Source organism: Tamandua tetradactyla, chromosome 1 (assembly GCF_023851605.1).
Source record: "Tamandua tetradactyla isolate mTamTet1 chromosome 1, mTamTet1.pri, whole genome shotgun sequence".
Classification (NCBI taxonomy): domain Eukaryota; kingdom Metazoa; phylum Chordata; class Mammalia; order Pilosa; family Myrmecophagidae; genus Tamandua; species Tamandua tetradactyla.
In genome coordinates, this window is record NC_135327.1 from 120,308,437 (window position 1) to 120,439,381 (window position 130,945).

At 37.8% G+C, this 130,945-nt stretch overlaps 1 protein-coding gene, 1 non-coding gene and 1 pseudogene across 2 annotated transcripts; 1 reads left to right on the forward strand and 2 right to left on the reverse strand.

The window, feature by feature from the left end:
- The first annotated feature begins 4,418 nt into the window (after positions 1-4,418).
- LOC143653294 (U6 spliceosomal RNA) lies at positions 4,419-4,517 on the forward strand (annotated as a pseudogene).
- A 20,172-nt stretch (positions 4,518-24,689) lies between these two features.
- On the reverse strand, positions 24,690-96,703 carry ASB4 (ankyrin repeat and SOCS box containing 4). Its single transcript, XM_077163204.1, has 5 exons — positions 96,496-96,703; positions 87,142-87,441; positions 56,243-56,733; positions 28,149-28,262; positions 24,690-27,156 (listed from the first exon to the last, which is right to left on the reverse strand). The coding sequence occupies exons 1-5, from the start codon at positions 96,680-96,682 to the stop codon at positions 26,968-26,970; spliced, it is 1,281 nt and encodes a 426-aa protein (XP_077019319.1). The 5' UTR covers positions 96,683-96,703; the 3' UTR covers positions 24,690-26,967.
- On the reverse strand, positions 91,692-91,762 carry TRNAG-GCC (transfer RNA glycine (anticodon GCC)). Its single transcript has one exon. It is a non-coding gene; the product is annotated as a tRNA-Gly (tRNA).
- Positions 96,704-130,945: the final 34,242 nt, after the last annotated feature.

The window sequence follows — 130,945 nt, forward strand, 5'->3', positions numbered from 1 at the left end:
GTTTTGATTAGGAAACGGCAAGCATTCAAACTGACATTCAAACTCAGTTTCTTTTTTGACTATCAAAGTATCATCTTCATGTTAATGCTGATTATAGCCTCAGCTCAGTGTCACATAACAGCTCCTTCTGTTTGGCTCAAACATATCTTTCATTGAAAGACCTAATTTATCTCCCCAGATTGAAAGTTGGCCTTGTGATGGTTCCATCCTGTACATGTAAAACCAATTAGCAGGTCCCAAGCCCAGAATGAGCTTCCTCCAGGGTTTGGTTTCTATATTTCACAATTGCATACGGTTGGTTAAATCTCTCCATGACAGAATCTTTAACATCCATAAAGATCATTCTCCCCTGAGCTTTTCTATTTTCAGTTGCTTGATAAACAATAAGAATCTGCATGACATTTATCATCTCCTAATTGCCACAGATTCTCAAGTTCAATGTTATAAAGCCTGGTTGGTTACTTTCCAGGACTTTAAACTCAGAAAGTGTATGTTGGATGGATGAGTGGATGGATGGGTTGAATGCCACCATTTCAAATCGTTGACACCATGTAAATGCATGGTAATTAGTGGCAATTTCAAAAACCAAAAAACAAGTTTAGTTAGAACCTTAGAGAACTAGGCAAACAGCTTTCAAAGAAGAATTTATATGAATGTATCTGTTTCCTGGCTGCTAAAACAACTACCATAAAACGGGTTAGCATAACAACAGGAATTTACTGGTTTCAAAGAAACCAATAAAAAAAAAAATTCATGGTTTCAAAGCCTACAGGGCTTATTTCCTTCCCTGGGGTCGGTATCTTCTGGCTGGCCAGCCAAGCAATCTTTGGGCTTCCTTGGCTTTTCTGTCACAGGAAATGCACATGACATAGTCTTCTTTCTCTTCAGGGTTCTTTTGGCTTCAGCTTCTGGCTGCTCTCCAAGGTTTCCCTTTCTGTGTCCAATTTCCTTTGCTCATAAAGAATTCAACAACATTTGCAAAGGTTCTATTTACAAATGGTTCACACCCACAGGTCCAGGGCTTGGGACCTGAACATGCATTTTGTGGGAACATGATTCAATTACCAACAATGAATATGTGCCTGTCTGTAAAACCGACTTTGAAAAATCTGTATTTGAAAATTGACATTTGATTCTTACAGGTATTTTTTTAGGCAAGGAAACATTTTTAAATGTTCAGAGCAGGGTAAAAATAAGGACCCTGGGGAGAGAAATCCAGTATCTCCACGAAAAGAGTCAAGTTTTCTGTCAACTTTGTTTGCACTGGCTGAATTTCAGTAGCTTTTGTGTTTCGTGCCCAAGCTAAAGCAAAAGGCTAACTTTAGAGTGCAGCAACTCATACTCTGCCTGTACCTGTTTGAAATGGGCAAGTTTATTTATTTTCTAAGGGCTTATACCTCAAAACTCCATGCCCTGAGGCTCGGAGACACAAAATAATGATACTAAAGGGATATGTCTGCATTTGGCTCTGGATAATGAAATTTCAACTGTTCAAAGAAATATAGCTGTCTTTTGTAATAATTTAAAGATTAACTGAGGGGTTGTTGAGAAGTGCTGGGCAAGAGCCTGCAGCCTTGGTTTAGCAAGCCAGAGGAGCTAGGAGGGATGGTAGCAACTCAGCGCCACACAGCATCCCCCTCTGAGGCAGGAACGAGGCCTTGGTTTTTACTCTTGGCATTGATCTGATTCTCTCATAAGTTTCTGGCAACCTCCCAGAGAGAACGGCGTGTTCCCTGCTGAGTGTATAAAAGGCTTCAAAAACATGTTTGTGTGTGCCGCCCAGTGGGCAGCGCCTGGCTTTGTCACTCTGTGTCACCCACTGCTTCTCGGTAGTGTCAGGAGGAAGTCTTTGGCTTCAGATTGGCGAAGTTGGATTGGTTTCAAGGTCCCCTGTCTGTAAACCCTGCAGATCTTTCCATGATGCCCATTCGAGTGTGGTACAGAGATAAACTTTTAGGGGACCTGAATGTTCCTGCAAACTGTAGTCCAAAAAGGTATCCTGTTACAAGAAGTAAATATAGATGGGTTCCAGCTAACCTCCTATTATCGTCACAAAGGACTCCTTTGGAAACTCGCACCTGTTTTCCTGGGTGAGACCTTCTGAGTAGGCATGATTACTCACCCTATGGGAGCTAAGATAACACAGATTAATGCCAGCTCCGGGGTACTGACTCACTCCCTGCTCCTCATACTCCCTTCCCAGGGGAGCGAAATATGAACAGAGGGAGAGATTAGTCAGTCTGACCTACGAGATTCCTGAGGGAGTTGCTAGGGGCTCCAGTTCACAAAAAAAGTGGTCATTAGAATGACCATAAATTCCTAGACCTTCTGGGCAGGCAGACCGGGTTCACTTCTCTTGGATTCTAATAATAAACAGCAGCCGAAATATTGTGAGCTATCCTAAGCACAGATTGTGAGATTTCAGCCTCACAGACTTAATCTTGGGGGCAAGTTTGGTCCATGAAAACTGGAGTCTGCTATGGAACTTTCTGAAATCAAAACTAATGAATTTCTCCCTCATCTGATATATCCAGCACTTTTTTTTTTTTTGGTTCAAGCCATCAAATTTGTTCATTTCCACCAGTTTTACATACACTCACTCATGTGTTTGTGTTTAGTAGTATGCAATTTTTTTATCCTTTTTTTTTTTTTTGCTAAAAACAACAGAAAGTGTAGTGTGGCACATGTCTGGAGGCTAGGAGCTTCAAATCAAGTGCTGGCCAGGCTGTGCTTGCTCAGGAGGCTCTAGGTGAGAGTCCTCCTGGTTCCTCCCAGCTTCTGATGCCTGCTGGCATCCTTAGCGTTCCTTGGCTTGTCACGGTGTCACTCTTTTCTTAATATGGTCTTACTGTAGTCACTGAGTGCACAGTCTTTCTACCCAACCCCGCTTTCCCTTTCTCCCCTCTTCCCCCACCCCATCTCTCTCCTAAGCTCCATAACTTTACTGTACTTTTGCATCGTGCTGCCTCCTCCAATTCAACATATCCAAAATCAATCTTGTCATACAAGATAGTATGGCACAGTGTTTTGAAAAACAACACACATCGACATTAGCATAAGAGTGTTTGAGTTTGAATCCTGCCTGCATCACTAATTAGCTGTGTGAGCTTGAGCAATTGCTCAACCTATCTGCACTGCAGTTCAATTTTCTGTGAAATGACAATACTAATACCTTCCTCACAGAGTTGTCGTGAGAACTAAATAAGTTAAAGCATATAAAGTAATTAACACCAGGTCAGGCACTTACTAAATTTGTCATAAGTGATCATTAAAAGAAAGAATGCATAATACATTTAATGGTGAATTCAATATTTAATTGACTAAGCTACTAATAACAACAACAATAGTGAAAACATGTAATACAAAATTTGAGAAATCCTGATTGGAGCAGCAATTTTAATAGTCAGTAGGTAGGTAACCTTGCCTGAGTCACTTAGCTTTACTGATCCTCCTTTCATTACATTTGAGATACGGAGTATTAATAGTGCCAAAATAAACTGATCACCAACAATAATCAATATAATGGGTTTATTGAAAGAGAAACTGCCCCAGTAAGGAGAGTTCAAACTGAAGTAAGTTTACAAATTTCAAATTATTTTGGCAATGCCATCGGGAGGAAAAATACCATACTTATAATATATGTGTATAAACATTCAGACAGGTAGAACAACAAATTTATAAATCAAACTTTTTAGCCACAGTTGAAACAAATTGACTCTAAAAATGCAAAAAAACAAAGCTAGAAAAACAAATCTCACTAGATTATATGGAAGTGCGGGCTTTTTGTTTTTTCTTGGCAGATGGTGGTTCTCTATTGACCTCTATGCTTTCTGAGTGAGAACTCCCAAGGGTAAATTGTAGTTAAGTAAGCCTAAGCTCGGGGGCTCTATTAAAGCCTCTTTTGATTGGGTATTCAGGAGTTGAAGCCAGCATGTCTCAAAAATGTTTTGATTGGGGAAAATTTAGTTAACTGCCTGGAAGGATCAATTTGCATTTTTATAAGGTCAGTATTAGGATGTATCCTTAGAAAGAAAGTCTAATCGGGGCAATTTATTTTGTGAAAAGATCCCTTCCATTAGAGGTACCACACAACATAGAATTTTCCTCATTTAGTGGCCCTATTGTTGTGATAAGAGATTTGGGAAGTGGACAAAAGAACATCTGAACTAGTTGACATAATTTTTTCTATAGTTTAGTCTGAGTTTTTTAGGGGGGCAGGAAATCCTTTATAATGGAATGAAGTCCAGCCCTTGTCCAGTGTGCAGGGCTCAGCCAGTAGTCTAATTCTTAGGGACAACTGACTTTCAGGTTCTGGGGAATCAAATGAAAGGAGGACTGGATGAGAGGGATTTTGTGGGACATAAGAGGAAGCACTAGGACTAATATCAAGATTTTTAAGCATTTCTTTGGCTTACTTTATCTTTTAAAAAGGATATTTTATTGGAACAATACAGAGAAGATTAGCATGGCCCCTGGGTAAGGAAGACACCCAAATTCATAAAGCATTCCATATTTTTCTCTTGCTTTTTTATTTCTTTGCTTTGTATATATGTTATACTATACAATAAAAAGTTTTTTAAAAAAGGTATTTTAGAGTCATTTTGCCTCTTAGAAGCTTCTGAATACCATTAGAAAATAATTTCCTGATCTTTTTGTGAAGTCCAGGAACTTCTCTTTCCAAGTGCACCTCTTAAGTATACTTGTTTAGCTAGTGCAAATATTCCCCAAAGTGGGCACAGCAAATTTAAGTCATCCCTGGTGAGATTGTTCCATTTATTCAAAAACAAACATGAACTAGGCCGATAATGAGAAAATGTGTAAGGTATAGGCACCTTTGTCAAAGGAGAGGAGAGATATTTGTTTAAATTGAGAGCAACCTAAGGTCAATCAAAGGTTTTGAAAACAAAAATTATAAAAGCACATGGTTTAAAGTGTCCTGGAACCTCTGTGCCCTCCACACACAGACGGAGCAAGGAGACCCAGACCAAATCTAGCAATAATCCCAACAAGCTCAACATGAGGAAAGTGGGGCTCAGATCGGGGAGAAACTTCTTGCGCTCTGTTGGTGGTGCGAGGGCAGCAGGCACAAAGGGTCCTGTGGGTACTGATGCCTGGTCACTCACCACCTGCGGGAATGGTCAGGATCTTCTCCAGATCCTGCTTCTGACACCAGAAACTGTCAAAATAAACTGGATCTCCAATAATAATCAACATAATGAGTTTATTGAAAAGGAAACTATACGAGCAGGGAGAGCTCAAGTTTAAGAGTTTCAAAATGGTTAGTAAGTTAGATTGGCTTATAAAGGCAATGAGGGGATTTCCAAAGGGGAAGTTACAATAATTGGTTAATATTTAGATTCCTTATTATACAGGAGGGTCTTACAAAGCAGGGAATGATCATAGATTAGTTATTAGAGTATATTTGTCCATTTCTAATAGCTTATTCCTACTGGACCCAAATCAGTTTATTTCCACTTGTTGCTTAACTTGCAACTTTTGCAGGGTACATACTTTTATTTTTTTTCCTAAAAAGCTCCCTCTTCTGTTTTTAACTCTTTACAAATTTCCTGTTACTTCTCAGAAAAGGGTTTGCTCCTGGCAACAGCAATGTAGGCAACCAATTTATTTTACTTATCAATAGGTACCAGTTTTGAGTGCTGACTATGTGTCAGGAATTATACTCAGCACTTTATAAGCATTATTAAGTAACTAGACAAAGACATAATAATCACATTAGAATAATCACTGATGATAAGTTGATGGATTAGTCAGGGTTCTCCAGTGAATCAAAGCTAACATATGATATAATATATAATGTAAATATTATGAGATTTATTGTAGGAATTGGCTCACATTACCATGGAGATTGGCAAATCTGAATTCCCTAGGGCAGGCCGCAAGTTGGGAATTCCAACGAGGGTTACAATGAATTCCTTAGTAGAGGTTGGCTGGTGGAAGTAGAGATGGAAATTCTTATTTCTGACTGCTGAAATCCTCAGTTCTCCCTTTAAACTGATTGAATGAGACTGCTCTCTTGTTGACGGTTGTGCCCTATGCTGATTGTCGTTGTAATCAGCCATAGATACATCAACTGAATAATGATTTAAATTCAGGAAATGTCAAAGCAACAATCAAGACACTGCTTGCTTGACCAACCAACTGGACACCATAACCTAGTCAAGCTGCCACATGAACTTAACCATCATAGAAAATGAACCATTCATTCAATTCACTTGATAATTATGTATTGAATGACTGCTAAATGCCTCATTTGGATTCAAAAGGGAACAGATTACAAAAGATTTGAACAGAAGTTTCACCAAAGAAGATATATACAAATAGCCAATAAGCACATGAAAAGGTGTTTGCCATCATTAGCCCTCAGAGAAATGCAAATTGCAACCATAGAGACATATCACTACTTACTTATCAAAATGGCTAAAATTAAAAAGACTGAAGGGGATGCCGGGAGCAGGTCTCAAGCAAGGTCATGGGCCCTGAAAAAGCTCATTGGCCCTAGGTGCATTTCTGTAAGTGCAGTGATATGTCAGTCTGTTCTTAGGAAAAGGAGGAATTTGGATTTTCTTCAGCTTTTAGCTGATCACTAGTTTAACAAAATATGTGGGGCCTCTGATAGGTACCAACATTGTACAAGCTGCTGGATATACAAAAATGCAACATTCGGTGTTCTTTCCCTTAAAGATCTTGCAGTTGACTTCAACAGGGTATGATCAGGGGCTGAGGGTGGAGCTAGAGGCCCTTAGCTTTTGAGAGAGCAGATGCTGAGCACTAATGGTCTTGAGAAGATCTCTGGGCGCCGCCTTGAAGGATGCCTGTGTGTTTGGGCAATGAGAAATGGGGAAGAGACTTCCAAGAAGATGGTCGAATAAGGACAGGCAGAACTTACTCCTCCTCCAAAAGCACCTAGAGAACAGGCAGGAATTATCCAAAGCACTCTTTCTGGAGCTCCGGAGACCAAGGAAGAACCATTGCAGCATATAAATGAGAGCTTGATGAAAAATGAAAACACTACGATTGAGAAATTGTGGTGAATGAAAACTGGGAGCAGCACCTGGTGTTCCTCTTCCCCCCTGGGCCTGGCAGCTGCGGGAGGGTTTGTTTCTCACCAGCTGTTGAGATGTGGCACAGTCCTGCTCCAACTGAGGGTCAATGAAGTTAACCCTGTTGATTCCACAGCCTGGAATCTTTATATGCAGGAGCTTGGAAGCTCATGATTTCATTAATCCCATAAACTAAGAAACTGCAGTGAGAGGTTAATCTCCAGTGTGTCTCCCATTGCCCATCCCTCATTCCCAAGGCCAACAGACCTGGTGCAGTTCTGGGCAAACTCGTGGCCGCTGAAGTTAACCCTCTTCCATCTGACAGCCTAGAGCCTTCCCGCACAGACGCTCAGGAGCCCACTATTCAATTGATTCCATGAACTGAGACACTGGCAAGGGACTGATCTGCACCAGAGTGCCTGGCATCCACCTCCCGCCCCCAAGACCAATAGATCTGGGCATTTCTGGCTCTCATCTAGCTGGCTGCAGTGGGCTGAGAGAGACAGGAAGCCCTCCCCTCAGGAGAAGTGGGGGTTATGGCACAGCCCTGTTCCAGCTTCCGGCCTGAGGAGGAAGGTAATCTGCTGGGTCTTGCAGCTTGGAGTACTCTACACAGGAACCCAGGGCAATCACACGCCCGCTATTTTCATAAACGGAGAAGATGTAGGGAATGACAAGCTCCATAGCAGCCCCAGGTACCCTTACCCCACCCCTGAAGCCAATAGCCCTGAGCATGAATAGATCTTACCCTGTGGGCTGCAGGAATCTGGGAGAGACAGGGAGTTTGGGAAAAGAGGGGGATGCAGAACAGCTTTGACCCAACTGTTGGCCAGTGAAATAGGACGAGGGGCCCACAGCCTTGGTCCTTTTTGGGCAAGTGCCTACTGCAACAGGGGGCCTTTAACTCCACTCACAGTGAAAACAGATGGTCAGAGGGATAAAAAAAAATAACTTACTTTTGTAGGGCTGTGGGAAATAGGTTGCTGAAGAGCGCTATCTGCTGGGAAGACTGGGAAAGTGCAGTCTGAGAAACTACTTTTTTGAGTATTTGTCTTTGGTACAGATCTGCAATCCTGCATGGACTGGTGGCCCTGTTTTGGCTGTGAAATACAGGTGAACCCAGTGCAAAAGGAAGCTTTCAACACGAACCCAATCAACCACAAAATCTTAGACTAGAGGCAAACCAACTTTCAAAATAGTCTTATGATAATCAGATGCCCAGAAACCAGAAAAAAATTACAAGGCACAAGAAGACATGGTCAAACCAAATAATCAAATTAAAAAGCCTGAGGACATACAGAATTTTGAACAATTAATCAAAGATGGTCAAACAAATCTACATAATTTCAAAGAGATGGTTAAAGAGATAAAGGATATTAAGAAGATCCTAGAAGAACATAAAGAAGAATTTGAAAGATTACATAGAAAATAGAAGATATTATGAAATCTTCAGAAATGAAAGATGCAGCAGATGAAATTAAAAATATACTAGAGGGTGGGCAACAGTGGCTCAGTGGCAGAATTCTCGCCTGCCATGCTGGAGACCTGGGTTCATTTCCTGGAGCCTGCCCATGCAAAAAATAAAAATAAAAAAAAATATACACACACACACACACACACACACATATATATGCATATATATGCACACACACACACATATATATATATGCATATATATATATATATATATTAGAGACATAAAACAGAGCAGATTTAAAGAGGCCAAAGAAAGGATCTGTAAACTAGAGGACAGCAACTGAATTGGAACATGCAAAAGAACAGGTGGAGAAAAGAATGGAAAAATTTGAGCTGCGTCTCAGGGAACTGATTGACAACATGAAGCACACAAATAAATGCATTTTGTGTTTCCCAGAAGGAAAAAAGAAGGCTAAAGGACCAGAAGAATATATGAAGACATAATGACTGAAATTTTCCCAATCTTATAAAAAGCATAAATATGCAAATCCCAAAAGCCCAATGTGCTCCAAATAGAATAAACCCAAATAGACCCACTCCAATATGCATACTAATCAGACTGTCAAATGCCAAAGAGAAGGAGAGAATCCTGAAAGCAACAAGAGAAATGCAATTCACCACATACAAGGGAAGCCATATAAGGCTCAGGGCTGACTTCTCATCAGACACTGTGAAGGCAAGAAGGTGGTATGATACACTTAAAATACTGAAAGAGAAAATTGCTAGCTGAGAATTCTAAATCCATTAAAGATATCCATCAAAAGTGAGGGAGACCTTACAGTATTCACAGATAAACAGAAGCTGAGCGGGTTTGTAATAAGAAATCTGCCCAACAAGAATACTAAAGGGAGTTCTGCTGGCTGAAAGAAAGAAAAAAAGCAAATAGGAGAGAGAGACTTGGAGGAGACTATAAAAGTGATAACTATCAGTAAGGGTAACTGAAAAGATAAAAAGAGAGAAAAATAATAGATCTGGCTGCCATAGTTTGGAGGTTGTTATATACCCCAGAAAAGGCCATATTCTTTTAATCCATTCCTGTGGGTGCAGACCTATTGCAGATAGAACCTTTTGAATAAGTTAATTCAGTTAAAATGTGACCCACTCCACTCTGCTTACTGGAGTTCTTTATAAGAGGATAAAATACACTCAGAAGCTAAAAGAGATGAAATAGAGAGAGGCTCACTGCAAGAAACCCCAGAGAAGCTAAGAAAGGATGCACAGAAAATAGAGAGGGAGCCATGAAATCCAGAAGCTAAAATCAAGGCAATTCAGGAAAGAAGGACCAGCAGATGCTGGCCATGTGCCTTCCTATGTGACAGAGGCATCCCAGATGCTGACAGCCTGTCTTCAATGTCCAAGTATCATCTTGTTGATGCCTTGAGTTGGACATTTTCACAGCCTTTGAACTGTAAGTTATAAGTTAAAATCCCCATAGTAAGAGCCAACTCATTTCTGGTATATTGCATATTGTCAGCTTTAGCAAAATAGAACACTGACAAATAAAAGCCAAAGGATAAAATGGTCAAAGCAAAGATGGCTTTTACACTAATAATAATGAATGCTAATGGATTAAACGCCTCAATCAAAAGACATAGATTGGCAGAATGTTTAAAAAAATATGCTCCAACTATATGCTGTTCACAATAAACTCATTTCAGACACAAAGATACAAATAGGCTGAAAGTGAGAGGATGGAAATAGATATTCCATGCAAGCAGTAACCAAAAAAGCTGGGGGTAACTATATTAATATCAAACAAAATAGACTTTAAATGAAAAAATGCTTTGAGGCAAAGAAAGACACTCTACATTAATAAAGGGGGCAATCCACCAAGAAGAAATAAGAATAACAAATATGTATGCATCTAATCAAGTACCCCAAATCGCATGAGGCAAGCACTGGCAAAACTGAAGGGCGTAATAGACATCACTACAATAATAGTAGGGGGCTTCAACACATCATTCTCATCAATAGACAGGACATCTAGGCAGAAGATCAATAAGGAAAAAGAGAATTACAATAATATGATAAATGATCTAGACCAAACATATTTTTATAGAACATTGCAGGATAAACCACAGGCTGGGATACAAAACAGGCCTTAATAAATTTAGAAGGATTGAGATTACACAAAGCACTCTCTCTGACCATAATGGAATGAAATGGAAATCAATAACAACAGGAGAACCAAAAATTTCACAAATAAATGGAGGTTAAGCAATATGCTCTTAAAGAGTCAATGGGTCAAAAATGAAATTGTAAGGGAAAGCAATAAAGATCTCGAGACAAATGAAAACAAGAACACAACACATCAAAATCTATGGGATGCATCAAAGGCAGTGCTGATAGGGAAATTTATGGCCCTAAATGCCTACATTAAAAAGGAAAAAAGAGCCAAAACCAAAGACCTAAACAAAAACTGGAGAAACTAGAGAAAGAACAGCAAACCAATCTCAAAGCAAGAATGAAATAAATAACAAAGATTAGAGTAGAAATAAATGAAACTGAGTACAAAAATTAACAATAGTATCAATAAAATGAAAAGTTGGATCTTTGAGAAGATCAATAAAATTGACAAACCCTTAGCTAGACTGACAAAGACAAAAAAAAACATGCAAACAAATATAATCAGAAATGAAAGGGGTGTCATTAGCATGGACTCTGTAAAAATAAAAAAAGATTCTAGAGGATGCAAGGTGGATAACTGATACCCACAAACCAGACAACTTAGATGAAATGGATAATTTCCTAGCAACAGCTTACTTACTGGAGAAAAAACAGAAGACCTCAATAAACCAATCACAAGTAAAGAGATTGAATCAGTCATCAAAAATCTTCCCACAAAGAAAAGCCCAGGTCCAGACGGCTTCACAGGAGAATTTTACCAACCATTCCAAGAAGAATTAACACCATTCCTGATCAAACTTTTCAAAAAAATTGAAGAAGAGGAACACTACCTAACTCATTTTATGAAGCCAATGTCTCCTTAATACCAAAGCCTGTTAAAGATAATATAAGAAAAAAAAAAACTGCTAGCAAATTTCTCTAATGAATATAGATGCAAAAATCCTCAACATAATACTTGCAAATCAAATTCAACAACATATTAAAAGAACTACACACCGTGTGGGTTTTATTCCAGATATGCAAAGATGGTTTAATGCATGAAAATCAATCAACACAATTATTTTCAAATCAATTTAACACAAGAAACATCAACAAATCAAAACAGGAAGACAATATGATCATCTAAATTGCTGGAGAAAAGGCATCTGACACATCCAGCTTCCTTTCTTGATAAAAACACTTTGAAAGGCAGGAATAAAAGGAAACTTCCTCAACATACTAGAGGTCATATAAGAAAAACCCATAGTTAAGGTCATGGGTGAAAGACTGAAAGCTTTCCTTCTTAGGTTAGGAACAAGACAAGGATTCAACATTGGGCTAAAAGTTCTAGCTAGAGCAATAAGGCAAGAAAAAGAAATAAAAGGCACCCACCATGTGGGAGACCTGGGTTTGATTCCCAGCCCATGCACTTCCCTACCACCACCTCCCTCCCACCACCAAAAAAAAAAAAAAGAAAAAAAGAACCCAGATTGAATGAATGGTGCTGCAATAGTGGGATAGTCACATGGAAAAGTAATGAAATGTGAGCCCCACCATAGATCATACAAAAAAAGAGTCATCCAAATCGAAAAAGAAGTAAAATTTTTGCTGTTTGCAGATGACGTGATTCTATACTTAGAAAATCCTGAAAAAACTACAGCAAAGCTACTTTAGCTAATAAACAAGTTCAGCAAAGTGAGGAAATGCAAAATCAACATACAAAAATCAGTGGTGGTTCTATATACTAGTAATGAGCTATCCAAGGAGATAATCAAGAAAAAAATTCCATTTACAATGGCAACTAGAAGAATTAAATATCTAGTAATAAGCTTGACTAAGGATGTAAAGGACTTGTACACAGACAACTACAAACATTGCCAAAGTAAATAAAGAAGACCTAAATAAATGGAAAGACAGTCCACATTCATGGTTTGGAAGGCCAAATGTCAATAAGATGTCAATTGTACCCAAACTGATCTACAAACTCAGTGTAATAACAATAAAAATTCCAACAGCCTACTTTGCAGAAATGGAAAGGCTAATTATCAAATATATTGGGAAAGGTAAGGAGCATTAGATAGCCAAAGACACCCTGAAAAAAAAGAATAAAGTGGGAAGACTCGTGCTTCCAGACTTTAAAGCCTATTTTAAAGCCCCAGTGGTCAAAGCAGCATAGTACTGGCATAAAGATGGATATATTGATCAATGGAATCAAATAGAGAGTTCCAAAATTGACCTTCAGATCCATAGTCAGTTGATTTTTCAAAAGGGTCCCAAGTCCACTCAACTGGGACAGAACAGTGTCTTCAACAAATGGTGTTGGGAGAACTGGATATCCATATTCACAAGAATGAAAAAGGACCCTTATCTCACACTCTACCAAAAGTTAATTCAAAATGGATCAGAGTCCTAAATATAAGAGACAGCACCATAAAACTCCTAGAAGAAAATATAAGAAAATATCTTCAAGGTCTAGTGATAGGAGGTAGTTTCCTAAACCTTACACTGAAAGCACAGGCAAAGAAAAAAACAGATAAATAGGGTATAATACCCATAGTATATAAAGAAATCCTACAACTCAACAATAAGAAGACAAACATCCAAATTTAAAAACGGACAAAATACATCAATAGACATTTTTTCAAAGAAGAAATTCAAATAGCTAAGAAGCACATGAAAAGACACTCAGCTTTACTAGCTATAAGGGAAATGCATATCAAACCCACAGTGAGACATAATTTCATACCTCCTTGAATGGCTGCTATTAAACAAACAGGAAACCACTAGTATTGGGGAGAATGTGAAGAAATAGGAACATTTATTGACCGATGGTGGGAATGTAAAATGGTACAGCCGCTGTGGAGGACAGACTGGCAGTTTCTCAGAAAGCTAATATAGAGTTGCCTTATGATCCGGCAATTCTGCTACTCAGCATAAACACAAAAGACCTGAAAGCAGGGATGCAAGCAGATACTTGTACACCGATGTTCGTAAGGGCATTATTCACAATGCCAAGTGTCCATCAACAGATGAATGAATAAACAAAATGTGGTGCATACGTGTGATGGGATATTATTCAGCAGTAAGAAGGAACAAAGTCCTGAAGCACATGACCACATGCATGAACCCTGAGGACATTATGTGGAGTTAAAGAAGTGTTTAAGTTTTCTAAAGTTGCCAGAATGTAATATACCAGAAAGGGATTGGATTTTGCAAAGGGAATTAGGTTACAAATGTACTTGTTCAACATAAGACAACAGGAGGACACCCTCATTGAAGAAAGGCTAATGTGTCCTGGATCCCCTGTTACGTGAGAAGACCCATGGCTTCTCTGCCGGCCCTTCTCTCCTGGGTTGGTTTCAAAATCACTCTTTCAGCTCTTGTGGGTCCTTCTGGCTTTTTCTGGGGCATTTCTTTTTGAGCTCTCACCCTCTCAGTGAGTTCTCTTAATGGACTCCTGTAAAGGATTAAGGCCCACTTTGAATTGAGTGGGTCATATCTCCATGGAAACAACTTAATCAAAAGATTTCGTCCACAATAGATCTGTATCCACAAGAATGGATTAGAAGAACATGGTTTTCCTTGGGTTCATAACAATTTCAAACCAGCACAATAAGTCAGATACGTAAGGACAAATATTGTATGATCTCACTAATATGAATGAATTATAACATGTAAGCTCATAGACATAAAATATAGAGTATAGGTTACCAGGGAATAAATTAAGGCTAGAGAATGAGGAGCAGCCGATTAATGCATGCAGAATGTTTAACTAGGTTGAACTTAAATGTTTGGAAATGGATACAGGTGACTGTACTATGTCATTGTGAATATAATTCACAGTGCTGAATTGTGAGTGATTGCGGTGGAAAGGGGTAGTTTAGAGTTATGTATGTCACCAGAGGGAAAGATGGAGGTGAAAAACATAGGGATGTATAACACAGTGAATCTTTTGATGGACGGTGACTGTAATTAACAACACAAATATACAAAGTTTCTTTTATGAACTAGAACAAATGCATGACACTAATTCAAAGAGTTAATAATAGAAGGATGTTTTGGAGAAAGTGTACATATCGCAAACTATTGACTATAATTAACAGTAATATCTTAATATTCTCTCATAACAGTAATAAATGTACTATATCAGGGCCAACAATGGGGGGATAAAGGCTATGGGATATTTAGGGTTTTCTTTTGTATTTTTATTTTTTATCATTATTATTGTGGAGTAATGAAAATGTTGTAAAATTGATTGTGGTGATGATTGCACAATATGTGATGATACTGGGAGTCATTGATTGTGTATTTTGGATGGATTGTATGGTGTGTGAATATACCTCAATGAAATTGCATTAAAATAAAATGACTGACAGTACCAAATGTTGTGAGCAATCAGAACTCTCAGTATTACTGGTGGAAGTTTAAAACTGACACTGGCACACCAGTTGGAAAACTGGAAGTTTCTTTTAAAGTCAAACATGTACCTATAGTCTGATCTATCAGTTTTACTCTTGGATATTTACCCAAGGGGAACGGAAACAGGTGTCGACAAAAAGACTTGAACCAGAATATTTATAGATGGTTTATCCCTTATTACCCAAAGCTGGAAATAACCCAAATGTTTATTCACAGGAGAATGGATAAATATATTTTGGTACACTCATAAAATGGAAAACTCCTAAGCAATAAAGAAGAACAAACTACTGATGCATGCAAAAACATGGATGAATTTCCAAAATACTATGTTACAAGAAAGAAGCAAGACACAGAAGAGTATGTGCTACATAATCCCATTTCTATGAAGTAGAAGAACAAACTAAACTAACCTATGTCATTAGAAATAGTACAACAGTTGCTTATGGGATGTGGACATTTACTAGAAAGAGGCAGAAGGGAACTTTCTGGGGTTGTGGATGTGTTCTTTATCTTGAGTGGGGTACTAATTACCTGGGTGCATACATTTGTAAAATTTCTTCTAATCATATCTTAAAGTTTGTGGTTTTCATTGTAAGTGAATTTTACCTTAAATTAAAAAAAACTAAATGTATCAGCCTAGTAGGGCAGTGTGCTATTGTGTACCCCAGAAAAGCCATGTTCTTTATAATCCTAATCCAGTCTTGTAGGAGCGAATCTACTGGTTGCGAGGGCCCTCTGGATTAGGTCATTTCCATGGAGAGAAGATACATCAATTGTAGGTTGGACTCTTTGATTAGATGGAGGTGTGACCCCACCCATTCAAGGCAGGTCTTAATCCTTTGAAGCCTATATGAAGAGAATAAAAGTCAGAAAACATAAGGAGAGCTCAAAGCTGTCACACAGGGCAGAGATGAAACCAAGACACGGAAGTTTGGCGATGCAGAAAGAAAAAGCTCCAGGGACACCAAAGAGACCCACAGAAGCTGAGAGGGCCTTTTGAGACCAGAAGCTGGGAGAGAGGGGGCAGCGGACATCACTCCCTGCCTTCCCAAGTGACAGAGAAACTCTGGATATGATCGGCCTTTCTTGAGTGAAGTTATTCTCTGGTTGATGCTGTAATTTGGACGTTTCCATGGCCTGAGAACTGTAAATTTGTAGCCCAATAAATCCCCTTTTTGAAGCCAATCCATTTCTGGTATACCGCATTCTGGCAACTTTAGCAAACCAAAACAGGGAAACAGATGGGTATATAAACATTTAAAATGGGGTATGGTAAATGAGGCACTTAACCTAATTAGCTTCTTAGGGCTTTATGAGAGAGAGGTGGGGAGTATTTTCTTTTTAAAGCCCCATTTTGTTTGTTTGTTTTTGGCTTTTTTAAAGCTGTTTCATTGAGAATTATTCACATACCATACAGTTCGTCTAAAGTGTACAATCAATGGCTTTTAGTATATTCACAGGGTGTGGCATTCATCACCACAATCAATTTTAGATTTACTCCAAAAAAACCCCCATCCCCCTTAACAGTCACCCCTTAATCCCTCTATCCTTCCCCATCCCTACGTAACCATTAATGTACTTGTCTCTGTAGATTTATTTATATTTACATTTTTATTTATTTATTTATATTTACATTTTATATAAACAATTCACATTGTTTTAATGTGCCACCTAAGGTTCGAACCACAGGCCTCATCCTCGCCCCAGGGCAGGGTCTTGACTTCCATTATTCACCACTAACTCCCCAGCACCTGGTACAGGTCCCAGCTCAACAAATACGTTTTGACTAAATTTCAAAAGTCTATGCCCAGGAAGAAACCTGTGCCAGTAATCATCGCCTGCCTTACAACTTTTTCCAGCTTTTATTTATATGATGCTTGACCATGAGCATGTGAGAGCATTGAGAACAGAAAGAACCCAGGAATGACAAATAGAGTTCATTTTGCCCAGCAACTCCAATAATCAGCAGCTATAGTCCAAACCGTTGGGTTGAGGAGGATTCTGAGGCTGAGTCTGGTTTCAACAGGAAAAAATATCATGATTGGTTAGTATTGCCTGCTCCAGGTGTGCAAAGTGCCAGGCCACACTTTTGCCATTCCAAAAGAGCCCACAATTAAGGGATGCGTAATATGTAAATAAGGAAAATATGCTATATTTAGAGAGAGGGTGGCTGCCTATGTTGAAGTGAATCAGTCAGTAGCATCGCAATGCAGAAAAAAATGTTTAAGGACTGTTGAAAACTAACTCAAAAATCAATAATTGAGAGTAGCCTATACTGACCAACATTTACATGCAGAGAGATTTCCTCCTGCAAGCTGCAACACAGGCTCATGGGGCATTAAATGGATACATCCATACTTTCTACTTATATGTTTACTAGATGTGTGTGCCTAATTTTTCTGGCATGCATGGTTTCTGCAAATCATTTATAGCACTCTTAGCATTCAACTGGAAAAATTCAAGCAGGGGTACACTATCATAACTATAGTTAACTATACTAAACACTCTAAATATTATTTTAGTTAGTCTTCAAGCTCAGCAATGAGGCTATTATTTCTCTTATTGCAAAGGTTAAAATTATGTTTCAAAGGGAGTAAGTGGAAGAAAAGAATGAGAACTCTGGTTGTTTGACTCCTTTCATCTGTATGGTCAACTATTCTGCTATATTATTTCCAGAAGTAGCTTCCCAAAAAAGAAGGCCCTTGAGATCTCACTGGTGGAGTTGTCTAACTTTCTGTGCAACAGCATGTGTGGCCTCCCCAACTAAGATCAGATGATTGGGCCTCTTCTTTGGCATTGCCAGGGTCGGACAGAAGCATAAAGACCTCATTTTGGAGGCTTTTCTCTTCATTAGTTCATCAGTGGTTTTTCCTCCTAACTTGACTTTGACCCCTCACCAGTGATCTACTGCTAGAAAGAGTACTCTTTCATAATTGTGGCTTCCGGATTCAGAACAACGAATCAGAGAATTCAAGAGTGAGAAAGATGCACAAGATTCTCAGTTTCTGTATGACTCTAAGTATAAGCTTCGTGCATCTGAAGCACAACTTTGCATAAGACACAGTCAAACGCAAAGTCAAGTTAGGAGGAAAAACCACTGATGAAGTGTGAAGAGGAAAGCCTCCAAAATGAGGTCTTTATGCTTCTGTCCGACCCTGTCTGCTGACAATCCCATCTCGGCTGAGGAAACATGGGCAAGGACACGTCCCAGAAAAAAAGGTAAGGAATAAGAGAAGATATGGAGAAAGGAGGAAGGAAGAAACCGAAAAAAGGAAATTAAAGGACTACTATTGCTAATGCAATTATCTATTTCAGTGTGACACAGAGAGAATTTAACTCCGATCCCTTTTTTTTCTTCCAGATTATGTAACTACAGGATAGAAACCTATGATTCTAAAACCTCTTCCAGATTTCCAGATCTCTTTCCATTGAAGGGCAGAACAGATTTCCTTGAAACTATAAAAAGAAGATTAAAAAGCTACAGAATATCTGTTTACCTTCCTTAGGCTTTCAGGTTTAATTTTCTTTAGGACTGCATTTCAGAATTTGAGAACAGCCAGTAATTCCAAGGTTCTGATTCATGGCAGGGTGAAAGTTCCCCTACCCTGTCCCCTTCAGGCCAATCTGGAGAATGATTAACAAAGATTGCATGAACAATTTTCTTCCAAGAGTGAATTTGTACCAAAGGAAAAACACTGCCATTAAAATGCAATAGAAAACACAAGTCAGTTCTCTAGCCTGTGTACATGAATGTCTTAGATCCATTACTATATCTTTCAGTATATTCTACACAATCTTCAACATAGCAGAAGCATGTTCAAACTGAGCATTTATTAGGGTTTAATCACATGCAAGACTGCATTAGAGGCTTTGAATGCATCATTTCATTTAGTTCCTACAAGAGCCCAAGTAAATTAGGTATTAAATCACTATTTTCCAAATAAAGAAATTGATCCTCAGGTTAAGGAACTGGCTCAAGTTTATGTAGCTAGCAAGTGGTACAATCAAGATTAAAACCCAAATCATTGAATTTCAAAGTCCCTCTTCCCCTGTGCCACACTACATTTAATACATGGGAGCTATAATACTCTTCAGTTTCTGGGTATGGGAGAACTATCAAAAGGCTACTTAGAAACAATTTATTTGCTACTACCTAATCTTTCACTGAAGGATCATTCTAAAAATAGGACTTCAATTGTCCTTTTGACCAGCTATATTGGGAGTCCTGAGCCCCTGAATGAAATGAACTATTTCACTGCTTCCATGAACATATGCTTCCATCCCTTGAACATAACCATGCTGAGAACTATAAACAGGCTATAACTTCAAATCTTGCCTCTATCCTGTCATTCTCCAATTCCCTGGAAGAAAGATCTCCTTTCCCTCCCACCCCACCCCCCCGGAATTAAATCAACAGCAACAACCAAAAACAACAACAAATAACACACTTTAACTTATATTTTAAAAAGAAAAAACATAAAATACCTTTTTTGCTCAAGAGTAAATTATTCCGCTTGATTAGAAAGGTTTATATAAGAAGAAAAGGGTTGATTAATGTCATATTTAGATATTTTTCTCAGATTTAAATCTTCAGAATTGAATTCTTTTTTCTGCGTGGAAGGAGAGTTGAGGTTAGTGATGGTAAAGACAATTATCTGGGATTAAGCATCATGAAGATTCTCTGAAAATAGTAAAGCACCCTACAAATGTTACATAGCCATATGATAATTACTATTATTATAAAAGGTATAGTGTTGGAAAAAGAGTAATTATGATAATAACAATAATTTTATTGGTTCCCCATGGTGTTTCCCCATCATTCAAAACCTTTCATAAATATTCGCACTCAACCCTTTCACATTTATCCTCAACTTTCTACACAAATGTTCATCTTGTACTTTGATCAGGCTTGTCTTGGTGATAGTGAATAGTCATTGTAGATTCCAGCTCCAAATCTTCCCTGAGGTTATTCATTTTTCTTAAATGCTAGACCCGACCCGGTCTGAACTGTTATCCAGATCCCAACCTTCTTCAGCTCAAGTCCACTTGCTTACAAGCTGCTTCCCCTGACCACTCCAGTCCATAAAGTCCTCTGCCTTCTCTCAACTCTGGCAGCAATGCCCATATGTTCCTCCCTTCAGGCTCTCATTGGGTTGTCACAGGTTCATCTTTCTTTATGCATCTGCCAGTGTGATGGTCACGTTCATGTGTCAGCTTGGCCAGGTGATGGTGCCCAGTTGTCTGGTCAAGCAAGCACTGGCCTAACCCTTACCGCGAGGACATTTTGTGGACTTAAATAATCAGTGGATTGCATTTATGGCTGATTACATCTGTTCTAGTTTGCTAGCTGACAGAATGCAATATACCAGTGACAGGATGGCTTTTAAAAAGAGGAATTTAATAAGTTGGTAGTTTACAGTTCTAAGGCTGAGAAAATGTCCTTATGAAAACAAGCCCCTAGAAATATCCAATCAAAGGCATCCAGGGAAAGATACCCTGATTCAAGAAGGCGATGAAGTTCAGGGTTTCTCTCTCAAGTGAGAAGACACATGGCGAACACAGTCAGGGCTTCTCTCTCAGCTGGAAGGGCACATGGCGAACACGGTGTCATCTGCTAGCTTTCTCTCCTGGCTTCTGGTTTCATGAAGCTCCGTGGGAGGTGTTTTCCTTCATCTCCAAAGGTTGCTGGCTGATGGACTCTCTGCTTCGTGGTGCTGCAGCATTCTCTGCTCTCTCTGAATCTCTTTCTCCAAAATGTTTCCTCTTTTATAGGACTCCAGTAAACCAATCAAGACCCACCCTAATGGATGGAGACATGTCATCACCTAATCCATCTTAACAACCACTCTTGACTAAATCACATCATTCAGGGAGATGATCTGATTACAGTTTCAAACATACAGTATTGAATAGGAATTATTCTACATTTATGAAACGGGATTTTGATTAAAACCTGGTTTTTCTAGGGGGCATACTTCCTTTCAAACCAGCACAGCATCTATGATCAACTAAGGGGTGTGCCTTCCATAATGAGAGATGTTTAATCTAATCAATAGAAGGCTTTTAAGGGTGAGGTAATCACTTCAGCAGTCAGAAGACAGAATTTTCATTTCTGCTTCAGCCAGTCAGCCTCTCCTGGGGAATTCATTACAAATCTTCATTGGAGTTTCCAGCTTGTGGCCTGCCCTATGGAATTGGTCTCATGCACCCCTAAAGTTGCTTTTATAAAATCTCATGTTTTCAGATATCCCTAGAGACCCTGACTAATACAACCAGTATCCCTAGATGAACTAGATGGCATATTGAGTAGAGATAATTGAGCAGAGTTTAATCAAGGACTGTATATAGAAGTGTAGGTAGGGTAAAGGAAGAAATCAATGAATAATGAAGCACCCAGGTTAAAGACAAAGGTAGAGAAAAACGTACTGTTCCTTAGCCTACAGCAGCAAGTAAGGGAAGAGGTATAACCCAGGAAGAATAGTAGTTTAGGAGCAGGGCTTCTGACTGGAACCATGGCCTTTGTAAAGGAATGCAGCCACTATCAAAAGGACACCCAGCAGAGAAGCAACCAGAGAGAGTCCTAAACTCTGCCCCCTCCTGCCCATCAGTATCCTGCTAATCTTCCATGGCTGAACCCACAGGGAAGCCAGAATGCAGGGAGCCCAGTTCATGAAGTCCATGAAAAACATCCTCCCAGGGCTTAAAACAGGGTGGATTAACAAGGGCAGCCAAGTTTGTATGTCTGGTTTTCTCAGTCAGATTGTAAACTCCGCTGGTTCCCACAAACAGCTGATTGCAATTCTGACTTTCAGGTACTCCAAAACTGGAACCAAGCAGTGAGTGACTGTCTTCCCCTGTGGCTCCGGACAGACATTGTCTAGATCCCTGGACTTTGTGAAGGCCCCTAGATCACTCCTATACGTCTAAGATTACCTTAAATTACCCATCATGATAGTTCTGTTTTGCCAATTCCTCCCTGCTTGATAAGCAGTAAGAACTAATCCATGGGTGTCTTCAATTTAAGAAGAGTACGGTGGTATTTATATTCTATTTCTTTGACTGGACTAGCACATATTTGCATATAGTCATTTCCTAATATCATTGGGGCATACCTCTATCTGAGAAAACCCATTAGTAAAGAAGAAATTTAAGCACTTTTAATCTACTTAGCACTTCTTAAAAAAAATGCAACTGGTTCTTGGAGGATGTTTAGACATAATTTATGTATTGCCTTTCAATGGTGACAGGTATGGCCAAACACATGAATAAAGGCAATTTATCACTGAAACATAGGACTTGAAAATCTCTCCAAATCAACCATTTTATGTTAGGCTGACAGGAAAGTAGCTCAGTTAGATAGTTTAAATTTTTTGAAAGACCCAGTATACTTTTTATTCTTATGCCTTAGTAAAAAAATAAAGAAAGGAAAAACATAAATAGACTACAAGGGAATCTTGCAAAGATTTGGTATCAACACTTCCCTTCTTCCTTCCACATTTAGCACATGTGATATAGTACTAAACAAATTCTTACAAGTGAAAGAATAAATGAATGAAATTCTCCCATCCTCCCTGTTCATTCATTTCACCAAGTAAAAGCCCTCACTGCTAGGAATCTCAGTAGCTAATCTGAACTCCTCTTACAGCAAAGTTAATCTCCTTATACCCCTTCCCCTCAGTGTAGGTGGAAAAAGCAGACCTATTCTCTTGATACACATGAAAATTCCTCAAGTAACACCACAGCCTTTGTGAAACAGTAAAAGGAATCACTGCATTCTTGGTAAACCCACTTACAAAAGAGCAAAGTTTCAAATATTAATCAGTTTGCTATCATTTATTATTTGTTTGCTAATTCCCCAAATCAATGTTATTCCCATCCCTACCTCCACCTGCACCCCAAAATATAAACATGAACCCAAGAATGCCAGAGATTTGATTTATCTTGTTCCCCCATTGATCCCCGGTTATCAGCAAAGTGCTTGGCACATGGTAGGAGCTCTACTAATATTTCCCAAAGTGAACAGGAATCCACCATGTACCACCTATGGCTATAGCTTCACTTTAAGGATAAGCATTGGTAGAAATCTATTCCTTAATAGTGACTATAACAGTAGCAAGGACAGTAATAATAAAACATTTATTGAGTGCTGTAGTTTTCTGGGCTACTTAATGCAGATACCATAAATGGGCTAGCTTTAAACAACGGAAATTTATTAGCTCACAGTTTGAGCCTGTTTAGAATATCCAAATCAAGATACCACCAAGGCAATATTTTCTTCCTAAAGACCGGCTGCTAACAATCCTCAGCTCTACCACATGGCCAAGCACATAGCAGCATCTACTGGTGTCTCTATTCTCCTCTGGGTTTGGCTAATTTCAGCTTTCTTTCTTCGTCTGCATTTCATTCTCTTATAAAGGACTCCAGGAATAAGATTAAGAGTCATCCTAAATGAGGAGAGTCACAACTTAACTGAAATGCCTCATCAAAAGGTCATACTTACCATGAGCTCACATCCACAGGAATGGATTAGCTTTAAGAATAGCGTTTCTGGAGTACATATAATTTCAAATTACTGCACTCTACCTTCTGAACCCCCAAAAGATGTATTCTTTCTATAGGCAAAATACATTAATTCAATCACAGTATCTCAAAAGGCTTAAGTCATTTCATGAACAATGCTAAGTACAAAGTTTCATCAAAATTGGCTATAAGTGTGGTCTGTTCTGGGGTCCAATTCCCCTCCATTTGTGGGCCTGTGAAACCTACAGAACCAGTTTTCTGCTTCCAATATATAACAGAGGTACAGGGGTACAGGAATAGGATAAGCATTCCCATTTCTATATGCTTATATGTAGTAGCAATTTAATCCTCAAAACCTTCATAAAGCTCTATGAAATCAGTACCATTATTATACTCATTTTACAGAAGAGAAAACCAAGACATGGAGTCTCAGGTGTATCGTTTTTCCTGGATTATTGATCAAATAAGGTAGGAACCAAGAAATGCACCTGGAGAAGCACTGGAGTCAGAACTTTTAACATCTAATTGCAATTCATCTGTTATACTCCTAGAGAAAATGATGATAAATTCTTTTCAGATACCACGTATGGTATTTGCATTTCAAAGAAAAATAAGTGAATAACAGGATTGAAAGTGTGCCAATTTGGAACTTTGTGAGTTTTCACAATCAGATGGGTAATTTAAAAAAAAGCTCAATTACTTGCCAACACTGATAACCCACTGCGACTGGTTTGTTACTTTTCCTATCCCTACAATCAGCTTTACGTTACTATACCCTTTATCAGAAGCCACTGGGTTCAAAATGGAAAGACAAAGTAGAGATGTAAAACCAATCAATTAAAAAATAGAACAAAAGTGTGTCTAGATCCTGAAAAGGGAATACTAGACAGGTGTTCTTTCCCTCATATCAGAGACCCTTCCTCACATGTAACTTACAGAAGATTTTGTTCGAGCTTTAGGTATCTGTTTATAGAAGGCACTCCCAGAAATTAACAAAGGTATCACAAGGGTATAATTTTCTCCTTTTCCCAGGGTTGAGTGGATGATAAGAATGAAGTGAAATAGAAATAAAAGCAAAAACAGCAGGACAGAGATGGTGGAGGTAGAAGAGGACGATTCAGTGCAGTTTCTTTATTACTTTTAAAGCACACTTGTTCCCACAGCAATAGTCCAATTTGTACATGTTTCATCCACATTCACTCTTTACTTTCTTTTCAAAATTTTATTTACTAACAGGCACAAACTTTGTTCTCTTTTTCTTTCCAAATGTTGAAAAAAGTAATGATGTGTGTAGAACTCTTCAATATAGATGGTCAAAAGTCAAAGTTAGGTTAGGAAAAAGGTCTTATTGGTCAATAACCAACTCAAAAAGATGAAAGAAAACAGGAGAGCTTTATTTAAGTCCTCTTAATAAAGTTCAAAGATGGGGAAAAATAACTGTAATCCATGAATTACCGATTCAGAACAAGTAGTCCTGCTCTACATACTAGATTAGCGGAAAATGTTGAAGCAGAAAAAAGCAGACTGAGAAATGTTTTAACTTCCCTGTGCGAAGAATATCCTCTCCCTTTGTCCTCAGCATCAGTTTCAATTCCCTAAATCAGAGCATGTTGAATTTTTCTGCCAGAATCTTCCTGAAAGTAAGGACAACGTGTGTATCCTCCCAGCAGGCTAACACTGCCAGCTGCGGACAATTTTTCAAAAGGAAAAAATCATACAATTATATGTCAATAATTCATACAAATTCAGCATCCCGTTCCATAACAGAGATCTTGTTTTAGTCCAAGAAATTCCCCCAAAAAATATTTCAGTAAAACTGATACTTCAGAAAGATTATGATGGCGACCCATGATTTTTGCTACACAGCCACTGGGAGTAAAAAAATTTACTTAGAAGCACAATCTAAGTGGTAGTCTGGCGGACTGTCTGACATCCTCTCTACTCAAAACTCAAGCACCCAAAGTTTAAAAAGATGGAGAACCACACAACTGAAAGCAACCTGGTCACAACTGGCAAGTTGATTTGCTTTTTCTTAATTACTTTGACTTTAACCTCTAAAGGTAAAGATGCTGAGAGGTAATGAGCTTATCTGTAACAGATTAGCAAGAGCAAAAATGAAGCAGCGTTGCCCTAATGAACCGTGAGGTCCAGGGTTAATCATCTACACTTCTCTTTCCTCAAACCACTAACTAGCAAGCCTGATTAGCGCACTTATCTGTCCAAGCCTCTCAACCTTTTACCATTTTCAAAATAGTCTTTCTATTTTCTTTCTGGAAAAACAAAATTGCCGGCAGAGTACTTACTTTCTGACTAAAATGCTCTAAAATGTCAGTTGCATAAAAAGAGCAAAGTAATTGACTTAAGTCTTTGCCTTCACACACTTTCTTTCACATGTTTTCCTAAACTTCCTGTCATGTCTGTAGGAGCTACTGAGTGTGTATTATTTTCCCCCAGGAGTCAGAGGAAGCACTAAACAGGAAATCATAAAATAAAACAGCATCTAGATAACTGGAGAAACTTTATCCTAAAAGCAGCAGGAAATTACTCTACACAATCCCCTTACCCTTCAACTTCATGCATAAAAGAAAAAGTCACACTTTGTCTCCAAAAAACAGCTTTGAAAATCAAGCATTGAAAATGAGTCTGCACCCGCCTGTACTCCTGCCCCTGCCATTTCATGTCGCAGTTACCTGCTTGTCAATCTGGATCCTTTGCTACATGGTGAGAGCTGGAGGCACGAGTCACGCTGGAGACTCATCTTTGCATCTCCAGTCTCTGGCTCAATGAGTGAATAGATCAATGTCCACTCTCGGCTATTAAGTGGATTGGTCTTTCTTTTTCATTTAAAATTCATCTCAAAGATCTTGTTTTGACTATCTTCATGTGCTCTCTTCACTAAAGTAAATTGGCGAGCTTGGTTTGGGGAGTAGGGGTTGCATAATAGTGACGTAATTATGGATAAGTGGTAACAGGAGGGAAATCGAGGAGGCCAACCACAGAACTGAACGCTAATGTAAACGTATCCCTGAAGAGACAGAGAATGAGATTGGTTGTAAGGAAACCTGGGTCCCATTTCAAATGAGATAGTATATGAAAAGTGTTATAAAAATATATCAGGCACCTAGTAAGAGCACTATAAACATTAATTATTATTGCTATTCTAGTACTTTCTAAATACCTTCTTGTCTTTGAAAAATCCTTAGCTTCACTTCGTACTTATTTCTCCTCACCATGATATCCTAGGATTAATAACATAGTGTTTGTAATGTGTTTGAAATCCCTGAAGTGTTATAATCAACACAAGTATCATTTTATTTATGCAAACTGTGTCTATCCAGTGAGTCCACTTAAATACCTAGGATTGGGAATGCCTGTCTCCCAAGGTTTAATAAATGATTCCCTCTGGCTCTAGTAGCAAGTACTTTTTCAATGACAATGGAAGGGAAAGCAAAGGAATTGCTCTGTGGCATCTGTTATGCAACGTTCTTCGAATGGCACATCTCGATAAATGCATGAGAGTCCTTGGGGAGTTACTGCAGACAGTGAAGAGAGAGTGGTAGAAATCCCAGTATCTCTGAAAAGGAAGGCAAAACATATTAAAGTTAGAAAGGCCCCACAGTTTAAGTCAAGAAAAATCAATAATGATGCATTCAGTCCCTACTTTATGTACAATGGTAGATTTCTTGGGCCTCAGGAAATTGAGATGGAGAAGTGAGGAGATGATACGTAAGGAGAGAAGAGAGTGGAGGGAGGAAATACTTTATGTTTCAGAATCCAGGAAATGAGACAAAACATACTTGTGTGAAAGGTCTGGACCTGTTCTAAATCAACACAGCAATTTTAAATTAATCTAAATATTATTGCATACCCATTATATAAGTGGTGTGACCCATATATTTAGATATTTAACCCTTAGAATTAAGGATTAATGAAGCCCAGGTAGGTTGAGTAATTTTTAAAAGATAAGGTAACTAATAAGCAGCAGAACAGGATTGCACTGAAACCATCTGCATTCAAGCCTGGGGAGCTTTGTGTTCTGGGCTCAATACCTCTCCTTGCGTGGATGACAGACTTTCACTTTGAAAACTGAGGGGCTCAAGGGGAAGCACTGATTTACAAAGGCAGCAAAATACAGATGTGGTCTGTGGACTCAGCTCTGCGAAATGATCTGTGGCAGGGTTTTAAATACTCTGTTTCCTGCCTAACAATAGCGTCAAGATATTTTTAAGTCAATGAAATAATCTACACTAACACTTTAACATTCAGGTAAAAATGCTATTGATCAATTACAAATATTATTAGTATTTAATTCATCTGACTCAATGAGAAGAAAGCAAAGCCGCCATCTCTACATACTTATTCAATCCTCCCTTAGATGCACTAAAGTGCTACATGATTGATGTACCTACTTACTCTCACACCTACATTTTATAACTCTCTGTCCTGTTGCATTTGAGTGGATCTTGCCAGCCTTCTCAAAATTAATTTTTAAGTCAGAATTGTCTACACATTCAATGCGATCTGAAAGTACTTTATAGTGAAAACTATGGAAAGTGAATTATTTACCTCTAAATCATCATCAGGGATAGCTCTTCTCCACTTTACATTCCACTTTATGTGTTCATAAGCGTTGACTACAACTTCAATGGCTTTGGGACAAGAATGGCAAGCCTGTATCACCTGCAGAGGAAATGGTTTTGTTTGTTCGGTGATTCATATGATTCATTCATTCTGCTCACAGAGACGTCAAGGATTCATCGACGCAATGAGCTCCTGACACTCTGGAATGCTTTTGACAAGTCTCGTACCTTTGTGTGTTCAACCGCCCTGCCAACCCCCATAGCTGAAGGGCAGTTAATAAAATCTCACCAAAATATATGCTAACAAATAAGCTGAGAGCTTGAAGAATTGCTTGAGCTCTGCCCATAAATGAAGGAATTTTGAGAGAGGCTGGTCTCAGAATACCCTTCCAGCTGCCTGGGAAACTTCCATCTCCCCAGAAAAAATGATAATCAAAAGGCTAAATGTTAGTCATCCAAGAACTTAGGTTAACTGGTGACCAACAGGTAAAGCAAACTAGACAATAAGATAAGAATTGACCAAAAATTCTTCCCAGTATAAGCCCTGAAGAGGATCAAACCACACTCACTGGTATTGTAACTTTTGTCAACATACAAAAGATGGCATGAAGTCTAGCTATTTAGTTAGCACGTGGAATTCAACAATTCATGGTCAACCAAAAAGAAAAACAAACAAACAAACAAAGAAACCAAACCAAAGCAAAAACCCTTGGAAAGCTGAGTCAAGATGGCCAACATTTCCCTTAGGAAACAGAAGCATTTAGCTTTAGATTTTAAACCCTACTGAATATTTTTACATTTAACCAACTTTTGGTGTAGCTGTGAAGCTTAGGTCTACCTGATCAATTGATCAAGCAGTGTTTCCTAGGTGCCAATTGTGGAAATATAGAAAATGGACCAAAAGAGTAAAACACACTGATTTCTGAAAATAGGCTGGCAACTAGGCTGAGAGACAAAAGAACAGAGACAAAACATGTAAAGATGATGGAGATATATAGTTGGTCCGTATATTTAAGTGTTGGATTATATGGTTTAAAAATTAGGAATTATGGAAATTCCAAGAGGGAGACCTGAGTGGGTTGGGTTTAATCAGGAAAGATTTCTTAGGGAAGATGAGCACAACTTTGGATCCTAAAGGGTAAAAAGGTGTATGTCTGTGTTATGTGCATGTGTGTGAGCACTTACTCACCTGTCTGTATATGTCGCATCAGCAAATGCAACAATTATGTTGAAAGAGAGGGACGCATACAGAAAAAAAAAATACAATACAACAATCAGCTTTATTCTTTCCTTTTTTCCTGCCCATACAAACCCACTCTCTGGACCTCTTTTTATCCATTCCTGGCATGATACTGTAGGAAGCATGCACAGCTGTTTCCAGTTTGTTTTTAATAATAAAAAGTCCTTCAATTATTCTAGCTACAAAACATCATTTCAGTAATTAGAAATATACCTTATAATTGAATAACTGAAACTCCAAATTTTAGTGAAAGTAAAAGCTGGAGGCCTGCAGTGGGAATGGAGGTATTGTGAGCTTCTCTTTCTCTGCTTTCTTTTCCTCCCCTCCCCACCCAACCCTGGACTGCTCTGGGTTTGGAGGGGTTACAGGGAAAAGGGAAGCAAAAGTCTTGGTTGATCGGCCCAACTTGACCTTGCATTGGTGCCCTCTGTACTGGACTCTTCCTCTCATGGAGAGATTTTGTGAGTTTACAGAAAGCCCCTAACTAGGAACGTCCAACTCTCTTGGCAAGGATAGAGCTCTCATCAGATTGGTCCCTCAGAACCCCAGCCCCTCTCCGGTATTTTGTGCCTGCCAACACCTCCTGCCTCTTCCTACCAAGATGCCCCTATCTCTGGAAGTCCTTTGGGTGTGGCTTATTTCATTTAAAACTGACCCCAGCCTGATCTCTGATGTGACCCACAAGTCGTCCATGGGGGAACATATGAAAACACTCCTAACTCCCAATCAAGTCTCCTCTCTTCTTTGCCAGCAACTCAAGCCACAGGTTTTCTCCTTTACATTTTGACATGAGTTACATGTCAGTCCCATGTTTCCTTTGAAATTTCAGAAAACATGTATCAAGCCCCTGGAGGAGTCCTCTTAAAGCCCCTCATGGGGATTGAGAAAGGAAAAATCCCCCTCCCCTTTACTACAGGGTAGGCATGCCTCTGCACTTTAACACTTTCTCCAAAAAAGTGTTCTTCTTAAATTCCCAGCCCTTTTCAACCTCAGCTACTGTTGTTGGACACAAGATCATAAAACTGGTTTCCCACCTCCTTTGCAAGACCTTCATAGGAGATAGAGCATTGCATTTTCAAATGTGAGGCGGTCAGTACCTAATATCTTGAGGCCTCAGGCAAAACAGAGAAATCATTTTAATGCCACTTAACCATGTGTGTGTGCGTGTGTGTGTGTGTGTGTGTGTGTGTGTGTGTGTGTGTGTGTGTGCATGTATTTTGATAGTAAAGAGGGAAACCTGAATGGAGGGACCATATCAGGAAAGAGCTAACATTACTAGCAGGTAAGATGAAGCCAGCTGACAGTACACAAGTAATGTTAGTCTGAAGAGCTTGGGATTGATTTGTCAGGCACTGAAAAACTATTATATATTCTTAACATCAAACAGTTATATTCAACTCATTCCATTAGGAATCATTTGTTGAGCTTTGTGTTCAGTATTATGACAGTAATTCTGGGAAGATTATGATCTGCTTTTTTACCTTCAATGTGTATACAACCTAGTTGGAAAGAAAGATGAATGTATTTCAAAGAATTAAAGAACAATATAAGCAAATAATAAAGGACCAACTTAAAGACAATTAAGTGTCCTTTGAGCATCATAAGCAAAAACACAAAGGGAGAAACAAATATATCAAGGACAGAGAACAGCAAGAAGAGTGAACAGGAGAATACCAATGGCTTCTTAGCTAACTTCAGCACTTGTCATGAGAATGAATGGAAGAAGCAGCTGTGGGAGAAATATATAAGAAAATAAGGAGAACTTAATGACTAATCGGATTGGAGAAATGAAGAATCCAACTTTGAAGCCTGAGAACAAGGACAAGTAGGAGTGCCACTGATGGCAGTGAGGAAATCAAATGGGCATATAAATTTGGAGATGGACAGATAAGGAGTAGGAAGATATTTTACATGTAATGTCTTAATGTCAGTAAAAAATACACATGATAGAAGCTCCAAACAGCAGGCCAAGATGGAGATGGGGATTTGTGCACCATCAAAATATGTGCTGCTAAAGCTCTGAGGTTCAACAGTAACCTAAGTGGAAGAGGTAGGGGATCATGGACCAAAGCTTAAAGAATCTTAATAGGCACTTGAGAAGAAAAAAGGAAAACAATAGCTACCATTTTTGGAGGATTTACTATGTGTCAGGGACTATGCTAAAGTATATATTTTAGCTCGCTTGGTCTTGAAACAATCTTATGAGGTTGATTGAGAATAATTACAATTATTCTCATTTCACAGATTTAAGAACTGAGGCTTAGAACATTTAAATTGAAGCCCATTTAGCTAGTAAACGACAGAGCCAAGATTCAAACTCAGGTCTATGTGACCGCAGAAGTCAAAAGAAAATTTGACATGTCAGACTGAAAGATATCAAATGAGGAGAGTGAGCGTTCAAGGCTGGGTTACCATCAAGACCATGAAAACTGGAGAGAGGAAGACTGATTAGCTATCACCAGATATGATCAGAAGGCCAGTTTATGGAGGCATTGGTGGACTGAAACAGCCAGAGCTTCTTCCCATAGTCTGACTACCCAGAAGAACTAAGAATTCAAGAGTTCCCTAGGCCCAAGACTAAGTAAATAAAGTCAGTTCCTCCACCAAACTCACAAATACGATAAGACATGTGAGACAGAGGTTGAAAGGGGTTATTTTAGCAGAATTTCCCTCATGAGAACCTGAGACAAAGGAAATGGCAGGACTCTGCTAACATAATATATCAAAATCTAGCTTCAATGGACTAAGTCCAGGAGGAATAAAGAATGTCAAGTTGTGGTGACCATGGCACTGCTGGAAAAAAAGGGTTTTAAAGAATTTTCTAGAGCTCAGTTTCAAATCGGGAGGCCTAGCCTCAGCTGAGGACCTACACCAGGAATGGGGTGGCTGGACTCAAGCAGAGGTCTGAGTCAGTGCTGCGTCACAAAATGTTCAATAATGGCTCTCTGGAAGAAAAAAACTGTACGTATGCATATGTAAATGTACAGAAGTATATTATAAATTTTACTTATTAAAAGGGTGTGCACATGCAATTTGTAAATAATAATAAAATATATAATACATTTAATTATTAATTCTCTATAGCTAATTGATTTTCATAGAAGACTTTCACTGATTTTTTTTTTGCATGGGTAGGCACCGGGAATTGAACCTGGGTCTCTGGCACGGCAGGTGAGAATTCTGCTACTGAACCTCCATCGTACCAGCCATTTTTAATGCAAATGTATTGAAATATATTCACACACCATATAATCCATCCACAGTATGCAATCAATGTCTTACAGCATCATCACATAATTGTGCATTCATCACCACAATCAATTTTAGAACATTTTCATCGCTCAAAAAAGGAAATAGAAATACAAAAGAAAACCCAAAACATTCCACACCCCTTATTCCACCCCCTCATTATTGACCCCTAGCATTGGTGTAGTACCTGTGTTACTGTTGATGAAATAATATTAAGATATTACTGTTAACGATACTTCATAGTTTGCAATAGGTACATTTTCCCCACACACTACTCTCTTAACTTCTTGTAATAGTGTTATACATTTGTACTAGTTCATGAAAGAACTTTTTAATATTTGTATAGTTAATCACAGTCATCATCCACTACAAGATTCACTGTGTTATATATTCCCATGTTTTAAACTCCAGCTTTCCTTCAGTTGACATACATAATCTAAATGTTCCCTTTCCACCATATTCACCCACAATACGGCACTGTTAATTATATTCACGATAACATATTACTGTCACCTCTATGCATTTCTAAATGTTTAAGTACATCCCAGTTAAAAAATCTGCATGTATTAAGCAACATCTCCCCATTCTCCAGCCTCATTCTATCTCTTAGTAACCTATATTTATTTTATGTCTATGAGTTTACATATTATAATCAGTTCACATTAGTGAGAACATACAATAGTTTTCTTTTTGTATCTGGTTTATTTCAATCAACATAATGTCTTCACGGTTCATCCATGTTGTCATGTGATTCAGCACTTCATTCCTTTTTACTGTTGAATAATATTCCATCACATGTATGCACCATATTTTTGCTTGTCCATTCTGTTGATGGACACTTGGGTTGTTTCCATCTTTTGGCAGTTATGAATAATGCTGTTGTGCACATAAGTGTACAAGTGTCTGTTTGTGTCCCTGGTATCAGACCTTCTGGGTATGTACCAAGTAGCAGGAATGCTGGGTCATAAGACAACTCTATTCTTGCCTTTCTAAGGAACCACCAAATGCCTCCACGGTGGCTGTACCATTTTACATTCCCACTAGCAGTGAATAATTCTTCCAATTTCCCCACATCCTCTCCAACACTTGTAGTCTCCTGTTTCTTTAATAGTGGCCATTCTAGTAGGTGTGAAACAGCATCTCATTGCGGTTTTGATTTGCATTTTTCTAATAACTAGTGATGCTAAGCATCTTTTCCTATGCTTTTTAGCCATCGTATTTCTTCTTTGAAAAAACATCTATTCCTACTGCTGTCTTTAGTTTTTAAAGTTTTATGCTGAGAGGAGACTTAGTTGACCCAGGCCTGAGTGTCTCCCAGCTCTTTCACTGGCACTGTGGGCTACTAACAGAACCAAGTTGCACACACCTCTTCAGGCCTCAGTAATTGTTTCACCAGACAACCACAAAAAAAGACTCCTCAAATAGCAAATCCTAATCACCACTATATGCTGACTGCCAGGATCCTCAACTGTCAGATGAGGAAAGTCTGGTGGAAAAAGCTTCTATGTCCTCTCTGCCTGCCTAAGCAACAGAAGATGTCCAATGAGCTTCACCTTCTGTGAGTCTCTGGTGTCTCTATTCTCCTTTCATGAAAGATCAGTTGGACAAAAAGGCCTTTCACAAGGTGGTGGCAACTGGAGGGAGCTCTCTTCATCTGACCCCTATATGGACAAATGAATGCACAGTCTGTTTAAGAGCACATTCAAGATAAGTCACCCTGACATTCGTCCAATCCAAATTCCACCCTTTAGCCACTTCAGTAGAGAAATTCTAAAGCCACCTCAGCTCTGATATACTGATATATTGATGTGCAGAAAGGTACTTGATGAAAAGGAACTGCCTGTCCCTAGGCTTCATATACAGCATTCCTCAACTGCAGAAATCATCCTTACCTCCCTCAAACCTTCATGTAACCTTCCCCTCCCCTAGAAAAATGTCTTTCTTGCCCTACAAGAAAACCCAATATTGGATCCCGAGGGTGTCACTTCCTTCTGAATTATGCTGGGAGAAAAAAAATCAAATGTCCTTTTGTGCCCTGGAAAGCAATTGCAGACCCTATAATTCTTTTTCCCCTTATGTAATTTATACACTGGCTTTCAATGAAATACACCTTCTACAATTTTGCTTTATATTTGGAAGACAGCATCTTCAGCTCTGACCTTGTTCCTTGTAAATAAGGAAACTGAATTCCCCATCCTCAGGAGAACAAATCACTTTATCTTCTGGATAAATGGATCAGTCATTTACGTGTCATAAAGATGACTTTCTCTTTGCAAAGTTGGCCATGGAATAGTTGCTTTAAATCACTTTGAAGCATCTGCATTGTAAATTGAATAGTTTTTCTTTAGTTTTCCTTTGGAAGGGGGCCAGTTCTCTTACACAGTTTGCTGGGTAGCAACAAAAATGTTTATAATGCAAGCCAACTCTATCTTAAATCTCTTTAGCGTACAACCAAAGTAGAGGAAATAAACAGAACTGAAAAAGAAGAAAATGCTAATAGGGGACTAAAGTGTTCTTTGGAACATATAATTGAATGCCTATTTTACAGGTTGGCGGAAACACCAAAAGGTATCTAGTAGGGGAGGTTTCTACTTTGGATTAAAAGTACATTTGGGGAGGATGAAGAAAGTAAACAATTTTGTCAAGTGCCATTACTGGACTCCATAATTTACATGCCGAACTCACTCAATCCTTAGACAATCCTGAAAAGTAGATTTTATTACCTTCACTTTTCAGTTGAGGAAATTGGAATCTAAGTGATTAAGGGATTTGTTCAAAAAATCATACAGCAAGTAAATAGCCAAGCCAGGACTCATACCCATGAAGTTAAACTCCCACTCCTCTCTGTTATCTCTCAGGGGAACTGCTTTTGTGAGGACTCTGAGGACCTTCCCATATTTGCAAGACTTATTAATGGAAAACAGAAAATCTGTTTAAAGCCCCATTCTCCCTAATCTGGCACTGTGAAGCTTTTTTAGTTGCTTTCACAGAGACCTTTTTTCTCCACAGTCTACTCACAGTAGACTTCAGAATAAATCTCAACATTTAGTCTCTAAGTAGTGACTTACGTGTTGTGTCTCCTGGTTGAGAAGACACCTGTAAGTGAACCAGTCCCAGGAACGCTGATTCCTCTGCTCAACAGATAATGAAATAATAATAATACCGATTATTATTATTATACAGCCATAATTTGTTTAATGTTTATAACGCACCAGGCACTGTGACAAATATCTCAAATATTATCTCATTTAACCCTCCCAACAACCCTGTGAGATGGCCATTATTATTATGGATAAAGTGGCAGAAGATGTTTCTCTGGACCTTCATACCCTTTATCCCTGATCATCCTTTGCTCTTGCTCAGGTGGACTTAGACCACAAAAATGTACAAAATTATGTCTTGAGAAGTGAATCATATTAGAAAGAGATTTGTTTTGTTTTCTAGGAGTTCCACTATAAAGAAAGACCAAATCCTGATGAGGGTAGGAGGCATCAAAAGATAGAGGTAGACCAAGGGAGAGATGTTTATTGATGTGGAAGTGGGCAAGGATGGGGATGAGGGAGAGATTCTGCAGGAACTGAAAATGGCCCAAGAGAAAAGGTAAAGAAATGTTTTGCACCATCCTCTGAGCTCTGAGTATATTTGTGATGTGCTACAAGTAATATTAACTTCCTTCGGTAGAGGACTGAGATTGCCTATTTTTGCCAAGACACAAAGGCAGGGTATACCCATTTCACAGGGGAGGAAACTGAGGTTTAGGAAGTTTAAGTAACTTTTTCAAAGTCGTACTCCTAGGTAAGTAACAAGACTCAGGTTTGTCTGACCCCAAAGTCCATGTTCTCTATTCCTGAAATAAATAACAGAGCTAGGTCTAGAATAAATGTGCTTATAGGTGATTACACAGAAATAAAAAAATTAATTTGTTTAATAAAAAAAATTCATATATAATCCAAAAATATTGTGTGGTATATTCACCTAAGAGGCTGTTAATATTTGTTGTTATAGCCAAAGCCAGTATGCCAGTGTATGATCCAGAAAATGGATGAAACCAAAGCAGTACGTATTCATAGCTACAAGTTATGGATTACTATACTTTTAATAAAATTTGCTGAAGTTTTCATAGGTTATAACAATTTGACCTTATTTCTAAGGCTATAGTGTGTATGAGAGTTCTGATATGAAAATATTCCTTGGGTCCAGCCTTAACATGAAATAATAGCAAATGAAAAAGCCTATTGGTTTCTATCAATGGGGATACTGCAAAGAAGGTGAGGACTCACAATTGATGTCAAATTGGAGCCTTGAGCAACGGATTTCACAGAACATTTTTGCAAGCCATTTATGAAGTGGTCTTTCCTTAAAAATAAGGAAAATATAAGTGCTAAATATCTTTGTGATACTCAACTTTTTCAGATATCTCTTAACCAAAGTCCAGAGGCAAAAACAATTAATAGCTGAAATTTGGGGGGAAATATAGAATCTGAATTGGAAGGAAAGAAAAATTCTGGGTGCAAACCAATGTAAAGGTGTAAAGGTTTATTAGGATGTATATGAGATACTCTAGATGATGCATAAGGAACCAGCTTAGATATTTACAAACAAAACAAAATGAAACTACAAGCAAACAAACCAAAAGAAATATAAGGAGGGGTGCATGGGTGGTTCAGTGGTAGAATGCTTGCCTTCCATGCTGATGATCCATGTTCAATTCCCAGACCATGCACCCAAAAAGAAAAATAGGAATGTAAGGGCTCAAAAATCAAACAGATAGTTTTGGAAAAGGGTGGTGTAAAATCTGCTTTAGTGAAGAGTCACAAACCAGACAAGAACACTATTTCTGCCTAAATTATTGAAAATTAAAATGATCTCTTTAGATCTTTTCTTATCTCATGATCCTTTAGGCTTAATTATCTTTTGCAAGGAGTATGTTACCAGAAAATACAGCTCCAACTACTAAATCTAAGAGCTTGGATTCCACGTCTCAATCAAATGCATTACCATTGACCACTAGTGGGTGTGGGCCAATCAGCAATCTTAAGGATATTTCAAAGTCCATTCACTCCCCAAGGTAATCATTTCATATCTTCTCCTTTACCCTAACACCTTCAAACCTCCTCCCCCATTCTCATTCTCAATTGTAGACTTTGCTTTTAATTTCACTGAGAAAATGCAAGCAATCAGAAAATAACTTCTACAAATTCCTACCAGCACATCCCTGAGTCTGTGCACACAAGTTCTGCCTTCCCTCCTGTTATGACGGGTGAACTGTCTGTGCTACTAAGATCAACATCTCCATTTGTGCACTACAATTGATGTTGTTTCAGTAATAGGTTGCATAAAAATTTCTACCTTTCCTGGAGCATTCCCATCAGCCCACAGCCATGTTGTAATATCAGACATTATTCTCATCCATCTACTCCTCCTTTACTAGAAAATGCCTTAAAATCTCTCACTGTCTTCCTTTTCTTTGTTTGCCTTTTGCTTTGAACCCACTCCAATCAACCTTTCTCCCCACTATTCCACCCAAACAGCTCTAGACAAAGTCCCCAATAAAACTCCTGTCGTCTAATCTAGTGGACTTTTCAGCTCTTATTTTATTTGAATTATCACCTACATTTGACCCAGTTACTCCCACATCCTCTTTTCAGAAACACTTTTTCTCTTGGCTTCCAGGAAACATTCTGCTTTGATTCTTCTCCTATCCCAATTTCTCCCCATGGTTTCCTTTGCTGATTCCTTCTCTTCTTCCTCACCTCTAATCAGATTGCCCCAGTCTTTTCCCCACTTCTCTTCTCTCTCTACACTCACTCTCTGGTTTATCTCATATGGTCTCAAGGTTTTATATACCATATTCATGATGAAGAGTCTTGTTCTAGTTTGCTAGCTGCCAGAATGTGATATACCAGAAACAGAATGGCTTTTGAAAAAGGAATTTATTAAGTTGCTAGTTTACAGTTCTAAGATTGTGAAAATGTTCAAATAAAAGCAAGGCTAAAGAAACTTTCAACCTAAAACACCCAGGGAAAGATACCCTGCTTCAGGAAGGCCAGGGTTTCTCTCTCAACTGGAAAGGCACATGGTGAACATGATGACATCAGCTAGCTTTCTCTACAGGCTTCTTGTTTCATGAAGCTCCCCCAGGGGCGTTTTCCTTCTTCATCTCCAAAGGTCGCTGGTTGCATGGGCTCTGTCACTCTCATGGCTCTCTCCAAAATAATTCCTCTTTTAAAGGATTCCAGTGAACTAATCTAGACCCACCTAGAATAGGTGGAGTCACATCTCCCTTTAATCTAAGGTTAATACCCACAATTGGGCGTCACATCTCCGCGGAGATAATCTAATCAAGTTTCCAACCTACAGTGCTGAAAGAAATGGCTGCCTCCACAAGATGGACTAGGATTAAAATATGGCTTTTCTAGGGCATATAATCCTTTCAAACTAGCACAATTTCCAAAATTCCATCTCTAATCTGGGCTTTCCCCTGAACACCAGATTTGTATGGACAAACTGCCTACCTGACATCTCCACTTGGACAACTGATACATTCATTTTAAGCATAATAGATCTTCTGTTCTTCCTTTCTAAATCAGCTCTTTCTGTATCACTCCACTTTCAGGACATAGTTCCTTCATTCTTTTCTTTTCTTGGGCAAAAACCCCTGGAGTTATTCTTGACCTATCTCTTTCTCTCACAGCCCACATCCAATTCAATAGCAAGTCTCAATGTCCTCTTTGCAGAATAAATCCCCAATCTTACCACTTCTCACCACCTTTACCACTTCCACTGTGGAGCTAAGCCACCATCATCTCTTGTTTGGATTATTGCAACTAGTCCCTGTCCTTCAACTTTTGCCACCCCCTACAGTTATTCTCCAAAAGGCAGTAAAAAGAATCCTTTTTAAATAAAAATCAGATCTTTATATTTGTGGACTCAAAATCGTTCCTGACTTCCTTTCTCATTCAGAGTAAAAAACTTTATTACAATGTGACTGTGTGATTGTGAAAACCTTGTGTCTGTTACTACTTTTAACTAGGGTATGGACAGATGAGTAAAACATATGGATTAAAAGTAAACAAATAGAGGTGCATGGGTGGTTCAGCGGTAGAATGCTCATCTTCCATGTGGGAGACCTGGGTTCAATTCTTGAACCATACACCACCACCACCTCGCAAAATAAACAAATAATTGGGGGAACAAAGCTGAAAATAAATTGGCTAGATGGAAATACTAGTGGTCAATGAGAGGGAGGGGTATGGGGTATGGTTTGAATGAATTTTCTCTTTTTTCAAGTTTATTTCTTTTTCTGGAGTGATGCTAATGTTCAAAAAAAATGATCATGGTGATGAATACACAACTATGTGATGACATTGTGAGTGACTGATTGTATACCTTTTATGGAATGTTAGTTTCTTGAGAATGTTTGTATGTTTTTATGTTATTTTATTAACAAAAATATTTTTTAAACTGTATTAGTCTGGGTTCTCTAAGAAAACCACCGACAGGATATATATGTTTACTTATATATAAATTTTGTGAGATTTATTATAAGAATTGGCTCACGTGACTGTAGGAATTGGCAAGTCTGTATTCTGTAGGGGAGACCACAAGTTAGGAATGCAGATGAAGTTTTCAATGAATTCTCCAAGAAAGCCAGCTGACTGAAGTGGTAATAGAAATTCTTCTTTTTGACTGCTGAAATCTTCAGTTATCCCTTTAAAGACTTGAACTGATTGGATGAGACTTCTCTCAGCACTGAAAGTTATGTTCTCTGTTTGGCTGTTGTAGTTATAATCAGCCGAAGATGCACTCATGGACTAAAAATTTAAATTCATGAAAAATCCTCAGAGTAATCAGGTCACTGCTTGCTTGACCAAACTACAGGACACCATAACCTCGCAAAGTTGGCACATGAATGTAATCATCATATTCTACTCCCTGTCTATTTGTAACACATACACATCTCCTTAAACCACACTTAATTTCTAAATAAAACCAATAACAGTGATGTCATCAACGTGGCAACACAAGATATCCTCTGGAACAATCTTCCCTCAGAATTAACTAAAAAAAAGGATAAATCCTGCTTGCATGGAACTCCGGAGGACAACAGAGACCAGAGAAGGACCCTACAAATGCTGATCAAAGTAAAAGACAAGCAATCTTCAAAATTAGGGAAGTGATTTTCATTCTGGATCTGCCAGTATGGACTCCTCACCCCAACTCTGTCCTGTGCAACTTAAGAGTCACACAGAGGCAGCAGGGCTTGAGTCCCTCCTGCTGCAGATGCAGATCATAAAGCCACTCACAGCAGTAAGAACCTCACACATATCCAGAAACAGGGACAGAAGTTGACAGAGACTACAGAATGCAAGAATGTAAGCAGCTGAGGAGTACCACACACAAAAGTGCCCCCAGGGGAAGGAAAATAAAAGAGAGAGGCCATAGCAAAACTTGGCATGAGTGCACACACTCAATCCAATCTCCATTTACTGAACTACCTAAATGCAAAACAGACCTGACTGAATTGACCCCATCTGGCTCCCTAGGGCAGGATAATCTAACAGAGAAGAAACTAGAGGCAGAAGGATGTCATGTGAAAATAATAAATGGGGAAGGGTCTCATTAAAAAAAAGAAAACAAGATGGTGCAATGGTGGCTCAGTGGCAGAATTCTTGCCTGCCATGCTGGAGACCCAGGTTCAATTCCAGATGCCTGCCCATGCAAAAAAATAAGAACTGTTGTAAGATAGGTGGGTCCCAAAACTGAAGAGTGTAAGGAAAAGGAGACACTAGGTGAGGAGACAATGTAAACAAATATAGGAATTAGGGAGAAAATTCTACACAAAAACAAACAGAGCAGATAAAGATACCCAGAGAAGGAACAGAGGAAAGGAAGCTTTCTCTTGAGGTGATACAGTTAAACAAAAAGTACAATCTTAAAAATTATACTGCACAACCAGTGCAGGAATCAGGTGAACAAGAGCTGAGAAAATCTGAATAGTTTAAACACGCGCTACTCTAAAGATTCAGAATAAATTAGGCCCAGGGTCAAAAAACAGCCTTAACACAAAACCAAACACCAATAAAACCTTAGGCAAAAGGAAGAAACTGACATTCAGAGTTAACATGTCAAAATAATCGGATGCCAAGACATCAGTAAAGATTAAAAGCTGTGCCAGTTTGAAAGGATTATGTGCCCTAGAAAAACCATGTTTTAGTCCTGATCCATCTTGTGGAGGGAGCCATTTCTTTTAATCCCTATCCAGCTCTGTAGGTGGTCTGCAGGTTGTAATCTTGATTAGATTATCTCCCCGGAGATGTGATACACCCAATCATGGGTATTAACCTTTTATTAGAGGGAGATGTGACTCCACCCATTCCAGATGGGTCTTGATTAGTTTCCTGGAATCCTTTAAAAGAGGAAACATTTTGGAAAGAACCAGTAGAACCCCAAGAGCCACAAGAAAGCCATGAGAGCCACAGTGCCCACACAGCCAGAGAACTTTGGAGATGAAGAAGGAAAACACCCCTAGGGGAGCTTCATGAAGCAAGAAACCTAGAGAAAAAGCTAGCAGACATTGCCATGTTCACCACGTGCCTTTCCAGTTGAGAGAGAAACCCTGCACTTCATCAGCCTTTCTTGAGTGAAGGTATGCTCTCATTGGTGCCTTAATTTGGACATTATCACTGGGCTTAGAACTGTAAACTTGCAACTTAATACATTTCCCTATTTAAAAGCCATTCCATTTCTGGTATATCACATTCCAGCAGCTTGTAAACTAGAACACAAACCATAGTAAAAAAACAAGAAGATTTGGCTTAGTCAAGGAAGCTAATTAAAACTTCAGGGCAGATAGTATGTGGAACTAATCAAAGAAGTTCAAACAGATCTCCTGAATCAATTCAAGCAGATGAAGGAAAATAAAGATACAAAACTAAAGGATACTGTTCTAGTTTGCTAGCTGCTAGAATGCAATGTACCAGAAACGGAATGGCTTTTAAAAAGGAGAATTTAATAAGTTGCTAGTTTACAGTTCTAAGGCCTAGACAATGTCCCAATTACAACAAGTCTATAGAAATGTCCAATCAAAGACATCCAGGGAAAGATACCTTGGTTCAAGAAGGCTGATGATGTTCAGGGTTTCTCTTTCAAGTGAGAAGGCACATGGAGAACACAGTCAGGGCTTCTCTCTCAGCTGGAAAGGTACGTGGCAAACATGGCGTCATCTGCTGGCTTTCTCTCCTATCTTCTGGCTTCATGAAGCTCCCTGGGAGGTGTTTTCCTTCATCTCCAAAGGTTGCTGGCTGATGGACTCTCTGCTTCGTGGTGCTGCAGCATTCTCTGCTCTCTCCGAATCTCCTTCATTCTCCAAAATGTTTCCTCTTCTATAGGACTCAAGAACCTTATCAAGACCCACCCAAATGGGTGGAGACATGTCATCACATAATCCAGTTTAACAACCACTCTTGACTAAATCACATCTCCAGGGAGATGATCTGATTACAGTTTCAAACATACAGTATTGAATAGGGATTATTCTACCTTTATGAAATGGGATTTTTATTAAAACGTGGTTTTTCTAAGGCCCATACATCTTTTCAAACTAGCACAGATACCAAGAAAATGTGTGAACATAAAGAAGAATTTGAAAGTTTAAAAAGAAATATAACAGAAATTATGGGGATGAAAAGTGCAATAATGGAGATTAAAAATATACTCCAGGCATACGTACACACATGCGTACACACATACGCGACAATAAAGCACAAGTATCTATTGATCAAACCCCAGCAGGTTGGAAGAGGCAGGAGAAACTAGAAGACAGGACAATTGAAATAACACAGTCACAGGACAGATAGAGAAAAGAACAAAGTAAAATGAGCAGAGTCTCAGTGATTAAGAGACAGTATGAAGCATACAATCATATACATCATGGGTAGCCCAGAAAGAGAAAAGAAGGAAAAAATAGGCAGAAAGAATATTTGAGGAAATTATGGCTCCAAATCTCCCAACTCTAATGAAAAACATAAATATTTTTTCTAAAAGTGCAATGTACACCAAACAGAATAAACCCTAATAGACTTACTGCAAGACACATACTAATCAGAATGTCAAATGCCAAAGATAGAGAGAATTCTGAAAGCAGCAAGAGAAAGCAATTCACTGCATACAAAGGACATGCAATAAGACTCAGTTACAATTTCTTACCAGAAATTATGGAGGCAAGAAGGCAATGGTATGATATATTTAAGGTACTGAAAGATAAAATCTACCAGTCAAAGATTCTTTATCTGGCAAAAGTGTCCTTCAAAAATGAGGGAAAGTTTAAAATATTCACAGGTAAACAGAAACAGAGAGAGCTCATTAACAAAAACAAAAGGTTTTTCTTGTTTGTTTTTTAATGAAACAGTTCATTAACAAAAGACATGCTCCACAAGAATTATTAAAGGGAGTTCTGCAAGTTGAAAGGAAAAGACAGGAGAGATTGGCTTGGAGTAGTTTGAAGAAATGAAGATTTTCAGTAAAGGTAACTAAAATGGTAAATGCAAAACCCAGTAGTATTATATTCTCAACATACAACTCTATTCTTTAATTCTTATGTGAGTCAGAATACAATTGAACAGGAAAAAGCCATATTTCCTGATAATGGACACACAAAGTATAAAGAGATAATGTAGGACAAAAACAATCTAAAAGGGGGAAACAGAGGGACATGGGAGCAGAAAACATGTATGCTATTGAATTTAAGTTGGTATATTTTCAAATTAGTAGGCTATAGATTAAATTGAGTAATACAAACCACAGAGTGGCACAAAGGAAGTTTAAAAATATAAACAGAAATAGAAATGAGAAAGGGATCAGACAAAAAAATTCAAAATATCCACTATACAAAAAAGAAAGTTGCAATAAAGGAAAAGAGAGGCACAAAAGATACAACATATAAACCAAAGGACACAATGGCTGAAGTACTGCCTTTACATTAATAATACTGAACATTAATGGATTAACCACCTCATTGAAAAGGCACAGATCAGCAGAATGGATAAAAAACACTCATGATCCAAATATATGTTGTTTACATGAGATTCATTTTAAACCTGAAGATACAATTAGGTTGAACATGAAAAGATGGAAAGAGATACTCCATGTAAATAGTAACTGAAAAAGAGCTGGGGTCTAATATCAGACAAAATAGACTTTATGTCAAAAGCTGTTATGGTGGCAGGCAAGATGACAGCGTAGTGAGGTGCAGAAACAAGAGAGGAAAAAAACAATAGATTTGAAGGGGAAAAAGAAAGGATTAGAGAGCTGCAGGACTGGACATCTGAAATCCGATACATAAAAGAAAATAGAGGAAAAAGAATTGAAAAATATGAGTAGGATCTCAGAGAATTGAATGAAAACATGAAGCACACAAATATATGTGCTGTGAGTGTCTCAGAAGGAGAATAGAAGGGAAAAGGAGGAAAAAGACTAATAGAGGAAATAATCACTGAAAATTTCACATCTCTTATGAAAAACATAAAATTACAGATCCAAGAAGTACAGTGCACTCCATATAGAATATATCCAATTAGACATACTCCAAGACACTTACTAATCAGACTGTCAAATGTCAAAGAGAAAGAGAGAATTTTGAAAGTAGCGAGAAAAAAGCAATTCATCACATACAAGGGAAGCCCAATAAGACTATGTGTGGGTTTCTCAGCAGCAACCATGGAGGAAAGAAAGCAGTGGTAAGATATATTTGAGATTTTAAAAGAGAAAAGCTGCCAACCAAAACTTCTATATCCAGAAAAATTGTTCTTCAAAAATGAGGGAGAGCATATTATCTGGGAGACTCATGTTTGATTCCCAGCCCATGCATTCCCTCCCCCCAAAAAAGAAATTCAACAAATGGTTCTGAGAGAATGGGATAGTCACATGGAAAAAAAATGAAATGTGACCCCCACCATACAGCATACAAGAAAAAAAAAATGAGAGGGATTAAGATATTTTCACTGAGAGAATTTGTTACTAAAAGATTGGCTCTGCAAGAAATACTAAAGGGAATACAATAGGTGGATAGGAAAAGGTCAGAGAGAGAACTCTGGAGAGGAGTATAGAAATGAAGACTATCAGTAAAGGTAACTTGAGAAAAAAAATTAACAGAAGGAAGTATTGCCTTTACAGTAATAACATTAAATGTTAATGGATTAAACACCCCAATAAAAAAAATAGACAGGCAGAATAGATTTAAAAACAGTACCCCTCTATAGGCTGACTATAGGAGACTCATATTCGACTGAACAACAAAAATAGGTTGAAAGTGAAAGGTTGGTAAAAGATATTTCATACAAACAACAATCAGAAAAAGAGCAGGAATAGTTATACTAATATCTGACAAAGATTAGAGCAGAAATAAATGAAATAGGGAATTTAAAAAAACAATAAAGAGCATTAGTAAAACCAATAGTTGGTTCTTTGAAAAGATCATTAAAATTGTCAGACATTAACTATACTGACAAAGAAAACACCAGCAAGGTTGAACTGATCTCCTCCCCGACGGGAGAGCAGGAACCAGCCACAAGGACAACCCAGACCCTTCTTCCAGTGAAGAAGCCTGTCACAGGCTATGGTCCATAGCAGCCAGGACCTGCCCCCCTGAAGATCACAGCAAGGATGCTTTCAATGAAGGGACTTCTATGAGACACTCCAGCATGGCTCAGGCCAAGAGCATGGCAGCCATCCTTGGGCAGAAGTGCCAGAGGGGACCTTTCAGGACACTAACAATGCTGGCTCTGTAGAACACGCTTTCAGAACCAAGAAGCTCAACGGGAAATCTCTGAGCAAGGCCCTGTGAGCCACCTTAACCTGTTGCTCCCAAGGCACCTGGCTTCACGCTCAACTGTCCCAGGACCCAATGCTATGGCAGTGAGAAGAGGAACCTTGAAACAATCTGTGCCAACCACAACAATGGACACTTACAACCCCACCCCTCTCACCCCCACAACAATGGACAGAACCTGAGAGGCTGAAGGCAGTGGCCTACTCTTCCCAAAGACATCTGGACACTGACCATGATAATTTGTTCCTGATAGGGACACTTCTGCACGAAGATTATCGTGGGTCTGAAATGGCCTGGGAGACTCCAATGCTGGAGCAAAAGAGGACCCCACCAATCCTCCAACCACAAATGCAGCCAGGGTGTGCATAGTCACAGGGGCCTCCAAAGTCACCTAGTTGATTCTGAAGATGCAGAGTCAGAGAACTCCTCCTCAAAGTAGAAATTAAAAGCACAATAAATACAGGGCAGTGCAATGGTGGCTCAGTGGCAAGAATTCTCACCTGCTGAGCCAGAGACCTGCCCAGAGCCTGCCCATGCCAAAACAAACAAACAAACAAAAAAACCAAACCACAATAAAATACAAAAGGGAAAAAGCTACAAAAAGTATCCTTACAAAGAAAAAATTCTCTTTAATGAAAACAGAGGAAAGAATTTTTTAAAATTATTAAAGGCCCATAAGACCAGGGCCTAAAATTTTGTGTCTGATGCTGTTCCCTTCTATTCAGTGATGGGTCTGAATGGTTAGCTGGCTATTGGCTCATGTTGTCTCAAGAAAGCAAAAAACAAAAACCCAAGTGACTCCTTTCTAGTGAGACTTGAGCATAGCGTATCTGTGCCAGGTTCTGTTAATGTAAATCTTCGTTGAGGACTTGACTTGTTCCTGTGTGTGTGTGTGTGTGTGTGTGTGTGTGTGTGTGTGTGCACATGCACTGGAACACTTATGTTCAGCTTATCTGCCAGCTGTCTCATAACACTTTTCTTTTACTTCTCTTGTAGAAAGGATCTATGGACAGGTCGTCTTTGCCACCTCGCCCTGTTGACATTCCATAGGCATTCTGGTCTTGATAATGTGTGCCTGCTAACTTAGTTTGTGCTGCCATTGAGTGGTAAATTAGTTGTGTCAGAAGAATGGAGATGAGAAAGGAAGCACGCCTGGAGAAAGTATGGTCACTTTCTTAAAAAAAACTTCCACGTTTTCTCTAAGCAGCACTTCTTCATTGAGTATATAGACATGAAAAGTGTAGCATTTTTAATACTAATGAGAGGTTAGCATTGTAAGATCAGAGTCAAGGAAAACACAGATCTCTGATAAATTTCACTACTTGCAAACTGAAAAATGCTGCAAGACAAACTGCATGGAGGTCATAAAATATAACTTGTCATGGTAGCATACTTAACCAGTTAGGTGCTAGTTCCTAAGATGCACTCAAAAGCTAGCAGATCCTTCCTTGGCCCCTTCTGATGGAATGTAGCTATAATGAAAGAAAGAGAAAAGACTGCTCTCAAGAACTCTGCTTAAATTACTAAGGTGGATGTTTATAGGTGGGTTAATGAAAAAGTGTAGTGAATAGGAGGGTGTGGTACTGTACTCACCCCAAATCCATTGGTCAGAATTGGTGGGACTGGCATCCTCCCTCAGGCTTACACTTTATAGAGGCAGTAGGCATCTCAGAATTAGCTGTTCTTATGTAAAAGGCTGCCATGAGGCAGAGGAGGTAGGGAAAGGAATGGCTGGCTTAAAACTCGGGGCTCCCAAAAGAGACTCAGTTGCAATGAGATGATTGAGAGGTGAAAGGACCCAGAGAACTGTCAGTGTTGCAGCAGTGGTTACAGTCTCTTGGGTATCACTGACATGTTGGGCGAGACAGGAAGACCTAGGAATGACCAGGTATTTTGTTGAAACAGATGTCATGAAAAGGCAGGAGAATATTGGTGAGATATGAGGAAAAGAGAGAGAAGGGCAATACAACTTTCTTGAGCACAAAGGTTCTAGAAAACTAGGTGTCTAGTTGGAACTGGCACAGAGAGAACCTAACGTGTAATGCATGTGGCCTCACTGACTGAGTTCTCCTTTTAGAAAAGGAACTGACCTTCCGGAAATGGGATCCAGGGAGACAGCCTGTGGAGGATGAAGACTTGGAGGGATACAGACACTAGAGTAGGAAAGTTATTCATAAGAGGAAAGTGGCTGATCTAAGCCAAAAAGGAGACATCATCTTGCTAAGTTTTTTGCAAAAGGAAAGATGTATCTGATATGTATGATACAACTTGAGTGTGAAAACACTTTCCAGGAAGGAGATGTTTTCTGTCAGCAGTATGTGTAGCAGCAGGGATACTTAGAATTTAACAACTGTAAACTTATTAGGACAATGGGAAATTTGATTCTGGAACCAACGATATAATTACTTTGGATTTATAGTCAAACTGGTTCTACAATTTGCTTCTAACTATTCACAGATAATCGTAAATTCTGGTTTTGTAAGTCCCAGTCATTTTATGTTCACTTTCCCAAAATTTATTAACTTGGAATTTTTCTTTTTCTATATAAAAAAAGAATCATAAGAGATACTGTGAAAAATGGTATGCCAAAAAATTAGACAAGCTTGACAAAATGGACAATTTCGTAGAAGCACATGAACAACCTACACTGACACTAAAAGAAACAGAAGACCTCAACAGACTAATTACAAGTAAAGAAATTGAATCAGTCATCAAAAAAGAAAAAAAAATCCAGGTACAGATTTCATAGGTGAAGCCTACCAATCATTCCAAGAAGAATTAATACCAATCCTTTTCAGACTCTTCCAAAAAAATCAATAGGAATGAACACTAGCTAAGTCATTTTATGAGATCAGCATCACCTTAATACCAAAGCCAGAAAAGAAATACTACAAGAAGAGAAAATTACAGAATAATTTCTCTTATGAATACAGATGGAAAAAAACATAACATAATACTGGCAAATCAAATCCAAGAAACACATTAAAAGAATTATACACCATGATCAACTGGGTTTTATCTTAGATATACAAGGTTCATTCAACATAAGAAAATCAATTAATGTAATATATGGCATTACCAAATAAAGGGGAAAACACATCATCATCTCAACTGAAGCAGAAAAATCTAGCACTACTTCTTAATAAAAATACTCAGAAACTGGAAATAAAAGGAAACTTCCTGAACATGATAAAGGACACATATAAAAAATACCCTTTGTGAAAAATTATACTCAATGGTGAAAGACTGAAGGCTTTCTCTTTAAGATCAGGAACAAAGCAAAGATGCCACTGTCACTACTGGTATTCCACTTTGTACTGTACACCCTAGCCAGAGCAGTTAGGCAAGAAAAAGAAGTGAAAGGCATTCAAATTGGAAAGGAAGAAGTAAAACTTTCACTGTTTGCAAACAATGTTGATCCTTTATAGAGAAAGCCCTAAAAAAATCTACAACAAAACTATCGGAGCTAATAAGCAAATTCAGAACAGTAGCGAGGTGCTAGATCAACATGCAAAGATCAGTAGTGTTTCTATACACTAGTAGTGAGCTATCTGAAGAAGAGATCAATAAAAAAATCTGTTACAATAACACCTAATGGAATCAAATATTTGGAAATAAATTTAAGCATGAATGTAAAAGACTTACAAGAAACTACAAAAATTTTCTAAAAGAAATCAAAGTTCTAAATAAATGGAAGAAATTCTGCACTCATGGATTGAAAGATTAAATACTATTAAGATGTTAATTCTATGCAAAGTGAGTCACAGATCCAATACAGTTCTGATCAAAATTCTAACAGCCTACTTTGCAGAAATGGAAAAGTCAATTATCAAATTTATTTGGAAGGGTAAGGGTCCCAAATAAACAAAACCATCTTGAAAAAGAAGAATGAAGTTGGAGAACACACACTCGTTACTTTAAAATTTATGACAAAGCTTCAGTAGTCTAAACAGCATGGTATACTGACATACACACACATATAGAAGAGAGAGAAATAGACCATTGGAATTGAACTGAAAGTTCAGAAATAGACCCTCACATCTATGGCCAATTTGAAGTTTGACAAGGCTGCCAGTCTACTCAAGTGGAAAAGAATAGTCTCTTCAACAAATGATGCTGAAAGAACTGGATATCCATATGTGAAAGAATGAAGGAGGACTGTATTTCATCCTATGCACAAAAATTAACTCAAAATGGAGCAAAGACCTAAATATAAAAACCAGGACTATAAAACTCTTAGAAGAAAATATAGGGAAGTATCTTCATTATTATATGTTAAACCATGGTTTTTAATACTTCACAACTAAAGCGGAAACAACAGAAGAAAATATATATATATAAATAGGAACTCATCAAAATTAAAAATTTTTGTGCATAAAAGGACTTTATCATGAAAGTGAAAAGACAACCTACTCAATGGGAGAAAATATTTGGAAACCACTTATCTGATAAGAGTTTAATATCCAGAATATATAAAGAAATCCTAAAACGTAACAATAAAAAGACAAACATTCCAATTAAAACATGGACAAAGGCCTTGAACAGACATTTCTCAAAGAAAATATACAAATGGCCAACAAAAGCGCATGAAAAGATGCTCAACATCAGTAGTCATTAGAGAAATGCAAATCAAAACCACATTAAGATTCCATTTCACACTCACTAGAATGGCTTCTACTATAAAAACAGAAAATTACAATCATTGAAAAAAGGGTGTGGAGAAGCAGGATCACTCATTCATTGCTGATGGGAATGTAAAACAGTGCAGCCACTGTGGAACACAGTTTGGCATTCCTCTAAGTATAGATTTACCATATTACCAGCAATGCCACGACTAAGTATTTATCTAGAAGGATTGAAAGCAGGGACTCGAAAAGATATTTGCATACTGACGTTCATAGCAGCATTATTCACAACTACTAAAAGATGGAAGCCACCACAGTGTCCATCAACTGATGAACGGATAAACAAAATGTGGTATATATATACAATGGAATATAATTCAGCATTAAAAGAAAATGAAGTTCTGGTTCATGTGACAACATGGATGAACATTGAAGATATTATGTTGAGTGAAATAAGTCAGACAAAAAACGGACAAATTTCTAATGAAATAATTAGAATAAGCAAACTCACAGAATTAGAATCTACAAAATAGGTTCCAGGGATTGGGTTAGGAATAAGGAATAGGGAGTCAATGAATAAATTGTACAGAATTTCTATCAAGGTTGATTGCAAAGTTTTAGAAATGGATGGTGGTGATGGTAGCACAACATTGTGAGTGTAATTAACAGCACTGAATTATATATGTGAATTTGGTTCAAAGAGGAAATTTTAGGTCATATATGTTATTAGTAGTTAAATGTAGGACAGTACAAAACAATGAGAAAAAATAAACCAATGACAATCAATCTTTCTCCAAACATAATTTAACTGTCCTGTTTACAACAGGCAATGTACTAGCTCTTTGCCAAAAGAGGATGCAAGTTCTTGGATAATATTCAGGCTTAAATTTTATATCCTATAGCCTAAATATTATGACATAAAGTGACTAAAACATATGTAAGTGATAAAGGTATAAGATTGGGGAAAAAGATATTTGCTTTATGTATATATGCAAACATATTCATAACAAAATAAGGAAGAAATACTCCTAACCATTAGAGGCCTTGTTTCTGCAACTGGTTACCTGGACATAGCTCATATTTATAACTACTAAATTCCACTAGCCCTTCTTTATTCCCTGTGACCTCTGCAAACACCTCAGCTGGTCTTGGTTCTTTGCATGGAGGGGCGACCAAAATCTTCATTCTTGAAAAATACTACCTGGATTGGGTTGTTGCAATTTTCCCTTGACTTCAACCACAGGGCTTGGTAGTGTTAAGAGATGCCTAAGGGATCTCCTGTATTTCAGGCAAATTCTTCTTTACCTCCATTATATAGTAGCAGTCCTATTTCCCCTTGATATTCACATCAATAACCCCAGCCAGTATGGCAATTCTTTTCTTTGCCTGTTGATTCAAAATCATAAGGATGGCAGTTCAATGGAATCATTGTTGGCAGTTCAATGGAATCATTGTTGTGTCTCCTGGTGGAAGCATTTCTAATTTTGGAACAAAGACCTGCAGAGCACAAAGTCACAGGAAGAGGAAGCAAGACTTTTTCTAGTGGATCATTAGGGGTAATAGGGATTGGTGCCAGTCCCACTCCTACCTCTTGATTCCTAGAATCTTGAATTTTGTCATTGTGATTTGAAACTATATGTACCCCAGAAAAACATGTTCTTAAATTTAATCCATTCCTGTAGGTGTGTATTCATTTTAAGTAGGACCTTTTGATGAGATTATTTCACTTAAACTATATGTGGCCCACCCAATTAGGATGGGTCTTAATCCTATTACTGGAATCTTTTATAAATGGAATGAATTCAGATATGAAAGAGAAAAGCCACAGAAAGCAAGCAACTGAAATGGAAACCAGAAGAGAAGAAAGAAACCAGGAGATGCCACCACATACCTTGCCATGTAACAAGCTAGCTGGCTGCTAACCTCAGAACACCAATCTTCAGGAAGAAAGCATTGCCTTGATGACACCTTGATTTGGACTTTCTCTTAGACTCAAAATGGTAAGCTATTAAATTCTCATCATCTAAGTCATCCCATTTCAAGGTATTTGCTTTAGCAGCCTAGGAAATTAAAACATCTGGCTGTAGAAAAAATAGCACCATAGAGTTAATACTGATTTTAGACCATATACAGCCTCCTGCAGAATACTATCCCACACCACTGGATGGGAAAAGAAATTTCACTGTGGTTGAAGATCTCTAATTTTTTTTGGCTTTATCTCCCAGCCTCTGCATGTAAATGTCTTTCCAGTAAGTCTAGAGGAGTTGCTACTTCTTACTTCCTAAGTCCAGGCTGCATAATGTCATCAAAGTAATTGACAACTGTGATGTCTTTTGGAAGGGAAGGTGATCAAGTTCTCTACAGACTACATTATATCATAGGGCTGGCAAGTTGATATGCTGCTGAAGTAGTACAGTGAAGGTGTATTGCTGGTCTTTTCAGCTGAAAGCAAATTGCTTTATGGTGATCTTTATTAACAGGTATCAAGAAAAAAATTGCCAGCTCAGTAGCTGCATACCAGGTACCAGGTGATGTGTTTATTGCTCAAGCAATGATATCACATCTGAAACAGCATCTTCAATTATAGCCACAACTTGGTTAAGTTTACATTGTCATCCTCCAAGACTCATCTGTTTTCTACATAAGCCAAATTGGAGTGTTGAATGGGGATGTGGAGGGTATCACCACCCCTGCATCCTCTAAGTCCTTGATGGTGGCACTGACTCTAAAATCCATGCATGAATCCAGTATTGCTTTTGATATACTATTTTGCTTTGTAAGGCAGTTCTAGTTGTTTCCATTTAGCCCTTCCTTCCATAATAGTCCTCACTCTACAAGTCAGGGAATCAATATAGGGTTTCTTTCAGTGACTGAGTAGGTTGATTCCAATTATACATTCTGAGACTGGAGAAATAACCACAGAGTGGGTTTGGGGACCAACTGGACCCACTGGGACCTGAGTTAAAGCTCCATTGATTACCCATCTTCATAAGAACCAATGCTGACTGGTGGACCACAGCAATGCTTTGGGACTCCTGGAATTAATGTTGGTCCAAGCCAGTGTCTAATAATCCCCAAATGTCTGATAGTTTCCTTTTCCTAAATGCACAGTCACTCTGGTAAAAAAAAAAAAAAAGTCATGGGTAACTTTGGAGAAGGCTGGGAGGAAGATTAATAGTATATATTTTTGGCACAGTGGTAGTTTCCTTCCTCCAAAGGAACCTGAACTATTCTCTTCATTTGGGGGCTCTGGGTCTATAAAATGTCTCAGTTTTGTGTTGGTTGAGGGGCTATGACTTTCTATTTTTGTAACTCAAGTTAGACTCCTGTTCACTTGACCTAGAACTCTTCTGCTTAGACAGATCAAGTAAGAACTGCCATTCTATTTCGCTTCTAGGAACCTCATGATCAACTAGCCAATGCCATAGGTCTCTGCAAGTCAGACTATTCTGATTTCTTCTTTGATTCTGCTTTCCGTTACAGTATCCACACCCACCTTGTCCTTGGAGATTAAAGGCTGCCACTTGGCTCCTGCCAGTCTAGGATCCCATCATCCCCACTGGGTTTAAGGATTCACTTTCAGTGACAAGCAGTTCCCACAGTAATATCTGACCCACAGAGAAGAACAAGCACAGATCTCTTCAGGGATGATGGAGCCACTCTCACAACTGTATTCCTCATAGTCTTGGTGAAAACGTGTCTTGTAGACATCCCTGGGTTAGGTGAGCACGTCTTCCATGATAAATCCACTCTAACATTCCAATCTCTTTAAGCCTCTGGATCCCCTCTTCTGTACTATTTATACCAGGGCAGTTCTGGCATTTCAACCTCAGGTAATGTTGGCCATCTTTTGAACCATGCTTCAGTCAAACACCAAAACAAACCATTAGAGCCCTTTCTAACCCCTTTACATTGACTCCAGAATCTCTGCCTAGTGGGCCCATACCAATAAATCCAGCCTGAATATTCTCTGGGTTGTCCACGAGGAATTTGGACAACCTGACTGAGTTTACTTCCTGTAAATCCTTTAATGGAACTTTTCTTCTAACTAAACTCACATTACAGGACTTCAGACAAGTTCCTGACATTTTATCAAGGTAGAAGGTAGAACTTAGCAGTGAATTTAATAAAAATTCTGCCAATTTGCTTTCCATGGCCCTGCATTAGTTAAACTGGTTTATTCCTGACATTTTTCTGTTTCTTGTTAACTAAAATTTTAGAATGAGTGGAATTGCTGGTACAATGCTCTTTAAATTGCTTATTTCAAGATGGAAGCATTTTAGCTTCCAAAATAATTAGTCACCACCTAATGCAAAGCCCTCTCTCATCCATGTACCTCTAGCACTGTTTATTCCTCTACCTTATCATTTACCACAGCATATTAAAATCATCACGTTAAGATTCTATGCTACTTGAAGGTAGGAAACATGTTTTAGTCATACCCATATTCCTAGCATCTCGTCCCTATCAGCCCATTAGGAATGACAAATAAATGTTAAAATGAGAGGCTGTATTATACAGTGTGATCTTATAAGGGTCACTTGAGCCAAATGACCTATGTTGGAATCCTACCACTGTGTGCTCCAGTGTCCTCCTCTGCAGAATGGGGATAATAGGAATAGTTCCTTCCTAGGATTGTCATGAAACACAAACTTAAATTAAGGTAAGTAAGATGTGTACGATACTATGCCTTTTATTTAGCAGTGTTCAATAAATGTTAGCTTCCATTAAACTGGAATATAGGGGAACCCTTTCATGTCAACAACCTAATTCATTCCAAAGCCAGTTCAGCCATCTTTAGATCAGACATTCTACATAGAGATGCTAAATAGTGGCCTGTTTGACACCATTCATCCCTCTTGCAGACTTAAAGTGGCTTTCTGATTTTTTTCAACTCAGACCTCAGGCAGCCACTGTCAGTTGGTTCATGCTCACATAGGACATGGAAAATTATTTGCCACCTCTGTTCTCATTCCTAGCTCTCAGTCCCAGATTTCAAGCAAACTTGGACTGTGACAAGATAGCTAGGGATAGCCCAAACAAGCTTGAGTTACATGGTGATTTCAGAGCAAGCTGCCATTTGAGTCTCATTTACCATGCTAACAGATCCCCCACTTGGCCCTTGCACACAGCCTCACCTTATGGAACTGTGGAGGATATATTCGAGCAGCCCCATGGTTCAACAGTAGCTGATAACATATCTCAGGCTGGGCGGCAGGTCGCACAGAGGTGACCTTCAGCACGTACTGGATGGCAGCACAACCGTTGATATCCATGAGATTCGCTTCTGCGCCAGCTTCCAGCATCATGTGCATGAGCACATGGTCACAGTTCCAGGCTGCCTTGTGGAGGGGAGATTTAAAGTCATCATCCCGGGCATTGACCTCGGCTTTGTAGTCGAGTAGCATGCGGCAGATGAGGTGGTGCTCTGTGCTGTACTCCTGCTCTTTAAAGCGGAGGGCCCAGTAGGTTGCAATAGCCAGTGGGGTCTCCATGTGGGCATTTACACTGTCCACGATGGCCCCGTGCTCTACGTAGAAGGCTACCAGCTCGGAGAGGCCAAAGTGAGCAGCTGTGTGCAAGGGTGTCTCCTCGTCTTGGTTGTTGGTCTTCATGTTCACGTTGGCCCCTATAAAGGGAAATTGAAGAAGACAAGCATATTTAGCTGTTATTCCCAAGCAAGGATTTTTCTGACTCCCATACATTTTCCATTGTTCCCAAGTTCCATTTCTGGTCCTCATGGAAGTCATCCCCTTGAAACAACAGTGCCACCTCCTGGGCAATGAGCAAATGTACCCAGGAGAAAAGAACAAAGAATTTCTGTTAGCAAGAAGGAACTTTGTTGAGTTTTAATTCTTACTCCCAAATGAATTTATAAATAAAAGTGATTCCTATAACTAAATAGCTTATGCCAACAAAACAGCATAAGCTATTAGATATGCTTTACATTAGATAAAAAATATCATCTAATGTAAAGGTTACATCACAACCTCTGAAACTCATACAAGTGGTTTTCAAAATCATCAATTGTTTTGATGGTTTCACAAAATAATGTTTTTCTTCTTTTTCAAAGCAGGGAAACCTAAAAGTTTGTTCCAAGCGCTTGAGGTATGGAAATTGCTCAGTCCTATGGCTGAAATTATGGTATTAAGGTCTATTAGGGCTGTGTAAGTCTATAGAGTTTCCTTGGAACACAGACAAAGAAACAGGAAAGCAAAACAAAGAACTATGACTACCCAACTGGCCTAAAGGTCATATTTTGCATCTAAAAGGGTAGAAGCTTTTAATGGATGGAAATATCCATTCAGTGAAGAAAAATGATTGAAATACTGCAACAAGTTTGATTGGCAATTGACAAAGAATGTAAGAACCACAAATTATTAGTGCTTGTAAAACACTGCAGAGATTATTTAGTTCGACCCACTTATTTAACAGACCAGGAAACTGAAGTGACTTCAACTTTTTATAACAGGCAATTTTAAGTAGGAGGATGGGCAACTTGAGAAAATGAAATTTTCCTTCCCTGCCTAATTCAATGGGATGAACCAAATGACCGTAAGTGGCAGATTTTGTAATCACTTCCTTTGGAAATTCTTCTAGCTATACTGAGTATAAATCTGAAAGAGACATTATCATTATTATTATGCCAGGAGCTATTCATTAAGCACTTAACATACACAACATTCTGAGCTAAACATTTTCATATATTGCCTCATCGAATCTTCTCAGCAACCCTTTGTGGTAGGCGCAGTTTTTATCCTAATTTTACCATGAAGAAATTCGTAGGGAGAGAGGTTATCAACTTACTAAAATATATCAAGCTTGTAAGCAGTTGAACTAAGGCTTCAAAATCTCTTAACACAGTTATTCTACCTTTTAACACTGTTATTCTACCTCCATATTATTTTTCTGGAAGAAAACTTTTCTGGACTTTGCTTTCCTGTAGTATGTGAGAGCTTGAAAGTAAATGAGAAATCACTTTATATTTTGTTAATTAAAAAAAAATCTGTTCGGTATGTCTCGGTGCCTTTATGTCCTTATTTATGGCTTCCCCTGATCCTATGGAACATTGTGAAAAAGGCAATATTCCTGCAAGCATGCTCAGTATCCTGGACAAACCTCCCAGTGAGGTTTCCAAGAGCACACTGCATTGCCAACTTGGAGACTGCTGTGCTCCCAACTTGCAGAAAGCAGAATTATAACCAAAGCTCGTCTTTGAAGGGGCCATCTGTGTCCATCAGTGCTCTGCCCTGGAGGCATTCTGGGTCAGGTCTCTTTTCAGGTCAGACTGTTTTTGCTCTGGAGTGAAATGGAATGAATAAGAACGTCTTCCCAGAAGCCAGCTGCAGAGTAGCTTCAGATACTAGAGAAGTTCCAGCAAGGAAGGGAATCGAAGGGTCAGGTTGAAAATTGTACAGGCTGACTTGGAACAAACCACATCCTTATTTTTTAATGTACTTGGACATTTACAATTGATCTTTGACCTATTGGTACAACTAGATATGCTACACACTTTCCTTTGCTCACTAGGAAATCTTTTCTTTTCCACTTGAATTGTGCCTTTCATGTAACTTTTCCAAGTGGTATATAATGTAGATACTTTGACTACATTTTTGAGGCGATAGATTTTGTGATTTACTCAAGAAATTAGAGACCGTAAACATAAATTCTTGAGACTTTTAAAAAATACTGTTAATGTGAAAATAAAGCATGCATTATGAACCATGTTAAACAACATATATACAGTGTAAAAAAGTAACTGTAAAACCATAACCTATATAACAATTTCCCAGGTCAAGAAATTGAACACTGCTAGCCCCCATAAAGTCTTCCATTTTCACGTTTTCCACCCATCAGAACCCATCAGTCCTGCCAAAGGGAACTGTATAGTTTTGCCACCTCTGTATAAATCCCTAAACAAGATAATTGTTTCACTTATTTTTGAACTTTGTGGACTCAAACACATATTTTATGACTTGCTTCTTTCACTCAACATTTTGTTTGTGAAGATCATCTGCGTTGTCTTGCTCTTGTTTTTTTCATTTTGTTGTATTCCATCTCACAGCCTGAGTAAACCACAATGATTCATTCTACTGGTGATGGACATTTCAAGTTTAGTTTAGAAGTAAAAATTGGGCTCAGTTTTTCAAATCTGAATTCATCTGATTACCAGAACTTGAACATTTTCCCTATATGTATTATTAGTTTTTGGCTAATTGTACAAATTTTCTCCTTCTATACAAGTTTCAGGCTATTACATACAGTGGGGCCATAAGCGTTCTTGGACAGGTAGTCTGGTGCTCATGTTTAAGGCTTTCTCTAGGTTCCATATCTATGAGTAGAATTGCTGGGGTTTTGTGTATACCTACCTTCAATTTCATTAGATGAAGCCAAACAAGTGATTGTGCCAATTTACACTCCTACAAACCAGGTGTGAGAGTTCTCCTTGTACCATTTCCTCATCCACATTTGTATTTTTAGTCTATTTAGTTTTACTAATCCCATGGGTCGTGTAGTAGCATCTCATTGTGTTTGAATGTTTGGTTACCTAATTACCAATTAGCTTATAGTTATTTTAACATTTTTTTTTACCAACATTGCTTTTTCTTTGCTATTATATCATAATCATTTCCATGTTATTACACAATCCTTGAAAACATATTTTAAAATAACTACGAATACTCCATAGAGTGCTTTCTTAACAATTTCACTTAAGTCAAACGTGACGTTTTTTTCCAAATTTTTGATCTTGTAACTAATGCCACAATTAATAACGTATTAAATTTTGGGATTATTTACTTGGGATAAATTCCCCCATAGTAGAATTACTAAGCTGAAACACCTGAACCATCTTTAGGAAATTCATGAATAATTGTCAAAAGTAATATTTACTTTTGTAAAATGAAGTCCTCATAATTTGCCAACATGGATGATCCTTGGAGACATATGTTGAGTGAAATGAGCCAGGCACAATAGGACAAATTTGTATGTTCTCATTAATTTGAAACGATTAGAATAAGCAAGCTCATAGAGTCAGAATCTCGAATATAGGTTACCAGGGGACAAAGTGGGGATGGGGAATGGGCAGTTAAGATGTAAAATGTACAGGGTTCCCATTTGGAATGATGGAAAAATTCTGGTAATGGATGATGATGATGGTAACACAATATTGTGAATGAAGTTAACAGGACTGAAATATATATCTGAATATGATTAAAAGGGGAAATGGTAAATTGTATATATGGTAACAGAATAAAAATTGAAAGGAAAAATTCATGGAACAACAGTACACAAACAGTGAGCCCTGAGTAAAACCATGGACTTTAATTAATAGTACAATTATTAAAACATTATTATGAAAATGCATTATCATCAATTGTAAGAAATGATCCACACAAATGTGTTGGTGGGGGGTACTGTGGTAGTTAGATTCAAGTGTCAACTTGGCTAAGTGAAGATACCTAGTTTTATTGCTGTGGACATGAGCCAACGGCATGTGACGCTCATCTGTTGCTTATTACATCTGCAGTCGGCTAGGAGGCATGCCTGCTGTAATGAATGATGTTTGATTTAATCGGCTGGTGCTTAAATGAGAGCCTCAGTGTAACACAGCCCAAACAGCTCAGCATATCTCATCTCAGCACTCACAGCTCAGCCCCGGCCTCTGGAGATGCAGAAAGGAATCACCCCAGGAAAAGCTGTTGGAACCCAGAGGCCTGGAGAGAAGGCCCGCAGAGATTACCCTGTGCCTTCCCACATAAGAAAGAACTTCAGTTGAAAGTTTTCCTCTGAAGAATTATATGTTAATTAAATAAATCTGCTTTTATTGAAAGCCAATCCCTCTCTGGTGTGTTGCATTCTGGCAGCCAGCAAACTAGAACAGGTACTATGTAGGATTCCTGTATTTTATATATGATTGTTCTATAAACCCCCAACTTCTCTAATAAAAAAAATTTACATATCTCCTACTGATCACTAGAATAGCTATTTTACTCACTAATATGTTATTATATATTTTGTAAAAATTTTTATTAGTTTAGAAGTTAAAATTGGTCTCAGTTTTTCAAATCTGAATTCATCTGATTACTAGAACTTGAACAATTCCCCTATATATGCATTATTATTTTTTAGCTAATTGCACAAATTTTCTCCTTCCATATACTGGTGTCTTTCTGCTTTGTTTGCATTTATATGAGGTTTTCATTAAATTAAGATGTAAATCTTTGCTATCATGTTGCCATGAAATTTTTAACTACTTTATTTTTATGTTTCTTAAATATAATGATGTTTACTTATACAGTCAAAATTTTCCTTTGTTTTTTTTTTTCCTTTGTATTAAAATATTCTACTCCCTTCAGAGATTGCATAACTATACAAATTGATTATAATCTAATTTTATAGAGAGTTTAAAAATATTTAACATTTGATTCATCGGAATTTTATTTTGGTGTTGACATCAATTTCGGAAGAATTGACATTTTTTCAGTATGGAGTGTTTCCATGCAGAAACATGTTTTATTTATCTGAAACGTTTCTTTACATTTCTATAAGCTACCCTCCCCTGGCCCTCCACCTCCCACAAAACTCAGCAGTCAGTAGTTTTCATTCTAGGGGAGTAAGCTAATTAATTTATTTGGGAGCAAAGTAACTTTTAATGAGGGAAGAAACGCTTTCATGAACCTTTTCATCTATGCAAAGCTGACTCCAGCAGTGTTCTGTAATAGTAGCAAATGAGACAAAGATTTACAAAATTTACTTGCCATGCAAGAAAACAGGGAATTTTCAATTTCATATGTGGACAGAGGAGACAGAAGTTTTTGTGCCTGAGAACGAGATGAAAGGAGAGATAAGAATTTGAACAGAAAGGGTGGAGGCCAGCCATGAGAAATGGCAGCAGGCCAGGCCAGGCCCAAGTAAAGAGATAGTTGTTGAGAAATTTCCTGAAGCTAGAATTACCCAAGGACTTTGAAACAGTGCCAACGATACTAAGTTTTTCCTGTTCTACTAAACTGTGTGAAACTATCCTTTCATTATCCTCAATAAATAGAATTGATTTCATGTGACCTTCCATTTTCTTAATTTTTTTCCCCCAAATAAATTTAAAGCACCTCCAAATCCCCTTTTGTTAAGGTTGGAGTTATCATATGGCCCCACCCGCTGGACTTTGCTACTGCTTGCAGGCTGCAAGGTGCCCCTCAGAGCTGTCCTCTCCCAAACATCCACATTGCACCCAAGAGCTGCATGGGAGAGGGAAAGGAGAGCAGGTCTCCACCAGCACAAAAACTGTCAATCATCTTCCCAGACTTGGAGAATCCACACACCCCTTTTCATCTCCCTACACCGCCCTCTCTCCTTCCCTTGTCTTAATGGACTTCATTTCTTGAAGAGTCTGTTAATGGGGAGATTGTTAGAAAGATGGAAGAGGAACAGATCAGGACTTTTCTACCCTTTCAGACATGCCTTACCAGTTCTGCAATGAAATTCGTAGATAATATAATCCCCCTGCATGCAGAATTCCTAAAAAATAAGTATATGCCCTAGCTAACATGTATAGGTAAAATGAACATAATTCTAATAATTATAATTACATAATTATGATTAGTATAAATAGCATAAATAAATTGCAATAATATAGTGACAGTCAATATGGTAATGCTTAGTGATGATTACTCTAGATGACATAATGAAAGAGTGAAAGAGTGATTTGCTTGCACATATATTGGAATCACCACAAATGTAAGCACTACAATTTGAACTGATACAGGCGTTTTGTATTGTGAATCAAATACCACTAGCATCATTGCCATAATGAATTTTATTCCAAAATGAGAAAAAAAATCATTAAAATTCTGAACAAATTAAAATCCAGTCTTGCTTTGATTCACACCAAGGTTATATTCCTGGAAATTTCCATAATTATTTAAACTTTGAAAACATTTTGTTTTTAGATGTAAAATGGAGTTAGGTTAGATAGAAGTCTGTTGTGTTATTTCATCTAAATATCTACTAATACATCAGCACCAATCAAAGCTTTTTAAAAAAGTTATGAAAAAGTTCAAACATACAGAAAATATTATAACAGTCACATCTATTTATAACTACCCATATTTAACAGGTATTGATTTTTGCCACATCGGCTTTATTTTTCTTTTTTCTAAGATAAAATTTTACAGAAAACGTCTACCCCATTTCCTCTTTCTTTCTCTCCCCCTTTCTACACAGAGATAACTATTCTAAAGTTAATGTTTGTCATTCCTTTGTAATTTTTTCTTGTACTACTCATATATGTAGTCATAAACAATATATACTATCAGTTTGTGTTCTTAAAGATTGTATGAATGATATCTTACTTTCATAACTTGCTTTTATCAGTCATTAGTGTTTGAGTGAAGAGTTGATATTTTTAAATGCTGAATGATTCCAAAAAATTAAAGTGCCTCCAAGGCCCCATTTTTTAGGGTTGATTGAATATCTACTGTCTGTCACAGCTCTGTCTGCTGGGCTTTGCTACTACTCTCTGCAGGCTACGAACTGCCCCTCAGAGCCCAATTCTCCCATGCATTCCCAGTTTATCCGTCCTCTTCTGAGGACAACTGTTTGGTTTTTTTACAATAATCAACATCTATAAATTCGTGCAAGAGTTTCTGGGTGATGAAATAGAATTACTGGGTATTAGTATATGAACATTTTCAACTATATTAAATTATATTCATCGGTGGTTGTATCAATCCATACTTCCATCAGTAGTTTAAGAGTTCAGCATCATTTCCAACACTCGATAACCTCAAATTTTATAATGGTTACCAGTTAGATGGTATTAGGATTAAATTTACATTTTCCTGGTTATCAGTAGGGATGAACACCTTCGCATATGTTTACAGGCCACAGTGTTCCACGTGTATGAATTGCCTAATTTGCAGCCTTTGCCCATTTTTCATTGGGTTATTTGTGCTTTTCATATTTTTCAATATATAATACTCTCATTATGGAGAAAAATATACAAATTTTATTTTATGGATCAACCAATTGACCAATGAAACAGTTTAGAGCCTAGAAACAGACCTACTTGAAGAAAGTGTTTGTAATGACAGAGTAGTACAAATCAGTGGAGAAATAATGGTATTGGGGCCAAAAGCTAACAGTGTTATAAAAAGCACAAATTAGTTCTCTAATATACAAACATGTGTGTGTTAAACTGCAGATATATTAAAAGCAAATTAAAAACAACACTGTCAATTTCTAAACTAAAAGCGTAAGAGTTGGAATGGGTCAATCCCCCATGTTCAGTTAACCATTTTTCTGGGATATTTCAGCTTTTTTGCTTTTAACAGAAGCAATAATACCTAAGCTGTCTATTAGATCTGAAACTATAGGGCACCAACTTCTTGACTCCTTCATTCGTTTTATCTGGCCCTTGTTTATATATCTCCCAATATTTGTAGACAAACTTTTGGTTGTTTTCACTTTTTTGTTCATTGTTTCAGCAGGCAGGAAAAGGGTAGAGAGATCAGCTGAACAGTTGCTATGGTAGATTCTGTTTCTTTTCTCTTGGTCTACAACTTCCTTAAACTCCGACAGCAGAGCCGTCCACCTTGTCAGAGGCACATCTGTTCCTGTGCAGAGGACACTCTCAGGGTTCAGATCATGTCTCAGGGATGTACCACATCATTTGATATAAAGCCCCATGTATGTCACTGGGCATTAGTTTTTTGAGGTCCTACATTTAAACTGTTCCTCCCTTTCTTTATCTTTGGTCTAGCCCCTTTCACTTTCCTCAAGGTCAGGAGAACAAGACTGGTGACTTCTATCATGTTTTATAGATATCATTAGTCTCAAGGGATTTTGTCTTTTCCTGAAATACCTACATTTTTGGTTCACAACTAGCCCAACCCTGAACACTTCACCCATCCTCTGAAATGTTCTCTTTGGGAATAGGAGTAGTATATTGAACTCCAGACTCATTCATCCATTCTGTGAATATTTTTTTCAGCTTCCTGCTTTATGTCAGATACAGGAAGAGATCAGTGTATACAAACATCAAGATCCCTGCTATCAAGTAATTTAAATTCTCATTAGAAAAGATAAAAAATAAAGAAACATGCAAATAAATGACATGATCATTTCAGACAGTGAGAAATGCAATGAAGAAAATAATAAAACAGGGCATCACGATACTGACCACCAGGTCTACCAGCAGAGGAGTCGACCTCTGACTTGAGACCAGCCGTGAAGTGTCCAGGGGAAAAGCATTCCAGGGAGAGGAAACAGCAAATGCAAAGGCCCTACACGAAGAACAAGCTTGGCATGTTCAAGAACAGAAAGCAAGCAAGTATGGTGGTGGAATAAAGGAAAGGAAGAAACATAGAACATAAGGTTGAAGTTATACACAAAGGTTAAATGATATTGGACCTTTTATACCATGTAAGAAGTCTGGGTCTTATTCCCTTTTTCCTAAACCATTCTATTTTAATATGATACTTCTTGAAGTCTGTGGAATGATGTCAAAATATTTCCTTGGTTTTAGTATTACAGCCATATTCAGTACTTTTAAAACTATTTTAATCTGGTATCATGGCAATTGAAAGCAAATGAAGAACAGTCTTTTTATTTCTTTAATTTCATTTCTTTTCTTTAAGACTTTGTTCTTTTGTATGTACATATCCTGATGTAGCTTCTCTTTGTGCTTTTATTTCTATGTTTTGTAATTTTATATGACATACATTTAATGAGGTAAAAATTACTGGATTTTATTCTTTTTATCTAGTGATAGAGTATGCCTTTTAATCAATGATTTATATAAGCTTTTGTCATTGAACTACTGAAAGTCTTTAAACAGTTCTGTCCACCTGGAGGCTGGATGCTAGTACTAAATAAAAGGAATATGCATCATCTATTTCCATAGGCATATTGGGACAACTAAATTTATACCATATTTTGCTTTATAATTTTCCTTGACTCTTCAAAATTATTTTTATTAAACAATAGGGCACCCGGTTAAAAAAGGAAAAATTGTGGAAGGACAAAAAACACTGGCAGGGTCTAGATACAGAATGTCTCCTTTTAGATCTTTTGGCATTTATCTCTGCTACTCCAGTTAGTAGACTTATCTTTTTCTTCACTTTATTTAGACAATGTTTTTATTGCCAATTTACACAATATTTTGTACTCTCTGACTTAAAAGGTGAGTTTTTGTTCATTTCTGCTAACCCTCCTCCTTTAAATATTTGATCTCTTTATTATTAGGTTTTAGTTCTTCTTTGGAAATGTTAAAACTTTCGTATACTTAAATCTTCTTAATCCATGAATTTATTACAGTAACTCTAGATGTGTGCTTTATGAAATGAGGTTGTCTACCAGCTATTTTTCCTCGCACACTTACACGTCATTTTTAGCAGTTATAATTTACATGGTCAGAGTTGTTAAAATTAACAACTTTCAATGGACTCTTTCATGTTTTGTCCATGATCAACTATAAAAGTTTTTTCAACTAATTAATGGTATTTAAATTATTATGACTTAGAAGCTGAGGTCATTTTGGCCTCTAACAGTTTGGAAATATGGGCCATGGTACAATGCAGCCAGTAAATCCCAGCCAGTATCAGCTTCACCCAGGACCGCATCCTTCGAAGAGCCCCATATTTGAGTTGATGATGCTGTCACCATCCTGAAATTCTTAATAATAATTCCAACAAGAGCCCTACATTTTCATTTTGAACTGTCCTTTCCCCAACCCACCCCAGAAAAACTGAGTTTTGCAGCCAGTGTATGTCCTATGAATCCCCTACACAAAAGGATTGGCTTTTATTAGCTGCCTACTACCTAAGACAGGAGAAAGAGCATGATAATAGCTACACTTAAAAGTTCACCTATTACAGATGAGTAAAACATATGGATTAAAAATAAACAAATAATAGGGGGAACAAATGTTAAAATAAATTTAGTAGATTGTAATGCTAGTGATCATTAAAAGGGAGGGATGAGGGGTATGGTATGTATGAATTTTTTTCTGTTTTCTTTTTATTTCTTTTTCTGATTTGATGCAAATGTTCTAAGAAATGATCATGATGATGAATATCAACTATGTGATGAAAAAAATGTTCATATTGTATGTTGATTGGTTTTATTAATAAAAATGTTTTTAAAAAACATTAAAAATGAAAAAAAACTTTTTTTTCACCTATTGCCCTACAGATTCCACCTGGAGTTAGAGCTGGCTGGGGTCCTACAGTGTGAGCTGACCCGGCTGCTCCAGGTAGACAGCCTGGCTGAACAGGTAGCCCGTGTGTATGCCTGAAGAGCAAGGCATGGCAGACCAGGGCTTCATCCCCTTGTTTCTCCTACCTACCTTTTGGCTTTCCTTTGCCCCACATTTATTAATTTAATCTGCTTGTTTATTTTAAAAACTAATAAAAGGGTTCCTTCTAAACCAACTGTGACTATTGCATTTTCTTTCATAACTACTAGGTCATTTCATTTGTGTCTACATGCTTTAAATATCTGCCAAATCCAGAAAGTGATGAAGCCAGATTCTTAGAAATCAGAACTTTCCTGTTCTTCTATCCTCTCCTTCCTTTTCCTTGCACCAGCTCAGGTATCACCATTGATAAGAGGGAAGAGGAGGAGAAGCGTTCGGTGTGGAAGGAGACTGCGCACTCCTTCCTCGGATGAATGTTTCACTCTGAAGCAGATTTCGTCAAGGTGAGAGACAGAAAGGAACCTCAATTCTAAATCAAGCCTGAACTACTAGGGCAGTCCTGGGCATCCAGATTTTGAAATGAGACTGAGTTTTGAGACTAAAAGTGATTGTAAAACTTTTTCTTACATCAGAGTTATCAGGGAAGATACAGAGCTGCCTAGGTTTCCATTCCACAGGAGGGGACAAACCAGACCTTCTGAAAAATTTAAAGACAGAGTGGAAGACAGAAATACAATTTCTTTATGAATATAATCCATATGTCATACTTGATACAGTAAGTAATCATGCTTACAGTAAATTTTTCAGTCAGGGAAACTTTTGCCATATGTTCTAAGAACTCAAAGCCTGAGACTGTTTTTTTAATCATTCATCAAAAGTAACATTTAAAGAATAGAGAATTTTTGGGTGGCAGCATATTCTCCACAGAACCCCCTACATTTTTTTCTGCTCTTTTCTGATACTGAATGTTATGGAGAAATGAAAGCCCACCAAATTTTCTTCCTTTTAGGTAATTTAATTTAATTTAAAAAATGTTTTTTTTTTTTTTTTTTACACAGGCAGGCCCCGGGAATCAAACCCAGGTCTTCGGCATGACAGACTGAGCCACAGTCACACTGCCTTATAGTTAACTTAATTTTTCTTATTTACTTGATTATATGCTTTTACTATTGTTTTTTATTGTTGAAATTTAATATTTCAGTAAATATACCTAAACAGTTTTTCATTAATTTTGCCAGGAACCAGACTTATACATTTCATCTCCAAACAAACTTCTGTTTTTAGATAAAGAATTTTTTCTTTATCCTCTTTTTAGTATTGATCATTTTCAAAAAGGAAGCACCTCTTCATGTATTGAAAACTATAAAACTTCTTTCTGCTTAAAATATTCACCACCAATGCCTTATCAATTTTAGTCACTGATAAGAAAGCCATTCTCCCAATTTTTTTTTTTTAACCCCAGGCCTCAAATGGATAAGTGAAAACATGATACCTTACTCATGGCTTTCCTATGTGTGTGACTTAAAACAACATTTCTTACACCACATTTTCTGTGGGCCAGGAATTTAGGAGTAGCTTATCTGAGTGGTATTGGTTCAGGGTTCCTCATGTGGTTGTAGTCAGATGTCAGCAGAGGCTGCCGTCATCTGAAGGCTTGACTGGGGCTGAGGCTCTGCTTCTAACATGGCTCAGTCACATGGCTGTTGGCAGAGGTCTTGTTTCCTATATGGATCTTGCTAGGAAGTCTCAGTTTCTTGCCAAGTGGGTCTCTTTATTCTCTGCTTGGGTGTCCTCCTGACATGGTAGCTAACTTCTCCAAGACTGAATGATCTCTAAACTAGCTATTTACCAGAACCCCATATCCTAGGACTCCAGGGAGTGCAGGTAAAGCAAGCAAGGGAATGCCAGGAGTCCCACCAACCAAGCATGGCCTTCTTTTTAATATGACCTTAAAATAGTCAACATTTTTACTAGCAAAGGTACTAAATCAGGGTGAAAATTTTTTAGCCACTTTGGCTAAATGACCTCCAGCATATGCAAGAACATGAGGGACATGGAGAAAATATTATGGGTTAATGTTAAGGATTTGAGAAGGAATTTGGTTCAATTTATTAACTTTAGAACCCTGAGAGCTGCTTGCTTTTTCTGAGATGTCTTTGATCTAGCTGGTTTATTCTTGATCTCATTAGCTTGAACTTTGCCTGCCTCAGTTGAAAACCTTGCTAAGGCGTGTACACACTTTTGTACTGGTGAAAAACAGCACATTTGTTCAGTGTTCCTTTATGAAAATATGAATAATGTCCACAAATATTTGAGTACTCACCAGGAGTTTTACATACATTGCCTCATATACTATTAACAGTAAGCATTCCTTGGAAACATCTGTTATTCAAAAGTTAGATATCTTTTATCATATTCAGGACTTTCTCATTTTCTGTGTATTTGAGATTGTTTCTTAAGCCTTTGTCTTCATCATGGATGCAATTTTGCACAATGTCAAGTTTGTTATTAACTGTCACCAAAGCATATTTTCAGTTGGCTGCCTTGGTCTAGTTTCAATTTTGCCTTTTCATTCCACAATCCATGGCAAATATATTTCCTTGTGTCTCCCACAGTCTGGTCTTAAATGAAATCTTAAATGAAATACCATTTCCTCCCATTCCTCAGATATTCACATTCTCTAGTCTAGAGTCTTCTAGAACAAGAGTGAATTATCATACCCCCAATTGTGTAAAAAACCCTCATCCTTTGAGGTTTATATGACCCTTCTTATTTGTAATCTCACAGATTGTGAGTCACTCTCCCATTTTCATCCAATATAGATATCTGGCTCAGTCTTTCTGTGATCTTTGTGATGACATTATCCTGCAATGCGTTTGTGGATGGCCCATCCACACTTCTCCGCTACATTCAATGCTGTGTGTGATGCGCTTCTTGAAATTATATTTTCCCTGGAAGTACTTTCTTCTCCCTCTCTGGCAACACTGTCCTATTTTTTTCTATGATACCTCTATTTCTCACCCCTTAAATTGTGTTGCTTCATTTCTTCTCCCTGCAAGTCTTACTGTACCTATCTCCTTTGACCGATTCAATTATTCTCAAAATTATATGGCCAAACATACACTTTAAAAAGGCACTTGCATCTAGAATATATTTAAAAAAAAAAAACCACAACTCAACAAAAAAGACAACGCAACTTAACAATGGGGAAAGGCTTTGAATAAACATTTCTGTAAATTAGATATAAAAATGAGCAACAAGGGGCGGGCCGCGGTGGCTCAGCGGGCAAAGTGCTTGCCCGCTATGCCGGAGGACCTCGGTTCGATTCCCGGCCCCAGCCCATGTAACAAAAACGGAGAAACAGAATACAATAAAACAAGAAAATGTTTAAAAATGTTTCCCTTTCTTCCTTCCTTCCTTCCTTCTATCCTTCCTTCCTTCTCTCTGTCTTTCCTTTAAAAAAAAAAAAAAAAAAAAAAAAAAAAATGAGCAACAAGCACATGAAAAGATGCTCAACATCTTTAGCCACTAGGAAAATGCAAATAAAAACCACAGTGAGATGCCACTTTATACCCATTAGGATGGTTATAATAAAAAAGAGAGATAATAACAAGTGTTGGTGAGGATGTGGAGAAATTGGAACTCTAATACACCGCTATTGGGAATGTAAAACTGTGTAGTCGCTTTGAAAAACAGTCTGGCAGTTTCTCAAAAAGTGAAGCATAGAGTTAACACATGATCCAGCATTCCCTGTCCTAGGAATGCACCTAAGATAAACGAAAATGTAATCCATACAAAAACTTGTATGTAAATGTTCATAGCAACATTATTCATAATAGCCCACAAGTAGAGACAATCCAAATACCTGATGACTGATGACTGGATAAACAAAATTTGGTAAATCTGTTATACCCAATATACCATAATAATAAAATATTATTCTGCAATGAAAAGAGTGAAGTCCTGATGCATGCTACAAACATGGATGAACCTTGAAAACATTATGCTAAGTGCAAAACCACCTATTATCTGATTCCATTCTTATGAAATTTCCAGAATAGGCAAATCCATAGAGATAGAAAATAGATTAATGGTTGCCCAAGGATATGGTGTGGTTTGGGGGAAAAATGGAGAGTGATTGTAAACAGTTTCTTGTTGAGGTGATGAAATCTTCTAAAATTGATTGTGATGATGGCATCAAAAGACTGTGAGTAGACTAAAAGCCATTAACTGTACACTTTAAATAGGTGAAATCTATGGTAAGTCAATTATAACTTCTATAAATATTTTATGACCAATCTTGATCTGTCTCATGAACTTCAGATCTACATGTCCAACTGCATTCTGAACAAAGCCATTTGGAAGTCCATTGAGCATTAAAACTTAATATGTGCCCAACTGAACTCTTCGTCTTCCTTCTTAGTGTCCCCTTGTATAAGCTGTTCTTCAAGCACTGCTATACCCTAAGCAAATCAAATAAAAATTCGGAAAGTCACCTTCACTCTTCCTTCTCCTTCATTCCCCTGCCCTTCTCAATAACCACCAAATCCTGTTCTTACTTCCTACCTATTACCACTTCTGAGTTTGTATATTTGCATTTCCTACATAGGTTTACCTTTCATAATTCTGAGAGTAATGCATTTTAAATGTCTATCTGACCATATTTTCTCTTTGATACAATCTAAGCTTTATATTGTAAGAGATAAAACTCTCTAAAACCTGACTCTTACCTCTCTAGGCATCTCTCCTTCTGGTTCCTTATCTCATACATTGTGCTTTAATTACTCAGCATTCTGTATTTGTTCTGTGCAAACCCCTATGTGCCTTTGCTTAGGTTGTATCTTTGACCTGGACTAACCTTCATTTCTTCTTTGAATGACTAACTCGACTCATCCTTCAAGACCTAGAGGCACCTCTTCCAGGAAACTTTCTTTCCCTCCAGGTTTCACTCAGTGTCTCTCCACTGTAAAAATTTTCCTACAGGACTCTAACGAATAGCAGAGTTGGTTTTCTTTTCCCTCACCCTAATATCCTTCAAAAACAGTTGCCATTACTAATTTTCTTTGTGTCCCTAGTGCATGGCATGGTAATTCAGCCCACAGATATTTACTGAGCATCTACCTACTATATATCAGTTACTGCTTTAGGTGTTGAGATAGGCAATATCTTCATTTCTATGGATTTTACAGGTTAGTGAAGAAGACAGACAAAAGAGTTAACTCATAAATACACGATAAAATTACAGATAGTGATATTCTATGAAGAAAATTGAAGCTGGGTATGATGATGGAGAACAATGAGGAAAGAAGGTGAAATTGTTAAGGAAAGTGTCTCTGAGGGTGTGATATTTGTGAGTAAGGAATTAAACTGTACGAAGATCATGGGGAAAGGCTTTCCTGGCAAAGGAAACAGCAAGTGCAAAGTTGCTGAAGTAGGAACAAGCTTGATGTGTTCAGGAAACAGAAGGAAGGCAAGTATCAAAATAAATGAATTTTAGCGGGAATGGCAGGAAATAGCACTGGATAAGCACGCCGAGACCAGATGGCATGGAGGTGTCATTTAGACTATACTCTAAATGTGAGGGGAAGCATCGGGGAGTGAAATGACCAGATTTGCTTTTTTCAAAGATCACTTTGGGTGGCTGTGTGAAGGGTGGACTGTGTAAAAGGAAAGCATAAAAGCACAGAGGCCATCAGAAGTCTACCATTTCAGTTCAGGGAGAAATAATGTGGCTTGGATGAGGGTGGTAGCAGTGTAGGCAGTTTGAGGTGGTCAGACTGGTGATGTATTTTGGTGGCATTAACAGGTCTTGCTGTAATGGGGTGTGAAATAGCAGTGGAAGTGAGAAATCAAAGATGCCTTCTAGGTTTTGGCTTGAGCAACTGAAAAAGTAGAATTGTCATTTATTGAGATGGGAAAGGTGGAGGGTGTGGGGCAGGGATGGGAAATAGCAGGTTCAGTCTGGACATGGGAAGTTTGAGATGCTTATTAAATATCCAGTGGAGGTGAGTTACATATAATTAGATGAATGTGGAGTTCAGGGGAGAGGGTCAGGCTGGGAATACAAATCTGAGAGTGAGCACCATCTGACGATATCTCAAGTCATGGGACCAAATCGGATCACCCAGGTCTGAGTTTAGATGGGGAACGGGAGTCCTCGACTGACCCCTGCGGCTTGCCAATGTCTAAATGTGAAAAAGGGAAACAGAATCCAAGAAAGAAAACTAAAGAAAGGCTTGTAAAGGAGTAGAAAAACAGCTTGGCTCTGTAAATCCTTTAATTAAACTGAACTATTTTCACATAGTCTGTTCTCACAACTTTCTCCTTCTTTAAGAGCTACCTGTATTTTTTTTAACCATTTTGAAAACAGGAAGCAAATATCATAAACCATATCTCTCTGTCTCCTGAAGCAAATCTTTTTCATATCGGAGCTTATCTGCCAACTTCTTAGAATATTGCTTTCCATCCTTTGGCTGTAGACTTTGTTCACAGAACCCAGGTTTATTTATTCTTTTCATTTACTCAGCCTTAAACAAAAGATAACTTTCTAGATCTGGTACTGGAGAACAATGAGGATGCATGTACTTCAGTTGCATTTTATTTATTTTTCCTTTTTAATAAAAAAATCCATTAATTAAAATTCAACAAAGTAATCTCCGATAAAAGTGAATAATCTAGACTTTGAAAAATGTACCATAATTATATCATTTTGCCCTAGTCCTCTTGCATTGATGTGTCTGCTGAAGGAAATGAATGCCACAACCATCATTCAACTGAAAAAGAGGTAAATCCTGCAGAAGAGTTTCTCTCTCTCTTTTTTTTTTTTTTTGGTAGTGGCTATAAATTTGGAAAAAGTGAAGAAGAATGTAGTTGTCCATCTGGGCCCAAAACTTAGTTTGTTCTGGACTCAGCACAAGGGGAATCCCCTTTTCTATGTGAGGTGATATTTTAGGACATAGACAGTGTCTGGGGCCATTATTCTGCCACTTCTGTGAGACAGAATTTGCCCTCCAAATGTTCACAGGGATAAATGCAGTTCTTGCTCTCACCAAATGAGAGCTCCGCTCTAGCCATAAGCCCCAGTCCATTCTTCTAATCTCAGAATTTCTAAAATCTGTTTTGTGGACTACTAACACCAGAAGATGTTATAAAAATAAAGGGTTTGTGGTTAAAGAACTTTTTAGAACGTGTGCACTTTGTATATTCATGATTCATATTAACATATGAAAGATTCTGTAAAATCCTGTAGTAAGCTTATCTAATTTAGCATGGTATTCTGGGATTTATTTCATCATGGAATGCATCTTTTTGGAAAACTGATAAACCCTAGCATCAATGTTTCTTATAGTGGACTTTGAGAAATGCTTTTCCAGACAATATTGAGATGCCTACACGGTTCCAGGTATGAGGAAAAAGAACCATACATGAAGATCAGTCAGACTTTGTGGGAGGCCCTTAGAAATAACTTGGATTACTGCAAACATCCCTATTTAATTAATCTATCTCTCTGTCTCCTGAAGCAAATCAGAATGCAAAATTCTAGAAGTTCCATCTTGCCCTCACTTGTATAGGTAGTGATGGGTAGTCAAGATGCAAACCTACTCTTGACCACCATATCTGAGTTCATCTTTTCATACCAAATCATGTTAGTGCCCACTGGCCAGTCTTTGGATCAAATGCCAGCCCTGGTCTAATTGACTGTGCTGGGTGAAGGATCACCTATGACCGAACACAATAACTAAAGCTTTCCCTACAGCAGGAGCTGTGAACAAGACGGTTCTAGAAAGAGCTGAAGGAGTGAAGGTACAATAATTGACATATCCAGTCCACAGTGAAGGCAATATTCACAGAATAAGACAACTGGAAAGTCTTAGGGCGTACTCAAGGCTAACTTGCATTACTGGCAAAATTCCAAAAAGCAAAGGTGAGATAGCGTCACCTAGTGGAAAAAGCAAGTGCTCTGCATTGAGGGACATCTGCAAAACTAGGCTTCATCCTTAAGCAACTTGAAAGCTCAGTGTTTTACTCTGCAAACGGGAATAACAGTATTGACCTCACAGGTTAGTCATGAGGATTAAATGCGAGTATGAATGAAGTGTCAAGCATGCAATGATTATGGTTATTATTATCATTAAATTAAGCACAAGTAGGACTTTCTCTGAGCTCTTATCCTGTCTCTTCCTCCTTCTCCACCCAGGTTAATTCAACTTCATTTGCAAGGAATGAATTTAGTTTCTGCCTTTACCTCCCAGTTCTTTGGTTGCCATCTTAATTGAATATTTCTGCAGGACTTCTAAGGCTCCAAGTAAACAAAGGCAAGGATGCCCGGGGGATTTGCTTTTAGTGAGTTCCCTGTCTGGCCTTCCCCAGCAGTATTCAGCCCATCAGCGACTCTCAATGCGGGTTGGCTAATACCTCCTCTCCCTGCCAGGGTGATGCTTTGTCTCAGGAGAGAGAGTGGTCCATTCTCATTCTGTTCCCATTAGCTTTCTAATTAGTAGAAACTTCTTCAGGAAGCTGGCAGATGCTGGATTCTTAGCCTCCAATTCAGAGGTTTCTGCTATTTCCCTGTTTGTGTGTGTGTGTCTAATAAGCTTAATGGAAAACTGAGATGGGAGCCTCAGGCTCTTGTTTGATTTAACCATCTTACCTCCAAACCTGGGACCCTGATTCTCATCCTAAAATTGTTTACATTATTTTCTATAACTTACTACTTATAGGGATTAAAAAGAAAACAGTTGCATTTCTGTTTATAAATCTGATATTTTGGCTAAATGGTATTTAAAATGTCCAGGTAATAATAAGATCCAGGCTCCTCTAAGCAAGAAATTAGTTAGAGGAGGGCTGATAGAAAAAAAATAAAGTAATACAGGCCTAAAGAAATGTCATCCTTCAATTTCTGGTTTCAGATAGTTCTAGTTATAAACAAAGAGAGCACAGCCAGGCTGAAAACTCAGAACACAAGACAAATATGGTCTTTGATAGGAGAAATTAAATTAGGGAAAGCTAGTTGGAGAAGGAAATTCAGAGGGAGACAACACTTGAGAAATCGTTTGGGGCAGAGGCAAATAATCCAAATTTGAGAAAATAAACCTGGGATAGTCTTATCGGGGAAACCCCAAACAATCAGTGCTTGGATTAAAAAAAAATTGCTAACAGCTAAGTTTAGTGACAAGGATACTTACCTTGTGCCTAGTTATTCCTACTATTTTAAACCTCACTATAACCACCTTGCTGGAGGCAGAAATTAGAAATTCATCAAAGTGCTGCTTTTAATTAAAAAACACTATTTTGAGGCAAATGAATTAATGAATTTTAAATGATATATAAGACCCTGTGATCTGTTTTTTTTTTTTAATTTTTTATTAGAGAAGTTGGGGGTTTACAACTTCAGCATAAAATAAAGGATTCCCATATACTACCTAGCCATCAACACTTGCATTGATGTGGAAAATGTGTTACAATTGATGAGTACACTTTTTTTGTAATTCTATTTTTTTTACAGTAGTTACATTGTTACAATTGATGAAAGATTATTAAAGTAGTACTATAACTATTGTCCATAGTTTACGTAGGGGTATTTTTCCCATATTCTCAGGCTACTATTATTTCACTTAATAGATTTTTAATGTGTCCTTTTCAATCACTTATCTACACCTTAGCTGGAGCAAATCCAGTAAACACAAATAAAAGCATTATACTTAGAAGGAAAGAATCAGGGTCTGGGTTGAAGGGTCTACCTTGCAACTGCAGACCTAAATAACAGGAAATGGCAACTTGGGGATAAACGACTGCCTTGGTGGGACTCACTTTGGAACAAGCATTGAAAGTTTTTCACATCTTTTAATTAAACACCATTCCAATACATAACTATGAACATCCTTACGGGAGTAGATTGTTTTTAAGACAATGGAATTCTAATACAGTACTTAAACCTCTCTTTTATATAGTCAGTGTCACCTTAGCACAAATCTTATCCAAATGTTTTAACTACCTAAATGTTCCAGAAGGATAAGCAATATAAATGAATCTCCAGCAAGCTTTATGGGATTATCATGGACCCGAACCAAACAGAATTAATCCTGTTTGAATCCTACCAGCTGTGTGGACTGGGGTCTTAGTTAACTTCTCTGTTTTTCTGATTCTTCATCTATAAAATGAAGCGAATACTATGCACCTCACATGATTGTTGCAAGGGTTAAATGAGACATTTTATGTTAAAGTAACTGACCCAACATAGATGCTTAATATATGTTATTTTCCTTTCCATTTCCCCCTTCACATGCATATATACCAGCAACATCTTTCTCCTTTATATGTAAAGCTGATGCTGTTAACTTTATTAAGCTAGATTTTCCATTAAGCATTTATTCTTATTCATTAGCTAGGAGGACTGACGCACAAAGATATTAAATTATTTACTCAAGTTTAATGAATAAAATTGAAAACCTTTTTCCCTTGCTTAACATGAATGTGCCCTTTTCAGTATGCAGAGCTTTGTTGCATTTATTCAGACGCTATCGCTAAGTGCGTAGTTTGGAACACAGGAATAATGAGCCTGGAGACATAGCATTCGTCACCATGGCAACCAAACTAGCTTTGCCCTGTTCCAACTCAAGGAATGAATATGGGGATGCTTAGCCCTGTCCTGCAGCACAAGCTGGGTGTTCTTTTTCATATATCAAGCTCCCCATTGCGTCTCCCAATTACTCCCCGACTCTCTTGGAAAAAATAAGTAAAGATAAAAAGAACATCACTGCTCCTTCGGGGTCCTGCTTTTTTAGCTCTCCCACCTACCCTTCCTCTTCATTACATTCATCTCCCCATCAGTTCCTGAGTATTCTGGCATTTGGCTCACCTTGCTCCTTTCCATACAAATTCTTCCCATCATTCGGTATGACTTTTAACAACCACATGGATGACCCACCCAATACCCTGGTCCCTCAGTCTGTAGCTCTCATTCTTTCCAGTGACTTTCTCCTCCCTTCTGACTTGGTGGTTTCTACCCATAGTCATAGCCCGGACTAAGTCCTTACCTGACATTTATCAATCTCTAGAAATCACTAATTCACATCCTATTCTCTGACCATAACCTGCTGTCTTTCTATGTTGCTTGTTCAACTTCCCTTACAAACATTCTTGGGACTCATTATAACCCCCCTCTGTGTTCTCTTTGTCCATTTCATGTTCCTTACATCACTCCTCTCCTATTGTCTGAGATTCCATATTCCATCTTTTCAATAACTTTTTTGACAAACTCTTAAACTCCCTCCATCTCCTCATAGCACCCACCTGGTGATCCGAGCAAAACAAATGCTGAGGGAAACCAATTATCTCCTGTCGCAGTGCCTACCCAAGCAGCTGAGTACTGTGCAGTAAAATCATACTGCAGAGAAGACTGGTACCATGATACAGTCAACCAGAAAAACTCAACTGGGGCCTCAAGACTGCACAACAATCCAATGGTTCTCTGGCTAACCGATCCCCCAATACTCCATAATAATTATATAAAACCTTTTACACTTCCTTAAACATCTCACCATTCTCTCCTCACTCTCAAAAGATCTCATCTCTTCCTTTACACAGAAAGTACCCTTCAGATGGAAACATCTGTAAGACCTTACTACTAAACACATCAACTCCCATTTTCTCTTTTTATACCTCCATCTACTACAGAACGTGTTGACTCCTCTCTAGAGTCAGTCCCTATACCTGGGCTCTGGATCTCATTTCCAAGCCTTTTCAGAATCCTCACACTATCCATTATCCCTCCTCTCTTCTCTCTCTTCCATCTATCCACTAGTGGGTTAAACCATCAGCTTTTAAAACGTTCACATTTCTGTCACCTAAAAAATTTTTCAGTCTCTACATTGAGTTTCTTGTCTCCTCTTCACAGATACTCCTTGAAAGTCTTGTTCATGCTCATTGCCTGTCTCCACTTTACCCATCAATCCCCTCCATTCTGACTTCCACATCCATCACACAACTGATTGCTACAATCTCCAATTTCTTCCAAGTCACTAAATCCAATGGAAACATTTAACTCTCATTTACCTGATGTCTCAATAATATTGGACAATTTTTAACTTCTTCCTCCTTCCTGACATATCCTCTCTATATGGGAAAAAAAGCAACCTGTGCTACTCACAGACCATGAACCAAGAGTCATTCTGCCAGTGATGGTGATGGAATTTTTCCAGTTCAACCGCATTCTCTTGCTTAATTGTATAACCAATAACCAATATATGCTATTCAATGAGCTGTACTAAGCAAAAGTCTTTTCTCTTATGAAGCATTTAGTTTAGTGAAGAAGACTGTCACTAATCAAACAAACAAACAAATGAAATATGTGTCATGAAGGAAAATTATAATGTGCAATGGAAATAAAGAATATACCATAGGGACTTAATTAAGTTTAAGGGAATAGGGAATAATGATCTTTGTAAGTGAGGTCTGAGCTAAGGCCTTATGTAGGCATTAGCCCAACAAAGAGGAGAGGATAAAGCCTTCTAGACAGCATGTATACCACATAAATATACAAAGACAAGATTTCCAGGTTAACATGGTAAATTGAACATCTGCATCAACTTTCACTCTCTCTTGAGCCCACTTAAAGCACACTAAGGTTATTTTTTCAAAGGTATAAATCCACAAGGACAAACATATAAGAAAAGAGATACCTACATTACAATTTGGAAAGGTATGCATGAGAAGGAAATGATTCAGCATACCCAAGAAGACTCAATCTTAAGCTAGCAGCAGATAAAACCAAGAACTAACCCAATTATCATTACAGAATTACCCAAAGGCCCAGGAATTGGCAGCACTGAATACCTATAAATTGGAATTAGAAAAGGGACAGGATAAAATAAAGAGAATTAACTGAAAGTCTTAAAAAGCAGTCATAATCCAAGATCTGTCCCTCGATTTTCACAAGACAACTGCCCCTCTGCCTCCCTCATGAGACCTAAGATGAATGCCCTAGAGAGGGTGAAACAGAGGGTCACTATGTGAAAAGAACTAAGCACAGTTGAGAAAGTGGGTATTAGAGGAATTAAGTGAGCATCGTCATCCTGCATCCCCAGCTCTCTTCTACAATTTGGCACCCAAAATACTGGCAATCAGGCATCAACCCACCAGGAAGAACCCAATTAGCATTTCTTTAGAGAACGTGACCCACCTAAGAAAAAAGATCTGAAGACATCATATCAGGGATTCCTCAAATAAAAAGTCCACCGAGATCCCCTACAATGAAGATCACAGACAAGAGGCTTCTTCACCTCCCATAAACTCAAATGCCAAAACCACTTTTAGTCACTCACTCTTAAACGTAGGCAGCTAGTCAAGAATTGTAAAACAACTAAGGAAAGTCACCAGTATGGCAGATAGAGGCCATACAAACAGAGGAAAATAATCTGGAGTAAATTTCTCAGAGAGTAGAAGATAAACATAAAGAAATGTGTAACGGGGGAGACAATATAAGAAAATTAGATAACCAGTCTAAGAAGCACAAAATCCAAATAACGGCACTCCAAGACAGAGAGGATACAGAAAGCAGAAGAAAAGAACTCAACATAAGAAATAATTCAGGAACGTTTTTCAGAACTGAAGGACATGTGTTTGGGAATTGAAATGTCTAGTACAATGGATGAAAATAAATCCATCAAGGCTGATCATCATAGAATTTCAGAATACCAACAATAAAAATAAAACTCTTAAACCCCATGAGAAAAAAATAAGAAGCCACATCTTAAGGATGAGGAAATAAAAAGGCTTCAGATTTTTCAGCAGCAGTACTGGAAACTACAAGCAACAGGACAATGCCATCTGCATTTTAAAGGAAAATGATGAGCAGCCTAGAGTTCTATACCAAGACAAAGTAGAATAAATGCATTGGGGGCACATAAGGTCTGATACTTGCTTTTTCGGTAATCTGCTAAAGGATGTACCCAACCCAAACAGGCAATCAACCAAGAAACAGAGAGAACCGGGATCCAGGAGGCAGGAAATCCAGCCCCGGGGAGAGGCAGGTGCTCTCCAGGAAGTTGGGAAAGGAGACCCCAGGATGGCAGTGGCATACCAGACTCACAAGAAGGGAGGCTTGCTTGGAGCAGGTTTGAAGGTTCCAGAAGGGACTTTTTCAAAAGAAGGAATTCAAAGAATATCCAATGAGTCTAAATATTTTGCGAAAAGAGTAATACCGTTGGTAAGAGTTTGGGGGTTAAAATTGTCATGAAAACAGAAAACTAAGCAAAGGAATAAAACAAAGCAATGGGCTCCAGGAAAAACAAATCATTGTACAAAAAGGAAATTTGTAGTTGACAAAGGAAAAGTGCTGTGTGTACGTGTGTGTGTGTGTGTGTGTGTGTGTGTGTGTGTGTGTAGGGGGTGTACATGAGAGGAAAAGAGGCCAAATCCTCATGGCTCCTTAGTAAATCAACAGATTGTCATAGATGGCTTAACTTGCTACTCATTTTTTCAGTTTTATGCATAAACAAGTGGTATTTATGTAGCAATATGGAGATAAATATTAAACTAATCAGTTCAAAGAAGTGGAAATGGTTGTTTCTGAGGAGAAAATAATCAAGAATTGTATTTTTCGTAATAAGCCTTTGAATATGTATCTTTTTAATGTCCTTTATAATCAAATTTTATATTCCCGCCATCTCTTTTACTGAATATATTCTCCAGGTGCCTTAAATTTCTTGTGATATTATAAATACAACTTTTCTTAAATCACAATTTCAAATTGCTTGTTTCTGGTATATAGACATGCTATTGATTTTTGTATATTGATCTTAAATGCGGTACCTCCACTGAACTTCATAACTAATTCTAATCACCGGACCATAGATTTTCTTGGGTTTTCCATGCAGACAAAAATTTTATGGGAAACAATGGCTATTTTGCTTCCTTCTTTCCAATCCTCATACATTGTATTTCTTTATCTTTTCGGTCTGTGCTGGCTAGGACCTCTAGGAAGAGGCTGAAGAGAAGTGGAGAAGGCAGCAAACTTGTTTTATTCCTGATTCTAAAGATGATGCTTCTAAAATCTCACTATAAAAGACAGCTGGCTTTATAAAGCACTGTTGGAAGCAGTGTTTCCCAGTGTGGCATGATTTTATTGTGGGCATTCTTTACAAGGTAGGGACACCTGCTGCCTGACTGGGTGTGAGAGATGACCCGAAAACTAATTTCAAGTTCACCCACACAGAGCACGAGAACTGGGGAAAAACTCCTATATACAAGCAGCCACCAGATAGAGTTATTTTTGCCATCAGAGAGAAGATCTCCAGGCAAACAGAGGTCAAGGATTCCACTGCCCATTATTTACTGTTACTGATACCTTCTGTTTATGGCAAAGGATTTTGATTTGCAACCTTTCATAGTGGTGTAAAATTCCCTTTAAAAGTAAATTTAATAAGTGGAAGTCACTTTGCAGAAAATATTAAATTAATATCGGAGAGGTGGTATCTACAGCCAAGCAGAACTGTGACAACTTCCCCAAGGTGTTTTGCAAGACTCATGTTATTATGATGTATAACAAGTAGATGGAAAGAAGGAAGGTGATGGATGGCGTGGTGAGAGGAGTGATGGCCGATGACATCGTGCCTTACTATGTCCTGCTTCACTGAATGAGGCATTTCCTAACATGTAGGTGACCTGTCATTGTCATGCCAAGTAGCAGCGGATGATCCTTTAAAGGCGTGGTCTCCTTTACATGGCCCTCGTGCTACATTCTGCTAAGAAACATTTGAATTTTTATGGCTTTCTTGCAATAACAAAATTTCCTTCTACTGTCAGGATTTGCTTCATGCAGAGTAAAGCAAACAGCTTCCATTTTCCTCTTACGAAGGGAATAGGTAGAAAAATATGCTGCCTTTCAGCCAACTAAACCTGACCTGACTCTCTCTATTCGTAGGGAAATGCAGGATTCACAGAGAGGGCATTTTCACTGAGGTGAATAAGCCCTCTCAGCTGATGAACACTATTATACTAATACCAAAGGAAACAAAAGCCAGATGATGGGGGACATTAAGTAGAAAAGCAAACAGAAAAATAGCAGACAAAATCTAGCACTGGACAAAGCGGGCTGTGCAAAACTGAAAAACAAAGTGGGGGTGGGGGGAATCCTGTACTAGAAAATTGCATGTAATTTTTTAGCTTCAATTAGTCTTTTCCACAAAGAGCACTTTTCCACAAAGAGCCCATTAAGTAGCAAATGAAATTACATTGGTTTTTTCAGTTGCCATGGTATTGTTTTTTCCCTTTAATGGACTTCTCTGGTCCTGAGTTTATTGTCAGCCTGACTTATTTTCTTTGTCTGTGTGTTGTCTCAATTCCCTCTGTCCAACCACAAAGAGATATATGTGATTTCTCCCCAAAGTGCCTACACCATAATCCCAGAGAGGGAAGCCCAGCCCTCAGCTATACCTATAGAGACTGAGAGAGTTACACTAACCAACAGCAGCACTGCATTAACAATGAACACAATCGTTTCCATTACTGGGTGGAATAGGTCCCACGTCCACACACTCAGGACTTCTGGGGCCATCCCAAGATCACTCCGTAACCATTTATTGAACACTTCCTAGGTGCTAAGTACAATTCAAGAGTCTGAAGCTATCAAAATATGAAAAAAAGTATGCAAGATACTCACAATTTTCTAGACTTCCAGACTAGAAGTTCTTTCAAACACGTACCTTCTCCTTCTCTCTATTTCTCCATCCATAACATGGGTGAAATTTCCCCTAATTATCTGATTCACAATTTTATTTTGTTTTTAATATACTGGACAGGTACAACACTTTAAAAAAATTTTACTATCCTAGGATTAAAGATTTAAATTAATAGATTTAATTTGTTGAAATTGCTTAGTTACAATTAAATATTAGCAATGATATTCAGTTTGATTCTGATAATTAGGATGTTTTCTGTTATGTATATTAGACAATTTTTCAGTAATATAAAAGACTCTTGGAGGGTAAAAAGGAGCCAGGCAGTTTTTTTAAGGTTCTCAATATATTTAAAAATGAAAAAAAAAAAAAAAGCCAGTGTTTAGTTTTTACATGATGGTATATTTTTAGAGTTTTACTTAACCAATCAAACCTTTTAATGAAACTATAAAATGCCCTAGACCTGTACAATCCTAAAGACTCTTATATAATTAATAAAGTTTCTTAATTTCGAGTGGTACTACAGGCCGTGTGACCAAGCACAAGTCTAAAGCTACATGAAAAAAATATTGTCATCTTACATTCTCATCAGTTATCTCTTTGATTCTCTGTTTAACCTTGTTTGGAGGTAATATCTAAAGACCTCATTTGAGGCTGTATGTAAATCAGAGCCTTGGGCCAAAAGGTTCTCCTGCCTGGGATTACCCCTTAAAAGTAAAATTTCTGAGTCAAAAAAGGTTTTAGGTTTTTGATATGCCTGGTCAAATTGGCTTAGGTATTAGCCTTTTCCTTTTTAATATTTCCTTATATATTAAGGATATTAACCCTTTTTCATACAGTCTTAAATATTTTCCCAGTCTTACGACTGTCGTTTAACTTTATGATGTTTGCCACGCAGAAGTTGAATAACTTTGCATCCTCGAGTTTAACTTTCCTTCCTTTTGACTTCTGCCTTTGATGTCATGTTTCTAAAATACTAACGGAGGAAAGTTTTCACCCCTTGATTGTCATGAGCCTAATTCATTGGGGTCAGCCCACTCTCCCCCACCTGTTTTCTTCTCTTCTCTAAGACAGTCATCTTCTGAGGACTGGAATAAAGGAGATGGGAACTAACTGTCCTCTGGAAAGGAGCGTCTCTGCGACATGAGTGAGCAGGTCTCTGTCACTTTGTGGTGGAGGCAGTCACATGAAAAGGAGTGTGGTAAAAAGTTAGCAGTTACATACACAAATACTTTAACTTCCTCATTTTTTTAAATGAAATTTTTTAAAAATTAAAAAATAAAAGCTAAATCTAAAAATAAAAAAAAAAATCAATGATTGAGTCGAAATGAAAGGTGGTAATGGCCACGTACAGAAGGCAAATAAGTCCCAGCTAGTGCCACCCCTTTCAGCATTGGAATTCACTGGGCCTTGGTCCTGCAGCCTCTTTTTCTCTTTCTAGTCTTTCTCTACGTGATTTTATTGATTTCCTTGGCTTCAAATATAATTTATAGGCCCATGTTTCTTACATGGATAACTTTAGTTCAGAGCTTCTAAAGTCCATACTTATTTATCAAGTGACTACTTGACTTACTTATTTTGACGTCTTAAAGAGAGCTAAAGTTATGTGTAAAATTGATTAGGAGGATAGGAGGACTCACACGACCTGATTTCAAGCCTTTCTATAAAGCCACAGCAATCAAGTCATCCGCAAAACAAGTGTAGATAAATAACAATGGACCAGGAAAGAGAGTGTCTGGAAATAAACCCATACACATTGGGCCAACTGATTTTTTTAAAAGATTCCAAGGAAATTCAGTGGTGAAAAAGTAGCCCTTTCAGGAAATGGTATCAACACAATTGGGTATCTACATTCAAAATAGATGAACCTTGTCATACCTTACACAAAAATTAACTCGAACCATCAGGAATTTTTTGAGATGATTATGGTGATAGTTTTATGATTCTACATGGTTGTCAAAAACCGTGTATAAATTATACTTCAATAAACCTCATAAACACTGATTGAATGATCTTCTTCTTCAGGTTTCCCATATCTAATAAATGACATCACGATTCACTCATTTTAGGAAGCCAAAGAGCTGGCAGTAATTCTCAAAACTTCCTTCTCCCCACCCCCATACCTAACCCATCTCCAAATCCTATCAAGTCTGCTTCCAAAACATATTTTAAACCCCTCTTCTAAGCTTCCTATCCAAGCTTGCACCCTAATGTAAGCTACTATCTCCTCTCACCATGACTATTACAATAGCTTCCCTGCTTCTAATCTTGCCTCCCTCTAACCCATTATCTACACAACTTCAGAATGGTTTTAAGTGAAAATTAAGCCATGCCATTGTCTACCTCAAAATGTTTCAGTGGCTCCACATGAAAAACGCTGTATTTTGATCCCTCAAAGACCCTATATGATCTAACACATCTAATGTCATCTTGTGGTGTCCCCCCTCCCCTCTTGTCCCTCCACACCCACTCCACCATGATACTTCAGCCCCACTGGTCTTATTCCATTTATTGAATACTTCCAAGTTCTTTGCTTTCCTAGGAACTTTGTCTAAACTCCTCTTCCCCTTGGCTTCCTTTTCAAATGGCTGGATTCTTCTCATTCTAAAAGCCTCAGCTTAAATATCATGTCCTGAGCAAAGTCTTCATTCAGCACACACTTTATAATAGTTCACTCCTGATGTTCTTTTTATACCTCCTTGTTTTGTTCCTTAATAGCACTATTCCAAATTTATAATCATAGATTTATGGATTTATATCATTAATATTTATCTTCCCTATTAAAATATAACTTCTTGAGCAGGGGATATTTTCTCACTTGGCACACTACTTGATGTATGGTGGGAACTAAATAAATATTTGTTAAATAGAAGAGTAAATTAATGAGCCCATTATGATTAAACGATCCCAATGTGATTATCACTGCACGATCTGTGTTAATAGAATTAAACATGCATTATATCATATCATATATCATACCTTATATCATATCATATCATATATGTCATATTGTATCATAATTTAAGCATATACGTATCAGGGCTCCTGAACTAGGGTTAATATATGGGGAACACCTGCTATATTGCCTGAGATAGGTAGAGATCATCAAGATTCAAAATCATGAGTGGACAAGAAGATGATATACCCATCATCCTGAAAGGCTTACCTCTCCAAACCAAATGCTTTGCACAGAGAATGGAGCTTGGAGTTGTACAGAAGTGCAAAGCTGTGTGCCCACTTAAGGAGTAGGAGTTGAGCTTTGCTCCATGGTCACAGAGGATCTTCACACAATCCACGTTGGCCGTTTCACAAGCCACATGAAGAGGAGTTTTCCCATTGGGTCTACAGTTGATTGTAGCATTGTGGTCCAGAAGCACCAGAAGACATTCCACATGTCCAAACAAGACAGAGAGATGTAGGCCTGTTGCCCAGGAAGACTTTAATTTATAACTAGGCAACCAGTAACCTGAACAAGAAAAGGAAAGAGAATTCAACTTATTGGCTTACAATTTCTTCCTATTTGGGGATGATTTTGACAAAGTATTTTACTTTGGTCACATTCATAAAATTGTGGGGAAAACAATTCAGAGGTTGCAAACTAGTAGCCCATAGGTCTGCTAACATTTTGTTTAGTAGCATATATGGATATACTTAAGTGGGACAGATTTTCTTCACTTTGTGCTCTCTATTATTTGTTATTATTTTATTTCTTTATTTACTTTATCTGCCTGGATCAAAAGGATTGGAGTTTGAGACCTTTATTTATGTGACAGTATTTTAACAGGTGAATAACAGGAGACATTTCAGAATTTTTTTTTTTACTTCTAGTCATTGAGGGCTAGTGTTGCATGATTCCAGAGCCATTATTTACAAGTTTGCAATTTGTATTCCATTACAGTTCTTTTATGTTGTAATTGTTGTTATTGTCAATCTAAAGTGAGCATGTGCTCAACATTTAAAAGAAGCTTATCAAGCCAAGATTTTATTTCCTGCATGTTCATTTATGCAATACCTTTCTCCAAAAAGGAACTTAAGCCAACTCACAAATTTCAGATAACACAAGATGTTTCAATGATCTAGAAAATAAGGGCAATGTATTTTAAAACAGTAAGAAAATAAAGACAGGGCAAGGGTAAGATAGATACACACAGCATAGCCTATGTCCTGTATGCTAGAACTGGATTACAGATTTGCCTTTGAACTTCCTAGCAGCCAACATAAATGAGCTATTATGAGTTACACAATTAACTATGACCACAAGTGAAACACAAAGTAATTGCTCAGGAGAAGCATAACTGGTCCTAGAAGTGAGCTCTTAAGTTTTTCCTATTAGTTGTTGGAACTGTTCAGCTCTCTCTCTTACCCACATCTCTCTACTTTCTTCCTCTGGCCTCTGACATCTATTTACTGAGCCAATTGTTTGGCATGCTATAGCAATGATGACTTTATAAACTTTCTTTCAATGCTAACCCTATAGCCCTGCAACTTAGACCCACTATGAGCAGGGAAGGGCAAGTCAGTACAGAGATAGCTCGTCAGCCCAGAAAAGACTCTAGGGCTGAAACAACCAAATACATTTTAATGTGGACAAGCAAAAAGTTTGCTTTTTGGTTATAAAAATTCTGTTAGACAAGTAAAACATCAGAATATGGTTTAATTGTCATTTATTTAAGGAAAGTCCTAGGGATTTGAGTTGCTGGTCATCTCAAAATGAGCCAACAATAGGATACAGCTGCCAAAAGGCTAATACAACCTTAAGCTATATTAATAAAAGTGCTCAGAACAAGGGAAGTAAAGGTTGTTTTCTTCACTGATTAGATGGGGTCAGAATGTGCCTAGAATATTGCGATTATTCCCGGGCACCACCCTTTACAAGGACTACTGAGCTTCTGGAAGGCACTCTGAGAATGATGACCACACTGAAGATGAGCCTCGCAGTCAGGTCAGGTACTAACATTATCCTATTTAAGTGAAAAACACCGAGTTCATGCTATTCCCACTCTGGATACTTATCCTAAATAATCACTCATGGATAAAATGCCTTATCAGGCCACTTTTCTTAACAACTCCACAGAACACTACTCAGGTTTGTACTCTTTGTGAATGTGCTGCCCAGAGTTATGAACCCTGCCAACCCTACCTCCATACAAGAATGTGTACTTGTTTCAGCATTGTTTATGATGGCTAAATATTGGAAACAAACTCAATGCTCACCAATAGGGGATTGTCTAAATAAATTATGGTACATACAGACAATCAAATACTATGCAGCCATTAAAAAGAATGGAGCTGTTCTCTATAAATATATAGACATGGAAAGATCTCAAGATATATTATTAACAGAGAAGCAGAGAACTGAACCGTCTGCGTGATACACTATCATATGCAAATATGTTTGTAGATACCTAGAACAAGAAACTGGTTCCAGTGGTGATCTATCAAAAAGAACTGGGGAAAGGGTGCACGGACACAGGTTTATTTACTTGTCTCTAAATATCCCCTTTGCAATTTCTGATTTAGTACCTTGGGTGTGCATTACTATTCATAAAAATAAGTAAAAATAAACTACTGTCCCTCTGTCCAGAGAAAAAAAAACTATTTAATTTTATAGAGGCTATTCATAGGCTTTTTCATGCTGCTGATTAGTCCAGCAGGAATGAATGAACCCAACCTGAGGTTTGTATTTCTGCAACACAAACTCCATCCCTACTTACATACACATACACACATGCACACCACACACAATAAATTTAACCACCTTTCCACCCAATCAGAATTCTAGGATCATCTTGCTTTCTCTTCCTCCTTCCTCTCTCCTTACCTAAATCAGCTCTTTAAAAAGAAATGCAAAGTAAATTCACACTAAGTTTTAATGGACTAAGGATGGTTTAAAGTGTGAATCCTCTCAAAATTATCTACATTTATGTAGGTGTCTGTATTCAACAAACAGAATTAAGTTCCAAGATATTAATTTGAAATTCCAGATACTGAGTTGGAAAGTTTAGATGATATGCACTTTTCCTGGCACAGCTAACATAGTATTACAGATGCTCTGGGTTGTGCCTCTAATGTGTGTGAATGTGTGTGTGCGTCTGTGCATGTGTGAAGACAGATACATGCACATTATATGTGTATGATATGTTTCCACATTTCTGTTCAGCTATGTACGTTGAATCTATGCTTCAGGAGAACAGAGTTTTTAAGCTCTACAGCATGCAACCTGATTTTAACAATGAATGAAGCACACTCATATCAATCCTTAATTAGTTATTTTAATACTCAGGTCCTCAGCAAGCAATTTGCAAAAAGAGTCTTTTCAATCTGCTTCAGAAAGAAGCTGGTTCTGGATCTGCATGTAAGGGTGTGTTTTGCCTGCCGATTAGCTGCAAAGATTAGGCAGCTCTATGCAACAACTGCTTGGAAACTCCTGCCTGCTTTTGCAATAGAAAGAAAAATGATCTCAGAAAGGAAACAGCAGAGAGCTGATTAAGAAAACACCATTTTGATGTAAAATCAGAGAAACATGGAACGTTAGTGCTGGAAGGAAGATTATCCCGTCCAAGTCTTTCATTTTCCAGATGAGAAAACTGCCACTTTTTCAGCCTGCTAGAGCCATAAGTTGTCTGCCTGAGTCCAAGTTAATGGGATCAGGGTATCTGCAATGCGGGGTTTCCATCCGGCTTTGTCTTTGTGGAAGCAAAATAGATTTAGCTCCAAGTCTGCTTCACAAATCACAGGGAAGGGAAGCATATCCTGAATTCATCTATCATATGTCACATCTCTGATACAGAAATGCATCTGCTTGTTGATATTTCTTCCTTCCAAATTCCTAAAAGCACCTAGAGCATAAAACCTTCCTGTTGATTATGCGAATAAGTCATCCTTGGCTTCTCAGTCAGTTTCATCTGCTTCTCTATATAGTCATTAACTGGCAAACAAGGCTCTGAGACCACTGGGTCCTGGAATCCAGCTGACTTCCTGGTTGGAATTGTGCCTACCACTCACCTCTAGGAGATGGGAATGTGTACATGTGGGTGGCAGCAGGACAGCTGCCCCTGGGGAGCTGAAATAGAAAAATAAGAATACAACAGATTGCAGGATATGAATCAAGGTATGCTGACTTATGTCTTAAGAAATTTGAAGAAATTTGAAGAAATTTGGTGTGTGCGTGTGGGGGGGGGGGGTAGTGGTGGTGGTGGTGGTGGTTCTGGATTATTCAACCCTGAAAACAGCAGGCAAGCCTGCCATTTTGAGCAGAGAAATGGGCAGCCCCATAGTGAAGAGGCCACTGACATACAATCATAAGCCTCAAAGCAAGGCTGCAGCCACAGGTCACTGAACAACTTAGGTTCAAATGTGCCAAGTGTGGGAATGAGCAAGAGTGTCCTTTCCACTACACCTACCCTCATTGAGGACCAAACCTGAGGCAAACATTCTTCAAAATTGCAGATGCTGCTGATGTGCTTTATCACATCCTCGTGTTGATAATATGTCAAGTGATCAGAAAAGGTTCCCCCAAATGTAACGACCAATATACACAGCATGATAGAAACATATTTAGCCTGTACAGCAGATTCTTTCCTTCTGTATGCTGTATGGTGAGGTCACATTTCATTCATTTTCCCATGTGAGTATCCCATTATTGCAGCACCATTTTGTTGAATTTTTGTTTGTTTGTTTTTTTCATTTGTTTGCTTGCTTGTTTGTTTCAGGAAGTGCAAGGGCCGGGAATCGAACCCAGGTCTCTTGCATGGCAGGCAAGAATTCTACCACTGAACTACCCTTGCACCCCATGGCAGGTTCATTTTTTACTCTTTCCCTTCTTCCCACAGCAGAATTGGCCCAGGGCTTTGGAATCTAGAACGTGATCTAGTCTTTCAAAGGGCCTCCCTCTGCTCACCTCTGCAGATGCCAGGCTGCACTTTTACCATGTACTCAGTCTGCATACCTTCGTGTGCTGAGGTGACACAGGACCTGGCAACTTCTGTGGAAGTGGAGAAGCCCCGGCCTCCCTCTAAAGCAAACTACGCAGGCGCTCCCCTGGGTTGTGTGCTATGGTGACCCCTGTAGCACGGCTCTGCTTGAGCAAGGGGTTTAACTATGAAAAAGAGGGGCAAATGCAGATTCTTTCTCCTTTGTGAAACTTCCACAGGGGACATCCAAATACTGGCCATGCCCATGTGGATTTGTAATATTTGCAGTTACCTTTGCCCTTCCCCAGCCCACGTTATGGAGATGCTGTTTACATCATTTCACCTTCATAACATGTGGACGGTCAACTTAGATCTTGCCAAAGACTTCTTTTACAAATGAGAATAGTTCGATTTGTTGAGGTTAAATATCTTGACGTGCCCGTGCTCGTAAACGAGTAACGACAAAGGTCAAGTCAAACCCTGGCATCCCCCAAATCTTATAGCCATCTCCGATCTTATAGCAATATTACATGTAACTGAATGTTCTCAAGGAATTTTAAAAAAGTATGCAGACAAATCTGGTTTCTTTTCTTTGTTTTTAATTTAAATCTGAAACTAAGGAGATACTCCTATGTAGCTGAGCAACGAGCCCCCTGGTTCAGGAGGCCCGGTAAGGAGCGAGGCATGTGACTGTCTAACCAGAGGGGATTGCTCCTGCTCCAGCATGTGGGGAGGATGGACACATCTCTGGTAAACCTTCAGCTAAGCCCAGGCTCTGCAACAGTTATCAGCTATAATGTTATCTGAGTCAAAAGAACCTCACACATGAGAAGCTTCTGTTATTACAGCCAAAGGTTACGCACGCTGCTCGTGGCTGGATTAGCAGACATTCGCTCTGCCCGTGTCCACGTGTTTACACAGTCCCGAAGGATTACAGACTAAAGCACAATTCCTGGCTATTTTCTAATAGCTAATATTGTCAGGATAACTCCCACAGTTCCCCTGGGAGGGGAAAAAAAAACCCAAGCTTAACATCTAAAGTTTAAAAGAAGAAAGTTTGAGCATCTAGGAAGGGAAAAGGGCCCTAAGATGATAATAGGAAAGGTGGAAAATGAATTTCTGGCAAAGAGGAAACTTAGGTGATAAAGAGATTATTCATTAAGAGAGTGTAAATAAGAGTTTTCAAGACATTTGGACTGCAGTTGCTACTTAGTAAAGGAGATAGAGTACCTGCCAGAAAGTTTTCAAGTGAAATCATTCATCGGTTATTGTAATTAAAAATATGACTACCAACCAAGGAACCTGCAGCTGGGGCCATAAACATGGTACTTACAGTGCATCACACTGATTAATAAAAGGACTCGACTGACCGTGCTGACTAGGGAATTTCATACCAACTGGCTAAGTACAATATCTGCCTACATCACTAATGAGCCAAGGCTCATACATCTGAAGGGGAATCAAAACGTGTGGTTGGAAATCTTTTTGAAAGAGCCTTACGGACGTCCATGCCTACAATATGGAGGTCACCAGCGAGAACTGATATGAATAGACTTTGAGCTCACTCGTTGACCCAGCACTCATTCTAAATACTGTGCACTTGTCTCATAATAAACTTATAGCATTACCATCCCTTGACCACCCAACTACATATTGCACTCAACAGTTAAAATGTTTCTGTGTCTGTCTTCACTCCATTCCAATTTTAAAGTGGCCTTCAGGTCAATGCCATTTTGCTTATTTGTTTTTGCTTCTAGCACTCATAGCTCAGACATTCACTGAGAGGAATCTCAAATGCCAATCAACGTATTTTCAGTGTTTGCTTACAAAGATGTGGGGAAAGCTTTTTTATTTCCAATTAATAAAACATGATTTGATCTGATTATGAAGTTAAAATAACTTGAAAAATAAAATGAGATCTCTCCAACTTTAAGAATTATTGTTAGGTGAACACAGGCTGTGACTGCTTCCAATCTAGGCTCTGTTGGACAGATAAAAGAAGCAAGAGAAAGTGTTCAGTGAGATGCCCAGTGTCACAGAGGGAGGCGGAAATGAGTTAGCTCTATCTTCCTCTCACAAAGTCCACATTTATCATGTGCTCATGAGGTCAACATTTAATTTTTACTGTCCCAATTAGATTGTGGATTTGGGGGGAGTAGGGAAAATTTAGATCCCAGGGTTGATTTATTTACCAGCAGAGTTCTGAGTTAGTTACCTTTCCAAAAATTAAAAATGGACTTTCATACTGGCTTAGACATACTATAGGTAAGAATAAAATTTGGTCACCTTATGAAATCCAATGAAAATGCTATATGATTGAACACCGTTGAAACGTTGACTATAGAATTACAGTATTAATACTATAGTTTAAGTGAACGTGATAGCTGTTTAGGTTTTACACATTGTTCTGCTTATTAAGCCAAAAATAACTGAAATTTGAAGATTCCCAGGCTTTCAAAATAAACAGGTAATGTTCTGTTTTCTGATCTGGATAGTTTATTTTGTGAAAATTAACCAAACTGCATGCTTAAGATTTAGACACTTGTCTGTGTAGAGCTTTTTAAGGTATACTCAAAAATTAACTAGTAATATGCAGCAGTTCCACAGGTTTCAACAATCTAAGGGGCAAGGGGCTTGCTTCGATCTAATAAAATCTCACAAAGTTTAGTTCAAACAGTTCAAGGTCTCATGGGGGAATGGATCCCATTCCTTAAACCCACTCAGAAAGGAAGTAGTTTTTAGACTGGAAGGCATGTGAAAAAATTTTTAGAAACTTGAAGAAAGAAGCAGCTTGAATTTGAGGTTTAAGATTAGAGACCAGATTCTTATTCACATTTCTATTAAACAGAGAGCATGATTCTTTCTCTACACATACACACACACGATTTCCTGCAAAACCCTACATATATGACCACAATTCTATTATTTCTGTGCATACATCCACCCAGCATGCTTAAGAATGGAACCGCTCTTTTCTTTTCCCAGAGAGTGTAATTCAGTCTCCCTAACTGAAAGTCACGTCCCACAGTCCTAGGACTATGAAAACACCCATTAACACGAGTGAAGATTTACTTCCATAAGGACCATCATAGCCTGTTCATATTAGCAAGAAGAATTTTAGATGCAATTTCTTCTCCTTCAGGGGTGTTGACAGCATTGGGAGCAGGAGAAAATCTGTGTGTCCTGGGAGACTGCCCCTAAAACTTCTTCTCTCATAATCTCAGAGCCTTAGCATGCATGGTCTGTGCAATGTGGCATGCTCAGGAAAAGAAAAGGCAATCTTCACAAGTCAGGGTCAAATATATTACCCACTGACATGAACTTAAGTCATTTTACATCGGGCAAAAATATGTTAAAGAAAAACTTGTTTAGCATTCGGGCGCGCTTTCACTGAACAAGGCCAGTAAGATGAAAGTAACTGAATAATGTGAGATAGACTTTCTTAAAACAGAGACCCCTAAATTACCTTAAAAAAAAAAAGACTCATTTCATCTTTCAAAAACAATAGCAATTCCAGTTTACTATAAAGCTCTCAAGTAAAAATCATAAACACAGTAATTGGCCTCAACTAGTCTAAGCTCCTTCAAAATGGATAATCAGAGAACACAAATTAATGAAGAAATACATACCATTAGCGTTTTTATCTGAAAACTAATGGTGTTGATTTAAATAAGAACAGACAATATTTTCAAACATGAAAAATAACTTTTTTCTCTTTAAATGCTTTACACACTGTTTTATCACCTACTTTGTTTAAACAGAAGTGATGTTAAACGGTGTTTGCAGCCCGCTCGCCAGGTGGCCTAGCTACTCAATTCCCCTGTTAACTAGTTGATTTGGGAAATCAGAATCAGCGCACTTCTAATTCATTTCTAATTTATTAAGCGTGGGTTTCAGAAAATCCCTTGATAAAAAAATTATGCCCTAATTTTGTTTTCCTCAGCTCTTTATAAGACAGATATTCTCTGTTAAACACATCTACAATTTTGATCTATCATGGTGGTTAAGGAAAAAAAGTTAATGTTTTGTTTTTTGTGCACTGAAAACTCATTAAAATGATAACTATCAAGATGTCTGTGGCACAGCCTCACCTATTCATTAACCTTCCACATGGGGAAAAAAATCTTCTTTTTCATCCAGATGAATATAGAGATGATATATCTTTAAGTGGTTGTTAATAGACAATTAGCAGCCTGTCCCCAGGCCAGTCACATCGTCTGAATTATGCATCAACAGCCTGTTTAGCAATAATCTAGAGATGTCTTCCACATTCTGTGTCAACACAGTCAGAAGAAAAGTTAGAAGTAGACAGAACATTACTAAATATGACTGTCCAGTATTAGAAATTCCATGCACAAAACTGGAGAAAGAGAAGGAAGAGAGAGAGAGAGAGAGACGAAGAGAGAGAGAAAGAAAGAAAAATTATATATCAGCCCATGCTGCTGTCTAATACAAGAAGAAAGAAAACATTAAAGTAGAAATATTTTTTAAATAATTAAAGAAACAGTAAGAGCTACTGGTTTAGAGTGGGTGACTGAAACTGTGCATTATAAAATAGTAAACAGTTTTCTATTGATGTTACAATTGCACCTATATATATTTTTTACCTTGTTTATAAGATGCCAAAACCATATTCTCATCTTCAACTTCAAATACTGTGTCCACATCTATTTGCCTTTGGATTAAAATGGCCTTCAATTTTCCGAAGTCATTTGACTTTAGAGCCTCGAGAAAATTTTTCTTAACTAAATTGGCAGCTGCAGATTTAGTGACAGGGGCAGAGCTCTCATCCATCCTTCGTCCCCCTCTCTAAGCTTGTTGTGATTTATCAGGAGAGCAGCACCAAGCAAACAGGCACATGCTGGAGAGTCCACAAACTGCCGGCTAATTTTATCCCAAAGTTATGCTGATCCGTTCTATTTATATGGGGATCATTTCAAACTTCAAAATATCCTCCTTGGCTGTCACTGCATTTTTCAGGTCCTTTAAACTAGCTATGTACTAACTGATCCATTCAGTAGCACACAGTTAGTGTCACTATGAAGGAAACCTTCATTTCAGAAAATGAAATGTCACTATTATTTCTTATATGATCAAAGTAATAATGTAAGATTTAAAAGCTCTCATTACCTGTTTTTTTCATCAGTAAAAACATCTGGTGCCCAACTAGAGATTCAGTGTCTTGCTCTGATTAACCAACAGACAAAACTGAAAATGTTACAGTTGCTGATGCATCTGCTTCTGAAAACCTATAGTAATTTTTCAGTGCAAGCCTCCAAAATCAAACATGACATTTGAAAACACACAGAATATTTTAACTGGCCCAGACTTTAAAACATTCAAAGTCATGAAAGAAAGCAGAGGGGTGAGAGAGTAAGATACTATTTTAAATAAAAAGAGACTATAGAGAAAAACAGCTTAATGCAATAACTTGATTGAATACTGGACTTAAAATAAAATCAGTTAGAAAAGACTATATTGGGTCAATTGTGTAAATCTTAAAAAGGACTAGATGTTATTTGGTATTATGGAATTATTATTAATTTTTTAAGATATGAGAAAAGTAATGTGGCTATGTAGAATATTCTGATTCTTAAGTGAGGTACCAGGGGATAGTCATCATTTCTAAATTTTCTTATCAAATAGCTCAGAAATATATATACATACATGTATGATTTTTTACGCATACATTTACGTGTGTGTGTATATGTGTAGACAGAGGAAGAGAAAGTAGATGTGGCAAAAAGTTTTTAAATTTTAAATTTAAATCTAAGGAAGAATATATAGGTGTCAATTTTGAAAATGTTCAAAATAAAAAGTTGCAGGGAAAATTTACACCCCCCTTTTGACTTGCAAATCATTAAAAATTAGAAAAATGATAGAATTAACTATTGGCTAGAGTACAAAGAGTCGAATTTTTTACTTGTGTTTATTCATATAAAATCCATATGCAATGTACAATAAAAATAATACTATTGTATAACTATTATATAACGTACAAATTTCTAAGTATATGTATCACCCATACACAGAGCAAGAAACGTCTAGAAGCATTCATTCCCAAGTGGTCCTCAGCAGTTATCTCCCAGTTTTGTGATTACACCTGACTTCTTATCTCTTTCTTATTTTCTGAATTCATTTATGATGAACATATATTACATTTTATGATGTTACTTCTGGACTGAACATTTTAATAATAATAACTTCTAGCTCCAAATAACTACAGAATTGTAGATTTTATGAGGAAAAAAGCTTCTAGCACAGAGGACAAAGAAAAAATTAATTCACTGATTGCTCACTGTGCCTTCACTAGTGGTAGGTGGCGGATAACGACCCTTTTCCTTTTATGTCCACGTGAGTAACTCTACTAATAGCACTGAGTGTATTGATATTTTTTTTGTCCATTTTTGACAAACATCAGAGAAGACAGCATTCCTGTAGAGGAAATAGAGGTGCCCACATTATATTCACATTATTGGATATAATTACTGTTAGAAAAGTCACCAAAGTTGAGTCTACTTTAAATGAAGACCAAATTTCACCAAATGATGGAAGGAATAAATGAAGACCAAATTTCACCAAATGATGGAAGGAAACGCTTTAAATTTGTCTCAAACCACAAAAGCAACAATTATGAGTAAGCTTTTTTCACCTAATATTAGGTTATGATAGCAACTACATAAATTCATAGAACCAAACAAGAAAATGTGTATCACTTGGAGAAAAAATGATAAGTCCTTAGTGGTTCAAATTTTTCTCATTCAATCCATATTCAATTATTAGTACAGAAATAACTCTCAGTAGAGTACATGGTTTTACCATTTACACTAGTAAATGATTTTGTATTGGGGTAGTTCTTCATCATTTTTGTCAAGTTCATGAACTCTTGCTTTGCCTAAAGTATTTGCAATTTCACTTTCCAAAGGACATCAGATGCTCAAAATGAGACTGCCTAGATGTTAACTCAGCTCTGAGGGACATGTCCCCATATGTGAATATGCCACCTTATAACCTTAAGGAGTGAGATAATGGATAATTAATTAATAGAATCCATAATTCATAATGGTAATAAAGGATGTTTTGAATTAATTAACTTTTCAATTATAGAAACTGTAGTTTTACAGAACAAACATGCAGAAAATACAGATTTCCCATATCCCCCGTCTCACTTGTGACATACAGTTTTCCTTATTATCATACTTTGCATTAGTGTGGGAACTTAGTTAAATTGATAAAACAATATTATTATAATTAAACTGTTACCTGTAGTCCACAGCTTCCATTAGAGGTCACTGCTTGTGTTATACAGCCCTATGGTTTTTTTTTTTCTTTTTGTTTTTGTTTTATATTAAATAGCATTTTTAATTGTGAAATATAACATATATATGTATATATGCAGTAAATTTCCCCACATGTTTTAACAATTATAGAACAGATTTAAAAGTTTGGTACGGCTTACATTTCCACGACTTTTTGTTTTTTCTTCTAGCTGCTCCAAGACACTGGAAACCAACAGAACTGCCAATATAACGATTCAGCAGTCATATTCATTTGTTAAATCCTATTTTCTCTGTTATACTCCTCCTTCTCTTTAAATAACATATATACATACAAGCAATACATTCCAAAGTACATCCCAACAAGTGTTGTAGAACAGATTTCAGAGTTTGGTATGGGTTATAATACCATAATTTTAGGTTTTTATTTCTAGCTGTCTAAGGTACTGAAGGCTAAAAGAAATATCTTTTAGTATTATTCAGCATTCACACTCATTTGTTAAACCCAACCTTCTCTGTACAACTCCACCATCATCTTTGATCTTTCCCCCACTCTTTAGGGGTATTTGGGCTTTGCCCTTTCTTACTTTTTAATGTTGGAAGGGGCTGTCCATAATACGGGATAGGGGAACGGAACCAGCTGATGTTCTAGAAGGGCTGGTCCCTCTGCAATTCAAGAGTCCTATGTTTTTTTAAAAAAAATTCCAGTAACATAATGCAACACAAAATCTCCCCTTATAACCACATTTAAAAATATAATTCAGTGGTGTTAGTTACACTCAAAATGTTGTGCTACCATAGCCACTATCTATTACCAAACTTTCCCTTCCACAATCCAGAAACTCTGTTCAGATTAAGTATTAACTCCTCAACTGCCTACTCCCACCCCAGCTCCTGGTAACCTGCCTTCTAGTTTCTCACTCTATGCATCTGATTATTCTAACTATTTCAAATCAGTGAGATCATGCAATATTTGTTCATTTGTGTCTGGCTTATTTCTCTCAACATGATGCCTTCAAGTTTCATTCATGCTGTCGCACATATCAGAACTTCATTCCTGGTTATGGCTTAATAATATTCCAGTATAGATACCACATTTGTTTATCTATTCATCTGTTGATGGACATTTGAGTTGTTTCCATATTTTTGAAAATGGGGTTAATGCCACTATGGACATCAGTGTGCAAATATCAGTTCACGTCCCTGCTTTCAATTCTTCTGAGTATATATCTAGTAGTGGGATTGCCGTGTCATATAGTAACTCTATACTTTACTTTCTGAGGAAATACCAAACTGTTTTTCACAGCTGCTACACCATTTCACATTCTCACCACCAACAAGGAACAAATGTTCCTACCTCTCCACATCCTCTCCAACACTGAATTTTTCCATTTATTTAATAGTAGCCATTCTAAATGGATGTGAAAAGTTTTCTCATTGTGGTTTTATTTTGCGTTTTGCTAATGTCCACTCATATTGAGCATCTTTTCATGTGATTTTTGGCCATTTTGTATCTTTTTTTGAGAAATGTCTATTCAAGTGTTTTGCCCATTTTTAATTGTTTTTTTTCTCTTTTTGTTGTTCAGTTGCAGATTTCTTTAAACTTTAAATAAGATCAAACTTTTATTGGACAGGTGGTTTCCAAATATTTTCTCCTATTGGGTAGGCTGTTTTTTCACTTTCATGATAAAATCCTTTGGTATAAAGAAGTTTTAATTCATTGAGGTCCCACTTAACTATTTTTCATTTTGTTCCTTGTTTTTTTGGTGTGAAATATAAGAAACCATTGGCTACCAAATTTCATTCTTATATTTAGGTCTTTGATCCATTTTTAGTTCATTTTTGTATAGGGTGTGAGATAGGGCTCCACCTTCTTTCCCTTGCATATGTATATCCAGTTTCCCCAGTACCATTTGTTGAAGAGACTATTCTTTCTCCATTGAGTGGACTTAGCAGTCTTGTCAAAATCGGTTGGCCATAGGTGTGAGCTTATCTCAATTCAATTCTATTAGTCTATATGTCTGTCCTTGTGCCAGTCCACGCCGTTTTGATTACTGAGCTTTTTAACAACTTTTGAAATAAGGACATGTGCATCCTCTAATTACACCCCTCTTTTTCAAATTAGTTTTGACTATTTGGGGCCCCTTATCCCTCCATATAAATTTGATGATTGGCTTTTACAGTTTTGCAAAGAAAGCTGTTGGAATTTTGATTGGAGTTGCATGGAATCTGTAAATAACCTCAGGTAGACTTGACATGTTAACTATATTTAGTATTACAATCCATGAACACAGAATGTCCTTCCATGTATTTAGGTCTTTGATTTATTTCAGCAATGTTTTACAGTCTTCCAAAATAAGTCCTTTACATTTTAAATTCATTCCTAGATATTTGATTCCTTATTGCTATTGTAAATGAATTTTTTTTTTTTTACTGATTTCCTCATCAGATTGTTCATTACTAGAGTATAGTAACACTACTGGCTTTTGCATAGTGATCTCATATGCTATCTCTGCTGAATTTATTGTCTCTATTAGCCTTCTTGCAGATTTTTTAGGATTTTCTGTAAAAGTTTCAATTCTTCCTTTCCAATTTGAATGTCTTTTATTTCCTTTTCTTGCCTAATTGCTCTGGCTAGGACTTTCAGTACAATGTTGATTAACAATGGTGACAATGGAGATGTCAAAGAAAGTTTTCAGTCTTTTATCATATGATTTTTCAGCAAAGGGTTTTTCATACATGGTGTTTAGCATGTTTAGGAAATTTCCTTCCATTTCTAGTTTTCTGATTATTTTTATCAGGAAGGGATGCTAGATTTTCTCAAATGCCTTTTCTGCATTGAGATAATTATGTGTGTTTTTTTCCTTCATTCAATTAGTGTGGTGTATTACATTAATTGTTTGTCTTATGTTGAACCACCCTTATATACCTAGAATAAATGCTGAGCCACCCTCATTTACCAAGAATAAATTCTACTTGATCATGGTATATAATTATTTTAATGTGCTGTAGATTGTCTGTTAGTATTTTGCTGAGGATTTTTATATATATATTCATGAGGGATATTGATCTGTAACTTTGTTTTCTTGTGGTACTTTATCTGGTTTAGGCATTAGGTGATTTGGGAGTAATAAGGTTTTAAACATAACTCTACCATTCCAAATTTTTCATTCTGACTTTAAGAGTACACAAATGCATTGTAGAGGAAAAAAAGATAAACACACATGAATATTAAGAAGATACAAAATAATACATAATTAAATCTCACATTCTGGTTCATAAAGCAATCCATTCCACTATTGGAAAATTTGTTAGAATTTTCTTTGTTACGTAGAGACAAAATTTGCTTATTTTTTTCCATTTTTTCCCCATTTATCTAATTTTGCATTGTATAATTGCAACTAATTGTATCTAATCATATAATTAGTCAGAATCTTCTTTTCTAAAGGTCTTTTTAACATTTGAAAATAACTTCATCAATCATCTTTTCCTTAAATTTCTTCAACTGGTCCTTATTTGGGGTCATTTTCAGAATCCTCTTGTCCTGCCTACTCTGCTGTACATCCTCTCTGGCTTAGTGATGAATATCTGTCTTAAGTTGTGCTGCCTAAAATGGAACATAATATTTCCTAGCAGGAGCTGATGACTACAGATTATGATGGATGAGACCAGGAACACAATGCTTTTGTTAAAATTATACTGGGATTCTTGGGGGCTCTTGGAAAGTCTGCCTCATGTTATAGTTGTACTTCCTTCAAAAATACTATCAAGTACTTAGCATGTGCCAGACACCCTATTCTAGGCATGGAGATATGGCAGTGAACAGCACAAACAAACATCCCTTCCTCTGTGGAATTTAACCTTCTGGTGGATTGAAATGGTGACGGAAATCCCTTCTCCTGTACACTCTCCCATCACCTGTACACTAGAATTCTAGAATTTGTCACCAAGTTGCCAACCCACTTACTTCACACAGAGATAAAACGGTTTGATTACATTCAATTAAATCAGTTTGATCCCTCTTGTGGGTATCTCGCATCTCACTTCGTGGCAAAGGGGAGGACAACATAAATTTTAGTAAATCTAATACATTTAGTCTGATCCAAATATTTTAGCAGACTCTGTAGGTAAGTGCTCAGTTTCTTTAGATAAAATTCTCTGTCTTTGATAGTTCTAGCTTTCCCAACAGGATGGTTTCTAGGAATATGGGATATACATGCTATACTCAAAATAATTATTTAACAACCAGTATTAAGGAGAAGAGACTTCGAAGATAAATAACCAATATGGCCAGACCGTGTGTACCAGGTGACTAGCAGCCAGGAGTAGGAGGCACTTATGTGATGTCATGGTGACTTGGGGGAGATGGGGTCCTCAGATGGACCTGTTGTCCCACATCTCCACGGCAGAATGGATCCTCACCAAACTGATGTTGTAGGGCTGTATTCAGACGTCTGGCTCAATCACTGGAGCATGTGGTCCAGGTTATGTGCGTCCAACCTTGATGTCCTCAAACTCTGCAGCCACTTGGCTATTTTAGTCCAATGTATACTTGGGACCTGGCTGTCCTCTATCCAGGGTACAATGCCACCCCTGGGCTCTCACACTTCATGCAGACAACAGGAGGACACAGAGCTTTCCTTTCCCGCCTTCTTGTCATCTTTTTAGGGTTAGAACGGACAGGGACCTAAGCTGATGAATGGAATTCTCCAGAAAGTCTACATTTTCTGTCATCTGGACTACTAACCTTGGGGTTTCCTCAGGTGTATTTGGTTGTTTCTAAGCCTGTCTCTGCCAAAGATGTTACTGAAGTGTGTAAGTAGGGATGAGAGCATGGTTTCTAACCCATAATCTATCTCTATCTCCTCTCATAATCTCTTAAGACGTCCAGATCTCCTGGCAAGACGAGGACAGCTTTGGAATTTTTACTTTCTCTTTAACTCTTCGTCTTTCTCTCTGGTGAGCAAGCTACTGACTCCCCTCCACAGGTGGAAGCTGCACCACCAGAGCACTGGGGAAGGAGCTCCTGACCTGCGTCCTTCAGTCTTCATCCTTGATGCATAACAGAAAGAGATGAAGTGATTTACAAAGATCCTACTTTTCTTAATGCTAGATTTTCAAAACTGGTATCTTTCTAAAAGTCAGCCTGGAGTCTGACTCAAACCTCATCAATGGCCAGTATTTCCTAGGCTGCTCTGTTCTCTCTCTCCTTGGGGTGATAACCTCAAGACTTGGCCCTGAGAGTTGAAAGATACAAGGAAAACGATTTGTTTGAAATTTAAAACATTTGTTCAAACTTTGTAAAACATTGTTAAAATTTTAATTTTTAGCTCAAAAAAGGGCTTTCATTTTTCCCACAGAAGCTCTTTCAGTCCTGCTCCTGCATTATATAAATAATAACAAAAAACTTAAACTTTGTGGAATAATTTGAGAAAACTAAGCCCATTTCCATGAAGAAATGTACCAAATTGAGAATGTTATCTGGATAATTCTGCTAAAAATTAAATTTTGACCAATCTATCCAAACAGCAGAGCATGAAACTTACAGATTATTTGTACTTATCAAACAAGGAAACAGCAACCTCTTTAAATTGCCCATCAAAGTCATTCTAACATATAGGAAGTAATGTGACTAGTATTAATAAAACAGGTTTAAGACCTGCTTAAATTATCCAGACCACTGCCTCAAGTCACATCACTCTAGGACTCAGGAGGCCAAATGAGGCAGCAGCCCTGTTTCACGCTGTCTGGCCAGGACAGTCAGAAATCCCTATCTCCTCAGCTCTTAGAAATGAGCCTCTCCATCTCCTAAGATGAGTTTTTTTATTTGTGCCCTGTGACATGTCTAGTGCAGTGTCCTCTGCTCTTGGAACAATATGAAGAGCTTTCTGACAAGGCTTGATGTCATGACCCGTGGCCCGGAAGACGCTCATGCTCTCTGGGGACCCATGTATGAGGCAGCAGGCACAGAGGCCTGGTTGCTTGTTTTCATTAAGTCTGTGCACAACACAATCTGTCCATCTGGAGGAGCATCTCTGGAACACAAACACCTTTTTGTTTCCTGGTTGCATTAAAAAATGAACTTGGTGGTACTAAACTGCAATTACTTTAAAATAACAATAGGGAAGAAAGCAGAAGCCACAGCTTCTAAACTATACCTACAGAATCCAGAGTTTCTGTGAAAACAAAACCCCTGGGCCTTCCTGACGTTCCCTGGCAGGTGACTTCAGATGTTCTTGCTATCAACTTGCAGTAATGAGTGATAAAGTCTTCTGAGATCCCTTTATTCTTAACTTTTATACTTAAGTCTATTGTGCAGCATCTCACTCATTAACCGTTATCTACTCTGGCTTGCTATTGTTTCATACATTTGGGTTATAACGTTTTTGACAAAAATGCTTCTGGTTGCAGATAACCCAACAATTTGAACTGACTGACATAAGCAGAACAGAAGATTTACTAGTTCACATAAGAGAAAATTTCAGTTGTAGAGTCAGTTTCAGGAGAGGTCTGATCCAGAGGTATACAGTGTCACCAGGGCTCTGCCATGTAGATGGCATTAATAGTGTGGCCTTATTATAATGATCATTTTTCTAGTTTGCAGGTAAGGAAAATTATGAACCAATTATAATAAGTGAATTATTCAAGGTCAAATGACAAATAAGTAGCAAACCCAAGTCTTGAGATGCCAAACCAATGTACCTATTGTTCAAATGGGTTTTGATACAGTTTTGTTCAGGTTAATGACAGACATTATATTATGATCATTAAATCACTAAGGGAAAAAATATCTTTTTATTCCTTCATTCAATAAGCATTTAAAGAGAACTTAATGCTTGTTGCGTAAGCACAAGCACTCTATCAGTTATCTTTTGCTGCATGACAGATAATCCCAAAAGTATTGACTTAAAGTAACAACTATTTATCATCCATCACAATTTCTGTGGCTCTTCTAGCCCCCCACTCCGTCTTTGAGTCTTCCAGCTGAAGCCCCAAACGTCATGCAGCAAAGACAAGCCTTAGTGATTAGCTTTCTCTAAGCACTGTATGTATGTGAAGCGAACATGAAAACAATCCCTATCCTTATGCACTGTATATGTTAGTGATAGGCAGTAAGACATGTAGTTTGCCAGGTGATAAGTGCTATGGAGGAAAATGAGAGAAGCTCTAAGGCCACAGCTGGCCCCTACGTCACCTCTGTGTAAGTTAGGAAAAGGTGGGTTCCTCTGGATTGGTAATTAAGAAAAGCTTCCTCTATGTCCTGGGATGGTGGAATGGCCCTGCAAATAAGGCAATTTCAAATAAATGTTAGGAGAGGTTTTTGCTTTTAAGGTGATATCTAATTGAAGACTTGAAGGAGATGTGGAAGTAAGATCTGATATCTAGGGAGAGAGCTTTCCAGGCCAGGGAGCAGCGGATGCTAAAACCCTGAGATATGAAACAGGAAGAGACCCCAGGAGGCTATCATCACTCAGATGGCCTCCATCTCTTTTCAAATATTTTTGAAACTCAATAAAACTTGTGAGTGGAACTAATGGATACCCATTCATTTCATTTCTTCTACTTCTTGAACTCAGGATGGCTCTCTCAAAGTTAGACCTAGAGTCTTCATATTTGCTGTGTACAGGGTGGTGTGCAGAGCAGATTCTCAAAAACAACTTGTAATAGTTGACAGCTTTATTGCTTCCATAGATAAGCAATAAAGTACATAATTAACTTGTGTATATTCAATATTTAAATGGGGGTACATGCAAAAAGTTTCAGAATCACATTAAGATTTCAATGATCTATTCCTGAAGGCCATTCTAGCACCCTTGATCTTGGGCATGGCAACTGGATTATAATAGAGATCTGGAAACTAGCAAAATTTGAGCAGTACTTTTATAACAGTACATACAGATAACTCTGTGGACTAAGTATACTATTTCATAAGAAAAATTCCCAGGGCTATAAGAATCAAAGGAAACAATGTGTATAAACATGCATCATGCACTGGAAAGCATTACAGAAGAGTTAGAGAATTATTGTTGCTGTATTTCCTAGCAATGGGCTCACAGAACATCATAACCCTCCTGAGAAAGACTAGATGTTGCTACTAAAAGGAGAATTGGAATGGAGGACCTGGATGTCTTCCCAGTTCTGGAAATAATTAGCTGCGTGACTTGAAGTAATTCAAAATACCTCTCAGTGACTCAGTGTCCTCTAAGTAAAATGAAATCCAATATACCCCTCCTCAGTCTTCAGTTTTTCCTGCATTAAATATAGCATCCTGTATGCTGGCAAAGCTTGACAGTATTTTACAAGGACAGAAACCCTTGCTGTAGGCAACTAAGATTTGCTCAAGAAAGTGGTCCCCTATGAAGCGCCAGTCACCCACAGAATGGCTCTGGTTCTACATTCAACAGTTGGGGGTGCTAGATGAACTCTCAATAACTCTCCAGCACTGAAGTTCTATGTATCTAAATCCTTGGTCATAATTCCAAACTAGAAGCATGTGTATTTAGCATAAAATCTGTTAAACAAATCCCACAACTGGCAGAAATGATTGCTTTGCCAATGGCAGCCCCAAAGCCCTACTCAAGTACATCTTCAGCTAGAACTCATTTATGGCCTGGCATCCTTTTCTTTGGAATGTAAAGTGATCATTTATCCACTACCGCACGTTTCTTGGAACTGATATCAGCGAACAAACCAGCTGTCTCTCGTCTAAGAATATTTAAACTGAATCTGTAGTCAATTACCCTGTGTGTTTCTGGAGGGCCTTGGTTGCTGGCATGATGCTCTGCTGTTCCCTTTCAGTGGCTGTCTTGTGGCTGGTGGATGACAGAATGGTTCGACTGACACAAGCCCTGGTCCACCTGAATTTTGACAGGCTATCCATTTGATGTCACCGTTGACTGTGAAAGACAGGGTTTCTTGAGATAAAGCATCCCTGTGCACACAGGAGGAGGGGCATTAGCTCTGTGCTCGAGGTCTCCCAGCAGCTGACCTGCATTTACATGCTCTTCCAGCTCAGCTGAAACATCGACACCAGCTAGCAGTTCCACCCCTCACCCTGTTAGGCAGTTCACAAAATCAACTCAAGGGAATAATTTCCTATGATATTTCCTAATCAGAGCACTGACCGCCCAATTCTATTCCAGGCAACATCTACATTGTCTTTTTACGTTTGACAACTTTATGAAGCAGAAGGTGTAGTATGTATTACAGAAATCGGACCATGCTCCAAATTGCCCTCTCTGACATTCTCAAATGTTTTTCAAGACCCACGAATTCTCAGAAGCCGGTAAGCTGTTTCACAATCTCAGAGTCAACTTTTTCACCTTTGTGGAGATACCTAAACAGTGAACACCTATAGAACACACACACACACACACACACAGCATGAAAGGCATTGGAGCTGGAGCAATGCTGAGCATAACACATAGTCCCCTGGTTCTCACAGAGAAAATCGTGTATGATGAGTCATTTAGGCAAAGCTGCAGTTGGGGCTGGGGGTGGGGGGTGGAGAGGAAAGGGAAGCATATTTTCAGGAAAACCATAGGGAAATAATCTACTTAAAGAAAAACAACATTCTTGCTTTTATAGAACTTGTCTAGTGGAATCACTGAATTAGAAAGCTGAAAGTAGGTTCAAGTTAAGAATGTCAAACCTACTCACTTTAGAATGAAAGTACTGATGCCAGATAGTTTATGCAACTTGTTCAAGACTGCATAGTTAATCAGGGGCAAAGCTGAGGCTCCAAGCTAGGGCCGAAGCTGACACTTTAGTTTTTGAACTACCTAATGTTGCTTCCCTACAGTTCTTGTTTTACATCTCCTCTCTCCAAACTGACAGTGTTTAAAGAAAATATTTGGCAGCCACATTAGTGTTGATGAGAAAGACATTCTACTTTCTTTAAAGTGGAAAAATTTATGAAAACTTTACAAACGTATAAAATCAGCAATGATCTGTTATTATTTTGTATATGTAATTTATGTGGTAATTGTATACTTGGGGGCGAATGCAAAAGCTGACCCAGCGTTCATCCCTTGTTAATTTTGAGGATACTACTTTAGATAGGAATCAACTACCATAGCTTCAAACAATGATGCACATTTTCAAGCTGCAAACATCATTCTGGAGGGAGAATGAAAATTAAAACCAGGCTGCCGTTCTTTTATGAGCTGTCTTAAGGAATGCGGCCACATGATGGCAGTGTTCCTTGAGAAATGAACTTGGAAAACAGCTGCAGTAGAGGGGAGGGCGGCAGATAGGAGTCAATGCAGATGAAAAGTGATCTAGATTAAATCACATTTAAAATTGTGTTTTAGTCCACGCAAACCGTGTCTTTCCTGATCATATTTTCCTAGGACGAATTTTTCTTTCAAGAATTCGTCATGGGTATACAATTTTATAGAATGAGTTTTATTCAAGATGTGAGTGGCTTGTTTGGAAGGGGAGGGGGTTGTATTTATTATTTGTTTTTACTGCAATGGTATTAAGAGCAGTTAAAACAATAAACTAAATGTGCTTTGTATCGTGTGTTTTCAGATTCCCTATGGGCCATTACTGTCTTAGAAGTCTCTGTCTTTGGGGTGTGGGAAAGCAAGACAAACTTGCTTCTCATGCTTACGATTTTTCTCCTATGTTGAAAATATTCCCTATAAGACAAGAGTGAGATTTCCTGAGTCCTTTCTAAAAAGGCGTGAAGCCACAGATGGAGGTTAAAGCAGCAGCTACTGTCAGTCAAGGCCCCAGGCAAGACTGTGAAATCGAAGATTTGTTCCCGTTTCCCAGCCCTTGTCCTTTCTAGTGACTCTGCCGCCCCTCGATAGCTCCAGGGGGTGAAAGAGCTAAGCTTGTCCTCAAGATCTTTCTTCCATTTCTTGATCCCTCCAAGGTGGATTTTGTATTTTTAGAAAGCTCAGGGACTGTGGGTTTTCCATAAATCTTAAAAGAATGAATGTCAGTTACCTGCAAGGAAATACTTTGAGGCAGGCATGCAATGTACACCTAACTCGTATAGCTAATAGCCAGGGCTAAAAGAAATCTGATGACTCTCAGAGCTTGGCTGTAAGCCCTGCCACTGCATTCCACAATTCAGCACTATTGACTCAGCTATTGTGTGTCCGACACCATGATGGACGTTGCAGGAACAGAAAGGTGAGTAGGACACAGTCCCTGATCTCAAGAACTTACAGTCTAATCAAAGAAATTAGACCATCCCGGCAGGCAGTAGAGAGAGAAGTACAAAGTACAGGAGGCAAGGCACTGGGGCTTTGTAAAACAGAGAAATCACACCCTCCAATTTGAAGAATCAAGAAACATTTCAGAGAAGTGGTATTTGACATAGGATTTTGGTAGAGACTAAGAAGTCCGGATGGTGAGAAGTCTTTCTTTACACTGCAGCGTCAACCAGGAAACAGTCCCCTAAATTTCCAGGACCTTTATCTCCCATCCATCATGACCTACATCAACTGTCCCTCCTGTTGGGGAGTGGGGACTGGGGAGAGAATGGCACTCATATTGCTCTAAAGTAAAAAGAATATGAACAGAAGTAGAAAATCACATTGGAGAAATAGGTTTGCTCCTGTGAAAACAGAAGATCCCGAATGCAAATAGAGCAATTCATGCTAAATTCGACCTGCAATGGGGAATCACAATACCCCAGGTTGTGATTTTGTTCTCAAAATCTACATCTGGCTGGGCAGGTGGAGGGACTATGTCAGGAAAGATAGTCACTGAATACGATTTGTGACCTATTCTAGTTATTTAACAAACCAGTCTATGTTAGCAGTTCTGAGACTTCAGAGTGCTTTAGAGTCATCTGAAGGGCTTATTACAGTACAGAGTGATGGGTCTCACATCTAGAATTTCAGATTCATTGAGTTTGGAGTGAGAGGTGAAAATGTGCATTTCCAACAAATTCTCACGGGTTGCTGGTCTGCTAGTCAAAATTTGAAAACCACTGATCTATGGGCTCTATAGAATTTCGCCATGTTATAAATCCATCCCATCCTAAGAAACACACTGCAAAAAATACCTCCTATGTCCCTCTTCCCTTAATTAATGTTTCTATATTACAATGGTCATATCGGCAGATATTTATTTTTATCTTAACCACATGCATGGTTGGGATAAGACCATTTTATTGTTGAAAAACAGTGTGCGTAACAGATAACAACTAATTCTAAAAATTTGTTTCATCTCCATCACAGACTTCATCAATTTTAAATAGTATATTAAACAATCATGGCCAGTTGGGGTTTAGAACAACTTAAAAATGTTGAAAGAAGTATACAGAGATAATAAAGTCACAAGAAAAAAATTAATGAAAACAAGCAAACGTGACTGATTATCTCATTTGGTAAGTTTTGTTTATTTAAAAAATCAAAACATACAAGTTATTATTAAGTACTACGGTCCATGCACATCCAGTTATATTCTGGAAAAAAGAAAGGAAATGCAAATAGCCAAGAGAAAAACTAAATGTATGAAAATGGCTGTAGCAATAAATTGAGTAGACAAGAAAAGCTAAAGAGCTAAGGTTCAGAACACGTATATGTGTGTAGGGGGTAAAGCGAACTCAGGAAACTGCATCGACCTGGCATGTGATCTTCAGTCTGGGTCTTATCAGTTATGGGTGTGCCCTAACATTCAGTAAATACCACCCATAAAAATCCAACTTTAGAGAAAAGGTCACAATTCATAGAATGTTGAAGCAGGAAGAAGTCTTTGAGATCATTTAATTCCATGGCTTTGTGTTCAAGTTGAGGAAAGTGAAGTTTAAAGATTAAGAAATGTGCCCAAAGTTAGCCAATTTCTTTTTCTATCCCCCATCCCACCTAACTTGATAGCCAATAAGTAAATACCCCTCCTTTCTCTCATTTCCTACACCTTGAAGAGCGCAGGGCAGCATTTGCGTACCCCAGCTCGTAGGTCCTTCATCACTGTTTCCCATCTGTTGGTTCTCTCTCCAACAATGATTACTAATGCCTTAAAAGCAAGAGCCGCTTCTTCATCCCTCTCCTGAATCCCCGATGGATACACTGAGAGGCTGATTATTCCCTTTCTCTCTTTTTTTTAAAGTAACTCCAAATTATAAAAGCAGTCACAATAGCATGCGTATTCTATAGCCTCTTTCAGGTTGCAAGAGGAAGGGAGACCAATCGGGCTTGGTTAATGGGGCTTTATTGTAAGACAAACAGGATGCAGGCTCAGCAGCTGCATGCACAGCCGGGCGCCACGGAGAACTTATCACTGCTTGTTTTCGTCCCGGACAAACCTGTAGCTCCTGTGGCCTGGCAGCTGCACTTTTGACTTACTTAACTGCTTACCCTCTCTGAGCCTTGTGTGTTTCACTTTCAAAATAAAGATAATAATAGTACATCTCTCATTGGGTTGTGGTAAGGATTAACTAAGTTGACATGTGCAAAGCCCTTATATGGGTATCTGGGGCACAGAAAATGCTCGACGATGTTAGCCGTCATTATTAATTCAGCACAGCCTGACATATCATCTTGAATGGTGAGTTCTGACTCCTTCTGTGAACCACAGTGGTGCTAAATTCCCTGTATGTCTTCTTTGAGAAGCTGGCTTCCTCACACGCCCACTCCATGCCATAGTTTCTCCTCACTGGGATCATTATGCCCTGGTGGAGAAAAATCAGCTCACTAACCTTCAACTTCAGGAAAGGCATTAAGAGCACCCAATTCAATGGAAACATCACTGGTGAGCAACTGTTTATTCTAGTGTCAAGTTCCTTATGCACTGAAAGAGAAAATAGAGAACTGAGACTGGCTTGCTTGAAAGCAATTCGATTTTGTCTACAAATTTCAGCACATCTTGACCTAACTACAGCATGCCTAGATTATGCAAACACTGTGGGATGAGAACATTAAATTTTCCAGGAGGACTGCAATTAAAATGTTATGCACAGACCTGTGTAACTCTGCGGGAGCATTCCATGGAATCAACTGCAGATCCACCTGAGTTTAACTATGTCTTCTCATTCTGCAGAGGTTCCCCTCCAGGGAACCTTGATGCTAAATTCGGAGCCTGTCCTGAGCCTTTTTCCGCTTGAGGCTGTGCACGTGGACCTGGGCAGCACATCCTTAAGCATGTATTAGTGAGGGCTGACTGCTTTTCCCTGTGTGGAAAAGTATTGCACTGCAGTAAAATGCAAACTCCCTAACAGGTAACTGCAGATTTATAGCACTGCAGTTCCAGGGAAGTCAGAGGAAACAGAACCTGGTCTCTCCTAGTAGCGTAGAGCTACAAATTTCTGCAGATTTCCCAAGATTCCACACAGCACAGGCCATGTAACTTTGAGGCCAAGTGCAAGATGAAAATGTGAGGCTACTGCTTCAAAAATCATTAAGAATTTCAAGATGGCAATAACAGACCATTACCACAAGCATGGGGCCGTTCTGAACGCCGAGCCCTACGGGACAACTCAGTTCACATACTCATGAAGCCAGCCCTGATTCCATGTGTCAGTGAAAAAAGGCACTTTGCATTTTGATTTGGAAACATCACAGGGAGAGAATACGGGGGCAGATATAAACTTTACCCAATTCCTCCATCTCTGGGGATAACCATGGGATTGGGGGAAAATCAAAATGGCATGTGTTATTGAGCCCCCATCTAGTTTTATTACTGATATTGTAAGTGTGCTCACACCCCACTCCCACTGCTCAAGCCACCTCTCTCTGCTGTGGGTCTCAAAATACTCACACTCATTCCCTGGTCCTTGTGTTTCTTACTTTGAATCCTGTGAGAGATGGAATGGTACCACCGTGGATAAGCTATTTAATCTTTCTGTGCCTCGGATTCTTCATTTGCAAAAAAAAGCGGGGGGGTGGGGATAACATCAGTACCTGACTAAGAAAGGGTATTATGTTAGCCCACACAAAGTACTTAGCATGGTCCCTGGCACACAGTAAATGCTATAGAGATGTCAGCGTTATTAATCTGCCATTTTTGCCACAGTTGCAGTCAACGCCGCTGTTACTTAACACCACTGCCTCTGGACTCCTAAAGTGTTAGGGCTTCCTCTGTTAAGACAAGAGGGAACTGGGTGTGGAACTGAACTTCATTAAGGCATAAAAATTTAGATATTTGTTTTTATCTGCAAATGAGGTTAAATACATACAGCCATGGAGGTACACTGGCAGCACTGGATTCTGTTTCCCATACTTATTAAATTGTTAAATGAAAATATTTCAAGTATAGTACAACCCTGTTCTGGCTTTTTTTCAGTTTTAAATATACATAGAATGAGAAAAAAAGGAGGTGAACCAGGCGTCTCTCATCTTCTCTCCATAAATTCTGCTCAGCAGTCAATGGCCTGCTAAGTAGCCAGTCTGATAGTGCCCCTCTTCTCATTATTTAGAAAGGCAAGAACAGGTAACCCCGTTATTTAGCAAATAAGGGAGCCCACCAGAGAGAGATGGGAAAGCACAGTAAGAAAGGAGGCGAAGGGAAAAGTGAAAGAAAGACACTTCAAGGAAATGATCAAGAAGTAAATAAATATGGTATCAAGACAGCTGACAAAGAAACTTTCAAAGAAAACAGGAGTTGAATTTAAGGCTCTGAAAGAAAACAAAACGTTGGTCTTACTTTGCCATGAACCACGCTGTGAGTTATTGCGTGAATTTATTTCTTGTTTAGTAGTAGATCAGAAGGGAATTTTAAATAGCACATGCAAATCTCTTTTCTAATACGGAAAAAAGAATACCCTACTCTTAGTTTCAAATTAGTTAATGGATGGAAAGTGCCTGAGAAGTCCTATTATGTAACAGCCCAGCATTATTGGCCTTCCTTCTCAGATTCAATCATCACAGCTGCAAGGTCTGCCCAAACAGTGAGTGGGAAATGATAATAGAGCTACCGCCACTGCCTCAGCAAGGCTTTACCGGCCTCCTGGAGGTGCAGGAGCACAAAAGGAAGCTTGAGGAAATCTGTGTACTCTGCTTTATTGAAAAAAAAAGAGAGGGAGAGACTTTTATTGCACAAGGATTATACATGTGGCCCTTACAATACGTGTTCATTCTTTCTTGTTTTGATGGTAAAGGAATGGCATTTCATTCCTTAGATCTATGTATTTTCAGGAGCTTTTAAAAATTAAGGAATAAGCCATTCCTTCAGATGTTTTTTAATATACTGGAATATTTCCTTCTTCTTCTTGTTCTTTTCAAAATGGTACCCAGAGTGAAAACCCAATCTGTATTCAATTTTTTTTTTTTTTTACATCATATTTCTTTTGCTGTTTAAGAAATTGTGTGTCCCCCAGACATGCAGTGGCCAGGTTACACTTGTGAAAAAAACTGGATCGAATAGTCAGAAATTGTACATCTGTAATTTCGGGAATGCGTTTTAAAACACACACATACATACGCAGAAAACTTTTTCCAAGAGGCCCTGTAAGCAGTATTAGGATGGGGCTACTCTGCTGTAAGCAGATTCTGTTGCCATGGCGACCGAGCTGCCTGTGCCTCACGCTCGGGAAGAGAGTCGTGGGCGGTAATTGTATAGGCTGAAGTGCTGCTGAATGACCCCAGGAAGGCAGACCTGCCACGGTGCAATTTCTCGGAAGCTACTATTTTAAAATTCATACAGCATAATGCCCTCTACTTTTATATGGAAATTCACAAGTTTAGTATTTTTGAATATATCTGATAAGGCTAATATAATGGAAAATTCTGGGCATCAGAAGCATATGCCAAATTAACAGCATTGTATACTAATTAGTTTATTTCTAGCAATTCTACTTTTTATGAATGGGCAAAGATTCAGTAATTAAGTGGTTTAGTGTTTCTCATAATAAGCCACATGTGAATTAAAATCCTTTTCTTCAATATATAAAGCAATATATAGTGAACAACAAATCTATGTCAGTTTTAACTTTGTAAGCTAAGTTAAATTGATTGGGCATGAAAGGTAATCGTTACATACTTCTCAGTAAAAATACATCTAGAAAGAGGAATTTATGCAAATTTCCTCATTCTTTTTTTTTTACATTCTGGTTTAGTGATTTTTATAAAACATTGTATGGAATCTTAAATGTAGTTAGATTTCTGAGAGAAAATTTGAGTAATTTGTGTTAATATCCTTTTATATCTATGGAGTTCTCTCCCCTCCCTCATCTTTTTTTACTTTAACATTTCATATAGAGGCAGCTAGGGCATATTTTAGAAGACAGGTTATTATTGCCACATAGGAAGTTTGTTTCTGGTAATGATATGATGTTATCATTCCTTCATTTAATATGCAGTTTCAAATGAGGACACTAGCTATTTTTCTTTGGACAAATTTCTTTTTGCCTCCTGTAGTCATCAATTTCACCATTTGTAAAATAAAAGTTTGTACTGAGGGCCTTTCCAGTTCAAAAATTCTTTTGATCCAGAGCTCACAAGATAAAGTAGTCTGTACCAGTCGTTTTGTACTTTTGCTTTGAAGAAAAGAAGCTACTATTTACCCTGTGTCAACCATATCCTGACACTGTGCTAGACATTTTATGTACAATTCCTGTGGCACTGTAAGGTATGTACTATTTTCACATTTAACAAATGAAAAAACCTGAATCTTCAACAGTTTATCTAATTTTCATCTATTTGACGCTACATATAATGTTCTTTCCATTCCGCTGTGATGCCCACACTCTTTAGCTTTGACCATCTGTACAGATGCGTTATTTTTTGTGAGGATAAAGAAATGGAAAGTGTGGTTGTATGACACGTCAAAAACTCTAAGAGCATTACATTTGATAAATTACTAAAGATCTCTGGGATCAAAGTGACAAAAAACTGAATTGAACTGCCATGAAATAGGAATTTCCAAATTCACCCGAAGGCAACAGATGTAAAAAGTGGACGCTACTTAAGTGTAAGAACAATGCTAAAAAGGGGGCTCAGATCTAATGCTGCTCATTAGTACCCACTTATGTCTACTCATACTCAAGTGATTACTCATGGCTCTAGGTCTGATCAATTGAATTTTGTAAAAAAAAAAAAATGCTGATAAAAATAATCATTGTAATGAGCACTTAAAATGACAGATGTGACATAGTGCAGGCTTTCATTAACCCGAGTATTTTCCCTATGACTCTTCTGAAAGCTCTTTCTTCTTCCCTCTCTCCCTGACTTTGAAGATGAGGCTAATAATGATGTTACATTCCAGGTGTCTACATATATATATGCGAAACGTTTGTGTATTCCACAACCCCGTCCATGATGTGCATGGTTTTCTTTTCAGTAGTTCTGCACACTGTTTACTGAATCAATACTGGCCCTTTCATGTTCTGTTCATAGAAGTGACACCCCACATGCTTTATAACTCAATGAGTGCAATTCTCCCTCTTGAATTCTGGACACTTTTTTTTTGCCTCAAGTCTCAGTGTTATACCCCATCTAATTTTGTGTTGTGTGAAAGAGTGGTCTGATGACAGATTTCATTTCCCAGAATTTATTATCTATTGTACATATTGCAGTTCATTCATAATCATCCCAACTGCATTTAGGTCAATGGGTGGCCCCACCCTGGCCCAATTTAATAGAAAACGTAATGAGACCACTCGAAGCCCACAGATAGCGTCAGCACTACGAAAAGAGTCTATAATCAATGCAAATGTGATGTTTGCCTGCTTTGCGGAGCCCAGAGATTTGATACCCATCTCTTTTGCTAGATCAAGCCATTTTCCCTTTTTGCGTTGAGAAGCTAAAGAAAAATATAGACTATCCCCCCAAACACACACACAAATAAAAAAATAAAATAAAAAAGCACATGACCGATATTTTATTGAAATATTAGTGGGCAGGTTGTTTCATGCTCTTTTTATTCTTCCTTCATGTTCCAAGAGTGCGGTCAAGCCTCTCGAGTTGTGAATGGCGCCCCTGAGGTTACATAGTGCACAACCTGCCAATTCATTCAGGGAGGCCTCACTCCTGTGTGAGACCCCTGGAGCCTTTATGCTGCCCAAGGGAGAGTCTGAGACAGATACACAATGACTAGGATTGGATATCCTACCAAAAGAGGCTGAATGGGTGCTCCAGTTCAATTTGACTTTAAGTTATTAAATGATGTGCTGTCCATTCACCTGGGTGCAATAGCTGTGTAGAAGCACATTCATATTCTCTCTGAAATTCTATGCACACAATCACACACATACACAATTTTACATAGCGTTGCAAAGCATTTGTGACTTTTACCTTCCATCCCACCCTACCTCACTTCTTGAGGTCAATAGTAAAAACCTTAATATTTTTAGAAGCTTACTATTGAATTTTAATGCAGAATAATTCAGGTATTTTTCACAAAGAGGAGTAAGGGTTGAACGTTTACAGAACCTTCTAAGGTCATACAAGCCATACTGGTGCAGTCAGGATTTGAATCCAGATCTTAACAATGTAGCACTGGGATCTAAACTTTCCTCAAAAGCCAAATTGATCAAGGATGCTTATCCCCAGGACTGGGTTTTATTTCTTTTATCTTCCTTGGTTTCCTAAAAACACCTTTTAGCAATCCACAACTCTGAACCTGGTCATAACGTTCCAATCTTCATAGAGTGATCATTCACAGTACACACTCTGACATGCTAAAAGAAGCCCCTGCTGAGCACGCTACCTGCTAAACCATGTGGCCCCCTTTCCCCCATACCTCGCCACTGTAACCATCCTCCTCCACACACACACTTAGGAGAACTGTGTGGCCTTGACTGGCTAGTTCACCTCTCCAAAATTCAGATTCCTCATCAGTAAAATGGGGATAAGAATACCTACGACATGAGGTTCTTCTGTGAATTATAAAAAGGAGGGCACATTAATTACGTGGCCTAGAGACTAGTATGTAGTAAGAATTCAATAAATGGCAGCTCATTATTATAAATAAGCTGCAATAGTTTAGTTGATACTTCTAACTAAATTAAGCAGTGTTCTGTGGCTTCCTCCAATCGGATTTGTAAATTCTTCCTTGCACAGTGTTTTGAGCATATGTCCTTGTTGTTTTAGAGGTTCCATAAAAATTAAGTTTCACATGTCTGTTTCCGCAACCAGTCTGATAGCATCACATACCTCTTGACACCTCACTCTCTAGCACAGGACCAAGCACGGGGCCAGCAACCCAAGGCGGCCCTTTCATATTGTAGACGGTGACCCGGGAGTTGTGGGTGCTGTGCCCAGAATAAAACATGGCAACAGTGATTATTATTTTGTATGTAGGAATACTAGTGTGAAATCACATTTGAAAGGGAATAGAAATGAGTGAAGAACTCTATTGTAAAATACTTTACCAACTAGCATTAATCCTTTTCTAATTCTTCTAAGGTGCCATTTAATCTTCTGCCATAACAGAAAACACGGAATGTGCAGTTTTCCTATGGATGATACACATCCAAAAATCAGCACGATAGATTTCGTTACATGATCTTTATAGGAGTTAATTTAAAATTTAATATTGAGAAAAATAACTTATCACTGACAATAAACATAAGACTTTTTACCTTTCTTAGTCTATAAAAATGAGATCATTATAAGTCAAGTCTGGTAACATAATATGTCTTCAAAGCTGGTGCACAGAGCTCTTATATGGTCATTTAAAGGTGTTCTTAGAGAGTTTATAAGAATTCTCTGAGTTTATAAATTCATTCAATTTATAAATTACTGATGTGTATCACGGGGAAAAAGGTTGACTACTAACAAAATAGACTTGAGAGAAAATTTAAGAGAGAAATTAAAAGCATTGAAATTTTAAAATTTTAATTAAGCTTTTGCCTTTAGAACAGAAAACAATTCATGCCAGTGAAATTACAATTTCACTAGCTACACTGAAGTTTACCTATGAAAGAGTTGGTTGCTAATGAATAATTACAAAATATGGGAGATGTGTAAAACATTGTTTTCAAACGTGATTGGCATTCGTTATTTTCAAGCACTTTTTGCTCATAAGTTGCTAATTATAAATTTTTAAGTTCATTTATTAATTTAGGTCTAATAGAATCTTTGGTAATATTTTACTAGCTATTACTAATGTTATTGTAATTACTAAAAATTATATAAATGTATTTATGTTCAAACTAATGTATTTCACAAATTTTAAAGTAATTAAATCTTATCTGCTGGCATAGGCTGTGTCACCTTTAATTTTACTCAAAAAGATTTAACAGACAATATCTAAATTCATACTCTCAACTATATAGTGAAAGACTGAACTGTTACGAAGAAAGCAAATAAATAACCTATCTTTACAGATATGTTGAAAACCTGTCAGAATATTTTTTTTACAAATTTACAAAATTTTTATCCATTTGTCTTATACTCATCAGATAAAATAATTTATCTAAGCTATGAAGTACAACGAGGCATCTTTTCTACTTTAATTAAAATCCTTACATATCCACAGCTGTCATAATTTAGTTTTGTTTCTGAAGCTGTCCAGGTGAATTTCATTGGTAAAATGGTAAGTAATACTAATTATTATAATGTAGAATTAGGTTGCAGATAGCATATCAATTCCGGGTTACTTTTCAAAATGATTCTATTTCTTTCTGTCTCAATAGCTATGTAGAACTCACTGATCCTTCAATCTTCACCTTAAATCACTGACAAATCTTGTTAGAAGGCTCCCTGAGATGAGACCCTCCCTCTTTCTTCTTTCTCATTTTCCTGAGTTTCCCTTGGGATTCTCACTGAAACCCTTTCTCTTTCCCCTTCTCACTCGCCTTTTGTATAATCTCAACTGTTACCATGGATTCAACCATAGCAACGATTCCCAAATCAATAGCTGCCTGATTTCTCATAAGTGGCTCCATCCAATAGTTTAGTTTGTCTTTGTGGTACTTCATATATGTTAAACTAGAATAATTCCAGTTTTAAATAATCAAATGCCATATATTAACTGATGCACTTTTACTGAAATTAGTATTTCTTTGTGTGATTCTGTTATTCTTTATATGCATGATTTGTTGAATGAGTTTTAAATGGTTAATTTTTATATTTTACAAGCCTTTCGCATATAAATAAATTAACAGAAAAGAACATTCTTTATACTCTGGTTCTAGACGGGAGAATGAGCTTATGCAGAAGTTTCTCCCTTCCACACTGAATATCCAAAAATAACAGAAAATATGTGCGATTTAGAAATCTATCACTACAGAGGAAAGCATGAATGGGTAACCTTGGAGGAATTCTAGAAAGATTTTTAAAAAATAGCAGATGGAATTAAGAATGAGGGAAAAATCTGCTAAACAAATAGGTAGGCACGATTACAGAAGGTTCTACTCTGCAGGTCTCCACTCCCACACAAGATGCAGTAAACACACTCAATTTTACTCTTACCATTAGTCACAATAATAAATCACGGACAAAATGTATAAGACATTTACAGAAAACTGAAAGGGGGAGAAAGGAGGATTGACTAACTAGGAACCTTGGGACTTGAGGAATGGCCTGGTAGTGAGTTCCCTGAGTTTTTTGTTTTGTTTTGTTTTGCCTCAAACATCTTGGCCTGAATGCAAGTGATGTCCATAATCCAGAAACACCAGCAATCCAGACAAAAAAATAGCCCCAAGAGAAGTCCACGCTCTCTAGTCAAAAAAGCAGTTGCCCAACAGATTGAAAGTCTTTAACCACATCTGTCTGTTCTTGAGACAAACATCACAAAAAACACCATGCCCCTTCTCCACCACAAGGGACACAACAGTGGCCCAGAGGATGGGCAGAACACCTTCCCCTTTTCCCACTGGAGAGAGCATGCGGTGCCCCTGCCCAGCACAGCCTGTGGGCAGAACTCCAACTTCTACTTGCTCCTTGCAGCCATGGAGCCGTGCTCCTCCCCTGCACAGAACTCTTGACTTTGGCCCTCGTCCTGCAGTTATAGGAAGGCGCCCCTCATTCACAGGGTCTGTTGAACTTTAACCCTCCTACAGTAACTGGGAAGTGACCATCCCTAGCTGAGCCAGTGAGTGAAATATTGTCTTCCATTTTCACCATGCAGCAAAGAGGTAGCACCCCTCAACCTACCCAGCCAGCATTGAGAGACAGGAATACAGTGCTGTCATCTGGGTAATAAACAAATGGAGCAGATCAGAATAGTGTGGCAGAGGCTTTATAAATTAACCTGACATTTGAAATATACCATGCAAAAAAAAAAAAAAAAGCACCAGCATATGCCTCCTGAACCTAAACAGGGTACTAAAATAGAACAGTTAATAGGAATCAGGGTGATAAAACATATCAAACTGCCCACATACAGTACAAAACTACTTGTCATACTCTGAACAAGAAAAAAATCAACTGAAATAAGAAAAGAGAATAAACAGATGCTAGCACTGAGGTGACACAGATGTCGGTATTATCTAAGCAAGATTTTTAAAACAGCTTTCTTAAAAAAGCTTCAACAAGCAATTATGAACACCTTTGAAACAAATGAGAAAAGAGAAAATATCAGCAAAGAAATAGAAGTTAAAAAGGTCTAAATAGAAATTTTAGAATTGAAAAATAAAATAACCTAAATTCAAAAATTTACTGGATGGGCTCAAAAGCAGAATGGAGATGACAAAACAAAGTAAGTGAACATTAAGATAGGTCACTAGAAATGATCCAATCTGGAAAGTAGAAAGAATAGAAAATTTTAGGGACTTCATTGAGCTACAGGTCTAACATTCATGTCATCAGAGTCTCAGAAGTATAGAAGGTAGACTGAAAAAATATTTGAAGAAATAATGGATAAAAATTTCCCAATTTTGACAAAAGATATAAACTTAGAGAATCCAGAAACTGAAAGAAACCTAAACAAGATAAACCCAAAGAAATACATAGCCAAATAAATCATAGTTAAAATTCTGAAAATTTAAGACAAAAAAAAACTCTCAAAAGAAGCTAGAAAAAAAATAATGACACATTACCTACAGGGGAAGAGTGATTCAAATGACAGCGGGTAACCCTTCTGAAACCACGGCAGTCAGAAGGAGGTGATAAATTTTTCAAGTGCTGAAAGGAAAGAACTGTCAACCCAGAATTCTATAGCCACAGATAAAAAGAGAAAAAAAGGCAAAGAGAATTTATCACAAGCAAACCTCCTCTGCTTTAGAATAGCTAAAGGAAGTTTTCCATACAGAAATAAAACGATAATCGGATACTCAGAATATCAGGACAGTTTGGCAGCTTCATATTAAAATAAACATACAATTTCCATAGTATCTAGAAATTGCATTCCTGGGTATTTATCCTAGAGAAATGAAAACTAATGTTCACCCAAAAGCTTATAAAGAAATGTTTATAGCCGCTTTATGTGTTACACCCTCAAATTAGGAACAAACCAAATGTCCTCTAATAAATTCATAAAAAAACTGTGCTCCATCAATGCAGTAGAATACTTCTTAGCAATAAATAGAAACAAAACAGTGATACTTGCAATAACTTGGATGATCTCAAGAGCATTATTCTGATTCAAAAAGTCAATTTAAAAGAGCTATATAACTGCACAATTTTGTTTAGATACATTCTAAAAGTGACAAATATTGTGATGAAGAACATATCAGTAGCTGCTAGGGTTTAGAATTGGACAAAGTAAGCAACTATTAAGGGGTAAAACGAGAGTGTTTTTTTGTGCCAATGGAACAGTTCTGTATCCTGGTTGTTGTAACAGTTGCTTGAATGTATATATGTGATAACATTTTACCTAACTTCCCATTCCCACCCCCCCAAAAAATCAGTACGCAACATCATTGTTCATGATAGCTAAAAAAGTAGAACCAAACCAACTGTCCATCAACTAATGAATGGATAAACAAAATATGGTATATCTACACAATAGAATATTAGTTGAAAATAAAAAGGAATGAAATACTGACACATGTTACAACATGGATGATACCTGAAAACACTAGGCAGGTCTGTGGAGACAGAAGATAAATTAGAGATTCCCTTGGACTAGGGGAAGTGAAGTAGGAGTGACTGCTAACGGTCTTATTGCAGGTGATGAAAGTGTTCTGAAATTAGATTATGATGATGGTTACAGAACTCCGTGAATATCCTCAACTCAATTGCACACTTTCTATGGGCAAATTTATGGTATAGAAATTTTATGGAATACAAATAATATCTCAGTAAAGCTATTCAAAGTAAAAGGGGTGAAGATAAAACCTGATGAAATCTGAATAATGTCTGGACCTCAGTTAATAGTTCCACCAATCGGTTTCCTGGCTTTGACAATGTGCCAAGATATTATCAGTTGAGAAACTGAGTACATTGGGAATTATCTGTACTACTTTTGCAATTTCTTGTGAATCTCAAACTGTTTCCAATAAAATGTTACTTTTTTAAAAAGGGTGTTGTTCAATGCCATCCAGACCAAAAGGAGAAAAAGAAGTGGAACAAATAAGGTATCAGTGGCTGAGAGAGTTCAAATATAGTCAGAGGCTACTCTAGGGGTCACTCTTAAGCAAACTTCAGTTAGACATTGCTACCTATCATAACTTGCCAAACCCCAACTAAAACCATTCCAGCGAAACCTAAAGAACACTTGGGCAATATATAATATATATCATATTCTACAGAGGTTCCATGCACTAGGGCAACTTTCTAAAAACTTACAACCTCCAAATGGGTCCCTGGACCACATAAGTCCTGAAACCTAGAGGGGCCAGCCTTCCAGAACATCAGCTAGTTCCATCTTGCTATCCCATACTGCTGACAGCCCCTTTCAACATGAAAAAGTTAAAATAGGAATAGCCCAAATACCCCTGAAGAGTGGGATAGAAAGATCAAAGGTGATGGCTGAGTTATACAGAGATAGTACGGTTTAGTAAATGAGTATGATTGTTGAATCATTACATTGATATCTCTTTTAGTCTCCATTATCTCAGAGCAGCTAGCAGTAAAAACCAAAAATTGTGGAATTGTAACCCATCTCTGGATTACAATCTCTGAAATCTGTTATACAATTGCTGTGCTATGCTTTGAAAATTATCGCTTTTTTGTGTATATTATTTTTCACAAAAAAAGAAAAGCAAATCGATTGTGGTGATAAAAAATATTTGTTCCTTCTAGGCTCCAACGTTCTGGAGCAGCTGAAGGAAAAATCTGAGGTGATGGCATGGTAGCCCATGACAAACTCTGGGATCTGTCCTGTAACTGCTTGATGAAGAGTACTTTGAAAACTATTGCATTTTTATTTCTTTGCTTTGTATATATGTTATATTATACAATTAAAAAAAAGTTTTTAAAAAAAGGGTGTTGTTCCATGCACATGGATGAAAGACATTTGAAGTAGGAGGGAGCACTGGGGCAATCAACAGAAAGACGAAAGACATTTGAAGTAGGAGGGAGCATTGGGGCAATCAACAGAAAGACAAATGGGGTTTCTACAGTAGAAGCAGCCAAGCAGGTCAACCACTTTGTCATGCATCCTCTTTGTGCAATACAGCAAGTCAGGCTGGTGCCTGCCTCAGACAGAAATAATACATGTGGTGACATCGACTGGAAAGGAGGACCAGGGCCTTAGAACAAGCTCACGTCCAGAGGGAATGAGGAGTTCCCAGCCAAGAGAATAACTACATGCAACCCCAACCAGTAGCCTAAATTCCCTCTCTAGCCAGAGCAATTAGGCAAGAAAAAGAAATAAGGGGCATCTAAAAATTGGAAAGGAAGGAGTAAAACTTTTCTTATTTGCAGATAAAATGATCCTATATATAAAAACTCCTGAAAATTCCACAACAAATATACCAGCACTAAGAAACAAATTCTGCAACATGGCGGGGTATAATATCAACATGCAAAAATCAGTAGCATTTCCATTAACTAGTAATGAACAATCTGAAGAAGAAATCACCATTTACAATAGTAACTAGAAGAATCAATATTAAGAATACATTTAACCAGGAAGCCTAACTCAATTTGGGAAAGAAAGAACAAAGCTGGAGGACTCACACTTCCAATTTTAAAAGTTAGTATGTAGACATGGTAATTAAAACAGCATGATACTGACACAAGAACATACAGACAATGGTATCAAATTGAGAGTTCAGAAATAAATATTACCAAATCCAAACTGGCAGTATATTTTAAAAAAATACATGATCGGTAGGATTCTTTTTCTCGTTAAGATTTTTTACTATTTTAACAAAACTATATATATAATTTACCACGTTAGATTAAACACATGTCAATATAATTATCTCAAGTGATATCAGTAAAACTGTTAATAGAATTTGACATTCATTTATAAGTTATTTTTTAATTGGTCTTAGCATATTATATATATAAGGGAACTTATTTAACCTGCAAAAAAGGCACCTACCCAAATTCTAAACTATACTTAATATTAGAACTTTAGAATATTCCAGTTAAAGTATTTGTACTCTTTTTCTAATATTCAATATACCTTGGGGAGAGGAGATAATGCCAAAAAAACCATATTTTGGCAGTCAATAATTTTGATCACTTAGAAAATTAAAGTGAATTCAAGAAGACACTGGCAAGGTAACTTCTTGGATTTTCAGCAAGGGGGCTAGATACAAAATCTACACTTAATATCTTTCTTTTATCCAATTAGCAACCAACTGGAACATATGTACTAAAAATAACTTCCCATACATGGTATCTCAAAAACTATAAAGTACCTAGGAATAATCTAAATTATATATGTACGTCATCATCATGGGGAAAAAAGACACTTTTTACAGAAAAGCAAAAAAAAAAAAACAACTAAATAAATGGGTTAACTACCAAGTTTAGAGTTGGGAAGAGTCACTATTTTAAAAATGTCAGTTCTCCAAAACTTAATCTATCATTCAGTTACATCACTTCTAAGCTCAATAGGATTTTTTATAAACGTTTATACGCTGATTATAAAATTTATATGGAAGTGCAAATTTTCAAAATAACCAAGATGTTTTGCTAATAAAAGATAACTGGGCTGGAACAATAAAATATGTCCAATCGTATTACAAAGCTATAGTGATTCAAATTACGTGTCACTGGCTCACAAAGAAAAACAGATAATATGATAAAGAATAATGAGTCCAGAAACATATAAGAAAGCCAAATCACAGAAGAATTACAAATGACAAATGAATATCCAAAAAGATACTTGACCTCACAAAGCTCCAGAAGAATACAAATATAAAGGAAAATCAAACATCTTTTTTAATGCAACAGTCTGGAAAAAAGAAAACATTTGATGTCATCAAATGATAGGTGAGGATAAAGGGAAAAGTTATTTTCATACTGTTGGTGTATGGCATGTAAATTAGTATAGCCACTTTGGAAGGCAACTGGCAGTACAGTAATTGAGTAAAATTGAAATGTACTAAGTTTATGACTCAGCAAATCTAGTTCTAGAGATTTACCCGACAAAAACTTGTACTTTTTGTACTTTTGTAAAAGAAAGCACATTCAATCATTTGTAATAGCAAAATATTGGAAACAATCTGAATATCCTTTGATAGGGGAGCAGTTTAAATAAACTATGGTACATCCATAAAGTGGAGGGACCGCATGAGTAAGTAGTACCTACATGGAAAATATACCCAGATGACCACAAGTTCAGAGAGTTGCAGAATTCAACTGCATATAATTTAAATATCTGTAAGAGTTTTTATAAGTCTCAATGATAAGCAGTATACAAAAATAATTCAGGCAAGATTCATGCAAACTGTCAGGTCTTTAGAGTCAGATGGCAATACATTTACTTATTTTAGCCATAAAATTGCAAAATATAATCGAGTGATGTTGCCACCTGGGTGGAGATTCCACAGTCTAGCCTGATTTAAATGATGAGTAATGATATGACACAACTCCAGGGATGTAACTTCTATATGTGGCCAGCTCACCCTTTGAATTCTGTCATTGACACTACAACTATTCATATAAATAGAGATCTATGCATATTACCATTGTCACAGGGATGTGATCTTATCCCATCCATATCTGTTAGAAAACTTCATCAAGCAAAGAAAATGAACCCAGAATTATATAGGAAAAGGACTCCCAAAATCATGTGAAATGACCTAATTTTTCTTTAATGGGAAATTAAATATAGAAATATCAAGATAAATCTCTGATAATCAATATTTCAGCATTAAGAAATGTGACCATACTTACAATCTATATGCCTATAGTTTTAGTATTTGTCTAGCAAATAACAACCCATTGGAACAACACTCTTGCAATTCTAATTTAAAATGTATCACAAGTAATTTATTAGACTTGTGATTTTATTTTAATACCTATGCTTCATCAACTTTATTGGAATATTAAGAGAATTTAAGAATCACCTATTTCTGGTGTAATTTATTTGATATATGAGTTATGTAAATACCTAGGAGAGTTTTGTATGTTAAATTAGATGATGTAGAACTTAGAAAGGAAATAGAATATATCAATGTTATGAATGCAGTTTGAAATAATTAAAGAAGTCTAATCAGCTAAGTTTATAGATATGGCTTAACATTAATTAAAGAACTTACGAATGATTGTTAAAATTTGCCAGACTTATGAACAGAAAATATTCGTAAGCTCTGCCTTAAATATAAGGACTAGGTTTCAAAATCTGCAACTTTAATAAACTATTATTTTTAAAACCAAAGATAACCTCTGAAGAGACTTTTATGGGGCAGAACCACCATTTTCCAAAATATAGTTAACAATACTATTTAGTAAACAAATACACACACGTGAAAAACAGTATCATATGTTTCTTTAGCCACATATATAAAATAATAATAGACAAAGAAAAGAATATGTATGAAACTGAGAATAGTGTTTTCCTCTGCAGAAAGGTCAAAGGGACTTTAATTTTATCAGTTACCCCTGAATATTTTGCAGGGAGAAAACATTCATATATTGCTTATGTAAGTAAAAATAAATGAAAGAAAATCCTTTGAGGGGTTTATGTGTACCCATTTTGGGTTCAATAACCATGGTCAACATACTTCTGACTCTCTATGATGTCTCAAAATGAGTCTGTGTCAGACTCAGTTAACCTTCCTCCTTTTATTATTAATGCAAAGCCGTTCTCCTAGCATTACAGTTTCCAGCCACCTTCCTGCTTAGGGGACTTTATATAATGGGTAAAACTAGCATATACCAACAAGCCCCAGAACGTAATTTTGGTATTGAAACCAAATGTGTTATTTGTCATTATTACCACGGCAAGGAGAGAAGCATACTGCCAGGGGTTTAGGGAATATTAAAGAAAGAAGAAGGTAAGCTGAAAGGGCCCCTAGGGTGGGGAACTACTGTCATACAAGACTTTATTTTCCAAGTACAACTGGGAGGAAAAAACTCATTTTAAAAAGCTAAAGGCAGAATTCTTCTTAGGGAAATAAGACTCTTATTTGCTTGTTAGTGAAAGTTGGGTGTGAAATGTAGATATTGGAGCAAGGGCTAGAGGCAGTGACAGAAAGAGGAAAGACTGAAATCCTCACAATGAAGATTTCATCCTAGGGCAATACTGGGAGGATCCTACAGCTAAGCCAAATTTTCTGGGAAAGAAGCCCTTTTTAAAGTATTATCTACTATCCTATCTTGAAGAAAATAAAGTGGCATACTTGGAGCTTGTATACCAAAGTTTGCAAAACAGAATATTTCATTCAAATGACTGCTATCTGCTTAAAATGTGTGCTGAGTGAGAAAGAGCTATTAGGTTGTAAAATTTTTACAGGGTTTTAAAATGCATGTAGTATTTTTTCTTTCTTAAGAAACAGGTCACTTGTGCATATTGCCTTTCCTTACTATGATAAGGCCTTGGTAACATCTTACAGGATTACAAAACTTTTTGCTAAAATTCTGTGAAAAACTTGCCAAGGACCAGAGACAGCCCTACCCTGACCTGAAAACCAGAGCCAGGAAAGCTGAGAGACTGGATCAATCCTCCTTTGCACCTACAGATTAGGCCTCAGAAGAGCCAACCTCCCAGTTGCCCAGGTGAGACATCCGGTGGAGCAGGGGTTCTCCTTCCACCACCCTACCAGAGGGCAGTGTCCAAGGGCGGCAGGAATACAGATCGTTTCTGCTCCCATCTGGTCAGCACGTTAGAGACACAAGGGAAGAGAATCAAGAGAAGGCCAATTGTGATTATTTAAAGACAAGCATCCTTAAGTTCTCTCCTGGTACAATAAGAAAACACAGACAATTTTGGCTTGACCTTTTGCAGACCTAGGAGGAAGAAGGGTGCTGGAGAAACGGATATGACAGCCCAGCAAAACCGGAGGACAACTGGGCCCAAGAAGGAAATAAGACCAGAGAGAAACACCTGGTGGTAAGGATAGCTGGGAGACAAGGCAAGGCTATGTAGAATCAGGATACTTAATAACTTTGATATTGTTGACTTAACTGTGCTGTGATGAAACCCTCTTCCACTCCCCACTTACCCTCATCTTCAGTATCACATATGTTAATTTGCTTAATGGTTCTTTGTGGCTAATTAAAGGAAAGGGAGGGTGGGTTGCATCTCATAAGGTGGAGAGAAGAGAAGAGACACAAGAAATAAGACACAGAGCACAGATGGAGAATTCAGTGCAAGATAAAAAGGCGGGAGATATAAATCCCTGAACTTCACCCTTGGAGTCTTTGAAGAAATCTGGAGCAAAGATTATGTAAAATGGGGCTTGGACAAATTTTAAAAGAATACTAAAGAGAAGATTAACCCGAGATTTTGAGGCCAACATATGACAAGCACTATCTGTATTTGGAATAAGAAATAGGCCTACAGCTAACTCCCATGACAAAAAGTGAGCTCACCTTCCCCTTTAGACACCCAGGAAATGTAAACTCCCCAGTTTCTGTGAAATATAAAATAA

Bases quoted from the DNA above. Each gene is read 5' to 3' on its own strand.
- ASB4 (XM_077163204.1), bottom strand. From the start codon at position 96,682: ATGGATGAGAGCTCTGCCCCTGTCACTAAATCTGCAGCTGCCAATTTA. The intron at 56,734-87,141 runs GTAAGCCTTTCA...TTCCCTTTATAG, and splicing joins AAAGCATTTGGTTTGGAGAG to GGGCCAACGTGAACATGAAG. The intron at 28,263-56,242 runs GTGAGGCTGTGT...TTTCCTCTGCAG, and splicing joins ATCCTCCACAGTTCCATAAG to GTGATACAGGCTTGCCATTC.